The 144,179-nt window shown below is 39.1% G+C and overlaps 1 protein-coding gene across 1 annotated transcript; it reads right to left on the bottom strand.

The window, feature by feature from the left end:
• Window positions 1-57,521: 57,521 nt before the first annotated feature.
• Window positions 57,522-126,937, bottom strand: Ankrd55 (ankyrin repeat domain 55). Its single transcript, XM_076857696.2, has 10 exons — window positions 126,844-126,937; window positions 121,173-121,303; window positions 117,330-117,439; window positions 108,976-109,036; window positions 98,713-98,841; window positions 80,669-80,853; window positions 73,576-73,743; window positions 68,605-69,269; window positions 59,892-59,984; window positions 57,522-57,643 (listed from the first exon to the last, which is right to left on the bottom strand). The coding sequence occupies exons 1-10, from the start codon at window positions 126,935-126,937 to the stop codon at window positions 57,522-57,524; spliced, it is 1,758 nt and encodes a 585-aa protein (XP_076713811.2).
• Between the last annotated feature and the right edge of the window lie 17,242 nt (window positions 126,938-144,179).

The raw sequence follows: 144,179 nt of genomic DNA, 5'->3' as shown, positions 1-144,179 counted from the left end.
GCCCAGGGTTTGCAGCAGTTTTATACATTCTTTGGAGAAGGCAGGGACTTCACATACATCATAGCATCTCTTAGCAAATCATCACACACCACGGGAAAATCAAATAACAACTCTAAAACATGATCAGCACATTCCCTGGTGGGAACAAGTTGGGTAGGGGTGATTGGTCAGTACAAAAGGGGTATTCATTTGAACTGATTGGTTTAAACCAAGAGGGGTGTACATGCTGAACTACATGGTTTCCCAACATGTTATCAACCACCATAAACTACTGGGAGGGTCATCTGGCATCCCAGGTATTTCCCTGTCTCATGCTGATTAGTGGCTGCAAGGGGGTTGCTATGGATCCCCACTTAGCCTGACTGAGTCAGGGACACCTGGCACAGTAGACATCTCCTGTTATTTGTAGATAAACAACTTAGCAGGGTGGGAATGTGCCTAGGAGTGCTCTGTGGGTTTTTCCAAGGACAAAGGTGATGTCCCTTCCTTGGACAGGCTTTGCTCTGAGGTAGAGGCTGGTTTTTCAGTAGAACAGGCTAAACTTAACACTTTTTTAATTATTGAAATTATATGAAAATCTACTTATAGTAAGACATATAACAACATTTAAGTTTTTAAAAAAATCTTAGTATTTTAGAGTTGGGCATATAGAAAGTGCTCAACAGTGATTTGCTTAATGGCTTCTTTCATTTACACATACATTATAAAGAGAAATGGTGGTTGATTTTTCCAGTTAGTTCACTTTGAGGTAAAAATGAGACTCAATCTTTAGAAGAATTCCTCTGAAGTATGACACTTGATAGTGAAATATTTTGTGTAACTTATTTAAAGCAGTATTTTCAATTGCTAGTCTTGGTACTCATGTAACAGTGACTAGCCCTAAAACCCCAAATACTTGATCAGCTTCAAAAACCTTAATGAGATAACTCTACTTTCTCTTGGTTGCAAGAAGATGAGAATTTTATTTTTTTAATTTTTGTCTTTTGTGCTCTATTCCCAGAAAGGGAATCGAGCCAAACCATATCAATCATTGAATCAGCTTCAAATATTATTGGACAGCACAGAAACCGTTTGACAAACTATTTTTCAAGGCTTTATAGTGTGAACACTATAAACATTGATGTGGCTGTGTCCTTGTAGTATGCTGTTTTTAAGTCCTTTGGGTATAGTCCGAGGAGAGGAATAGCTGGGTCAAATGGTTGGTTCCATTCCCAGTTTTCCAAGGATTCTCCATACTGCTTTCCAAATTGGCTGCACCAATTTGCAGTCCCACTAGCAATGTATGAGTGTACCTTTCCCCCCACATCCTCCCTAACACTTATTGTTATTTGTCTTCATAATAGCTGCCATTTTGACTAGAGTGAGGTGATATCTTAGAGTGGTTTTGTTTTGCATTTTATAGCAGCACAATTCACAATAGCTTAACTGTGGAGCTAATCTAGATGTCCTTCAGTGGATGAATGGATAAAAAAAAAAATGTGGCATATATACACAATGGAATTTTTACTCAGCATTAAAAAAGAACAAAACCATGGCATTTGCAGGTAAATGGATGGCCTTGGAGAATATAATGCTAAGTGAAGTCAGCCAATCCCCAAAAAACAAATACCAAATGTTTTCCCTGATATAAGGAGGTTGACACATAGTGGGATTGGGAGGGACAGCCTGGGAGGAATAGATGAATTCTAGATAAGGAAGAGGAGTGGGAGGGAAAGGGAGGGGGCAGGGGATCAGCAAGGATGTTGGAATGTGAGGGACATCATTTATACAAAGTACACGTATGAAGACTTGAATTGGGTGTCAACATACTTTATATACAAACAGAGATACAAAAATTGTGGTATATATGTGTATTAATAATTGTAATGCAAAAAAACGTTACCTTAGTTTAGGTAGAGGAAAGTGAAAGGAGGGGGAAGGCGGGGATGTGGGGATAAGAATGATAGTAGAATGAAACAGACATTATTGCTTTATGTATGTGTGTGACTGTATGACCAATGTGATTCTATAATATGTATACTCAGAAAAATGAGAAATTATATCCCATCTATGTATGATATTTCAAGGTATGTAATTGCATTCTACTGTCATGTATAACTAATTAAAACAAATAAAAAATTAAAAGAAGTGTGAACACTAACCAAATTTATAATATAAAATATTAGTATTATGTGCTGTGTTTTAAAGAAACATTGGCATAGTTTTCTTTTTTTCTCCCATATTTTTATTGGATATTATAATTATCCGTAATGGTAGAATTCATTGTTACATATTTGTACATGCACATGATATAACAATATAATATGGCCAATACCTTTCTCTAGAATTTCCCCTATATTAGCATAATTTTCTAAGGCATCCCAGGGAGAAGCTCTGGGACTGAACCCAGGGCCTTGAGGCTGCTAGGGGAGTATTCTATCATTGGACTACACCCAGCCCCCAGGTCTTCACTTTTGTTAATCACTCTGTGTACTTCATTAACTCAGTAAGTTATTCCAGGTCTGCTTCAGTTTAAGGAAATAGATTCTAGATCTAGGACAAGAAGCTCCAGTTCCCTGTCTTGTGTCTAAGGCAAACATGCCTAATTGACCATGGCATTTTAATTTCCTCTGTGCTTAGAGGTACTACAGCTTCTTTTTTGTCTTGGGTACCAAGATAGTCTTCTAACTTGGGTAGTTATCAACCTGCTCAGCCACCTCCACTGGACAATCCAGTTAATCTCTCAAACGATAAAGAAGCTCATTTCTCTCATCACAATATTTGATACAACTTCAAACACTGATCTTCTTATTTTCATTCTGCTGAAACAATTGTGTGCACATAATGGAGGATGGATGGGGGGAACATAGTTACTAAGTGTCTGTATCAGCATTGTGTAGGATGTATTAGGTATTCATGTCATTTAGCAGCTACAGGGTCACACTGACAGATTATATAAGACATCCTTATTTTTTTTTCCTTCTTTGCTTTAACTCTCAAGAAACCAATAACTAATTTCAGTGAAGGGGTATTGAGTTTGGTTTACTTATTCATTCATTCCCTTACTCCTCCAATGATATTAATTAAGTGCCCATGTAATGCACAAATCAGTACTAGGTTCTGGGGAAGAATATAGACATCAAGGACTTGGCCTTGATGGTATTCAGCTTTTTTTTTTTTTTTTTTTTTTTTTTTAAAGAGAGAGTGGAGAGAGAGAGAGAGAGAGAGAGAGAGAGAGAGAGAGAGAGAGAGAGAGAATTTTTTTTTTAAATTTATTTTTTTAGTTTTTCCGGTAGGCACAACATCTTTGTTTGTATGTGGTGCTGAGGATCGAACCCGGGCCGCAAGCATGCCAGGCGAGCGTGCTACCGCTTGAGCCACATCCCCAGCCCCTGGTATTCAGCTTTGCAAAGTACAGTATAGTGAGCCATGGTAATACAGAGAAGAGAGTGAGATGTGGAAGACTGCAGAGATAGTGAACTTTCAATTTGGTCTTGATAGATAAAAGAGGCTTAGAAGCTAGGAAAGGACATTGTAGACTGAAGTAAAATTGTTTGTAATGACTTGGATGCCTAAAAAAAAACCTATGTGGCATATCTAAGAAATTGCAAGAAATTTGGTATAATTTACCATTACTATAAGTTCTGTTTTTGTAATATTATGTATATTGCTCATAATGGTAAATCATAAATTACAATTTTGTGATGAACTCAAAGTAATCATGTTATGTGTGTGAAGTTACTGCATCAAGAAAATATCAACATATTATAATATTGACATAAAATAAGAGGGAAAATGATCTGCTGCTAAGTAGCTGTCTCATCTATAAAATGAATGTTGATGTAGAGTTTATTCTTTAATAAACTACTATTGGAAGAAAGAACAATAATCCCAAAGGCTCATTCTCAAAATAAAAGGGAAAAGAAAATCATCAGGTATTTATTAAATCTACCCCTAGTAAACTTACAAGCAAAGAAAGAAAAGGAGATTGGTATATATTTAATGTCAATTTGACAAAATTATTAAAAATTGCTAACAAGATATTAAAGTGGAAGTTTGAACTTTCAGATTTGTGTAGGGTAAAATGAGACCTGTTGGGAGAAAAGAATAATTAGAAGTCTAAGCTGTGCAGTTTGAGGAAAAACTGCAAAATTCATATAAAGCATTCAGACAAAGGATATCACTCTGCTCTCTTTTAATATCTTGTTCTCTAAAAACGAAAGTTATCGTTCTTGGAACTCTGATGAGAAAGCTTCCAGAAGGCAGGTCAGGAAGGCTTTTATTTAATATTGTCACTTCCTGAGCTGATGGGACAGGGAACTTTTAGTTTCAAACTCAGTCTAGGCTATAACTATACATGGAAAAAAGATTCTTGTGATTTCTAGAAAGAAGCAAATGTTACCCGTAAAAAAATAAAACCTACATATCTCTGTTTCTATTTTGAAATTCATGTATGCAAAATATCATAATATAATAAATGTCATATGTTCTTTGTATAGAGAAAGGTCATAATGCATTTTCAAATAACCAGTTAGCGAAACAAATATTCAATTGGCCAAAATTGTAGTAAGAAGTGAATTCTCTGAGGTAAGTGGGGGACTATTTGAGACTTCCACACTTAGAGATTCCATTTCATTAATTTCAACTAAAATTTGTGGAGTGTGTGATAGGCACTGTTTTAGGTGCCAGGTACACTATGGAGGATAAAACAGGCACCCCTTGTCCTCACCAAGCTTAGAGTCTTGGGGTGGGGGGTGCATAGCTAAAATTTTTGGATATCATTAATGCCTTAAAGACAATCAGTAATCTACTATGAAAAACAGAAATGGAGGGGGAAATCTCCATTTGGGTGAGGCAATCAGAAAAGTGTAGACTTTGTGCTTCATCCTTGGGATGTAAAGCAAAGACTTTTCACTCATAGCACCCTGAATATAAAAATAGTGTAATTCATAAGTCATTTGAGGATTGCTTGCCCCCTTAGATCTAAATAAAATTCCTGAAACCTCCCTCATTCCATGCTCTGTGGATGTCAAAGCCCATTCCCACACTTCTGCAAATTTCCTAGGAGCTTATGGTCTCATTGTCACCCCTGATCCTGTTTTTGCAAATGGGTTTAGATTATGGAACATGTTGCGTTCTTGTAAATATTGTTTCTGTTCCGTGACAAATGGGTTACAGTTGTCAACCTCATGCCTTCTTTTGACTGCCACAGAGCCATTATAGGACATTTATATGCCTAATAAACTTTTTTGAGGATTCGAAAGGGGATGGAGTACAGAAGATGTATCAGTTAGGATGTGACCACTAAAACAAACTCTCTTGAAATAACCTAGCAAGAGCAATGAAGGATTATTGTTTACTTACATCATAGTCAACGGGAAGTAGAAGAGGCTTGAAGAGCCTAGTTCTTCAAAGAACTCCTCTCCGTGGCTCCAGCATCTTCTAGGATATGGAGTCCCCCACTTGATTCTATAGGAAAAGGAACAGAGCAGAGGATAATGTGGAAGCTATATTGGCCAGGTCTGGAGGTAGCACATATATCACGTCTGCCTCTACCCCATTGGCTGAAATTAGCCATATGACTATATCTAACTTCAAGGGAAGCTGGGAAACGTAGACTAGTTTTGAGCCCAGAAAGGAAAGAAAATGGGTTTTGTAATTTATCACTGTCACAGAATTTATTTTGTAGCAACACGGCCTCAAATGTATCTCCTAGTATTGAGGAATTCCTCGGTTACTTTGCTACTAGGAATTTTTAATGTAATTCACAGACGCGTGCCAACTTCTCTTCTTTCCTCCACTTAATATCTTCCTTCTTTTTATCTCTTCTCATGTGCTGACATTTCTGTTGACATTTTCTAACAGAAGTCTTCGAACTCTTTCTCACTGCCTTGTCCCCACAGGCTCCTAAGGGTTTCACTGTCCATCTAAATGTTTTACCAAAGAACACGACAGCTCCTCACTAGAAAATTCTTCACACAGCATCAAACCCGAGGCCCTCTGGGGTCCATATGACACATGTATCTGTGCTTCTCAAACTGACATAAACATATTTTTGGAATTCTAAGGCCTCATGCTTGGAAATACATGAAGCCCCAAGATAAAAATAATCTGTTCTTAGTGCCAATTTTTTTCCCCCAGAGGCTATATCTGTGTTCTTCCCTTCTTTTGTGGGAATTGTCCTTTTGTACTCCATCACTTGGATGTGCAGTCTAAGTCTTCAAAATATGATTTATGTGTGTGTGTGTGTGTGTGTGTGTGTGTGTTGCAGCAGCTCTTTCCTTTTTTAGGGAGAAACTGAAATATTGTAAGAGTAAAAGAAATTGAAGTTAAAAAGTGAAGGACCAGGTATTGTTAAATTCCTCTGCTACACCCTGAGGCAGTTAAGACAACGCCCTACTAGGCTATTTTGCTGATTCATAGCCTAGAGCATACAGGGCCCGAACCAATCAGTTTGAATGTGTACCCCGCTTAGGAATAACCAATCACCCCTGCCCAATCTGTTCCCGCTAATGAATGTACTAATCATGTCTCAGATTTGTTGTTCAATTTTCCCGCGCCTCATGCTGATTTGTTCTGATGTATGCAAAGCCCCCGTCCTCCCCAAGAAGTGTACTTAAGCTCTGCTCAACCCCTGCTTGGGGTTCTTGGCTGCTCGCCCTTCTTGAGTGGGCCAGGAGCCCCAGCGCGTTGGAATGGATCCCCAATAAACCCCCTTCTGCAATTGCATGAGTCAGTCTCTTGGTGGTCTCTTCCTCCGACGTTTCGCCAGACCCTTACAATATGGGCCCCTCAACCTTCCCCTTGTGGGAAGAAGAAACCAGAGGTAGAGGGGATAAATGTACTAGTACTCTCCTCCCTTGAATCATCTTGTCCTTTCTGTTTATAGGAGCTGACAAGTGCCCTTCTCCCTCTAAGCTAGTTCAAAATATGGTCTATCACTTACAACCCAAAGAATTCTGGTTCACACAATAAACATAGCAACATTTCTGAAAGAGCCATTATATACTATTATTAAGTTTGCACAAGTACCCCAATATCATTTTTGTTTTTAAACCACAGATACATATAATTAAGTAGAATATCTGGCTATGGTCTAGTCCTTGGGGCTGTACATATTCCTTTCCACCGGTGGGAAAGTTGGAGGTCTGTTGTCATTGTTCTAAGCTTTAGATAGGTCCAATTATTTTTTCCCCTGTACATTCCTCTGTGGAGAGGAACTTTGCGTGAGAACCTGTGAGTGCTTTCCATGCACTCGCTCATTGGATATGTTTTGGGGTCTGGAGCAACAGAAACAGGGACATGCAATAGAGCAGCAATATCTCAAGTCTGCTGAGCCATCTGGCATTGGGAGAGTTTGCCCAGCTTGCTTCCTGGAGGTTTTGATAAAATTTATAAATAATTTGTAACACAAGGGCCTCCAGAGAGGCTTATAGGAAAACTTGGTGCCATCTCAATCTGTTGGGAACAAACTGTAAACCCTTAGCTACCTCCCCCACTACAAAAAGTGCCAGTTTTGAATGGAAAGGAAACACTCGTAGCTCCATTTCCTCTCAGGCACAAGCAGCTCTAAAAAAAGAAGCAATGTGAACAGAAAGTCTTAGAGAAGAAGTTTTTGCTATCTTTTGCAAAGTGATGAGGAAGCAAAGCTATAGTATTAACAGAAATCACTGGAGACTAGGGCCAGCAAAGAGAATTGAAAATTAGAAAATATGGATTAACAGGATAGAAACCTCAGTAGGACTTACTTCCTTGCATGGGGACATGTTTGTTTGCTCATTTTCTGAGTTCCACAGTTGAAATTATCTTTATCTTAAGTTGTGCATATTTCTTGTTTATTTTCTTCTTATACCTGGGAATTTCAATTTGAGTTTTAGCCATGTTATTTTGAAATTTAGTTTTCAAGGTATGATCAGCCATAGCAGGATATGGCTTTTTTTTTTTTTTAAAGTGAGGTTGATTTATGCAGGGTTAGACTTAGAATTGTTGAGACTAATTACATAAACATGTACACACTATTTTCATACGTTTTCCATAGTTGTAAATTTTCACAAATAAAGGGGTCCTGGATTCTATAAAAACATGTATTGTCAAATATGCTTTTGACTCATTTTGGTCTCTGGCCAAGTAAACCTCTTATTTTCTTTCCTATAGAAAAGATACCTAGCTGGGTGTGGTGGTGCACACCTGTAATCCCAGCGACTCTGGAGGCTGAGGCACAAGGATTTCAACTTCAAGGTCAACCTGGTAACTTAATGAGACCTTGTCTCAAATAAAAAAATAAAGGACTGGGGTGTAGCTCAGTGGTAAAGCGCCCTCAGTTTAATTCCCAATACTCTTTTCTCCAACACACATGCATAAAAGGCATCTAATTTTATGAAAATAACAAAACTGACCTATACTGGAATTGGTTAGGACCATCAGATTTATCCAAAAGTGGTTTGGATATGTCCAAACCACTCAATTTAGGGCTAGGGTTGTGGCTCAGTGGTAGAACACTTGCCTAGTATGTGTGAGGCACTGGGTTTAATTCTCAGCACTACATATAAATCAATAAAATAAAGATCCATCAACAACTAAAAAAAATTTTTTTTAAATGCTGAGTTTAGGTTTCTGATGTGGAGTTAATCTTAAAAATCAGTTGTTAAACTCGATATTTTATCTTTTGTCTTCATCTATCCCCATCAAAAAATGACTTCCATATTAATATGATTAAAATTAATCTGATGAGGAGACAGAACAACTCATTTTTAGAAAAAGTTCTAAATTTACCATGTTTGGTGGTGGTTTCCGTCTGACAAACACTAAAACAAAACCACAGTGCAGCCCAGACCACACCAAGCTACAGCTCGCCAGCCTGCTTTTGTACTTCTAGAATGTGAAAAACATCCAAATGCTATGAGGACAACCAGAGAAATAGTAATGGCAAATCGATGGCTTCCAAGTGTCCAAAGTGTAACTTGCCTGGGTTATAGAATAACTAGTTTGTCCAGCATTATTTTTGCACGTGTTCCCCAGAGAGGTTGCCCATCCAGAAACACATGGAATTTACCTTAACATTTAAAAATCTAGTAAAATTCACTCTTTTTGATATCAAGTTCTTTGAGTTTTGACAAATCCTTGCTACCACACTATAGCCAAGATGTAGAACAGCTGCTTCATTGCTCTCAAACTTCCCTCGTCCTATCATTTTGTACTCAAAACCTAGGTGCTACCCTTAAATTCTGGAAACCACCTGTTTATTGTCCATTGCTATAGTTTTATATTTTCCGGAATGCCATGTAATGGAATATGGTATGGAAAATAGATTTCTATGTCTTTGTATAATACACTGGAGATTTCACTTTTGTTGCATGTTGGTTCCTTTTAATTGCTAAGTACTATTCCATTATATGGATGTTATCAGTTTGCTTATATATTATCTAATTGAGAGAAGTTTGGGTTACCCAAGGTTTGGGTAATCATGAATAAAGTTACTATAGCCATTCATGTTTAATTCCTTGTACGGGCATGTTTTCATTCCATTTGGGTAAATATCTAAGAATGAGATACCCGGAAGTTTTGAAAAACATCTCCATGCTCTCAGAATTACAATCTCTTGGGTCTGGGCCTTGGAATATGCACTTTTAAAATGCTCCCCAGGTGCAATTTCTTAATGGATAAGGATTGTCTTTTGAGTGATAAAATGTTTTGGAAATACAAGTAATGGTTGCACAGCATTATAAATGTATGAAATACCACTGAATTATACTCTGTAAAATGGTTGATGGTTACTTCATGTCATATTCATTTTATCTCAGTTTTTAAAAACATGCTCCCAGGTGATTCTAATATTTGAAAGCTTTGATTGTGGAGGCCATATCTTGCTGGGTTTCATGTAAAAAGATGTCTACACTGGTCTCAGTCTCTTGAGTTGTGGTCCAATCTTGCAAATCTGTAGCAAGTTGAATTTTCCTTAGAAAACTGAAGGAATCTTAAAAGTTTTGGGAGGTTAACAGGTAAGCCTGTAGCTTATGTCTGGTTGCTCCTGGTTTGGATGGGCCCAGAATTCTGAGGTCTCATCGCTGCTCAGGTCTAACAAGAGCCCTAAAGGATCACCATAGGCCTGGATCCAATTTCTTCTGGACTGGAGCAGTGTGATTATACATGTAAACACCTATACACTATCTTCATAAGTTGTTCATAGTTGTAACTTTTCACAAACATCTGTGGTCCAGGATTCTCCAAAATATCTATTGTCAAATATGCTATTGACAATATTAATTCTGCCTTTCCAGGAGCATGGGAGATCTTTCCATCTTCTGAGTTTTTCTTCAGTTTCCTTCTTTAGTGTTTTATAGTCTTCATTGTAGAGCTCTTTCACCTCTTTTGTTAGATTGATTCCCAGGTATTTTTTTTTTTTGAGGCTATTGTGAATGGAGCAGTCTTCCTAATTTCTCTTTCAGTGGAATTCATGGCTGATGTATAGGAATATGGTTGATTTATGGGTGTTGATTTTTTTTCCTGCTACTTTGCTGAATTCATTTACTAGTTCTAGAAATTTTCTGGTGGAATTTTTTGGATCTTCTTGATATAGAATCATGTCATCAGCAAGTGTGATAGTTTGAGTTCTTCTTTACCTATTTGTATCGCTTTAATTTCTTTCTTTTGTCTAGTTGCTCTGGCTAGAGTTTCAAGGATGATGTTGAATAGAAGTGATGAAAGAGGACATCCTTGTCTTGTTCCAGTTTTTAGTGGGAATGCTTTCAATTTTTCTCCATTTAGAATGATGCTGGCCTTGGATTTAGCATAGATAGCTTTTACAATGTTGAGGTATGTTCCTATTATCCCTAATTTTTCTTGTGTTTGGAACATGCAGGTGTGCTGTATTTTGTCAAATGCTTTTTCTAAACCTATTGAGATGATCATATGATTCTTGTTTTTAAGTAAGTCTATTATATGATGAATTACGTGTATTGATTTCCATATGTTGAACCAACCCTGCATTCCTGAGATGAATTCAACTTGATCATGATGCACTCTTTTTTTTTTTAAAAAAAATATGGTCTTGTATGCAATTTGCCAGAATTTTATTGAGAATTTTTGCATCAATATGGCCATACTTCCAAAAGCATTATACAGATTTAATGCAATTCCTATTAGAATCCCAATGATATTCTTCATAGAAATTGAAAAAAGCAATCATGAAATTTATTTGGAAAAATAAGAGACTCAGAATAGCTAAATCAATCCCTAGCAAGAAAAGTGAAGAAAGAGGCATCACAATACTAGATCTTAACCTTAATGCTACAGAGCTATAGTAACAAAAATGGCATGGTATTGGCACCAAAATAGACTTGTAGACCAATGGTACAGAATAAAGGACACAGAGACAAACCCAAATAAATACTGTTATCTCATACTAGATAAGGGTGCCAAAAACATTCACTGGAGAAAAGATAGCCTATGCAACAAACAATGCTGGAAAAACTGGAAATCCATATGTAGAAAAATGAAATTAAACCTTTATCTCTCACCCTGCACGAAAATCAACTCAAAGTGGAGCAAAGACTTAGGCACCAGAACAGAGACCCTTCCGCCTAATAGAAGAAAAAATAGGCCCAAATCCGCACAACGTTGGCCTAGCATCTGACTTCCTTAAGGAGACTTCTAAAGCGCAAGAACTAAAATCAAGAATCAATAAATAGGATGGATTCAAATTAAAAAGCTTATTCTCAGTAAAGGAAACAATTAATAACGTGAGGAGAGAGCCTCCAGATTAGGAGAAAATCTTTACCACACACATCTCTGATAAAACATTAATCTCTAGGATATATAAAGAACTCAAAAAACTTAACACCAAAAAGGAACAAAACAAAATACCCCAAATAACCCAATCAATAAGTGGGCTAAGGAACTGAACAGACACTTCACTGAAGAAGAAATACAATTGATCAACAAATATATGAAAAAGTGTTCAACATCTCTAGCAATTAGAGAAATGCAAATCAAAAGTATTCAAAGATTTCATGATATATCAAAGTGCATATATCATTCTACTGTCATGTGTAACTACTTAAAATAAAGAAAAGAATTTTAAAAATATGCTATTGATTCACTTTGGATCATAGTTAAGTAAGCCTCTTGTTTTTGTTTCTATAAACTAGGCATCTAATTTTATGAAAATAACCAATATGACCTACACTAGTTATGACTGTCAGACTTACCACAAAATTGTTTTTTTGGTTAATCTTAAAAATCGGTTGTTAAGTGTGATGTTTTACATCTATCCTCATCATGGAAATGACTTCTATATTAATCTGATTAAGATTAATCTGATGAAAAGATGAAGTATAATTCATTTCTAAAGAAAGTTCTAAAGTCACCATAAGATCATCCAGTACAGACTAACCACAGAGTCTGTAGAAACAATCTTCAGAATCCTTTTGGATGTCCAGGATCCACTGGATATCAGTTCATATCTGTGTTAGTCAGCTTTTTGTTTCTGTGGCCAAAATACCTGACTAGAACAACTTAGTGAAGGAAAAGTTTATTTGAGGCTCATGGTTTTAGAAATTTCAGTCTGTATGTGGTCCATTTCATTGCTCCTGGCCCAAGATGAAACAGTACATCATGGCAGAAGGGTCCAGTGGAAGACAGCTGCTCAGCTCCTGACAGAATCAGGAAGCAGAGGGGAGAGGGTGAGGGACCATTGGGAAGATGAACTCTTCTAAGGCATGCCCAAAGTGACCTACCTCCTCCGGCCATGCCCCATCTGTCTATACTTATCAGTCAGTACATGCAAAGTAGGATAGACTGATTAGATTACAGCTCTCATAATTCAATCATTTTATCTCCAAACATTCCTGCATCAACATAGTTTCTAGAGGACAGCTCATAATCTCATATCCAAACCTTAAGTAAACCATGTTACCATATTTTTACAATTTATCAATGTAAATCAACTTTTTTTTTTTTAAATGAGTCTCACTATGTTGCCTAGGCTGGTCTTGAACTCACACACTCAAGTGATCCTTATGTATTAAGCCTCCCGATAGCTGGGACTACAGGTGTGTACCACCATGCCTAAGATGAAACTACTTATTGCAGCATTCAAATAGATTAAACTTCATTAACTGCTCAAGATATACTGGGAAGACCTTATATTCATAACCTTAACTATGTCAGAGCATGGACAGGTCTTCAGAGAGGAGTAAAACTAGTCAGATGTCCTTATGAGGTGGACCAGTAAGGTAAAAAGAGCATAGGACAGTAACATGTGAGATCTTAGTTCTGAACTATTTCCTTTCTATTTAAAGACTGAAGCAGAGAAATAGAGAGAGTATTCCCTGGGTCTATGGACATCCATTCGTCATTCTAATCTTCCTTCATGCTTTGCCACCCTTGATGGTTTATATTCTTATATCTTCTGATTTTGTCTTTTCTGAATCACTTCAAACTTTAGCCACTTGCCCAATCTGAGAACCGTCATACATGAATACGTTTTTTTTCTGGAATCTATGTGCTCTTTGCAACTTTGAGGATCAGAGAATGAGCTAAAGGGAGAAGGGGGCTGGAAGTTGAAGCTCAGAGTTGAGCTCTGTCTCTCTGCATTTTCTTACACCACCACAGCAGTTGGGGGTGGGGAGCCCTTTTGAAAAGCAGGCAACATCTCAAGTCTTGCACATCTCAACAGAACTGAGTCTTAGAATCTGAAGAAGACATTGTTTGGACTTCTTATTACTAGTTTCAGAGGATACTGGTCTTGCATACCAATGGAATCTCTTCTTTTTCTTCGATCCCTAGAATAGAGTCTCTTCAGATAGATTAGTCTACACATTGCAAAAGGATTGCACTTTACAGCAGAGATGGAGGGTGGCTTTGGAGGAAGGCTATTGTTTATGATATCTGATGTGGGGAAGGAAAAGTGAATGTCCACTGTCTACTTAGATTGCATCAGAACACGAGCAAGAGGAAATACTGCAGTCTGCTACGCACAGCTCATCTTCCCAAGTTTCCTTGCTTTCTCTGACTCAGGGTTAGGGCATATACAAGAACTTGGCCATGGGGCCAAAGGAAAATCAGACAAACTTGCAGCAAAGATAATTTGCTACCTCTGTTTCCTTTTCTGTACCTCTTTCTTTAGAATCTGGTGCCTTTAGAGACCCCCAGAGTGAAGGGCTCTGGTTGTCTACACTAGTAGAACTTCATGTACTCCACCATTTCTGAACACTTCTCTTTTCTAAACCCTACTTCTCCTGTCTCCTGTCTTTCAGAGGTAGTGGAAAACTGGACCTTGGCTGTGGTGAATGGCGGGGTCTTAACATGCTGCCCTTTGACTGCTTCCAGATAACGTTTTATTTTCTCAGGGAAGGGTGTAAGGAAAAATAGTAGAGTGGTTGGTAGAGATATTTTTTGAAAAAGGGACCATTTCAATACATATTATATGAGAAATTTACTAGAATGTATGGATATATATATACACATATTTTTTCCCCAAAATTCCAGGTATAATGCAGAAGTATAGAATTAACATTCATATTTGTCCATCTGTTCATCCATTCCAAGAATAATTATGGAACTCTCTTGTGTGCACTTGCACTGTACTATCTGATATATGTACTATGTGCTGGGAAGGAGGAGGAAGGAAACAAAGTTAAAGTTAAAAAGATAAATGACCAAGTCAAGGAAGTTTTTGTCTGTGATTTATCACCAGGAGAGAATTTGACAAGCAGCTGGTACACCCATTGATGATCCTTAAGGAAAACAATACAACTGCTTCACAACCCATAAGGGCCACCAAGAAACACACAATGACATCTTGGTAGATCAGACTTCAGGGCTGTTTGCATAGCCTTTGGTTTTAGTAGTGGCTAGCAGGCTGTGTTTTTCATTAGTAACATCTCTCTTTGTGGGAATAGTGGTGTAATTGTGGACAGAAGTTCATGCCGAGTCCTATTTATAGCTTCTGTTGACTCATTAATGCTACCTTAGCAAAGGCTAGCTCCAGAGCCAGCCTTCTTTTACTCTATTAGTCAAAAACATTCTCACTGGAGTATTCTGATGAAATCAAAAGCAAACTGCAAAGCCCTCCTAGCAATCTGCATGTCAACCTTTTAACGGGTGTAACATTAACACCCTCACACTTGATGTCACAAAGTACAACTGTTAAAGGTACCTGTGGCTCCCAGTGCCTACCAACAGGTAGTGATGGGTTAATGGAAAAAAAAAAAAAGAGTTTATCGGTAGTCTTCTGCAGAGTTAAACTACCAGTTGATCTGGAAAATATGTTAACCAACCTTCAGAATTACTTCCGTTCCCGGAAGTCTCTCACCCTCTGTGACTATGCCCTTTGTGACATTTCCACACATGTAACCTTCACACTCACCACTTTGATTCCTACAAAGAAGTCATGGTCAGGGGTAAGTAAGACTGTGCTCAGTAGAGACGGTAAGGTAAGACTTTGAAGCTGCTGTACTTTTATCAATTCGGTCTGAAAAACAATCTCTGTGGTTAAGCATCTTAAATCCCCCTGTGCTTTCATGGCAGCTTGGCTAAAGGTTATTACCATGAAGGCTGGAGGGTGAGGGGGAGATAAAAGACCAGAGAACTCTCACTGAAATGAGATCAAAGGAGTTAACTCATCCTCTATGCATCTTAGTAGAACCTCATAATCAGATACTACTCTTCGCTTCGTTAAACATATAGCATATAACAAAGTTACCAATGCCATGTGCTAGCAAGGACTATAACACTAGAACTTTTGTATATTACTGATGGAAATGCAAAATGGGGCGTTTGGAAAAAACAATTTGGCAGTTTCTTATAAAGTTAAACATATATGTAATAATCTCATTCCTACCTATTTACTCAAGAGAAGTGAAAACACACAGTTCTTGGCCCGGAGTGGTGTGTGGGGTAGACACAGAGCATTCTGGAAGAGGGAGCACTTGCACTCTTGCATGGAGGGTTAAGAGGAGACAACAAGACAAAGCTGGAGATGTGGCTAGTGTGGGGCTTCGTGGGTTGTGGTGGGAATTTTGGCTTTTATTCTGAGAATGATGAGAGACTATTAAAATATTTTAAGCTAAAGGGAATCATAAACATTGTGCCTTTTAAGCAGATCAGTCTGTTCACAGTATGGGGAATGGACTGGAAGGAGGCAATTATGGGACTGTGGGATGGTTGTTGAATTGTCTGGGAGAATTCATGACGGAGCTTGGGTTGGGGTTATAACCTTGGAGATGTTCTCTTTTTGAATTTCCCTGAGAAGATTTGCACTGGCACCTTTTATATAATAATATTTATAAGAGACACAAATAATTACTTCTTTTAAAATATGTTTATCATAAAATGCTTGATATTTTAAAAAGAATTTATGTAGCATTAAAGTAAATTATAAAACCTAGTAGGAGATATGTGAAGCCATCTCTTTGTTCTAGAACTAGAACATTATTAACATGAAATCCTCTGACCTAGTCTGTTTGCTGTTACTATAAAACGGAATACCACAGACTGGGTAGTTTGTGAAGAATAGATATATATATATATATATATTTTTTACCTCATGGTTCTGGAAGCTGGGAAATCCAAAAGCTTGGTGCTGGCATTTGGTGAGGGTCTTCTTGCTGCATTATAACATGGCAGAGGCCGAACAGAGTAAGTGTGCTAGCTCTTGTCTCTTTTCCTCTTCTTATAAAGCCACTAATGCTTTCAGGGGACTCCACCCTCATGACTTCATCTAAACCTAATACCTCCCAAAGGCCCTGCTGCCAAACACCATTAACACGTGAATTTGGTGAGTAAGTATCCAACATACCAACTTTGGAGGATGTGATCTAACGTAGTACCTTTTGTAAGCAAGCCTCTGTACTCAATTTTAAAAAGGAACTGAAAACTGTTCTTGAATTGCAGTGATATCAGGACTTGCTATCCATTAGAGCCCTTAAGCTCTGGAAGTGGCTGCCTCTGGAAGCTGTGGGAGGCCAAGCTGCAGACAGTCTGTGGAAGGACGTGGAAGAAGGATTCCCAGGAGAGGAGGGAGGGAGGATGACTTTAAAGGGCCCATTTTGAAATGCTAAGTTGCAGTGCAATACAGAGCATGAAAACATGTGAAGAGCAAAGTTCTCAAGGGGCATTTAAAAACATGGGGTGTTGGTTTCTTAAAATCAAATGTGGAACAGCTACTTTTTGGTAAGTCCCTTGATCTTTGGAACAAGTAAGATGAAACCATATGCATATATACATACTGAACTATTTTAAAATTTTGAGCCCCAGGTAGTGGGTTAGGAGCTGATGAGACATTGTATAGAGCTTTTTGAATCTAATAAAATAGTTGCAATAACTCCATTTTCTATTCCACAGCAGGCATTGGCAGACTATGTCTTTGTGAGTCAAGTGGTACTTGTTTTTTCATATGATCATGAGCAAATAATAGTTCTTGTATTTTGTTTGATTAAAATTTGAGATAATTATAGATGCACACATGGTGATAAGAAATGGAAATATAGATAAAGGAGCCTTCATCAAAATTATCTCAATTTTAGTCTTTGTGAATTTGACTCTTCTAGGTACCTCATATAAGTGAATTGTACAATATTTTTTCTTTCATTTCTTTTTTTTTCCACTTAGAATAATGTATTTAAGATTCATTCAGGCTGTAATATGTATCAGGCTTTCATTCCTTTTTAAAGACCAAATAATATTCCATTGCATGCACTTACCATATTTTGTTTATCCATTGATGAGCATTGAGTTGTTTCTACCTTTTGGCTATTGTGAATATGCTGTCCTGAACAAACATAAAAATATGCTCTTTTTCAAGCATATAAAAATATGCAGTTCATCAAACATATGAAAAATATTTGTATATCAGTAGGCTGGGGAATGTGGCTCAGTGTTAGAGAGCTTGCCCAGCATCCATGAGACTCTGATTTTGATCCAAAGAAGAAGAAAGAGCAAGAGGAAGAAGACAATATTTATGTATCAAAAGAATAAAAAGGCAATTCACAGAATGGGAGAAAATATTTGTAAATCTGATAAGATTAATGTCCAGAAATATAAAGAATTCTTATAAACAAATAGAAACAAAATTATTTAAACATGCATAAATGATTTGAATAGACATTTCTCTAAAGAAATATTGATGATCAATAAGCACATGAAGAAAAATTCAACATAAATAATCATGCAAATCAAAACCACAATAAAATGCCACTTACCAAAAAGGGACTATACCAAAAAGACAAAAAATAAAGTATTAGCAAGGATGTAGAGAAGTTGGAACCCATGTGCACTGCTGGTGGGAATGTAAAATGGTGCAGCCATTCTGGAAAACAGTACTGTATTTCCTCAAAAAATGAAGCATAGAATTACCATATTATTCAGCAATAATTAGCATAGTATTCAGCAATTCTACTTATTGGTATATAGCTAAAAGGACTGAAAACAGGGATTTAGTGATATTTGTACACCAATGTTCAGAACAGCATATTTATAGCAGCCAAATGGTGGAAACAACTCAAAGCTCAGCCCTAGAAGAATAACTAAACAAAATATGGTCTGTGCATATAATGGAACATCATTCAGCTTTTTAAAAAAATACTTTTTAGTTGTAGATGAACACAATATCTTTATTTATTTATTTTTATGTGGTGCTGAGGATCGAACCCAGTGGCTCATGTGTGAGAGGCAAGAGCTTTACTACTGAGCCACAACTCCAACCCCATCATTCAGCTTTTTAAAAGGAATAAAATCCTTCATCTCACACCAGTCAGAATGGCAATCATCAAGAATACAGACAACAATAAGTGTTAGCGAGGATGTGGGAGAAAGGCACACTCGTACATTGCTAGTAGGACTGCAAACTGGTGCAACCAATCTGGAAAGCAGTATGGAGATTCCTTAGAAAACTTGGAATGGAACCGCCATTTGACCCAGCTATCCCACTCCTCAGTCTATACCAAAAGGACTTAAAATCAGCTTACTATAGTAATGCAGCCACATCAATGTTTATAGCAGCTCAATTCACATTAGGTAAATTGTGGAACCAACCTAGGTGTCCTTCAATAGATGAATGGATAAAGAAACTGAGGTTATTTTTATCCAATGGGATATTACTCATCATTAAAAGAGAATAAAATTATGGTATTTGCAGGTAAATGGATGGTGTTGGAGAATATCATGCTAAGCAAAGTAAGCCAATCCCCAATAATCAAAGGCCGAATGCTCTCTCTGATAAGTGGATGTTGAACCATAATGGGGAAGGGGGTGGCATGGAGAAAATGGAAGAAGTTTGATTGGGCAAAGGGGAGGGTGGGTTGGGGATGGGGCATAAGGGCAGGAAAGATGGTGGAATGAGATGGACATCATTACCCTAGGTACATGTATGACTGCACATATGGTGTGATGCTACATCATATACAACCAGAAAAGTGAAAAGTTCTGCAGCAATTGTGTACAATGAATCAAAATGCATTCTGTCATATGTACCTAATTAAGATAAATAAATAAGTAAATTTTAAAAATTTAAACAAAAGAATAAAATCCTGATACATGTTATAGCCTGGATGAACTTTCATGCTAAGTGAAAAAAAACAGAAACAAAAGGACAAATATTGTATTATTCTACTTACATGAGGCACCTAGGAGAGTCAATTTCACAGAGACTAAAAAGGGTTTAGTAATGGAGTGATGAGGAGTTACTTTTTAGGAGGTACAGAATTTTATTTTGAAAGAATGAAAAAGCTCTAGAGATGGATGTAAAAGTAAATGTAACTTAATGCCACTGAATTATAAACTTAAAAATGGTTAAAATCACAAATTCTATGTTATACTTTACCACTATTAAAAAAAGAATATAGAGAGACCCCATGTATTTTTTTACTATTTTCTCCAATGGTAGGTAACATCTTGCAAAACTATACAACACAATATGCTAACATCAAATCTTATCCAGATTTACTCTGATTTTATGTGTATTCATTTGTGTGGTTTTTACATTTGTGAATGGTTGAAAGCAATAAAAGGAATATTTTGGTGATATCTGAAAATAATAGGAAGTTCAAATTCCAGTATTCATAAATGAAGTTTGGAGAATGGCCACACTCATTCATTGATGTATTATTGATGGCTACTTTTGTGTTGCAGTGAGAGAATAAAGTAGTTGTGATAGAGACTGTATGGCCTGCAAATCATGAAATATTTATCATCTGGCCCTTTATAAAAAGTTTGTCGACTTTTGTTCCAGAGTAGATTCAGCTGTCAAGAAAAGGGTCATAAGTATAAAAAAAAAAACCTTAGGGGAAATGACTGGATAAAGTTTAGCCTTAGACAAATGAATCATAGTGAAAATAGCAAATTGTGGAGAGTAATATTTATATAACTCAAGTCAATGCTAATTGGCCTTTTTGGGAACCTTAACTGTTTCTAAGGTATGCATTCTTAGCTCGTCCTACCAGGATGAGTGTGGAGTATTTTTCTTTTGTTTCTCTTGCTTTTGGTCACTGTACCAGCAGATATGTTTTTGGTGTATGTAACAGAAAATGCAAATGAATAGTTTCAATGCAGAAATTTGTATTAACTCTCATTATCATGTTAGAAGAATGGAAGCTCTCGCATTGATTAATTAATGGCTCAATGATGTAAGGCAGGACCCACATATTTTCTACTCTTCTGTTTTGCCATTTCTGCTTGCTCCGAGGCTCACTCTGTCATGTTCTCAACATACCTACCCTGGCTCCTCAGGTTCCAAGATGTGAAGAGGTGAAGAGGCCTATGTTTTCCTCATGTGCCATCAAACACGATGTGATGAAGACTCTTACAGAAGTCTCCTAGCAGATTCCCTCTCTGGGTTGCTTCACAGGTCTCTAATAGCCTGGTAAGGGCAGGTAGAATACCATGAATGGTCTAGATGAATCAAGATTCATCACCAGATGGGAAAGGGGCTGATGTTTCTGAAATACACAGTCATCTAATACTGAGCAAAACTGAAGCTTTGTTAGCAAAATTTTCTTTGTGGGAGAAGGGAAGGAAGAAATAAATAGTGTCTGCCATGGTCACAATTTGATGTCTGCAATCTCAGTTGTGGACTTCACCAGTTTCACTAAGCACAGTGTGTAATAGTGAAGCAAATATATCCTTTAATGAGGAAATCTAAATGACTCGATTTCCTTTTCTTTATTCCTCCTCCCTTTTTTCCTCTAAAAACTAACAGTCAACTTGGTCTCTCCTCTATGGGCATAAGAGATGGAGAAAGAAGGCCTCAGATTTTGTGAGACTTTGTTCAATGCTATGGTCTGAATGTATGTGTCCCTTACTCCCAAATTAATATGTGAAAATCCTAACTCCCTTTCTGGGCATGGTGATGCACACCTACAATCCCAGTTACTTAGGAAGAGAAGGCAGGAGAATTGCCAGTTCAAAGCCAGTCTGGGAAACATAGAGACGCTGTTTCCAAAAAGACAGAGATATTTTAGATAAAGACACTGTCTCCAAAAAGAGGGAGAGAAAAAGAAATTCCATCTATGGAGCCTTTTGGGAGGCGACTAGGTCATGAGGTCACGGGGTTGGAGCCTTCATAAATGAGATTCGTTCCTTTATAAAAAGGGCATCCTATGGATGACTGCCTTGTCCTTCCACCATGTGAAGACACAGTAAGGAGGCGCCATTTTAATGAAACTGGAAACAGGCCCTCACTAGACACTGAATCTATTGGTAGCTTCATCTTGGGCTTCCCAGCCTCCAGAACTAGGAGTAATAAATGTTTTTATAAATTATTCAATCTATGGTGTTTAGTTACAGCAGCCTGAAAAGAGTATCATTCTAATCATCAATACGGATCCATTTGTGCCAACAATCAACACAGCAATAAATACTAAGTGAACACATATTATGTATGTGTCAGGTTCTGGGGATATAGCAGTTAAACAAAATAGACCCACAATGGATCTTACATTGTAGCAAGCAGATTGAGTGCACTTAATTCTAAAGTGTCCATTTAGTATCCTCTTCAGTCTGGGTCTTAACATATATTTGAATGTTGATTTTCCTTTCTTAGGTAACATAACTCAGTATTAGTCATCTCAATTTGTGGGTGGAAATAAAACACTCAGATCAATGTGATGCATACAGAATCTCAAGTTTACCCACGACCAACCTACCTCTTCTTTTTAGGAATAGGAGAAAAAAATCTGAGAAAGGCATCTCTAACTGAAATAGAAAAAAAGAATCAGCAATATCAGTGAGAGGGTTTCTAGCAGAGTGAAGTTGGGTGGGATTGGGGGTGATGCCATAAGAGAGAAGTCTGGGGGGCTGAACACTTCCATAAACAGGGAGGTTGGGGCAAAAGTACATCCGAACTAGAAATTCTGGAGTAATGATAAAACTCACTCTGATTTGGATCTGAAATCACAAGCAACGAGAAGTTTGAGATCTAAGGTTAGATCTATTCTGAAGAAGACTGACGTGGCCAGAGTTAATCCCCAGGACCTCTTTCCCTACTAGACAGCTGTGCTCCCTGCTTCTGGCCACCCCAGCACTTCAGTCCTTGCCTGCTTCCTCATCCAGGGAGGTTGGGGATCCCCTCCCCCAGTCAGTTCTCTTTCCTTTCTAAATGATCTGTGATGCCATTTTTAGAGCCAGGGTGCCTCCAACTCTCTTCCAGGCACCCGAGGACCTTCTCTCAAACTTCTTTTGTATGCCTCTGCCCCTGAGCAAGTGGAATGGATATCCAGAATAGATCTTGGACTTAGTAAGTGCTCTTAGAGCATAGGGGTCTTGTTAGGAATGTGTGTGTGTGTGTGTGTGAAGTAGATTCTGGACATGGCAAAGATTGTTTGGAAGCAGTCACCATTATCAATGTTCCCAAGGTTAGGTGACAGAATCCTGGGACACGGGAGGCATGGTTGACTCCCTTGGTGAACCAGCAGCACGTGAGTGTGAAGAGGTGGGAAGGAAGGAAGCTCCTCATAAGTCACTTCAAAATCTTATTATTTTGGTCTGGTCAGTAAAGATTTTAATTTTAATTTTTTATTTTTGCTACAAATCCATATATCCATGCTAAAACTATAATCAGAATTCTTTTGAAGGAATGGTTTATTAATTCACATCTCTAATTCTCTCTCCAGAAAGAAAATATAAAATACAACAACACTAAGTGAGTAATAATTAGAAACAAAGGAAGAAAGACAACCTAAAATGGAGTCAGGAGTCTATCTACACCACAGTTACTAGGCAGAAAGCCTGGTGTGGTGGCGTACTCCTGTAATCCCAGGTACTCAGGAGGCTGAGTCAGGAGGATTCCAAGCTCCAGACCAGCCTCAGCAACTTAGCAAGACCCTGTCTTGAAATAAAAACAAAAAGTGCCGGGAATGTAGCTAAGTGGTAAAATGCTCCTGGGTTAAATCCCAAGTATCACAAAAAAAAAAAATTACAAGGCATGACCCATTGGCAGATTTAGCTTTGGGTTTACCAGCAGGCAGCTCAAAATGGGAACAGTGACTACTTATATAGTTCACATAGTCAATAAGATAAAAAGGTCAGTGGCCTCAAAGAAGTACAGCCATTCCTGGAATTAGGGTCAGAAAAATTCTCTGGAAAGAGCTCCAGAAAAAGACAGGGTGAAATGTTGAAAAATGTGCTCCATCATATCCTTAGAGGAAGTCTAGCGATAAGCTCTTCCTAACAGCATCCTTCAGAAAAATAATTCTACTCTTGGAATGGTGAGAGAGGTTTCTTTGAAATTTCAGTATGTATTCATAACTTTGAAGAGCCAGAAACATATTGCCAGTTTAGGACATTTCAATATTTCAGTGAGGAAAAAAAAATAACAGTCTATTTTCTAGTAGAAGGACTAAGTCCTACCTTCAAAGCTCCAGTGCCTTGGTTCTTTTCTCCTATCAACACACACACACAGACACACACCTCTAAATTTTTATTCTATAGCTTAGCTGAATGAAGGAAAGGTTATAATGTAAAATCTATTTTTAAAATGGAATAGGAACAAGAAGCCATCAATTAAGGAAATGAAGAACTGAGACTTGGTAGTGAATAGTAATTTAAAAAATCATTCATTCTTATACAGTGATGGAGCCATATTTTGCATGAGTCCTGAAGCTTATACAATTTTGGGTGCTATTTAAGGAAAAGAATGTAAAATTATGAATATAAAAATTGGTATGACTCAGAATTAAAAGAGAATAAAATCATGGCATTTGCAGGTCAATGGATGGAGTTGGAGAATATCATGCTAAGTAAAATAAGCCAGTCCCCCCAAACCAAAGGCCAAAAGCTTTCTCTGGTATGTGGATGCTGATCCAAAATGTGGGGCTGGAATATGGGAGGAGTGGAGGCACTTTATATAGGGCAAAGGGGAGGGAGGGGAAAGGAGGGGCATGGGGGTAGGAGAGATGGTGGAATGAGATAGACATCATTACCCTAAGTACATGTATGAAGACATGAATGGTGTGAATTTACTTTGTGAAAAACCAGGGACATGAAAAATGTGCTCTGTATGTGTACTTATTATGAATTGAAGTGCATTCTGCTGTCATGTATAACAAATTAGAATAAATAAATAAATTTTTAAAAATTGGTATGGGGCTGGGGCTGTGGCTCAGCAGTAGAGCACTTGCCTTGCACGTGTGAGACCTTAGGTTCCATCCTCAGCACTTGCCTTGCACGTGTGAGACCCTGGGTTCGATCTTCAGCACCACATAAAAATAAATAAGTGAAATAAAGGTATTGTGTCCAAACACAACTAAAAAATAAATGTTTTTTAAAAATTGGTATGAAAATAAGTATACAGAAAGAAAAAATGAATCATAGTAAGTTCCTAGAATAGGGCTGAAGGTATGGCATAGTTGGTCCAGTGCTTGCCTAGTATGTGCAAGACCCTGGGTTTGATCCCCAGCACTGATAAAAAAAAAATTACTAAATCCTTGGAAATCCATGTCCTTTTCTTCTGAGATTAAGCAATTTACCAGAAACTCTTACATAGAAACAATTCCTGAATGTGTCCTGCCTTCTATTTCCCACCAGCAGCTAACCCCAGCACTCTCAGGAGCTGGTGGGAGCAAGACTCCAAAGCCTAAGCTTTATAGACAATCTTCTCTGTTCTCATCACTAAGTCCATCATCTTTTTCTAGAAGAATGAACCTATTTTACTGATGATGCAAACTTTGAACTGCTCTTGACAAGACTTGACACAAATCAATTCCTCCATTTCTTCGGAAATGACTTCATATTCATCTGAAAGAAATAATATCTTCCAGCTTTGTTTTTTTACATACAAAGTGATAATGTGCCTTTTCTTAGCAGCAGGGCTCTAAAAATGGGTATCCTTGGCTATTGTGCAAGAGAATTTCCAGAGAAGTATCTTGGGCCCAAACAGGAGGAATGTAAGATTTACTCTGCTCTGTGAGGCAAACAGCAAGTTGGGAAAGTCTGTTATCTCTGAATGCATTTTCTGTACCATCTTGTCATCTATTGAAGTTTCATGAAAAGCTATACCCAGGTTTTCATTGACCAGTTATGAGAATTTTATTTTATTTTTGGTGCTGGGAATTGAACTCCTGGGTACTCAACCACTAAGTCATATCCCCAGCCTCTTTTTTGTATTTAGAGACAGTCTTGCTGAGTTGCTTAGTGCCTCACTAAGTTGCTGTCGCTAGCTTTGAACTTGTGATCCAGCTATGAGAATTTTGACTTCAACCTTGTAACTAGTAAGTTGAAAGTAGAAATGCCAATTGAAAAAACCATCTCTGACCTGAAAAGTAAATTAGAATAGGATCTATCCTGAAACAAAATCGGAAGTGTGTAGATTTCACTTAATTCGTTTCCTCTTCACTTCTTGTAGTTTTAGCCTGAAATTGAAGCAATGTTAGTATGTTTGTCACACAATAGGTTTCCTATAGTAAGAGTAAAAAGTCCCTGGCTGAAGGGAAGCAAGGACCTTCCATGGGTATTGAACACAGAATGTAAAGTGAGACATTTTACAATTACAAGTGAGACATCGGCTTAACACAGGAAGCCTCCACTCCATCTTGGTACTTTGTAGTAGTAATTAAACTTCCTGCAGCTGATTCACAACAGTGACTTCCCTGGAAGATGGTGTGTGCTGGGTCACCAGTCACTGTGAGTGCCCAGGGGAAGGCGGCTCTGAGTCAAGGCAGGAAAACAAGCCTGGGATCCTCAGGGCTGATTATTTAACCTCTGATCTATGGGTCTCTGGAGAAACTGGGGAAGCATTTTAGAGCTGCCATTTCTGCTTAGGAAGGCTCAGAGCTGCCACGAGAATATATCAAGCAGATCCACTTTTTTTTTTTTTTTTTGATAGGAAACTGTACAGGGAGGAAATGGGGAGCAACACTTACAAAGGGACAAGAGGAGCTGGGCATGGTGGTGCATGCCTGTGATCCCAGAGACTTGGAAACTAAGGCAGGAGGATTGCCTGGAACTTAGCATGAGCCTGTGTCAAAATAAAATGAAAAAGACTGCAGATGTAGCTCAGAGGCAGAATGACCCTGGGTTCAGTCCTCACTGTGTGGGTGGGTGGAGGGAGTTGGGAGGCACTGAGGGAAGAGGCCTCATGCACTCTGCAGCTGGAGCTGGAGTGTGAACTTCTGCCACCCTCACCCTTTGACTGCAACATCTGGAACAACCAGATAATTATATTGTGATGCATATCAAGGTTATTGGACTCTTGTTTTTTTATGAACATGTCCATTCTGTTTATACATTCTTTTCTTTATCTGCTGTCAGTCACTAGCCCCTGTTTTTTCTCAACATTTCAATTTATGTTTCCAACAGAGAAATTTTGTCCACTCTGTGATAAATCGTGCTGCCTACTGACTTATGCTTCCACTTTCCTTGCCTTGTTTGGAACATGGATTCAGATCCATCTGCAGCTGTGTCTCCTGAATTACAGTTCCAAATAATGTTCTTTACTTTTATGGTTTCTGAGTTTGAATTGCTCAACAGTTAGCATAGTCTCAAAGAGGTCTGATCTGGGTAAAAACATAAACAATACATTAATTTTAAAAGTAATCTAAATTTGATATTTTAAGGCATTTGTCTTAACGGTTAAATAGCTAAAGAAACAAATAGGAATCCTGGGATTGCTTAAATGCCTACAGAAGAAAAATTATAATCGAGTAATCTAAAGAGAGGGTGTTAAAATTACTTGAAGTACTTGAAAACAATTTGTTTCTACAAGATATCTAAACAATTTTAGGATTTGTTTTGAAAATCTTATTTTTTTCAAAATATGCAGTGACAGGTTTGGTTTGAAATTACTATGTACTGTTTAGCAAAGTGTGAAAGAATATAGTTTTATTCCATAATAATATAATAACTTTCCCATTTATTTTATATTTACTATGAATCAGACTTTGCACAGATTGTTTCTTTTCTTTCTTTCTTGTTCCTCTTTCTTTTTCCTGCATTGAGGATTGAGTCCAGGGGCATTCTACCACAGAGTTACATCTTGTTTTTATTTTATTTTGAGGCAGGTCTTGTTACCAAAACTTGGTCCTTGTTCCTGATGCCAACCCAATAACAAGGACATGGTTTGAGAAAAAGGAAAAAGAAGATTTATTGCTTTGCTAGCAAAGAAGAAACAGAGACTTGTGATTCTCCCTATCAGGGGAACAGAGGGTTTTTAAAGAGGTGATCCAAAGGAATCCTGTTTCCCTCGAGATTAGGGAGGAGAGATCAGGGAGGAGTGATTAGGGAAGGAGAGGAAGAAGAGAAAAAAAATATTTCTGTTTTAGAGCAGCAAGGGCTATATTCAAATTATGAAGTGGACCCCTGTTACCCTTTCCCACTGTCAATTTCTACTTTCCATTCTATGGAAAAACAGGCAATGTACATCTCCAAGCTGCTTCCTGCTGAGACAGGGAGGAATTGGGGGTAAGTGACCAGAAGTTCTGTTCTCTAGCAATTGGGCATGGACAATTAAGGGTATTTAGCATCAAGGATGTCCAGAGGTCCTTAGTGGCAGTTGGTGGGTGATTGGACAAGGCATACATAGGGCAGGGATCATGCTTGGACAACAATAAGACAGCAAAACATTACTTTTTTGGTAAACAATTAGCATCAAAACAATTAGCATTTCAGTCAGTCTCTGAAACTCAGGACAACCTTTTGCTCTAGAGCCCTTTGTAATAGTTATTATTAAGCACTTCGACACAAGGATGCTTCCTTTAGAGCCTCCAGCTTTACTTACTTTTGGTAGGGATGACATAAGTGCACATCTTAAGTTGTATTAAAAAAACCTGCAGTCTTTCCTTTCACATGTCCAGGTATGACTGTGCTTTGGTCATACTCTTCTGCCAGGTATTTGAGAGAAAGTTGGTTAAAATTGACCTTGTTATTATCTACTCTTAAGGTCAGCTGAGATTTCCCAGAGATAACTCTTGGGATGTGTGAGAAGCCTCTTGACCCCATCAGCCTTCCTCTACCAGTAGTGCCATCTGTCAGGATGGGCAGAGTCTTGCTGACCATATATAGCTTCCTTCTGAAACATCAGGGACATTTCCCTCTCCAATCACCTTCCTCCTTGCAGAATGTGTGCTGGTTGGTTTCTTGTTCTCAATGATCCTCTTGATCCCTGATCAGGAGGTCAGATGACTTACTGGAGTTGCAGGACCCTAGGGGAGTCCCATCCTTCCCTGGAGCCAAGCTGACTATAGTCAGGGGCCAAAATGTTGGCTGCTTTTTCCTTGGCCCTTTTGCTTCCTTCACTTTGGTCTCCAAATTTTTGGTTTTAAACACCAAGGAGGCCAGTTTCATCCGTCTTAAAGTGGGAATAATGGGTTATAACGTCAATGTCTATAATTTTACACTTACCCTTTTCATTTAATTGGGGTCAGTATTAGTACTGGGAGTTAGCATTATATTCTATCTGTCCTATAGGTGATGACTTATTTCCTTAAATTAGCTCAGGTGTTCTGTTAGAAGTAGAACTTCTGCAAGGCAACATTTATAAAATTTTACAAGGAAAATACAAAATGAACACTAATTTATCTTGGGTGTCTATTTAGCCTTTACAAAGACCCATATATTTATCAACTCGATTATTTATGAAATTCTTTCCAAATTTTACTTCTTTTAAAATTCTTTTACAAACTTAAGTATCTTTTACAATTGGTCCAACTTTGACTTAAGTTTTATACCACAGCCCGTTTATTTTGAGATCATAGTAAAAGTCCATCTTTTAAACACAACTTTAGCTTAATTCTAGCCTACTTTGGAGTCATGCTAACGTGGAGAAGGATGAGAGGCAGAGCCTCAACTCAGGTAAGGATGGCCTCTTGACAAATCTTAAAGTGTTTATTTCTGGAGGTGATCTTTTCCTCTATAAATTCTCATATATTATTTCTTGATTCTATGTGAATCTCATTCAATGTAATGCATTACATCTGAGACATAATTAAACAAAAAGGCTAAGAGAACTCTAATTTCCTTGCCTGTAAACCTACATAAACTTTCATTTTATGAACTTTAACTTAACACTTAGACAGGTTCAGACAAACATAGTTCTCAGATGAATACATATCTCTAATCACATATATTTAGTGTGCCAACTATATTGTAAGAACCTAAAATAACCAATTTCAAAGGATCATTTAAAAGACTTTAAAACAGGTACAAACCCTAATTCCTTTAAGACTTATTTCCCCTAAGTAATAAAACCTGACATAAGAAGTTATCTGGATAGATAAGAGCTATCAATATTTCAGACTTTACTTCATATCAGTACATTAAAATTCGACTTTAGAAAAACTTTCAAATAACTTTGTGCTAAGCCAACTTAATGACACATACAAATTTTTTGAGATTTACCTTCCACAAATCTTTTGCAACTTACTTAGACATTTTACACTTATTTACCTCCTTAGTTTTGTCCTCTCTTTCATGTTGGATTTTAGCATAAGAATATTATTCTACCATACAAAATACTTCTCATCCAGAAACATTTCTTTTTCCTTCTAATTTTCCATACTAAATATATACATATTTCTATACCTATAACTTTCTTATATCTCTTTTCTAGTTTTAGATCCTTTCTTAAAATATTATGAAACAATTCTTATGAATGCTTTCTGTGCATTTAATTTACACAACAAATTTCATTCCAAGAGAGAGATCAGACAATCTAGCATATACAAAAACTGTGCCTTAATCTTTTTTCTCCTAGATTGCATTCAAGGGGTTAGATGGAGCACAGGAAATATTGTTGAGCCTGTCCTGTCTCCCTCCGATTCTCCTAATGCCTTCCACTTTGAGTTTCCCACTGTCAATTGTACACAGAGGGTTTTCTTGGGCCTTTCTCTTACAGTAGGCACATTGGTATTCAATGGAGGAGGCCCTTTCTGTTCTTTTCTTTAGGCTTCCTTGAAGGTCCCTTTGTAGAATTTGCTAACAAAACACAGGTTGGCTTTAGTTTCTTTTTGGTCTTTTCTGTACAGTTGTTTATCCCTCCAGTCTCCTCATGCATTTTGTTTGATGGGACACTATCATAGCAAGAATTGCTCTGCCCCAGTGATGGGGGTTCCATGGTCAAATGGGGTGTCCTGTCAGATCTTAAAAGGGGAGACCATTCCTGTCCCCAGGTCACAAACTAATAGTGCTGGAACTTACTGCCACGAGCTTTGTGGCCAGCAGCTCCACCCACCATGGACAAAAGGGGCTGGAAGGCAGGGCAGAAACTAGGTCCTCTTAGCCCATTTCTCTACAGCCCAGGCAGTTTTCCTGGGTCCCTCCCCCTGCCCCCCAGTCCAGGGCAGATATCCTTTACCCATAGTGAGATGATCTGCAGTTGCCTAGGGCCAGGCTAAGAAGCAGTGCTGGGACGCTTAGCACTGGGTTAAAAAGATTTCAGTCTTTTAAAAAATCCCTTTATTCTGGTGTCCTGCTATGCTTGCACATCTTAAGTTAGTTTCTGACTGTTTGGACTCCTTATCATGCAACTGCATAAATGCCTGTATATACAGAATTTCTTCCACTTATTTTACCTCTGACAGACCAACTTCAAGGTTGTACAATAATTCAGAAAAACATTCAAAGGTCAAACGGTGTTACAGTAAAACATCTTTCTCTTAGACATGCTTATTTGTAATTATAGGTGGTCTTTTCAGCCAAGATCTTTCCCAAGAGACTACCGACAGGATCAATGCAGTGTCTTAAAGGGCCAGTAATAGATGCAAAACAACAACTACACCCCCCACAAAACAAAACAAAACCCCCAAACAAACAAAACACACAGAGGGATAGTCAACCAGAGGGGATTCCAGAACCCAAGACCAACAAACAGATAAGAACCTAGAAAACAGACCAGAAGGGAGCAATCCCAAGGTTCCTGAGTCCCACTGAGCCGTGACTCCTACACCAGTGATGTTCCAGCTGTCCCCACAAAGTGGGACCAGGTGTTCCCATAAAGAGGAACCAGACAGGTGAAATCGAGGGTCTTGGTGTGCACACCGGGAGACTTACCAGATGGCCAAGAGTATCACGACTTTACTGCATTCAGTTTCCTTTTTTCAAAGTAGACCAACTGATGGAGCAAACTGTATAGTTCAGGGGGAGAAGGGGAGTTCCCCGAAGCAAAAGGAGCTTCAGCAGCTGCTGGGACTGTCCCTCAGTCCCTCCCTTTACTCTCAGAAACAGCTCCTCCAGATTTACCCTATCTTCTAACTCACCCCATCTCCTAATTCTCCAGCAGTTGGCTCTCAACAAGCTCCCAGCCACTTTACATCCTCAGCAAGGAAAAGGAGACCCCTGGAGCATCAGATCTACCTAAGAAAACCACAGTGTAGGGTTTTCACTTCAGAGTCACCAATTTGTTCTGGAAAGCTTGGTCCTTGTCCCTGATGCCAATCCAATATGGTGGACACCATTTTGAGAAAAAAGAAAAAGAAGTTTTATTGCTTTGGTAACCAAAGAGAAACACAGGGGACCCCTGTCCAGAGGCTGGGATTCTCCTCATCAAGGCAACAGAAGGTTTTTAAAGAGGTGATCCAAAGGAATCCTATTTCCCCCAAGATTGGGAGTGGAGTAAGATTAGGGAGGAGAAATTAGGGGAGGAGAGCAAGAAGAGAAAAAAAAAATGACTGTTTTAGAGCAGCAAGGGCTATATTCAAATTGTGAAGTCATAGTCTAAGTTGCCTGCCCTCACACTTGTGATCCTTCTTTCTCAGCCTCCCAAGTCTCTGGGATTATAGGTGTGGGCCACTGTGCCTGGCAAAAAGATATTTTATAGGAAGGATTTGTGTGTGACTATGTTTTGTGTTGTGAAGGGGGTATACACTAGTCAAGTCTTCTACCGCTGTGCTCTGTCCCCAGCCCTGATCTGTTTTTTGTATGTATGTCTTTTTGAGATTGTATTTTTTAAAAATTATAAATCTCTGTCCAGTCAAACATTTAAAAGAAATCAAAGGGCAAAAGAGTGAGATGTACATAAAGTAAGTTGAGAGGCTTGGACTGAGGCTAAGGCTGAGGGAGGAGTTGAGTTCAGTAGCCAGAGATCAGAATGGGCAATGTACCGAGATCCCATCTCAGGGAAGGGGAAACACACACACACACACACACACACACACACACACACACACGAGCCCGTGCGTGTGTGCATGCGTGTATGTGTGTGTGTGTGTGTGTATAAAGTCTCATTTAATTCATACTACCTCCCTATGTGGTAGTTGCTATTATCATCTTTAATAGTAAACTAAACTGAAGCATAGAGCATACTTGCCCCAAACCATAAGGAAGGAGGAGAACCACATCCAGAACCCATGCCATTTTCATGGATGCTTCCCTTCTCCCCATCATCTTCACCCCAGATGCAGATGGCCTTAGCTTGGACTTCATTCCCCACACCCACCTCTTTGCACCCCTGCTACTTTTCTGAATTCTTCCCATCCTTCAAGGCCCTGCTCAGCATAATAATAGCATTTTTATGAATGTTTACTATGTGTCAGGCACTGACATATACATTATCTTATTTAATCCTCATAACAGCCTTTGGAGATACGTACTATTATCACCCCCACGAACAGAAGTGAAACAGATTTAGAAAGTCTGTTAAAGGTAGTAAACAGCAGAGGCAAGACGGAGCCACTGGTCTGATCTGAGGCTCCTGTCTCCCAGCTAGGGTCTACCTACGCCACAAAGTTCCCCCTGGCTCCATTGGGTTGGAGTGATTTTAGTTTTCTGGGTACAGCTTTAGCATTTCTTTTCTTTCTTTTTTTTTTTTTAATTTGTTTTAATTAGTTACACATGACAGTACAATGACCTTGACATATCATACATTTGAATCAGATGGGATATAATTTCTCATTTTTCTGAGTATCCAGGTTGCAGAATCACATTGGTCATGCAGTCACATATACACACACAATAATAATAATGTCTGTTTCATTCTACTATCCTTCCTATCTCCCCAACCCCACCCTTCCCCTCCCATCACTTCTCTCTACTTAATCTAGGGTAACACTATTCTTTTTTTTCTCACATCTTCATACATGTATTTTGTATAACAATGAGGGTCTCCTTCCACAATCCATACAATTCCCTTTCTCCCTCTCTTTCCCTCCTACCTCTCTTCCGTATGTAGAGGTAATCTTCTTCCCATGTTCTTCCTCTCTTCCCCATTTTGAGTCACTCCCCTTATATCAGAGAAGACATTTGGCATTTGTTTTTTGGGATTGGCTAACTTCACTTAGCATAATCTGCTCTAATGCCATCCATTTCCCTGCAAATACCATGATCTCATTATTTTTTAGTGCTGAGTAATATTCCATTGTGTATATATGCCACATTTTTTTTTTAATCCATCCATCCATTGAAGGGCATTTAGGTTGGCTCCACAGTCTAGCTATTGTGAATTGTGCTGCTATAAACATTGATGTGCCTGTGTCCCTGTAGTATGCTGTTTTTAGGTCTTTTGAGTATAGTCCGAGAAGAGGAATAGCTGGGTCAAATGGTGGTTCCATTCCCAGCTTTCCCAGGAATCTCCATACTGCTTTCCAAATTGGCCGCACCAATTTGCAGTCCCACCAGCAGTGTATGAGTGTACCTTTTTCCCCACATCCTCACCAGCACTTGTTGTTGTTTGTCTTCATCATGGCTGCCATGCTTTCTGGAGTGAGATGGTATCTCAGAGTAGTTTTAAGTTCTCTGATTTAGCATTTCTTATTTACAAATCAAGACAGTATCTGTTCACAAATTGATCTGGAGTATTCTCTGACAGTGTAGCATTCTAGCTTGTTCTTTTTCAACCTTTATATCTGCTCCTGGTAAGCAAAGGATCTATTTTATTGCTCAATCATAGTGCAGTTGTAGAAGTCCTACCTTATACAATAGAACCAGAAAATGAACTAGTGAAAATTGAACTCTGAGGATTTATAATTCTGTCTGGAATTATAGTATCAGTGTATTTAACATTTGAAAAATCAAATATATGTGCACTGGAAACCATGAAAGAGGAAAGAAGGTAACTTACTTAGTGCAGTGACTCTGTCTGCCATTGTTCTCCCAGGGCTCTTGGCTTTCACTCATTATCCTTTGGGCCCACCTGATTGCCTATGTGTTTCTGTAAAGCCTGGCAGGACCAGGAGGCTGGGCCTGCCTTGGACTGGTGGGTCTCCATTCCGTGGGCTTCTTAGGGTACAGGTGCACTTCTTTATTAGTGTGTCCATTTGTTTCAGGGTGTATTTCTTCTTTTCTTTCTAGTACAAATACATCATAGCTTCTACATAGGGGTCAGCTACTTTGGTGCTCAGTTGAGAAATTAGAACTAAATTCAAATGGTGGAATTAAATCCAATTATATATTCTACTTGTACAGAAATTTAAAAGGCTCTTAAAATTGAGCATATACAGTTTCTACCTTTGGATTCTAGTCCCAACCTCAGATGTGACTACATTGAACTGGAGGTCCCTAGCCAGAGAATCTTTAGATTCCTTTAGTTCACGCTCCAATAAACATGAAAATGATTTTCCACAGTGAAAAGAGATCTGTGTGTGAAATGAAGTTACTTTGTTTTTTTCCTCCCTCATCAGTCTCCAGTGAGAGAACTAATGAGAATCACAGGTGTGGCCTCTATTTAGGGGAAACAGCAACACACTCTCTGATGGGTCTATTTAGCATAAACAGAAGAAAAGGGACTTCATTGTTGGGTGAGGCGGATGATGGGCTCAGAAGGCCTCCAAGAATTCTCCTCAACCTCTCTCTCTATGGTGGTTTTCCAGCTGTCTTAAGGCTATTGTAAAAAGGTCTTCTGAATCTTCTGTGGCCTCCTTTCCCCCTTAACTAGCATATCATCGCTCTTGGTTCTTATTCATTTTGGAAGCAGTTGGGTCTTGGATCACTACCTAGGCTGCGGGTACCACTGCCTGATTCTACAAGGTTCAGTAACCCACTGACTGGAGTGTCCCACTTACTACTCCTGCCTGATTCCCATTAGCTCAGCACACCTACAGGGAGTGGATTAATTAAATTTAGGTGGAAATAAGTGTCATTTGAGAATATTTAGATCCTGGGATTCCCAAGCACAGGTAGGGGTTTACTTTGGAGCCTTTCCCTGAAAACAGAAGAGAGATCTGAGGCTGTAGGCCAGGACTTCAGGGTTCGGAAAGCTGGACACCAGGATGAGCATTGGGAATTTTGGGGTATGGCTATGGCCTCTGCCTTGACCTTTGGGCCTACCTAGTCGTCTCTGTAAATACATCTTTGTTTTATGTGACCCACTTTTGGCTTATCAGAGGAATGATGTTCTTGGCCAATGACCCTTACCCAGGGGACCCTCAGAAATCTCTCTCACCTTTTCAGATTTTATACCACTTTAGGGGCATGTTAGGCTAGGATGCCTTAAATGGATCTTTATTTAAAAGGCGTCTCCTCTGACTACTCTTCTCCTCATCTCCCTTCTTTGTCTGTTCTCTCAATTCCACACCCAGGTTCTGAGAGTGCTTCCTGGCTGGAGGGAGAAGACCATCCTATAGCTTCTCTGCCCAGTAAGTCTTCCCATTTATCAAGCCACAGCCCAGGTGCCATCTCCTTCAGGAAACCCTCTGTCCTCCACCACCACTCCCCAAGTACCAACCCCGCTGGCACTATGCCACTTCCTTGCTCCCAGGACACCTAATACTTGCTCTATTGGTCTGTCTACCTGTCACTCTGAATTGTTAGCTCCTAAAGAATAAGAACCAGCTTTTATTAGTTCTTGACTTCCTGACTCTGGATTGGCCAATTGGTGTTAGGGAACATTGACCTGCATGGGAAGTTTAATCTTCCCATTTCCTATATTGTGTCCTTGACTTTATTTGTTATTGTGGTACTGAGGATCAAACCTGGGGTTGCTCTACCACTGAATTACATCCCCAGCCCTTTTTATTTTTTTATTCTGAGAGAGGATCTTGTTAAGTTGCTGAGGCTGGTCTTGAACTTGTGATCTTTCTGTCTCAGTTTCCTGAGTTGTTGTGATCATAGGTGTGACATCTGCCTGGCATTTTGTTTGATTTTTAACTTTTTAAAAATCACACATTTTTAAATAAATCAAGAGCATAAAGAAAAGCATAATTAATATTTATTTAGTCACCTAAATTAATATCGTACTCCTTGCCATATTTACTTCATGACTATTTACTTCAGCCTAAATTATTTCAAAGTAAATTCTAGATATAATGATATTTCACTCATGTATGCCTATCTAAAAATAAGGATGTTTTCCTGCAGAACCATAATATTATGTACATGGCATGATAAAATAAAAAATAATAAATAATAATTCCCAAATATCATGAATTGTTCTTACAAGGCCTTATTATTTTTTATTTGTTTGTTTTTATATTTGGGGGTGCTGAGGATGGAACCAGGGCCCTACACATGCTAGGCAAACCCGCTATCACTGAGCCACACACCCAGCCCTTTTTCCTTTTTCTATTTTGAGATAGTATCTTCCTAAGTTTCCCAGGCTGGCCTTGAACTTGTGATCCTCCTGCCTCAGCCTCATGACTAGTTGGGATAGCAGGCATGTACCACCTTGCCTGGCTTCTCGGAAGGTCTTTACAACTGGGTTATTCAAACCAGAATTCACTCCACGGCCACATATTACATTGAGTTTTTATGTCTCCAATTTCTCTTCCCTCTTCTCCTATGTTACTGATTTATTAAAAAAAAAAAAATCATGCCAATTTTGTTGAAAGCCCCTTTTCATGGTGCTGTGTGACCTCCCCAGACTTGTGAGGTGGAGCTGACCTAAGGGAGCATCAAAGTCACCACAATGGGGGCTCCTCTACTTCAGGAACCCTCCACTTCTATCCTCCTTTTTGTCCCCATAGTCCAAGCACCCTAAGGCACTGACTCAAGAGTAAAGGTTTGTCTCTGCTGTGCTCTGTCATCTTTTGCCTGGATGTCCCTTTCCTAGTGTGAGACTTCCAATAAAGCAGGGCCTACATGACTCTCTCTACAGTTTCCAGCAACAACCACATAATGTGGTTGTTTCTGTGGAGAAAGCCTTTGAACTTGGGGCTCTGAGGCTTCATATGCATAGCAGGAACCATAGCCACCATTTTGCAAAATGAAGTTAAAACTCTCTCCTTCTAATTTTCACAAATTCAACAAACCTCTTGACTTTCTCTCAGAAAAACCACCTATTTTTCCAAATGACATAAAGTCCAGCAGCCCCACTCCTACCTTATGGCTCTGGATAGAAAGTCTCCAGGCAGAAAATCACAGTAGTTGCTGCCCCTTCCAGAAAAATAAAAAGGAGGAGGTGGAGGAGGAGGAGGAGGAGGAGGAGGAAGAGGAGAAGTTTCCATTGTTTTGATTAAGAGATGTGAGGAATTTGGGTCACAGTCTCTGGCACAGTGTCAGCAAGGAATAAGGAATTGTCTTGGCTGAGATGCCCCAGCAAATCAGCAGGATCCACTTTTTGTTTTATAGGTGGGGTGGATGGGAGGCTGGGACAGGGAGAATGCAGGAGGTGGAGTGCTTCAGAACAGCTGTGTGTTTGGATCAGAGGCCCTGGGCTAAGGTTGGTCAGAGAACATGAAAATTCCAGGCACAAAGAGAAGTGGAGTCATGCCAGCAAAGGGGACGGGCTGGAAACCCTAAAGGACAGTTTCTTCTAGCCTGACACAAATACCTAACTGTTGACTTTGGCTCACTGGATTTCTATTTGTGTTTATTATTATTTTTTTTTAATAAGAAAAAGCTCTCCAACAGCTACTAGGGGTGGAGTAGATTACATTTTATTCTTCCTGAAAATGGTAAAATGCTTGATAGACAAAGAGGGTGGAGAAGAGCAGACTTTATACTTTTCATTAAATTCTCAATTTGTGGGTCAGTTAAACCTTTTCATTTTATGGCTCTTCCTCTTAATTTTGCTTCCTGTTTTTCCTTTCTGCCCTAATGTTCCCTCTCCTTGCCTCCCTCCGCCCTGACTCTACTCTCTTTCCCTACTTTCATTTCAGTGTCTGGCAAAATTAGAATGTTATTTGGTTTTGAAATAGTCACTGCCAAAAGGTTATGAAACCTTTTTCTCCAGAAGTTTTGCTACATTGGTCTGAGTCTTTCTTTTTTGCAACAGCTTAGAGTGTGTGTGTGTGTGTGTGTGTGTGTGTGTGTGTCTGTCTGTCTGTCTTGGAGAGTTTCTGGTGACAAATCAAACATCTTCTCAAGGACCCTTCTGCCTTACGCCACACAAAACCTGATCCCCAGAATGGGGCCAGAGGGTGGGGAACAGGAGAAGCTTCTCTGTTTTGTCCTCAAAATCATTTTGTTAGCATCAAAAGCAGGTTGCTGAGAATAGCAAAGAAAGCCAGGACCTGTGATTCTGAAAACTACTTTTAATTGAGAGTCCCACTGAAGCACAGTGGGATAAGGTCTGGATCGCCTGTGTGTGTAGAGACACCAACAGCGTTTGGGTTTTCTGTGAGGTTGGATACTCCCCTCACTGTGAAAAGCTACAGAAAGAAAGGGGCGTGGGAGTCAGCTTCAGTTTTCTGGAGTATATTAGGAAGCCAGGCAAGTAACAGGGAATAATCACTTGGGCTTTACAGCTCCTTGGCGTTTTATTGAAGTCGGTGGATATAGAAACAGGCATATAAAGAATCATAAAAACAAATATAAAATTGAGAGGGGAAGGAAAGGCTTTGGGGGGGCAGACAGGGAAAATGGAGTTGGGAGAGGGAGAGGGAGAGGGAGAGGGAGAGAGAGGGAGAGAGAGGGGGGAGAGAGAGAGAGAGAGAGAGAGAGAGAGAGAGAGAGAGAGAGAGATACCGACAGACACTATCTACACTAGTTAACATCTTCCAGTTCTGTATACCCTGCAGTGTGGGCCTTGGAAGTTGATTATGGTCATCTAGAGTGGATTGCAGTGGACATTTCTGGACTTTTACCTTTAGGTTCTATTCTTCCTTCCCCTTCACTTTTTCTCTAAGGTTTGCCTCTACTTTCAATAATCCTTTCCCAGGTGGGCTTTACTGTCCTTCCCCAATGGTCCAGTGAATGAAGGCTAACTGAGCCCACAGCAATCCAACCCATGACCCGGAGTTATGCTCAGAGTTCATCAGTATCTGAGGGGCTCCCTGTACTGCTCACTGGATCTTATCTTATGTAACTCTTGGGACCACAGTTGGTGGCTGGTATTTATGACTTACTTGTTTAAAAGAAGGACGGAAATGATTTCAGTAAGTTTTGTTTTTACTCATAAATGAAACCCTAATAGGAGAAAACTTGTGATTGCAAAGTTGGCACGTATAATTTTTTTTAAACCAGTCTTCTGTTGGGGAATTTTCCTTCTACTTTATAAGAGAAAATAAAAGCCACCAGAAAGGAGCTTCCTCAGATTCTTGCCACAAACTTACCTGCAGCGCAACTCACCATGTCCTCCTCTCTCTATTACAGTTGAAGAAATTTCTCATTTCGAAAGTCTGTTCCAAGGCCCTAAATCTCTCTTACAGGTCGATCAACTTTGCTCCATTGTAGATTCCTTCTCTCTGCTTTGGTTTACTTGCTACCGATTCCTTTCCTACCAGCATTTAAACAAGCCCATTTCCCCCCATCTTTAAAATACTGCCCTCCCTTGTTTCTACACCCCTTTCTACCCCTGCCTTATCTAAATTATTTTGGTTACAGTCAAGTTTATTGAAGCAGGTGTCTGGACTCATCATCATCACTTACTTGCTCTCACTCTGAAATTCTCCTTAAAATCTGGCTTCTGCTCCAACATTCTTCTGACATGGGTCCTACCAAAATCACCAATAACCTTGTTGCTAAATTTTTGTTTTTGTTTTTGCTGTACTGGGGATTGAACCCAGGAGCACTCTATCACTGAGCTACATTCCCAGAACCACCCTCCTCCCTTTTATTTGAGAGAGAGTCTTACTAATTTGAGGCTGGCCTCAAACTTGCAATCCTCCTGCTTCAGCCTGCTGAGTCACTGGGATTGCAGGCATGCACCATCATGCCTAGCCTTGTTGCTAAGTTTAAGACTCCCCCACTCCCAGCATTATCGGACACGAGTGTTAGAAGCATCTGATGCTGATGACTGGTCTTCAGACTATCTTCCTTGGCTGTGGTGACATCAATCTTTCCATGAAACCTCTTAGAATGTTTTGTGGGCTCTTTTATTACTAATTGTAATTAGTAATAAAATTACATTGTAGAATCCATAGAAAATTCCATAGTTTAAGGAAACTGCCACACCAAAATCTCACCAGCACTTCAGAATGGGCACATCCTAACTCAAGCTCACCATTTCCCTCCCTAGGTCTACTCCCCAGCTGTTGTCCCTTTCTCTGTTTTTGGTGATATCATATCTCTAGTTGCTGAAATCAGAGTTCTGACATCATTCTTGAGTTCTCCTGTGACTTTCCCCATGTCCAGTCAATTGCCAAGACCCATTAAATTTTATCTTTTGAATACCTCCAAATCCATTGACTTCTGGGTTGTTTTAAGTAACTCTCTCTCTCTCCTAGTTAATGCAGCAACTTCCTAACTAGTCTTCCTGAGTCCATTTTTGCTCCCTTCCTTTCCATTCTTCTTACAGCAGCCCGTGTTCTTAAACATTCTCATCTGAGCATGTCACCCACCCCTTATTTACACAAACCCTTTGATGGACAGTAATCCTTAGCACAGTCTACATTTCACAACATGGCCTTCAGGGATCTCTGTCTTTGTTCTTTTCTTGCTTTTGTTCCTCTCTGTTTTTTTTTTTTTTTTCCAATCACCCTCACCCCCAATCTGTTCCTGTACTGAGCAATTGCACTCTTCTAAACACTCCTTCCCATTTTCCAGTCTTTGTATGTAAAGTTCCTGAAAAATTTCTCTTTTCTTTCTAGATAACTCAAACATATCTTAGATTCTAGGTTAAAAATGTGAAACCCTTAAAACCTCTCCTGATATTTAAGAGCTCTCAGAGCCAATAGCACAGCCACCAAACATCTTACCACACATATGCCTCTCAGGATCAGGACCCAGTTGAGTGGACTATATCATTTTTAATACCTTGCACAATGCTGGCACAAATAGTTACTGAATGAATAACTGTGATTCCAACCAATGGTTGTGGGCAGAAGTGGTTCAATGACATGTCCTGTCCTGAGAATGTTGAAATTGTCATCATGCTTCTTTTGTCATTGGGAATGATGTTCATGGAGCACTTACTGTGGGTCATACTATTTTATAAGGGGAGGGAAAGAAGCCAAAACCACTTCCTCATTTTTCCATTGAAATGATATTTAAATAAAGTCACTTTTATTTTTTTTTAACCTTTTATTTAAGTGGTGATTAAAAAGAGAAATCAGGGGCTGGGGATGTGTCTCAAGCGGTAGCGTGCTCGCCTGGCATGTGTGCGGCCCGGGTTCGATCCTCAGCACCACATACAAACAAAGATGTTGTGTCCGCTGAAAAACTAAATAATAAATATTTAAAAATTCTCTCTCTCTCTCTTTAAAAAAAAAAAAAGTGAAATCACCACTCTAAGGCTTGTTGTATAAAAGTCCCCCAAGGACTAATCTCTAACATTGAGCAACATTGACCTCAAAGATGTAGACTTCCTGGTTATCCTTGATATATGTTGACCATATGTAGCCAGCTGATCATTCAGTGTCTGCAAATGTTAAAGCCAAAAACAAAAAACAGTGTTTAACAATGTGCTCAAGATTGTATTTAAATTTGGTAAGCAGGACCACTTGCTTCCCATCTCTAGTAAATGAACAATAAACTAATAAGTGGACTTTTGGTTAGCTTTTAGGAATGTAATTGCTAATATGTACTGGGTGAAAGGAGGTCATTGTGAGGCACAGTGAAGTCATTATTTATGAGTTAGTGGAACTTTCAACGGTTTCCTGGAGCAAACATGTTTACATGTCTGATATTTTGTGACTATCTAGCAGAGGCTATAAATAATATTGTATCATACATATCTGACTTTTGCAATTGCCATCTGAGATCCCCTTGTCCATACTTGTTACAGAACATTTTGCAGAAAACTAGCAGGAAAACAGGGTTCCCTGGATTAAGTTGTTCCATTTCCATCTTCACAGAGAGGAAATTGTACCATTTAATGCTTCCTTAAACCACCATTCCGGCTGAGAAGGAAAGAAGTCAATAAGGTCAGGGCTATAGTCAGAATCTGAACTGAATTATGAACTGAAAGCTGAATAAACAGAATTAATTTCCTGAGCCAAGTCAAAATATTCTTTTTATTTCATTTTATTTTATTAGATCTTAGTTACTTTTTCTTCTAAAACTGAAAAACTCATTTAGTGAAATCAGATAAACTCAGAATTGGATCATCAAACTTATTTTTTTTTCCTGTAAATATTTGAATGGGAGTAAAATCCAAATATATAAGTGTTTCTTAAATAGAGTTTGAACGAGAGAGTTGTTTTATGTGAAATACTAGTTATAACTGAAGAGAAATGACCCGTCAGGAATTTTAATTCATCCAGGCCTCAGATGCTCAGTAGTTCATGAATTTGGTCTAGAACCAAAGAATAGATATCAAATGTCCCCCTCATCCTAAACTGAGGTGCTAGAGACTTCAAGCAGGACATTTTAATAGGTGTGAACTGATTGTAACAGAATTAGCCCATCATCTCTTCTGGACTAGTTGTGAGGATGGGAAGTTGGAGAAGTTTGCAGATGAACAGAATGTGCTGGAGAAGTTAGAGAGCTGTGGCCATTCTTCCGTATTCTCCATAAGAAGGCTACAGAGGAGAGTGCTCACCCCAAGGAACAGTTTCAGAGAGAGACCCACTTATAAGTGAAGGGAGTGTCTTGGGAGCAAGCTGCAAGAGTCATATCCTCTGAGTCCCCAAAAGGAACCCATGTCATCTTGAAATGGATATTGCCCAAGAGAACCTTCTAGACACAGAAAGGGCCCCAACCAAAGAGTGAGCAGTTGGAATCTAGGGTTTAGTGAGAGACCAAAGCTGCCAGCCAGAGAAATTGTTCCCAGCAGGGGAGAAATAGCACCATCAGAGACAGAGACAGCTGTGCTGCCTTCTCCCCACTCCTCCCCTCTCCCTGGGTGACCCTAGGAGGTCTAAAGCATTGGCTAAGAAGTTGGAAAGGAGGTTGACAAAGGAGGAGAGACGAGTCAGCACACTCTGCAGGCTCCAAGCACGAAACAGACACTTGCTAGAAACGCAGATGAAAATAAGGTTGAAGTTTTGATATTAAACAGATGGGATTTTTTCTTCTTTTCTTTTCTCTCTCTCTCTCCCTCTCTTTTATTTATTTATTTTTTTGGTGGTGTGTGTGTGTGTGTGTGTGTGTGTGTGTGTGTGCTGGGTATTAAACCCAGGGCCTTATGTATGTTAGGCGAGTGCTCTACCCCAGTTCCAAAATTCTCTGAACTTTGTGTATGGGTATGTGGGGATGGGGGTACTAGAGAACCCAGTACCCTGAGACTCTCTGACACTGAGCTACATCCCCAGCCCTTTTAATTTTTTTAATTTTTTATTTTTTTGAGACAGGATCTTAAGTTGTCCATGCTGGCCTTGAACTTGTGATCCTCCTGCCTCAGCCTCTTGAGTCTCTAGGATTACTGGCATATGCCACCATACCTGGCTTCTCTGAACTTTAAAAATGACAGAATGTTCTGGGACCTGGAAAATTATAGGACTTGCCTGAGATTTTATCTTCAGCCTGGAAAAATGGTCCACAGAGTCAGCTTATTATAAAGGGATGGGAAAGATAAAAATTGCGTTCATATTCACATTCTGTTGAGATTAACTTCTTCAAAAAATGGTTGTGTATACATTTGGAATGTTTATTTAAAAACTCACGCAACTTGATACTTTATAGCCTCCTTTTATGTGTATGTGCCAAGTGAATCTGCCACAAACACACACACACACACACACACTCATACATGTGTGCACAAAGACTTTGCTGCTAGAATATTTAGAGATATTCTAGTCCAACATATTCATTTTATAAATGAAGTAAAGGAAGTTTCAAAGTTACATGACTTAATGGTATTGACAACTACTCAGAAGATAGTAAAATAAATCATACTTTTAGGGGCATACATTGGACTGTTTCAAAACAGAGTCAAGGACCTCAGGTGCTGGTTAGGCACTCAGGATACTATTAGTTGGCTCATTGCTTCTGCAGGAAAAGGATGATATCTCCTTCTCCTTCTTCAGTGGAGGACCTGCCAGTCTAAGTAACCGCAGTGCTTGATCAAGAGCCAAGCTTGGGAGGCTCAACACTAAGAATTTAAAGATTGTCCTTGTTTTAGACAAGATCACCTTCAGAGAACATTTGAGTCCTTTCTTGTCCTGAAATTTAGGTCAGCAGGCTTCTAGAACATTGGTTGTTTCATATAGGCTTGGCTTTGCATCCCTGGTTTTTTCTTCTCACCCCTCATGACAGAGGAAAATCCAGAATGAGCTGTCAAGGATCTAGGCAGGAGAGCAGAGAAGGAGGCAATGGCCATATTCCATTCATCTCCTTTATTTCCCCTTTTCTTTCTCCTTCTGAGCTCTCCAATTGACATCATAAATCACCTCTCCCTTACCACTCACTTGTCAATTATCCTGTGAATTATGGTGATTTTGTGGGCCCCTTTCTCTGCTCTCAGGAGTTGTCTTTGGCAAGATTCATTTCAAGATAGCACTGACTCCTGTTTGGGCCCCAGGAATTATGCACTCTTGCAGCTTGCTCCTTAGATCCCTTCTAAATTCATGGGTGGGTCTTTCTCTGTACCCTTCTCTTATGGCTTGATATTGATGGGAAGAGAGGAGTATCTGGCAAGCATTTCATGGTTGTTGAAGCACTGAAGATACTTATTTATCTCAATCCCACACCTCTTCTGTTACATGCCCCTGATGATCATGGGCCCCAATAGCAGGTGTAATTGAGTGGTTCAAAAATGAAAGTTGAGAGGCAACTGTCTGGAGCTATGAGTATGTCAGGGTCTTGGATATTTATACAGACACTGAAGGCAGTGAGGCGGGTGTGGAATTTGGGATTGAGAAATCTCTTGAGAAATGTGCATGGCTTGAACCCAGGAGCCCAGACTTTCATCAACCTCTTTGTAACTAGGAGCATAAGGAGAATAAGGATTCAACACAAAGATGTCTGCTTCAGTCTGCGGGATCCCCAGCTCAGTTTCAGACTGACTGTATTAGGAGACTCACCTTTGTGTCAACTCTGAGCTAAGTGTCTCCTTAGCCTTCCAGAGTATGCAACTTCCTCATTAGCCTAGGTTGCTTATCACCAAGTTCTGAAGGAGGCAAGGCCAATAATCATTCTTTTATTTTGCTGAGAGCCTCCTCAACATTTACAGATGACTCTTATTTCTCATATTTTTCCTTTAAATTATGCTGATAAGAATAGCTTTTTAATAGTAATTTTTGACCTTGTCCATTGTATTAATCAGGGAAGCAGTGTAAATAATAATTATTGAAATAACTCCAAAGTTTCAGTGTTTTAATACTTGACAGGTTATTCCCCCCAAACTATTAAAGTCCAATTAGGTGTGTGGCAACTGGATTGAGACAGCTTCTGTCTAGTACTTTTGCCATCTTCAAGGACACTAGAATCCTTTCTTGGGTTCTCTGTATCTGATTTCTGGCAAGAGAATAGAAAGCATATAAAGGACCCTGCCAGGGGCTTTAGACAAGATAGGCACAGCATAGACAGTCACATACAGAATCAGCCCACGCCTCACCTCCCTGCAAGGGGCTAGGGGAGGCACTTGCCCCAGGAAGAAGAAAAGAACAGCTCTAGTGAGCACCAGCCTTGTCCACAGCAGCAAACCTTTCTGGGGGAATCAGTGTGTGCAGGGAATTAAGTGGCCAGGGTCAGAGCCAGACTTCTTGGGCTAAAATCCTGGTCCCACTACTTCGTAACTGTGTGATTCTTACACTGTACAATTTACACAGTAAATTGGGTACAGTATGGTGTTTACTGATGACGGGGTTAAGTACTGAACTCGGAACTGTGGCTGCACATTTTAAATACCTAAGAAATATTAGTTCTTATTAATGAATGTGAAGTGCCTATCGCAGGTCTGACACAGGAAAACATTTGCTCTGTCAAAAGAGAAAATTTACTCAAATTTAGGTAAAGGATCTTATTGGTGGTTCTAGAATAGGGTAACACACCTCTTCCACAACATAGAATGACTGTTCCCAAGAGCCAAGCAGAGAAGGTTGGTTTTATTGACAATCAGGGCTGAGGAAAGCAGAAGCTCAAAACAAAAACAGATTTGTTGTTGCAGAGTTAATTTCCTTACAAAGGTCTTTAAAAACAACCTCAACTGGCTCACTTGGAAATTTGGCTGTCACCTCTCTCTCTCTTCTGATTTCTTTGAAGATAGACAACTTAAATTTGGGCTTGGTAGCATAGATGATTAGCAAAAGTGCTCCATTTTGGTTTGGTCTGTTGGGCCTAGTGCAGGAGCTCAGGCCAAACCAATGGCCCCAATAACATTTTGTGTAATAATAGCTATTGTTACTCCTTTTCTTTATTGACATCTTCATCTAAAAACACTATTTTCTAGTGTTCAGGGCCCTCCACTGATCTCTCTTCATCTGCTTTTCCTTTTCTTTCCTACTTTCCTCTTTCCTGCAAGTTTGGATGTCTGTTTCCATTCCTGGTTTTTATTTCTCTCTTCTCCATTATGTACCCTCTGGCTATAAAAGTCCCTTTTTATTTAGGCCCTACTCTGTGGCCTCCGTTTCCTTCCTATATCAAATGCCCCCAGAAACTTCCTCTTAATGAAATCCTGCCTTAATGCACATTTAAAGAATCTCTCTGAATTAAGTGGAGTGTTCCCTTCTGATTTTCTATTTCTTCCCTTACTCTCTATCATTTTCACAGGAAATACAACCCAGGGGAATCAGGGTCATTAACAGCAGCAATCCTAGTAACTGGGAATCAGGTTTGATAGAATCTCTGGGATCTCAATGGGACAAAAATGAAAAATAGAACCTGAGATAATGAACAGTTTTCTTATCTGTACACAAAATCTAGAGAATTTTAATTGGCTCATGACAGGAGCTTTATGAAAGTAGGCATCTTATTTTATTAATAACTATCACTTTCTCACCTAGACCAGTGCACATAGTAGGTATTCACAACTGTTTTCTTAACCAATCTTTACTTGGAAAAAGGAAGTTAGCAAACGATGGGAACTGATGAATGAGAACAAAGGAACAGATTTATTAAAGTTTGCTTACATTGTTTCTCCTAATATTCACCACCATACTTTTTATGGTATTTTAAAGTAAAGGATTAAAGTCATCATTAGCATTATCAATTATTTTTCTTTGCATCAAAAAAGACATTAGCGGTGTTGGAAGGGCTAGTATATTTTATAAGAATGTAAGTCTTCAGGATCTGAATGGCAATTCTTCTTCCAACTTATTATTCATTTTTCTTTTGAAAAATTTTCAAGGAGACACATTTTCCAGCTTAATTGTAATCAAATAAAGGCAATTACTCATATGTTCATGTGGGTGAAATCTTAAAGTAACAAAAACAATCATGAGCAAAGTATAACTCTATTAATTTTGATTTTAAAGTGGTCTGTAAAGTTAAGCTGCAAATGTTGAAGATAAAACACGCTTAAGAGGCTTGTTTATGTTTTTCTCTGTGCTTTTTTCACGAAACCCAGCCTCATATTAAAATCACAGTAAAAAATATCTTCTTTCACGTGATGCTCTGTGTCTTTGTATCCACATACATTTGGGCTCATGCTGCACACAGCCAATTCTCCAACATGCAGGGGCTTCATGGAGAGCTGACAGGTCTTCCTCTTTCCTTCCTTCTCCACCTTCTAGAGTTCATGAGCACACCCATAGGATGCATGAGTGGTTAAGAAAAATAGGAACATGAAAATCAGTTTGTTTTGACTCTTGAAAGCAATTGTGTTAAAAGGTTTGTGTGAAGAAAGTTGAAGTAATAGATAATCCATTAAAGTGCTGCGCCCAGGAAGATCATGAATACTGCTGTACTTTCTTCTGGGGTCATTACCATCAGGGAAAGTTGCTGGATTCTGATCCTGGTGATCCTTCACCCTGAAGAATTAATCCATGTTGGGTTGACGTCAAAGAGCTTTGGCCAGGTGAGGGACCTACTGGTGAAAGGGCTCTCAATGTGCCCACTCTCTTCCCCACTTCCTACAGTCTGTCCAGCGGGCTTTCCCTTCCTATCAATCAGCTGATGAAGAAATGAGGTTTAGTAATCATGAGCATCATTTTGAGAAAGAAAAAGTCAGTGATGCCAACACTTATGAGATGGTGGCAGCTTTGTCAATATGCTAAGGTTCCTCTTACACAGTACGGTGACCATTTATAGGAACCAGTGCAGTTTTCCTCACATTCTGACCATGAAGCAGCTACAAAAAGACTCTTTATACCTGTAATCCCAGCAGCTCAGGAGGCTGAGGCAGGAGAATCACAAGTTCAAGCCAGCCTCAGCAAAAGTGAGGCCCTAAGAAACTCAGTGAGATCCTGTCTCTGAATAAAATATAAAATAGGGCTGGGGATGTGGCTCAGTGGTCAAGTGCCCCTGAGTTCAATCCTCAGTACCAAGGAAAAAAAAAAAAAAGGCTCTGGCTCTGAGCTTTCAGAATCTTGAGGAGTTACGATGTTAACATTTTGAATTATCAAAATTTATTCTAGAGTCTTTTGTATTAAGGCTCTGAAACTGTGACTCTGGTAGACTCCATAACTACAAGTGGAAGAATAAAAGCAGAAAGACAATTTTGAGACTTAATATTCGGTTTTATTAAAAGGTAATCTATTGGCCTTACATAATAAATAAAGAACCCAAACAGAGACTATATGGCTTAGTAACTTTTTTCTTTAAAACACTTAAGAAAACCCACATAACTTAAACTCATAAAGGTTATATCCTTTCTAGTTTATGTTTTTTTTCCTGCAGCATCTACCACAGTGCAAGCAATAAATATTTGTTGAAATAATGAATAATGCACAAATGTACTACAATCATCTTGTTTGTCCTGTACCAGCTAAGCCAAGTCCAGAACATAGGCAGTATAAAAAGAGATAATTTCCAGATCTTGACCTTACGACTGAATGCCTAAGAGGCCTTCCTGTCTATTTAGGGAGGTCTGAGTTTTGGGGCCATGCAATTTAAACTAACTTTTCTCTTTATTAACAAATACTAATTGGTTACGCAATTAGCTAAGTTAATTCAGATCCATATATATCCATTTCTGCACAAAAGAATATGTGCATTTTGCCTGGCTGTAGAATCTACTTTAGTCCATTTTCCATTGCCAATTACACAATCCAACAGACCAGGAAAATTTTAAATAAAAAGAGGTTGATTTTGGCTGATAGCTTTAGAAGTTCAAGGTACAGGAGCCACATCTGGTGATGGCCTTCTTGTTGGCAGAGTCTGGGACAGCACAGAATGATACGTGGCAGGAGACAGGAAATACAGGTGCCTGTGTGCGTGTGCCTGCCTGTATACATGCGTACACGTGCGTCTGTCTTCTCAGGTTTCTCTTCCTCTTATGAAACCCCAGTATTCAATCTGGGGCCTCTGTCCTAAGGAACTTCTCTAGTTCTAATCGCCTCTCAAAGGCCCTACCTGAAAATACCATAGTCTGTTTAAATTTCCACACTCTTAATACCTCCCAAAGGGGATTGGATTTGAACACATGGGCCCCTGGGAGGACACATACTCAGACAATTTCTAAACTACAGCAATCCCCTTAATTCTGGAAGAGCTGGCACCAGGAGAGACACTGTCGCTTTCATTTCCTGCTTGACTTTGACTCCTTTGCTGCTTTGGTGTTTATTTCTTGGCTACAAGGAGAGCTGGGGTGGGGGGCACACCTTCATTTCCTGCATGTGAACAGGGTGTGGAGTGGTAAGGAGATCAGACTTGAAGCTCACAGGAAAACCGAGTAACCTGAGCTGCAGCTGTTCGTAGGCCTGCAGGATTCCAGGGCCAAACGCTGTCCTGGTGAATACTCATTAAGGCATGTTTGGCTCATGGTAAGGTCTTAGGGGAAATCCCATTCTGGGTGCAGTGCTGAATCATACATGCATATATTATATGGGTTTTATTAATCATAGGATTAAATCGTATTCCAAGAAATATTGCAATCTAATATAGGCATGTCATGATCACCCTTTAAGAACAGGTTCTGTACTATCAGTTTTATCAAAGGAATATCTTTTAAAATATAGTATTTAATTTAAAATGTTTATAATTCAATTTTTTTAAAAAAAGTTTCAACTAGTGATGTGCAGGATATAAATTTTAAAAAAAGCCCTGATGATTTCCATGGTGCAAATATTCCCAACATGGCTGATTTCAATTTACTAATGATTTAAAAAGTTCATAAAATTCCTGAATATTGCATTTAACAATGAACTCTTGCAAGCTGTTGGGAGCTGGCTCCAGCACACCCCACACAATAAAATCAAAGGGTATTAGGACGTTTCCATTCTTCATCCTTGGTTGACTGTGGCAAAGGGGAGGTGGTGCTTACAGAGACAGGTTCACCCAACCCGGACTGTGAAGACTGAATAGGTAAAGATTCTAGGGAGAGGTGATTCCTTGTGTCTTTTTGTTTATGTACTGGGTATTGAACTCAGGGATGGTTTACCACTGAGCTACATACCTAGTCTGTTATGTTTTTTATTTTGAGACAGGGTCTTGCTAAATTGCTGAGACTGGCCTTGAACTTGCCATCATCCTCCTGCCTCAGCCTTATGAATTGCTGGGATTACAGGTATGTGCCGCCTCACCTGGTTCCTTATATCTTTTCAAGTTTGTATTCTTCTACACCCCTGCTGCCCCTAAATCACTTGTTCATAGAACATTGGCATAGATATCCTAGAATGAGCCATTGGACATGTGAAAACATTGCCTTGGTATTTACTTTTTCCTGTATTCATTTTTCATGTATGTTTGAGAAAGTTCCTCTAGTGGCTTCCCTCTAATTGTAAAATCTTAGGCTGGTTGACTTCACCTCCACTTATTGTTATTCCCTTACATACTTCCAGAAACTCTGCTTTTCTCATTTAGTTTAGCAGCTTGAATAAGAATTTTCAAATGTAGTTAGTGTTTGACCCAGCAGTAATCCACCTAAAGTCCATTTTTAGGTTTTTTTTTTTTGTGTGTGTACTGGGAATTGAACTCAGGGGCACATAAATGCTAAGCCACATCCCCAGCCCTTTTTTGTATTTTATTTAGAGACAGCATCTCACTGAGTTGCTTAGTGCCTTGCTTTTGCTGAGGCTGGCTTGAACTTGTGATCCTTTTTTGGTTTAATTTCTTTTTTTAAAAAATTTTTTATTAGTTGCTCAAAACATTTCAAAGATCCTGACATATCATACATTTGATTCAAATGGGGTACGTAATCTTATTTTTCCATGTGTACAGATTGCAGGATCACATTGGTTATACAGCTACATTTATACACAGGGCCATACTAGTGTCTATTGTATTGTGCTGCCCTTCCTATCCCCCCTCCCCTCCCCTCCCTTCCCCTCCCATCACCTCTTTCTTTTTTTGTTTTAATTTCTTTTTAAAATTTATTTATTTGTTCTAATTAGTTATATATGACAGCAGAATGCATTTTGATTCATAGTATACAAATAGAGCATGATAGTTTCATGTCTCTGTACACAAAGTAGAGTCACAACATTCATGATATCATACATGTACCTCGGGTCCATCTCATTCCACCATCTTTTTTTATCCCCATACTCCTCCTTACCCTCCCCCCCTTTGCCCTATCCAAAGTTCCTTCAGCCTCCCACTGGGATTGCAGGTGTGGGCCACTGCACCTGGCCATTTTTAGGGTCTTGAGCTTCCTTTTTAATCTGATGAAGGAACATTAATACTTGTAGCCCAGTATCTTTCTTATAGGTAGGACCTGATTAAATCTCTCTCTTGAGTCCTAGTGAAGTAAATAGAAGGTGCAGCTGGAATCTTCCAAGAGCTCTATGAGCAATGTCTGAGGTGTTTGTCAAGAGAAATAGAGCTCCTTTTTCTGAGGCTGAGGCTGGGCCTTGGCTTGCTCATTGCAGAGGAAAATTTTCTGGGCTCTAAGATGTGGTTTTGTTTTCTCATAACCTGTCTTTCTTATTATCAGTGTCTAAGTAGCTTCTCTTAATAGCTTTTGGAAGTACTTTTATGTCACATGAATAGAAGCAATGGAAATAATTTCCTTCATCCTTCTATATCAATCACTGTTATGTCTCTGGCCCAGGTTCACTTTTGGAGCAGCAGAGATGTTGCTCATGGCCATCTGTTTATATCTGGGTTCAGTTCTTGGATTTCTGCCTGTGTAGGGCCAATTACCATCTACTCTGTCTTCCACCCCACCTTCTCATTTTACAGCAGACCTCAGTCTCCAAAAACTTCAGCTTCCTATCTTTACTTAGATTCTACCTGATCTTCCTAAAGGGACTTTTGCTTTCATTGGTCTTACTAGAAATTACAAGGTGTTTTACCATTCGCCATTAATAATTTTTTTTTTTTTTTTTTTTTTTTTTGCTGGGCATGGTGGTTCATGTCTATAATCCTAGCAGCTTGGGAGGCTGAGGTAGGAAAATTTCAAGATCAAGGTCAGCCTTAGCAACTTAGCGAGGACCTAAGCAACTTAGTGGGACCTTTCTCAAAATTAAAAACCACAAAAGCACTGTGATGTAGCTCAGTGGTAAAGCTCCCCTGGGCTCAATCCTTAGTACGATTTATTTTTTCTTTTTAGTAGTGATTTAATAATCAACAAGTTATTTCCTGTTTTACATTTATCAACATGATAACTACTCTTATCCCTCTAGTGACGGTTTTGCTAGTGTAAAATGGTAGCTGAAAACTCACTCAGCAAACCCCCTAAACAAGAGGTGGGAGAGAATAGAGGTCAGAATTGAAAGCATTTTCTTTGAAAGGCTATAGTTTTGATACGAACTTATCATTTATTAATAGTTTTAATCCACCTGTATTGACATTTCTATGTCAATGTCTAGGAAATATGTATTCTGATAGAATTTCTTCATTTAAAAATGCAATTTTCTCCAGGGAGACAATGATAAGGCCTAACTACTACATGTGAGAATTGTTATTGTTAAGGTGAGATTGCAATAAATCACTGAGTCCATCTTAAAGTAGGAGATGGAAACTTTATTCACCAGTTATCGTTCTGGATCCACCAGCTGGTGGGCCAAGGGGTAGGCTGAAGTTTACACCCTCCAACCCCCTTCTGGGGTTTAAGCACACCTTTTATAGTCCAAAACCATATTAAAGCATAAGTGGCTGTTGCTATCATTCAAAACCATAAACACACATCATAAGATCTAAAATCATAAGCAGAAAAGGGAGTGGGCAAAAATGTCCCTAGTTGAGCACAAGTTAAAGAATGGTTACTAACATCTAGACAATCAGTCTCTGACAGGGTACATTGTCCAAGAAAAATGGGAACCAAAGAGAGAACACTTTTACATTGTATAAGAATTGCCATTTTGTGTTGCCAAACATGCTATGCTAAGCAACTATTGATGGGTATAGAGGCAGGGCTTTCCATGGGAGAAGCATTTCTTAATGATGTGGAGTCTAAGGGCAAAATGGAGTCTGCTTGGTCATTGCCCAGTAGCCTGGCCCATAACATTATCATACTCCTTTATTATTGGTTGTTGACTTGGGTGTTATGCTAAGGTCAAATATGTTTATTCTAAGCTATCCTATTTAGTGCTTTGGTGAATTCCAAAGGTTGTTTTCAAAAGAGTACATTTCAAGGGCAAGGTAGCATTTGCTTAGAGGTGTGCACTGATAAATTTCTAAAGGTAGAGGCAAAAGCAGAATTAATGGTTATGTTTGTATTTCTGGAAGTCACTATCTTTGTAATCAGTCACTTGGTAGAGTTTTCTAAAATCATATGGAATGTCAAGCTATATGCTCTGGTAAAGTTGGAAAGGATAATAAATCAGAGTTATATAAATCTATTTGTACTGGCTCAATTCCAGGAAAATGAGAATATCGGATCAAGTGTTTACTGGAAGAAATAATACCTGTGTTAAATCAGGTGATTACCAAAGGAAACTAAAAAATGGGAAAAAAACCCAACAACCCGTTTAGCACAAAGTACTGAGTTGGTAGGCATTTTCCTCAAATCACAACAGCAGCTCTGCTCTACTGTACAAATCAGAAAGGAGTTTTTGCCCAAAGTATGTCATTCTATGAAATGAGAATGAATTTTCTGGAACCAGAAAACAGTGGTTTGGGTATTCTGTGTGTGGGTGATGAAACTAAAGAAAATTTAATTCAAAGCCCTTCTCTTCTATTTATTAGCTGGATGACTTGGGGAAATTCATTTAATTTCTTTTTCTGCCTTGAATTGTCTGGTGACAGGGCCTCTTTTATAAGTTGATATAATGATTCAAATGAAATAATATATGCAGAGTTATGATTTTTACATGTGTAAGTGAATAATATATTCTTTGCAATGAAGGCAAATATAAGTGATAAAAGAAGGAAAAGTCATTTGAGAAGAAAAGGTTGCCTGAAATTTTTAAAAGTCAGGTACTAGTTAGAGAATGCTCAATGTGTTAGTCAGCTTTCCATCACTGTAACAAAATACATGAGATAATCTATAAAGAGAAAAGGGTTATTTTTGACTCAGAGTTCCGGAGGTTTTAGTCCATGACTAGTTGCATTGAATCTGGATTTTTGGGTGAAGCAGCACATAGTGCAGGAGCACAAAGTAGAACAACCTATTTACCTCAAGGCCAGAATTTTAAAAAAGGAGAGTGGAAGGGGCCAGAGTCCCACTGTCCCCTTCAAGGGTATGCCCAAAATAATAGAAAAACCTACATTTGGTTCCACCTCTTAAAGATTTCACCTTCTCCAATAACATCAAGCTGGGAACTTGAACACATGGGCTTTGGGAGATATTTTAGATCCAAACTCTAGTGCTTAATATCTGATTTGGTCAGTAAAATATTAGCCAAGGATGAATCTGCCCAGTTAGCAACTTTAGCTGAAGGAGAAAGGACAGCTGCTCTATTGAAAGAGGTGGAAGTGAGCAGCATTTTATTTCTTCATAGCTAAAAACAATTCCTAAACTAAATTGGAAAGAAAGTCCTGACATCAGAAGATTCTTTGTGTGTATGTGTGTATAAAGAAGTGAAGACATTAGGGGATAGTGGCTTTTCCCATAGCAATATGCATTTTGTTTTTTAAATTACTTTGACCTCTTTAATTATTCACTTAGAGGAGGATCATACCAGGGTCCTTAAATGATCACTTAGGACCTGAGTTTTGGTTAGTGCAGTCCTCTTTTGATAATTCATAAATATTCTAATTTTCTCCTTTCCAGACACATGCAAGGATTACATTTCTGTACTCCTTTCCCTCCCACTTTGAAGTTAGTCATGCCCACATGATTTCATTTGGCTAATGAAATGTTAAAGGAAATTATGAGACACATGTCTCATTTTCCTCTGCCTTGGTCACCAAGGAAGCACATGGCAATAAGGAATCTATATCAATCCAACCCTGCAAGCTGGTGTGGGACATGTATTGTGGATGAGAAACAAATTGTGATAGCCAATGATATTTTTGGGGTTGTTTATTATTGAAGCAGAAGCTAGCCTATAGGTAGTATTTGACAAGATATCTAACTCACAGACATGGGTTCAGAAGTAGCCTGGTGGCACATCGAACAAAGCATTCTTCTTCAAAGAAAAACGCAACCCATAAACAAGACAACAAAAAAGAAAACCCTTCAGAATCTGAGTCCTGAGAGTTCTTATATTTGTGCCAGAATTTTCCTTCTTTCTAGCTGTGGCACAGGTTGGAGGTTGATCCATAGACTTTAAGTTAAAAATGTCTGATTAAGACAACTACCATTGTCAAAATGGGATTGTGACTTCTTCATTATCACTTCCTACAATTCCTGCTCTTGCCAAGTCCCTGTCTACTTCAGTTCCTTCCTGATAAATATTAAATGATCCAGTGTTTACTTTGTGCCAGGCTCGGCACAAATTTCTAGAAGGGCAAAGTCAAAGAACTGCAATTTGGCCCTAAAGGAGCTTCTATGTAGCTAATGGGAGAGTCTGTTCTTTTTAAATGAATAATACTAATATAAAGTAGTAAGTTCTATAGTTGATATACTTACAAAATAACATGCAAGCTCGGAAATAACATGGAGTAATCATCATCTTATGTGGATAAGCCTTGAACTTTATACAGGACTCTAGCCAAAATAAATCCAAACAGCACATAAACATCTTAGTGAAGAGGACTGCAGTTAGAAGTAGTCTTTCAAAACCTTACTAAGTCATAGATTTGAGAAGACCTTGAGTAGGCAGAAACCATTATTTTGAAACAGAAAAAAAGAACTATTAATTATGTAGAGTATTTGAGGAATGTGTGAGAAATGCCTATTCAATTATGGTAGGCCAGGATGTACACTTTGCCAACTCACATGACCTTCTACTTTTTGAATAATCAATCATATCTGAACAAAACAGTAGGTGGAAATCATCAAATAACAAATACGGGACACAGACAATGTCAAGTGATTTGGGCTGCAGCCAGGAACTGACAATATTAGAAAATATTTTGCAGAAGATCATAGACTGTGATGCCTATGGGAATTTATTACTTAAATTTTCATTATGTTTTATCAGTCCAAGGTAGAACTATAATAAATGCGAAGAACAAGTCTGGGATATCTTTTTTGGTTTTTTATTTAGCAAAGCATTAAAAAACAAAAACACATGAAATCATTCAGCAGACAAAACAGCAAACATGTCACAAAGCAAATCAAACACAGCTAAGTTTCCCTACTAATAACACATTTTTAAAAATTTGGCAAGTAGAGGTCACAGAAACTTACAGACTTAAATATATGCACACTCAAAGATTCTAAGTGCTTATTTAGGAACTGTCTTTATTTGGAATAAGGAATTCTGAGTTATAAAAAATTGTGAATGGCTTATAGAGTGCAGTTCACTAAATTAGTCTTTGTTCTTACAAACTAGAGTAATCTCGTCCTTTGGGAGTTGAAAATATATGCTATCTGTGTTCCTGCAGTTAGGGTCCCCCAGTTAGTTGGGAGTGTTGGTGGTATAGGCAGGGCAATCGCTTTCTCCAAGTGGTGTGCTGTGTCCCCTTTGACTTGGAATCGCAGGAAGCACTCGGTTTGTTCTAAGTGGTTCTCCAGATAGAACTGTGGAGAAAGAACAGAAAGAAATGGTCAAGAACTGCTTCCTCCTGGGCTCACAAGGGACTGTGCTATTTCTTAAGGAGTGGAGGCATTTCTAAGAAGATGTTGGCCAGAGCTGGACTGTGGAGGAATGCTGGGTATGTGTATCTATTCAGGCTTACCATATGTAGTCAGGGATTTCAAATATGCACAAATACAAGATTGCCAAGTTTGATCAAAACGTGATTGGGCTCTGCGTGCCTGTCAGAACTCTTCCTTAGGGTGAGGCAGCTATGGATGGTCAAGTCAGCGCAAGGTTCTAAACAAGCCCTAAGACATTTGTACTGTGCTTTTAAACAAACCTCCAAAGGGTCTCAGGTTTCTTTTTCTTTTTGAGACAATACCCTGGCTAAATTGCCAATGCTGCCTCAAACTTGCAATATACCTGCCTCAGCCTCCTGAGTAGCTGGGAGGCTACTTTTAGGAAGAGCTCAGTATGCCCTTGTATTTCTTTTTCTTTCTTTTTTGGGGGGGTGTAGGGTTGAGGAGGGTGGGGTAGCCGGGGATTGAACTCAGGGATACTTGACCACTGAGCCACAACCCCAGCCCCATTTTGTATTTTATTTAGAGACACGGTCTCACTGAGTTGCTTAGTGCCTCACTTTTTGCTGAGGCTGGCTTTGAACTCATGATCCTCCTGTTCAGCCTCCTGAGCCGCTGGGATCTTATATTTCTTTTTCCTCCAGTTAAATTGGTCAGAGATCTTTGGCTTCTCTCTTGAAACTTAATTGTGAAAGCAAACTTCTGGGCTCAGCCAAAGGAAACCTCTTTGGCTTTTCCAAGCCCCACCAGGATTCAAGACTGACTCCTTAACCAGATGTCTTTGTGGCTACAGTTCTTCTTAAAGATGGGCTCAGGTTTGAATTTGATGCAATAATAAAAAAGGACACAAAACCGGAACTCTGACTGATCCAATACTTGGACTTCACACAAATTAGTAAGGGAAGAAGAGTTGACTTGTCAGGTTCTAGTCTTCTGCTTCTAACTCTGTGTGACTTTGAATAAAATATTCCACTACTCCTTAGTTCCTCATCTACAAAAAGATGAGGTTGTACTAAGACCATATAGTTTATTGTTTTTACCTAAAGAGTTCTAGAACTCTTGACTGGTCTCTTGCAAAATGTAGCCTGAGGGAAAGAGGACATATTGGCCTGTTTGCTCTGTGCAAACGTGTGCCAAGTGTTTTACGTACATAAATATGTTATTTTATTTAGTCCTTCCAACCATTTTATCAGGCTCTACCCTTGTTATAGCCACAGTTTGGAAAGTGAAATACAAAAAGGTTAAGGAACTTGTCTGAAATGGTTAGGACAGTTCTTAAATACTCTTGACAATTAAGATATGAATGGACTGTGGGGGAGGGGAGACAGAGTGAGACAGCAGGCATATGAGAGAGAAACAGGACAGGGTGGGGCAGGAAGACAAAGAAGGAAGGAAATTAGAATCCAGTGTGTTGCTTTTTGTGTGAGGAAAGGGAACTGACTTAGGATCTTGTAGTTTTTGCTCCTGGCTCTGCTATTTACAACCTGGGTGCTGTTGGGGAAGTCATGTAACTCTTCTGAACTTGGTTTTTCCATTTATATGATGGGAATAATAATAATATAACTGGCCTTAAAGTCCAGTATAAGGCTACATAAATTCAGAATCATAGGTGTTATGCCTAGTAATCTACTTTATGGTAGGTATACCAGGTAATATTTAGACACTCAAATTTGAAGATCATTGGCCCATAGTATATATTAATATTTTATATTAGTGGGTTTTTTTTTTTTTGTAAAACACTATCAAATGTATCAAGAATGCCAAGTAAATACATCAAATGACCTTGATGAACAGCATTCCTTTTGTTAGGAGTGTGTGCACTATGAGTTTAAAAGCAAAGCACATTTCTCTTTGTCTTATCCAGTAAGGAAATAAAAATCAAGAAGAATTTTGAAAGTACCTTCTTAAAGATGTTAAGCAAAATAAACTTCAGGTTTGATTTTAGAGTTCAAACACAAACATTTCTGAAGGGAGGGAATACTCTTTTTTTAAGTTTTTATCCAAAATAAGAATTACTCGTCTTTATGGAACTTTGTCTTTGTTTTCCTCTAATTCAAAGTACTAGTAGCTGATGTTCTTTCTCAAAATGAAAATAAAGTGAAATAACATTGGTTGCATCTAGACATGTTAACACTTGCAAAGGAAGAATAGGAAGAGCCATGGTACTTACATTTTTGATCTGGTAGGGGAGCTAGGTTGTTTCGAGAGAAAGGAAGATCCCTGATTTTGGGTCTGTTTGGGGAGAGATGTTGAAAATTTTGTCCTGGGGACAAACATAATTGCATTAATTATTTAAGTCTCAACCAAGAGCAAGTTATAAAATCAGTGGAGGAGAGAATCATAAGAGTTTGTTAAGAGATCACTAAATTCAAGGTATAATAACAATGAAAATAATAGTAATCACACTCGATTGCATTTCTACTACATGCCACTCACTGTTTAGATGAAAATATATTGGAAATCATTTCTTGAATAAACTAAGTTAAATAAAATCTTATAAACAAGTATAGCTGGTCACATTCTCTATAAAACTTAAGTTAGAAAAGGTGAAGGAAATATAGATTTGATATAGAATACCACATTTTCATTGCATCTTTTATGAATGAATGATAAGAAGGATATTTTCTCCCCAGAGCAGTGTTTCTTAACCCTGGTTGAACCTCCGAATGATTTGAGTTTTAATAAAATTACTGCTGCCCTGGCTATACCCCAGGTCAATGAAATCAGAATCTCTGGAGGTAGGGCGTCGGATTGTCATTAGCTCTCTGGTGACGCAAATGTTCCACCAGGATTGTGAATCACTGACCTAGAAGACAATTGGGTAAAGTGCTTAGGAAATCACTATTCTCCAACTCTGATGGTTGGCAGTGGTGTCCTGGAGCTGTGTGTGCCATTTGAACCTATTCCTGAGAGCTGATGGTTACACTTTCAGGAATTTTGTGAGCTGGTTGATACTATCCTGGTGTTTTAAACTTGGCCATCAAGTGGGAGTTATTTCTACCATGAAAATAAGAAAGCACTGATTTTTCTCCTGGAGAGTCAGTTGTTAAAAATTCAACACTCAGTACTGACTGTGAGAGATGGGTATCCCAGATGTCTGAAAATAGAAGGGAACATACAAAAGTTGTTGAAGTCCATTTTAAAAGTTGTTCAAATCCTATAATGAATAGGAGCTTTGGCTCTGAGGTCAGACAGGCTTAAGCTGCATTCCCTGCTTGCCCAGTTTCAGCTGTATCATCTTGGGTAAGTGACTAACCTCTCTAAACTCCGATTTCCTCAAATCTGAAATGGTGAAAATAATTATAGCTTTTTCCAGTTGTCAAGAAGATTGGAGGACAGGTGTAAAGATTGGAGGACAGGTAAAGCATTCCATCAACATTAGCAAAAAAGGACAAGTTGACCTTTTGCCTAGTAGTCTAGTAAGAAGGAACCTGAATCATCATAGCAATGCTCATGGAGTTTAAGTAGTCCTTATTATAAGAAGGGCAATAAAAAGAAAATATTAGCTAAGATCTGTCTTCATCTACTTATGCGAATCCAGTGGTAGATTGTGTAGGGACAGTCACCTAAGCAGTGTCATTTGTTGGAGACTGAGGAAAATTTCCAGTTACATCGGTGGATATTTTTCCATTATACTTTATTCCTTTAATTTTGGGAGTCAAATTACTGCAGGAGCCATAATTTATAAAGAAAACCTTCTTGAGTAGAATTATATTAAAACCCAAATCGGCTCATACCTTAATTGTCCATGAATGCATGAGCAGATATTTGCAAGGCTAAGAAATGAGATGTTGCTAATTATGGATGATGTTTATTAAGTGAACATTTACTATTATCAGGAAGTAGGTTAATTGCTACAGGCATCATCTTATTTAATTCTGACAACCAGCTTTCCTTGTGAGATAGGTACTATTCTCTTCCCCATTTTGTAAATGAGGAAGACCCTGTGGTTCGGAGGAGTTCTAAAATGTGCTCAAGTTCACATGCTGGGAAGTGACAGAACCTAGACTCCAGGCCAGGTCTGTCTGACGCTAAAACCCATAATGTTCTGCTTCCCTAGGAGTCAAGCAATATTCTCAGGATGGGAGAAATGGAAAGAGGGGCCTTGGCAGCAATTTGGGAGCTGGGAGGAGAGTTCAACTTCATGTCATGCTGGTGTTTTGCTTGGTTGTGAGAGACAGGGTGAAGCCCTGCACAGCCCAGAGCTCTCTTGAAACAGGTAAACTTGTAGTTCTGAAGCCCCTCGAATAGTGTCGTGAGTATGTGAGGGCATTACAATAGAATAGAAGGTGCATTGAGATCCACGTATTCTTGAATCCCATAGCCCTTGCTTGTATGTCTGCTCTGCTACATCCTGAGGTCTCAATCAGCTAGTTTCTGCAAATCTCAATCTCTTCATCCATAAAATGGGCATAAAAGTCCTTCTTTTGCAGTGCAGTGGAAGGGGAAATGCCCAACAAGGTGGAGCTATTTTTATTATGAAAAGTAAGGAAGAGTCACCCCTCCCTCCAGGGATCAGGGTGACCTTCAAATACAGGTGAGTTTTGAGCTGGCTCTTAAAAGATTGCAGGAACCGGTCACACGCACAGCAGTGAGGAGCTAAGATAACACAGATGAAGATGTCATACAATGGAAAGGTAGCAGGTTTTCAGGGAACTGAGAGATATTCAAGGAACTGCAAAAGGGGATGGGGTAGGGGATCTGAGATGGGAGGGGTGAGTTGAGAATGGGAAGCCAGGCCAGGATAAGGGCTTTGTGTGCTCAGTTTAGGAATTTGGATTTTGTCCTGGAAAGATGCAAAGCTGCTGCTGATTTTAAACAAAGGGGCTACAAGATCGACCTGCGCAACAAGAAGAGTGCACTGCTCCTGGGATAATCTAGAAAATTCTGGAGAAGGAAGTTCTCCCTAGAAGGAGAAAGGAAGTGAGCACTTTCTTAGTTTTCTTGTGATGGCTTATAAATAACCAGGCTGGTAGAAAACACCACAGAGCTTTCTGTTCCATTTTCTCCGAAAACTGCTCACAATGAATTAAGCTGAGGTGCTCCAAATTCTGACTCATGAAGATAAGTGCTTCATCCTGAATCTCTCTGCATCTAGCCCATGGACAGGGCTCAATGCATGTTAAGTAATCGTCATTACAGCTAAATGTTCAGGGTTGCTGATATCAGCACAGGATAGCAGCTGCCCAGAATTCAAATAGTAGCACTGCTAGCCCATGCTATTTCTAGTGAACCTGGAACAGGAAAGGAAAAGATCCAAAGATAAAAGGACTATCCAAGCTCAAAACAGTGGAAAAATGATATGATTTACAGTATCCAATTGCTTTACCACAGTATTTTCACAGAAAATATAGAATCTCAATATAGAAATCAGCTAAATTTCAACCTGTTTAGACTGACAACCACTTAAGTGAACCCTTTGATTGTAATGCCAAAGCCTCAGCAATTCTAAAAATCACATATCAAATGGGTCTGAAAATGTTCACAAAAACAAAATCCATAAGGCAGGGAACCTTCATTTTGGGGAAGACAATGTAATTGATAAGAAAATTACATGGTAAGTAATTGGTATGCAAATCAACAAAACAAACTTTGAGATTTAAAGAGAAGAACACATGGTCACTGTGGTGATACCTTTCTATTTAGTAGCTCTTGGATCAAGCTCTGAATATATCACTAATTAAATAAGAGTTTGGAGCAAATCATTGAACTTTTTGTTCAACTTTCTAGGGCATGTTAATTGTAACTGGAAAAGTCCTCATGAGGCAAAATTTCTTGTTTTGTGAGTCAAGCTTCATCAAGAAAAAGAGACTTCTTTAGTCCATTTATACAGAGGGAGTTTCATAAGGAATATTGGTTATATTGGAAAATCTGGGGAGCCAAACACAGGACAGGAGCCATGGCAGAAAGCCCATCTCCAGGCTGGAGAGATAATGGGAGGAGATGGTATTACCAAGGCCCAGAAGCTAGTAGAAGCCAGAACCCCAGAGTGACAGGCTGTGTAGAGAGAGCTGGAAGAGGTGAGCCTATTGGAGATTCCATAGGAAACGAATGCTGCTTGAGACAACTGGTTTTCTTTTTCTGTTCTTTATTTTCTGCCAGTGTCTTCTATTGGCCAAAACTATCTAGAAACTACCTGGCAAGGGGAGCTAGAGGCATAGTTCTCTCAATAGCAGAAAAGGAGGAAGACACAAAGTTGGTACAAAGTTTTCCTTTCTCCTCTTTTCCCTTTCTTTTAATTTAATTTAATTTAATTTAATTTATTTAGACAGGAGGGGTGGTATGTTGAACAGGCTGGCTTCAAATTGCTGGGCTCATGGGATCCTCCTGCCTCAGTCTCCCAAGTATGTGAGAGCACAGGCATGTGTTACTGCATCAGGTAAACACTTAATAATCATTTCATGAGTGATTAGATAACTAAGACCCCTTGCATTTAAAAACTGTTATGTATGATTAGTGCCTAAGACAAAAATCAATTTAAAGTCAATTTAAAGCTCAGTGGTAGATTACTTTTCTAGCATCATGAGGCCCAGGATTTGGTCCCCAGTCCCTCCCTCCACAAAAATAAAAAGCCAGTTTTACAATCATGTTAGCAAATCCATATCCTTTAAAGCTCATATATAGGCTGAAGACTCTTGGGAGATTTCTCTTAATATGACTCAGTTTTCTTGAATGGTTCCTAGTCATAATTAGCATAAATAAATAAATAGATTTTAAAAATCCTGGCTGCAAAAATAAACACTTTGATATAAACACAGCTAATTTCTTTTTTTTATCTCTCTATTTTTATTGGTGAATTATAATTACACATAACAGTGTAGTTTGTTTTTACATCTTTGTATATTCACATGACATAACAACATAATTTGACCATTATCATTCCCCAGTACTTCCCTTTTCTTTCCCCTCCTTCCTGGCCCCTTTCCTCTACTCTACTGATCTCCCTTTGATTTTCCTGAGACATGCCCCTGCCACTTTCCCCCACTCTTTTTCCCCCTCTTCCACATATGAGAGAGAATAAATAACCCTTGATTCCTGAGTTTGGCTTTTTTTTGTTCTTAAGTTTCATCAATTTTCCTGCAAATGACATAACTTCATTCTTCTTTATGGCTGAATAAAACTCCATTGTGTATACATACCACACTTTCTTTATTCTTTTGTCTGTTGATGGGCACCTAGGCTGGTTCCATAATTCTGTTATTGTAAATTGTGCTGCACTAACCATGGGTATGAATGTATCTCTATAATATGCTGACATTAATTCTGTAGGATAAATAAGCACAAATAATTTCTTAAGAAAGCCTTGGAAACTTTCACTTCTCCTTTGTGCCAGTCTGCTGCTCTGGGACTTTTCTAGTTACTTTGTTGGAGACCAAGCAAATCCTCAACCAAATTTATTAAATGTCCATTTATTTCAAATAGCACAGAAACTTTTGGATGACCCATGAGGCATAATCTCTCTATTAGTTTTCTATCCAATCTCTACTCCTTCTCCCTTAAAAACAAATTCAGCCAGACATGGTGGTGCACACCTGTAATTCCAGCTGAAATTACTCCTGTAATTTAGTCGGTTGAGGCAGGAAAATTGCAAGTTTGAGATCAATCTGGGAAACTTAGAAAGACCTTGCAAAAATAAGGACCAGGGATATAGCTCAGCAGTAGAGGTCTTGCCTAGCATGTGTGAGAATCTGACTTCAACCCCAGCTCTGCAAAACAAAACCAAAAAATACTACACAGAAGTCCATTTTGGGGGAGACAGTGAGTTGCCCAGCTAAAATACTACAATTCTCAGTCTTCTTTGCAATGTGAGGGAAGGTTGGCCAATGAAATGCAAATAGCAGTGTGAGCCTTATGACACTTCATAATGGGAGCTGGTTTAGTTGGGGGACAATGTGTTCCCCTACCCTTAACTTCTTCCTGCATCATCAGCTATTGGCTGTGAAGTGATCTGGAGGGTAGAAGCCATATGTTAGGCTGTGGAACATGTAGTCACCAAAAATCTGCAAAACGCTTACTTCATACTTATTTCACAGTAAAGTAACCCCAGCCTTTGTTCCATAGACCTCAACCTTTTGCCTGGCCATCTTGCAATTGTAAGTAAGTATCTTTTGTAGTTTAGAAGCATCCTTCAAGGACCCTAGGGCCAGTCGCAAGAATGTAACTACCAAAAGAATAAGACCTCAGTCTCCAAGACTCCATGGGAGGACAGAATCTTAACTTTGGTAATTACAAGTCCACAAACAGCTTCCCTAGTCTCACACTAAGCATAGTTTACCATAGTTGTTGTGTATGCCAGAGGCGGAGGCAACAGTTCAGGAGTTCAAGATCAAAAACAACAAAAACTGCATTCTTACCTCTCTCTAAGCCCTTGGGCTTTCCCTTGCTCTTAGCTGATGTTTTTTAATCACTAATTTTGAAGTCCATGGAGTTCATGTAATTGAGCAATATATTAGTAGTCTCCCATTAGCTATGCTGACACCTCTCTTGTGTGGTTTATGATAATGGTTGCACAGGTTGCTTTTTAGGGACTTGAAGGCTGCTTTTGTTGAAATCACTGACTTCATTTAGGCCTATGCAGGTATTTGATGGGTGACCTTTTGATGTCACAAGGCCAAAAACTCCACCTTTAGATCATGCTAATGCCACAATTTTCTATACATGTGTCCCATGAAGAGCCATGAAGTTTGATTGTGCACAGGCAGATTGTGTGACTTTACCTCCAATCACTTTTCCCCATCTCAAATCAGCCTGCTTCTTTACCCAATAAATATCCCCAAACCCTATTCTCAGGGTGGCGGATTTGAGATTTCAGTTTCTTACTTCCTCTATGCTTGGCTGCCTTGTGGATAAATTCTCTTTTGCACTTGTTTCAGTGATTGGCATACTGTGCATTGGGAAAAATGTGCCTGATTTGGTAACAAATGCAATAAACTTCTATGTATTTAACCCACTATGACTGGGTTTCTGCTATAGGTAGCTAAACCCAATCCTAAATTGATAAAAAAGACAGTTTAAGGCTGTCCTTGGAACAGAAGGAGAACAAGACCTTAAAAATCTCAAAAAGATTTTTAAAAAGAGAAGTTATTAGCTTGCTCAGGATATGACTAACTCAAGAAAGCAGGTTGGGTTATGCCCTAGAGGCCACTAAAGTGTTAAAAGGTGGGAAAATCATGTGTTCCCTTCCTTATCCTTCTGCAGAAAAAAAAAAAAATGCAAAAATATTACCCATGTCACCAGCCAAATCCTTTAGTGTTTTGCAGAGGAAGCAAAACCTTGAGTGGAGTTTTTCCCAGATATAGGAAATAACCTTTATGTGCTAATCCATATTTATCCTGCTTTTAAATATGTAGCAATATATATGAGGGGAAACATATTCTACTTAAAAGTCTTCATGCACTAGCCATATGTCAATGAGAGAAGAGAGTTAAACATGCTGTATATTAAACAGGGAAGAATGTTCCTCATCCTAAAAGAAATGTGGGCCTCCACTACTTTTTAAAATACATTGCTCTCTTTGTGTTTTATTTTTCTACGTTTGACAGAAATATGGGTCCAAGAAACACATCATTTTCTTTCTTAACCCTACTATAACAACAGTAACATAATGATAAGGAGTAAGTGGTGCAGACTGAATTGAATTGGGGTCAGTGGAATCCGAGGGTACAGTGGTTACTCAGATCCAACCAATTATTATCACATGGGAATTTGTATTCAGTGCTGTCAGATTTTTTATATTTCTTAAGAGAAACTAGAAATTTTCAGTTTTTATGTAAAATGTCCTAAGTTTTAAATATTGACCATTAATTCCTTTAAAACTCAACAAGGCATTATGTAACTGAACAGATTTTGAAAGCTATTTTTGCAGCACCCAAAGTTCTAGCCTCTAGGGTGCATCAGAATCACCTATGGAATAAAAAAATAAATTACTTAGTGTGATGTATTTATTTATGAGGAGGGGAACATACTCATTTATTTGTGTATAAAAATAAAAAATTTTAAGTGTGATATGTCATATTTTTAAAAGGGTATGAACACATTTTGTATGCAAATGCAGATATGTATGTGTGCAAAATATTTCTGGAAAGATAAAACATTAATGATATTGGTAGCTTTGGATGAGGGGCACTGGGTAGCTGAGGGAAGAGGCAGAGAGGAGAACTTTTGTGTAATCCTTTGGTACTCTGAGACTTAACCATAAATGTGCAAATGTGTTACATTTCTTCATGCATACAAACAAGGCATTGCCTTTCCCCTCCCCCCTCGCCAAGATTTTGGTTTAGTAGGTCTGAGGTGGGATTCAGTACCTAATTTTAAAACAGAAAATCATGTGAATCATCCTCTCATGGGTGATTTTGCCACATATTGGGGTTAAGAATTCTTTTTTTTTTTTTTTTTTTTTGGCGGGCGGGGGTAGGGGGAGTACTGGGGATTGAACTCACGGGCATTCAACCCCTGAACCTAGCCCTAGTCTGTATTTTATTTAGAGACAGAGTCTCACTGAGTTGCTTAGCTCCTTGCTTTTGCTGAGGCTAGCTTTGAACTCTCCATCCTCCTGCCTCAGTCTCCAAAGCTGCTGGGATTAGATGTGTGCGCCACTGAGCCTAGCTAAGAATCCTTTTTAATGGAAAGGGCACTACTTCTGCTCCAATCTGGCAGACCTCACACGTATTTGTTGGGAAGATAAAAATGCACAAAACACATTTTTTACTTGATTGCTGTCAGGGGGGGAAAAGCAGAATATTTTCATAACCTATAAATCTCCAGTGTTTTACTCTTGACCTGCCTTCTCAGCTACCGAGTTTCTAATTCCTAACCTAGAACTGCACAGATACTTCCCGTGTAGAGACTGCCAGGAATGAAGAGGATGAAATCAAGGACATTACCTGGTGAAGGGTTGGGTAGATGAGGAAGGTGTGTAGGCCCAGATTGCTCCTGGTGACCAGGCCGGCCAGCGAGCAGCCTGTCCAGCAGCTTATCCGAGGAAGACACAGTCCACGCTTTGTAGGAGAACACCTGATTAGAGTCACCTCTCCAGGGGTTATCTAACAACAGCTGGCAGCCAGTCTTGTTATTTAGTAAATCCTGTTCGCTTCGGCTTTTCTGGGATCGTTGGGTGGTGTGCTGAGTGCCAGAGCTCAGGCCAACGTGGGAAGTGGTTCCATGGGAGGCGGTCAGGAAGTTATTGCCCAGTGTGATAGGTGGCAGACTCTGTGTTCTGATTGGTGGAAGCCCTTTACGGACCAGAGGTTTCTTTTCTGGCAAGAGATACTTTGAATTCTCTGAGGTCCTCTTCTTAAAGTCAACCATCGCTACCTGGTCACCAGGCTGTTCTTGGCAGTTAGTATCCACGATGCTGTCAAAGGTGGTGATGATGTCATCGACTTCCGAGGTGTCCTCCCCCCTGTGTCGGTCCCTGCTGTGATCCTTCTGATGGGCTTTCGGATCTTCTTTCTTGTTTTTGCAGAAGATTTGGTTGAGCATGCTGAACCGTCCCTCCTTCTTCTGGGGGTGACTGCTCTGGGAGGGAAGGGGTCGAGCAGGCTCTGCTCTACAGAAATATCAAAGGATAAGGATGGTATGTGAGGCAGGAAGTGGAAATATTGTTGATCAAAATACTGACCTCCACTATTCCATCTGCTTGGTCAGATTGTTTGTAATCATCCACGGATACCCCCAAAGACCTCTCAAGAAAAAGGTGCTATGCAAGAACCCTCAGCCTTTAAACCCCCTTGCAGAAGGGGTTCCTTGTCACTTCGGTCCCCTGCTTGCTCCTTCATGGAACACCCTTATGAAATTCACCCTAGGTAATCTGTTTTCACTAGGAGATAAATTAAGCTGGAAAGAGCTTCAAGTTTTAACTGTTCAATAGCCAGCCTCAGCAATTTAGCAAGGCTCTAAGCACTAGGTAAGACCCTGTCTCAGAATGAAAAACAAAAAAGGCTGGGGATGTGACTCAGTGGCACCCTGGGTTTAATCCCCAGTGTAAAAAAAAAAAAAAAGGACAGACAAGCTGTAAGTGAAGAGATAAAGGCCAGGGGCTTAATTCAGGCCTCACCTCACAGAAGGTGAAAGTTGCAGAGGTGAGGAGAATGTGCTTTTCATCTTTCTGTGAAGAGGATCCCAGGGAATCTGGACAGAGCACCAACCTTATGCACCCCGGAAACTTTGCCCATTTTATGCTATTTGTATTTTCTTTTCTCTCTCTTTCTCTCTCTCTCTCTTTCTTTCTTTCTTTCTTTCTTTCTTTCTTTCTTTCTTTCTCTCTTTCTCTCTTTCTCTCTGTTTCTTTCACTGTTTGCTAAATTTGCTGTTGGAAATACTAAAACACTTTCAAAAGTGTACTAAAGGAGACAGGAGAGCAATCTTAGTCTGAGCTCCAGCTAAAGAGGAAATGTGAATGTCAGGGATTGGGTGTGATAGTAGAAGAAAAGTGAACAATACCTGTGGGCAGGCAAATTCTAAAGGAAAAAGGTCAGCAATTGTTGATGGCTCTACTTATGGCAAGAGTTTCGCGGAGGCACTATTCTGTTTTTGTTCCTTGGAAAATTGTTATTCTCTTTTGAGGCCACAAGAGTTATTGCTTTCTGCAGTATGAATGAATGATGAAACCTGGCCCACACACATGGCGCCTAAGAGTCAGATTGCAGCATGACTCTTTGGAGTGACATATTGTAATCTGTAATTTAAAAAACATCACCACTTATTTTGGGTGCACATATCAGTGCTTTTCTTACAGGTCACATAGTACGTGATTCAATCATTGTTCCCAAGGTATATTTTTATTTCCATTCTTTCACCTTCCAATATGCATTTTGAAATATTGAGCATAAGTTCTGAATTCCTGATACAAACAGAAGAAGTCCTGGGATCTCTGACATTCTCTATATGCTCCCACACAGAATAGGTTCCTTTACTAATTAATGCTATTTTAGTATCTCCTACAACCACCTCTTTCTCTTGTTACAGGCTGTGCTTTAGGCCAGCAAGTCTCAAAGTATGGTCCACTGAAACCCAGGGGAGGTGTCCCCAAGAATCTTTGGGAGTTTCCATGCAGGTTACACTCCATTAATAATAATACCAGCATGTCAGGTCATTTACCTTTTTAACTGCCTGTATACCTATGGAGCAATGGAGGTTGTGGGAAAGCTGTGGGCACCTTAGCACAAATCAGGACAACAGTGACATCAATGCAGTTAAAAATAGAAAGCCACTTAATTTAGTATTGTCCTATTGAGGTAAGAAAAAGTTATTTAGCTGATTAAATATTTACCCTTGAGTATACATTATTTGACAAAATGAGAAAACCCAAGAGCTCTTCTGCTGTATACTGAGGATTGATGGTTGTATTGAGGTAAAGCACATGGGGCACTGTTTGGGTTGCCAACAGAACTAGTCACTATTTTTCATGGAACACTATTTTTATGACCAGCAGTCAAACAACAGTGATGTGGTGTTGGGTATTTTCTGATATTTTCTCCAACAAAAAATAAAGTGAAATACATAGAAACAGAGAATAGAAATGTGGAAATCAGAGGTGAGGGTAGAGTCCAGAGTAGGGATGGGGAGATACAGGCCAATGGGTACAAAGTTTAAAGTATGTATAATTAATAAATCTAGAGATCTAAAGTTTACCATTAAGGACTATAGATAATAATATTTATGTAGCTTTCTGTGATTGTGATGAAATACCTGACATAAACATGTTAAAAGGAGGAAAGGTTTATTTTGGCCATTATTTTAATGTTTCAGTACACAGTCACTTTACTTTGTTGCTTTGAGTCTGTGATGGCATAGTACATCATGGAAACAGTATGTGATAGAGGAAACTGATCACTTCATGGTGGCTAGGATGCAAAGAGAGAGGAAGAGGCTGGGGTCCCAATATCTCCTTCAAGACCATGTTCCTAGTCACCTAACTTCCTTCCACTAAGACCTACCTCCTTAAAGTTCCACCACCTCCCAACAGCACCATGGTCTGGGAACCAAGTCTTCAAAACATAGGACCTTCAGGGTACATTCAAGATTCAAACTATAGCAATATTTTTGTATTATATAGTGGAAATGTGCTAAGAGAATAGAATTTAGGTATTCTTACCACACACACACACACACACACACACACACACACACACAAGGTAACTGTAAAATGAAGGATATGTTAAGTGACTTGACCAGTAGTTAACTGTACTATAAATATGCATATTAAACATCATATTATATACCTTAAGTATACAATAAGGATACATTAAAAATGCACAAAGGGAACTTGTCATTCAAGGTAAAGAACTGGCTATTATTGTTGCCAATGACAAAAGTCAGGCTTTTAAGTAAAAATTAGGATTTTGGGCAACTTGTATTCATTCTGTAAGCTTGATGGCATTTCAATATATAAAGGCTTTTATGATGAGATCATTGGTGGTACTAACAAATATGACTTTTTGATATTGTCTAATTAAATATGTCATTTAAAAAGTTCTTCATAACTAAGTAAACCAATATTTTCCAAATAAACAATTTAAGAGGCTATAAATTATGCTTGGGTATAAGAACCATTAAAGTGTAAGCGTCAGATATAGTAATGGATTCTAATGTAATAAAATATAAAAAAATTCATTAATATGCTAATAGAGTCCCTATTGTAACTAACCATTAGGATACAACTACTTGTCAAGTTCTGCTATAATATCAAAGAAAAATATTCACAATGATCTAAAAGGCTATTGAAATACTCCTCCCTTTCCATTAACTTATCTATGTGGGGCCAGATTGTCTTTAAATATTTCAACCAGAGGCTGAGGCAGGAGGATTGTGTGTTCAAAGCCAGCCTCAGCAACTTAGTGAGGCCCTAAGCAACTCAGTGATATCCTGCCTCTAAATAAAATATAAAAAAGGGGTGGGGATATGGCTCAGTGGGTAAGTGCCCCTGGGTTCAGTCCCCAGTACCAAAAAAAGAAAAAAAAAATACTTCAACCAAAACATCATATCATATCAGATTGAATGCAGAAGTAGATGTGGTAAGCCAGCTGTATTCTACTAGGTTTTTATTAAGATATCAAAGAAATTGGCTAAAAATGTGAAAAAATGTTGCTCCTCTTATTAAAAAAATAGAATATTTGGAAATTAGAAAAAATAAATATTTTTATTTTTAACTAAAATTTGCATTTGTGTTAACATGTAAATGCCATGGGTTGTTTATTACTCTAAATGAATTACTAAATAAATATTTTGTTAAAAATTGATTTTAATTTTTTGAATTAAACCCAAGGGCACTTAACCAGTGAGCCACAGTCCCAGACTTTTGTTCATTTTTTTATTTCGAGACAGAATGGTGCTAAATTGCTTAGGGCCTGGCTAAGTTGCTGAAGCTGGCTTTGAACTTTCCATCCTCCTGCCTCAACCTCCCCAGCTGCTGGGATTCCAGGCGCAGACCACCCACCACTCCTGGCCTGTTTTAATTTTTAATGCCATAAATACTGATAGGTGTAGCTCACAAAAATCAAACCTCTTTGGGGTCCTCAACAATTTTTGAAGACATATAAAGTTCTTGAGAACAGAAAGTTTGAGAACTGCTAGTTTAGGTAAAAGGAGGATTAAAAGGACAAAGCACAGAGGGAAGAGGAAAAAGAAAGAAGAGTCAAGGTCCATTGGCATTAGGCCGATGGGTTCAGACTTATTACTCCTGTTTTGTTCCACATAATGGAGACCGTTTCATTCTAATAGCAGACAACAGTAAACTTGATTGTTTTATTATTATTAACTATTATATTATTATAATAATATTAAGCCATTAGAAAACTCATCAACTTCATAAACCTTTGAGCGGAGGGAGCAGATGAGTGCCTACGGATGCGCACCTGCTCTCCTGGGAGAGGAGCCTGACACAGGCCGTGTGACCACAGTGCAGGGCGTAGGCCAGCGGTGTGCTCTCGTTGATGTCCCGCAGGTTGCTGTCCATGCCCAACTCCAGCAGCGACTGGACACATTCTGCCTTGCCTGCCGCTGCAGCCCAGTGCAGTGGTGTCCTGGAAGAACCACACAGGGGAAAAGCACAACTGTCTAAGCTCAAGAATGGAACAGGCTATGGGCCTGCAGCAGCCCCTACCCCAACTCAGGTTGAAGTAGCAAAATACTGTTGCTATTTATAGTATGGAAATAGTATGCGTGAACCGGGTCCTGAGGATGATGGGTGTACCCGGAGGAGCCTCTCCTCAAGCTCCAAACATTGGCTTTCCCTCTCCGCTGGCCTTTCTGAGAATTTCCTGGAGGAGGAAGTAGCGGGTCAAAGGTTAGGCACAGTTTTCAGGCTCTTACATGGGGCCCAACTGTCTTCCAGGAAGACTGGCTGCAGTGTCCCCCCTCACAGCAGGACCCTTTTTCCTCTTCTTATCACCATGTTTAACATTTTTTTTTTTTTTTTTGCCAGATTGGGAGGCAAAATGATGCTTTCCTGTTGTTTTCTTTTGCACTCATTTAATAGTAAGTTTGAACTTTTGAAATATGCTTATGTGCTATTTGAATTTTTTCATTCAGGTGACTCTTAATGCCCTTTGTCCAGTTTTCTATTGGTGAATTCTTGTTTTTCTTACTAATTTGTATGGGCTCTTTATATATTAAAGACACTGATCTTTTACAGATTATTCTTATGTGTATATTTTCTTGAATTTGTTACGAAAGCTTTGATTTTTGGTGATTTTTCCAAAAAAATATTTTTTAAAACAATCACATTTAGTTACTTTTTAATTTTTTTTGTATCTTGCATGATATTATGCTTAGAAAGCCCTTTATTAGCTAGAAGGTAGATATTCACCAGCATTTAAACAGTTATTAGATAGCAAAACCAACATTTTCTTAAGAAAATAAAAAGAAAAGCCAGAAACTAGGAAAAAGTATTTGCAAATCATACATACAACAAAGGGCTTTGTAATTAGGGCATATTAAATCTTTCAGAACTGAACGATAAGAAAACAAACCCGTTTTGAAAAGACAAATCAAAGAAGATGTTTGGATAGTAAATAAGCACATGAAGAGGTGTTTAATATTATTTATCATTAGAAAGATCCAAATTAAAACCACAATGAGATTCTGTTACACACCTATTAAAATGGCTAAAATAAGGAAAACCAAATAATACAAAGCCTGACAATTGCAGGTGCTTGTGAAGATGTGGAGCAACTGGAAATTTGATTCATTTCTGGTGGAAATGTAAAATGGTTAACAGCCACTCTGGAAAACAGTCTGGCAGTCCCTTCTAAAGTTAAGCATATACTGATCCTATGAATCAGAAATCCCACTTCTACATGCTGATTTAGAGAAATGAAAATTTACATTAATCAAAAATCCATTCTTAATGTTTATAGCAGCTTTATCCTAATTGTCAAAAGCTGGAAACAACCCAATGTCCTTCAGGAGATCCATGGGTAAAAATATGAGGTTCAGTAATAAAGAACACACTACTGATATGTGCAACAATATAGATGAATTTTAATGCGTTCTGCTGGGTGACCTAAATTGATCTCAAAAAGTTAAATGGTGTATATATGTTGAGCTTCCCTAATTCAAAAATCTTAAATCTGAAATGCTTCAAACTCTGAAATTTTCTGAGCACCATTATGATGCCCCAAATGGACATTTCCATGCCTGATTCCATCTGAAAGATATGGTCATAATGCAGGTGCACTAAAATTACTTTCAGCCTGGGTGTATAAAAATAAACAAATTACAGGCATTCACAGAGTGGTGCATGCCTATAGTCCCAGTGGCTTGGGAGGCTGAGGCAGGAGGATCACAAGTTCAAAGCTAGCTTAGCAACTTAGAGAGGCCCTAAGCAACTCCCTAAGCAACTTAGTGAGAACTTGTCTTTAAAAAAAAAAAAAAAAAAAAAAAAAAAAAAGGCTGGGGATGTTACTTAGTGGTTAAGTACCCATGGATTCAATTCTTGGTGCCAAATAAATAAAGAAATATAAACAAATTTGTGAATTTAGATTTGGATCCTATCCCAAGATATTTTACTATATATAGGTAAAATTTAAAAATTTTAAAAAAGTAATCAGAAATCTGAAACACTTTTGATCCTCAGCATTTTGGCTAAGGGATATATAACCTGTATTTCCATATATATGACATTCTGGGAAAGACAAAACTATAGGGACAGAGAACTCATCAGTGGTTGCCAAGGCTTAGGATGGGAGAGGAACTAACTATAAAAGGAAAACTTTTATAGTGATCAACATGAGTTTATGTTGGAGTTGATGGTGTTGTTTTGAAATTTGTTTGTGGTAGTTACATGAATCTATTCATGTTAAAATTTATAGATTCATACATTAAAAAAAGAGTGAATTTTTCTGGATGGATATAAGAAGAAAACTAGTATTTTTTTCTAGATATATTCGGACTAAAAATAAAAAGTGTGTGCTTCTAGATGCATGTTTTAGCATGTGCAGTGAGGTGTGGGGTCAAACTGTTCTTCCAGTATGTGGCCCACTTTTCTGAACACCACTTATGAATGAGGTGGTATCATATTTTGAGATACTGAACTATGTGTTACTCATAGTTTTCTATCCTATCTCTTTCCTTTGTTTAAGGGGATGATTGACTTTGTACTTAGCCTCAGGGGAGGGATGTGATGGGGTAGAAAAGAGAAGTAATGTCAGTTTCCAAAAGTCAAGTTCAAAACTAAGAGCAGATCTGGAGCGAAGACAAAATATTTAGCTGAACATATAAAGAGAGATGGCTGGAAAGAGAACCCCCCTCAGCTGTGTGACAAGACGGTGATAAGAGCATGAAGGACTTTGGGATTCCAGGGCAACTGGGGCCAGAGTGTTGTTTTCTTGGTGGGGGCCCTGGGAGGGATGGCCCAGCATGACTCTGGGCAGTGGGATCCTTGGCAGCCCAAGGTCACTGTACTGTCAAGCACAGCATGGTAACAGTTGAATGTCATCAGACCTGAAAGAACAAGGGCAAAAGATGAGGTGTACCATCCGCCTCTGTCCCTGTGCATCTTGGTACTCCCCCAGAATTCCAGAACCATGGCACAATAAGGAAAAGTGGGGCCTGAAAAAGAGGGAGGTGAATTGGGTTTACCACCACTCTACTGAGATGATTCAAAACTAGAAGTTAGGTTAATTTACAGATGATAACAATCAGTATAATTTTCTCAAATCTGGGTCGTAACATAACATTAATACTTGACATAGTAAATATGCAATCCTTTCCCTTTCTGTTGGTGAGGGAGGAGGGTACTGGGATTGAACCAGGGGTACTCTATCACTGAGCTACATCCCATCATCAGCCCTATTGATTTTTTATTTTGAGACAGGATTTCGCTGAGTTGCTTGGGGCCTCGCTAAATTCCTGAGATTCTCCTGCCTTCATCTCCAGAGTCACTGGGATTTCAGGCATGAGCCACAACATTCTGCTCATCCTTTCCTCTTATATGTACAATAAACTCCATAAGGGAAGGAAATGGGAGCATTTCACATGGTGTTGCTTCTAGCACCTAGCACATTGCCTGGCATATTTAGGAGCTTATTAAAAATAGACAATAAAGGGAAACATTTATGATAATGCTTTTTGTATTATACTAATGACACAATAATTCTGGGTAATATTAGACTAATTTTTAAAAAGATTTCTATAGGTAGAAATGAGAATTTGGACTACTTGATTTTGTACCTATCCCAGTGGGTTTTTAAGTGTTTCTAATGTTCAGCAAATACTTTTATCTGAAAGAGAAGTTTGAGAGGCTATGTCTTAATTCTGAAGCATATAGAAAGTCAACCTGTTGGAAGAGAGTTGCTTCTCTGCAGATTATATTTACTCTGAAGAAATGTGTCTTAGGTGTAGTTTTATGATGCTCTGTGCCTATATGTTTTACTATCTTTGGAAACTATGGATCTGCAATTGCTTGGAAGTTGTCACCAGGAGATCAGAGAAGATCCTAAAGATGGCAGAGGATGAATAACCTTGGTCATCAGGTCATTCTGAAAAATACTGTGAGGAGGATCTGGACATTCAGTTCTACACTTGGTTTGTTCAGGATTGAGTAAACCATATTTGGGCTGACATACTGGTGTTATACCAGGGTGCTCTGATTTTTTTTTTTTCTGGGGGGATGGGGCGGGATGGGGAGAGGCAAAGGGCAAAATGACATCCTTATGAATGGGGTCTCCCATGAAGAGAATGGTTATCCCTACTGTCATTCACTCTGGAAATGGGCCAATCCTGGGTAAGGAAAGGAGGAGATGGGAGGCCTTGGGCTAAGATCCCAGCCCTGGGCTGAAGGGCACTTCTTAGAGACCCAAGTGATCTCTCTGGCATGGATGGTAAAATTAGGCTAATAATATTATTAGTCTATTAATAATATTAGACTGCTGGCTGGGCAGAAAAGTACTTACAGTTGGGTATCTGTGAAGGGGCCTGGATTAGAATGTTTGGAGAGCATCCATGTATACAAGATAGTCCCATAGTTCCCCAAAATAGATCATGCTCTCAACTAAACACCCCCCCCTTCTTGTTATGCTATAGTAGCAATTCTATAATACTTAATAGGGCCACATATTCAGTGATCAATAATTTGAATTTGAATGTGGCAGATATGATTTGTCCCATTCTATGTGTGAGAGGTCTCCAGATAATATTTATTTTAAAACAAGATGAGGCACCTCCTATCTAAAGAATATATTGTCAATAAATTCAGTAGTTGAAGAGTTGGACATTGATCTACTCAGGCTTACCAACATGTGAAAATTCACTTGGAAGTTTTGTGAAATATTCCTTACAACAATTGCTAAGACAGGATTGTTTTAATTCCTCTGATCATTACCATGGAAGAAGTCCAGAAGAATAGGGTGGCAAACTAACCTTGTTTTGATGATAAATGAGGGGTACATACAGAAAACTTCTGATAAATATACCAAGGGTCTTTGTGGCAAACCTGTATCAACTGATTTCAAATCATCTAAGCTATAGTTCCTTTCTTATCCCTAAGCTTCAGGGGGAGTCCTGCAAACATAGCACACTGTTCCACTTATCATAGTGGGAACTGAAGGTCAGGGCTATGATCTAGAAGAAATTCATCAGAGAAAAGCATTGGACTGATATAGTGGTCCCTGGATGGCAAGAGATGATGAGTGTAAGGATGTAGCATTGGTTGGAGTATCAATAGCCAAGGGATGGGTTATAAAACGTGACCATTCCCCAGAGAATGCCCTGACGTATGCAGGAAGGAGAACTTGGTAGAAGAAGGTCCTTCTTAAGACAAATGAGCTCCTTATGAAAGGAACTTGTGACCTCAGAAAATGATGAATTTGGGACATTTAAAATACACGCACTGGTTATGGATTATGCTTCTGTGCCATGAATCTTAGGGGAGTACCACAATATCTCAAATACTGTAGATTTAGGAAGTACTTAAATACTAAGGAGGACTAATTCTCCGTATTTTTCCTCTTTTTAATTTTTTTTTTTTTTAGTTTCTGCTTTATTTTCCTCCCTTTTCAAGAAAAAATTTTCTTTTGATAAAATTCTCATTAGGGAAGCAAAGAAAAGGGAAGGGAATTCATAATGACTATAAATAGTTAAAACACTGAAGCCTGTGAAAATTTTGAAAACTTCAAGTACTCACAGAAACTTCTAGTCTTAGTGTGAGGCACCTTCACACATTCAGTGGCAAAAAACACATAACAAAATGGAGGCATCAAATGATTTGTGCACAAGGAATTGAGCTTTGTAGCAGAAAAACTGGGCTTTCCTTGGGACTGTCCTTCCTCTGAACTTACCTTAAGGTTCTCTGGGCTTTTTGTACTGTTTTTCCTCCCCTTGGTTTACTTTCTTCCCCGAGGCCCAGGGAATTGGATTTTCTTTGCTAATTGCATAGTACTGCAAAAGGGGAAATAGTCTGTTCAGAGATGGTTCTATGAGTGTTTTAAACTGGGAAAACGTCCCTTCAGCCCTCCTTTCCGAAATTTGTTCCTTTCTTTTCTTTATGGATAATTCACCTTTTCTCCTCATGCAACTAACATGCCTCTACTTTTTTACCTGCTCAGGATCATTGCCTACTCTTAGGAGAAAAAAAAAAGTCTATTTTCAAGGATTTATGCCTTCATTTCAATCAAAACCATCGTGTCAGCCACTTTTAGCTTCTGAGACCTATGTGGAACCCCCAAATTGTTTCCCTGTTGTAAGAATTCCTGGTGTGAAGGGAAGTGCTTTTTTGGGACATCTAACATCCTGATAAGTGGATGAGTAATTCTGCACTTCAGTAGAAAAGAGTAAAAAACTATAGTATGCAAAACTTCTTATTTCCAATAGTCTAGTTTGTGGTTATACATGTATTTTTTTTTATATTTCCATCAACTCAATGCCAAAGGAAAATGAAAGTCAAGACAGTGTAGATGAAAAGCTGTAAATCTAGAAGACAGGGGTACAAATCTTCATTGAGTTGGTAACTCGCTCTGAGAATGAGACTCTTCACCTTCCTGGACTCAGCTTGCTTTCCAACCAATACATTTCAATGATTGGACAAAACCTAAGAAGGTCCCTCCAGTTCTAGAAGCCCAGTAATTCTGAATACAAAGCCTCACTTATGCTCATCTCTGGGGAACAGGAACTTGTTGATGTTATGACATAATCCAGGAATAAAGAAAATAAAACCTGCAGCTGAGAAAAGGACACAGAACAGGAAACTGATCTACTGAAAGCCTTCTGAGAACACTGAAAACATTTAGCAAAAAGTGGAAAATCTGACAATACCTAGTCACAGTATTTCTCTCCACAACAATGATTTTTCCTTCTCTTACTAAAATAGAGCAAATTTTATGGTCATAGACACATGTGTATTACAGGCAAGAAGGATGTAATCATATAGGATAACTCCTTGAACATTTTTATTTTATGATTTGCATTCAGGGAAGATGTCTGATAGTTCCCAGCACTTTCTGCCATGGATACCTGTCATCCACATCTAGAGCCTGCAGGTTACACTCGGGGACTCTTGCCAGTTCGTTAATGATGTCACTGAAGCCTGCAGCTGCCGCGATGTGAACACAAGTCTTCCCACTCTCATCGTCGTAGTTGATTATGGATGGACCCTGATGATGGCTCAGAATGATGGAACACAGGATTCTGTTTCCACTCTGAAAAGCAGAGTCAGAGAATGCCCGTATGAACAATCCAGTGCTGTGTATTGCTGTTAAGATAAAAATACAGAGTGAAAAAACAAAACAAAACAACAACACAAAACAATCCATGGAGAGAAAAGAAAACATGGAAGCAAAGTATGTTCTATACAAATTATATCTCAAGGGACAAATTTACTACAATTTAAAGTTTTTAATTGCTTTTATTTTTTTATTCTAAAACCAGGAAATACTTCATTCTATAATATAGAATATGTGCCCCAATAGGCTAAGCAAAGGAGTTTGGTTTTATTGAGAGAAAAGGGTTGAAAACAAACAAACAAACAAAAAAAAAAAAAAAACAGAAACAAAGAACAAAAAGCAAATTGAGACAGAACAGTAGAAATATAACATTAATACTAGACGATTTCAGATTTCTTTTTTCTAAAGATTAAAAGGACATAAGAATTAAAGAAGAAGGGACTTCATTTTCATGATGGTTGGTCTGTTTAGGAAATACAGCTTTATTTCTCCTTCTTTTGCTAAAAGTCAGATAATAATTTTGCTTTGGTGCCATGGAACTTAAGCAAAGCTGATGCCATTTTTATTTTTTAATGTTTTGTTGGGGCTCAGTGTGGGAACCTAGTTCAAGACAGTGGCTTCCTACAAATTTTATTTAATATCTCCAACAATTTTGCACTTGTCCCAAATTTCTGCAAGGATTATTATTATTATTTTGTCTCCCATAAGAGTGAAATTGTCTTCTATAATCAGTGAACTAAGGATAGACCTCAGTTCTATAAATGAGTGTAAATGAGTAACATCAGACCTGGCTTGATGTTTGGGCCACTTAGGTAAGAACTTGTTTGACAGGTCTGTCATTTTATTTTTCCTCTTTTACTGTTGAGGTTGACTACTAGGAACTGGAAGAGTCGATTCAATTTAATTAATTGATTAAATTTGAGATGGGGTCTCACTCTGTGGTCTAGGCTGGTCTGGAATTCCTAATCTCAAGGAATCTTCCTGACTCAGCCTCCCAAGTAGCCACAGACATATGCCACTGTGCCTGGCTATAATTTTTAATGTAAAAAAAAGTGGTGAGTACCAACCGTGGCCCAATGATGCAGGGAAAAAAAAATAGTTCCTTTCAACCATGGTGTCTCTCGACTTGTTATAGTGACTTTTATGTACTATTTATTGTGGTATTCCTTGTGCTAGGAATTCTTATCATAAATGCAGACCCTTGACTGCCTTATGCCTCTGCACATGATCAAGCCTGGGCCTCCCAGGATTTATGACCAGGCCAAGGTCACAAGCAGAGGGCAGCAGCAGTTGTTGGATGGGAACCAAGGAAGCAGGGTACTGAGCCTCTGACCCAGGTCCTATCAGATTTTGTCTTACTGGATTTTTACAAAATAAATTGAGGATTTCTAGACTGTGAGCCCAGAGCACTGTACCCTGAGCACAGGGTTCTCTTCTGAGCACTGGGCCCTCTATCAGTGCACTGGACATGTACCCATAAAATGATCCTTGCCTACAAACTTCTCTTCGTCTTGTCTTCCCTCTTGTCTTCTTTTCCCTCCGTTTTTCCTTTTCCTACAAGGACTTTTAAGTAAACTTGACCAACTATTTATGTTCCACGGCGTGCCTGTCATCAGAAGTCTGATGCACTGAACACAGCTGGGTTTTCACACTTGCTTTATCAACTTTTCCAAGATTATTTCACTTGATGTTACTAAATATAGGTCAAAGGTCTGAAATACATTTTAGGCAATAAGAGGCATTTTTTCTTGAAAAGCACTAGCTAGCCACTGAAGAAGGAAAATAAAAAGGAATGCCAGCTCAGTAAATTCATTTTGTTTAAAATTTCCTGGAAGAGTCAAAGAATTCAGGCTGCCAAGGTGACTCAAAGGGCAAAACACCCAGTAAGGGAGTAATGCTCCCTCTCCCACAAAGAGTTTCCCCTCTTTGTAGGAGAGGCAACATTAAGAACATATGGAGAAAAACAGAAACACTCCTCACCTCTCTCCCCCTCCCCTTCTCACCTTGGGAAGAGTCACTTGAAAGTGTGCAGCTGAAATAGGGGCTAATGACCCTTATATTTGTTCTTTCTGGGATCATAGCCAGCCAGGCCCAAGCAGCAGGTGTCTTGGGAGCTGCAAAACTGTAGATCACCTCTCTGGATAAGTGAAGAAAACCCCTAACCCCCATTTATACTTTTCCTCCAAAATAGCTTTTGTCCTGAATTTTCCAGAAAGTTCTTTTTTTAAAACTTTTTTTTTTTTGTAGTTGCAGATGGATACAATACCTTTATCTTTTATTTATTTATCTTTATGTAGTGCTGAGGATTGAACCCAGGGCCTCACACGTGTTAGGCAAGCACTCTGCCACTGAGCTACAACCCCAGCCCCTCCATTTAGTTCTTTTACCTCTACACCTGGATCTCATTTATAACATTATCATTTGTATTTTTATTTTCCTTAGGATTCTCCCAGAAATAACAGTGATAGCTGCATTTACTGAATGAATGCTCTGTGCTTGGCACCTTTCTAAACCAGCCCATGAACTCATTTAATCCTGACAACAATCCCATGAGGAACATACTATTATCATCCCCATATTGCAGAGGTTAGAGAAGGAAGGCCCACAGGGATTAAGTAACTTGCCCAAGGTGACAGCTGTGAATTAACTGAGCCAGGATGGACTCTGTAGTATCTTTGTGCTTTACCTCATTCTGTCTCTGATAAAAGGAGTGGTCATTTTTTTTTTTTTTTAAATTCTGCCTGTTCATACTGGTGGAACTAAAGTGGAACTGATGTTTCAGCTTGCAATATTAGTGGCAGGGATGCATACCTTGCCAACTGAAGGCTTCTTTAAAGTTAAATAGGAGGTACTTTAAAAGTTTCTCCTAGGAAGGTTACCATGGTACACTCTCATGAGAATTTGAAGGAACCCTGGACAGCACTGGTTTGTAAGCCAAGTCCCTGATGACGGTCTCCTGGTGACAGAATTCCCTTCTTAGCAGTCTGGGCTGGGTGTCAGCCAAAGGTATGCTCAGACCTGGGAGGCCAGGGAGGGTCACAGAGACCAGGAAATGCCAAGAAGAAGAAATGGGAATGTTGCCCAGATGAGCCCTTGGGAAGAATGGAGAATGAGTTTACATTGGTGGGAATGCTATTTAATAGGGGTAGAGTTCCAGAATTCTGCATGGGGCAGCCAGCCCAGGATTGTGGATTTGTTTTTGCTGGATTGATTCCCTTTGGTTTTGTCCATAGGTAATCCATAATGTTACCTTATGTACTCTGAAAACTGTTGTTCCAGAACTGAGTTCTAGCTGTTTTCTTTTAGGTTTCAAGGAGGAAGAGAGTTGGGAAAGCCTGACTCAGAAGAAGCCTTATCAAGGAGAAAGTTACATTAATGCATTATCATTTTGTTCCAGAAAGATGGATCAAAAACAAAAATAAGATTGCAAAAATCCTGATTTTGTATCTTTTTATTCTAGGTGACCTCTGAAGAAAGTCTTAAGTGGAAAGTTTGAGACTAGTTAGTTATTTGTTACCATATATATGTCTGGTGAATAAATTCCATCGTAACTTCCTTTGGAGGGAACTCTCATCTTTCTTGTCTTGAATGATGGGATGTTTGCATTGCTTGTTTTGTGATGGTGACGGTATAAAGCAGAGGCTAGTATTTTAGTCCTATGTTCTTCTTAAAAGATTGGGTGGTTTTGGGTTGTAAAAAGACCACTCTCGCCAAGTTCAGCAGGAGTCAGACATGTTAGACTGGAATGGGAATATGCAAATCTGTGCCTCCTGAATGTTTGAGACTTAGAGGTTTGGGGCTAACAAGAGGCAGAAAGGTACTCAAGATCCCTGGTATAGAGTTTGCACCATCCTCATGGTTAACTCCTTTGGATTCAGGCTTTTTGCGGGGCCTGGATTCCAGAGGCTACTGAACCCAAAAGCCTGGGGCTGACTCTCCTGGAGAGAATGTGGAAGACAGAAATGGTGGTACGAATACTTAGCATGGAAAACAAACTTCTTTCTTGCAGTGTTAGTGTATGGAAAAGGTCTGGCTGCCCAGCAAGATGAAATCTCCAGAACTGGAGAGTTGTATAGTCCGTGCCAAACTGTGACTAGGAACTTTCTGCTGAAATGAGTAAGTCCTAGTAAATATGCACTGAGCAATGAATAAATAAATGGGTAAAACAATTCTCATAAACTAAAGGGAAAATCAAACAGAATTGAATTTTACCCATACCTTTGGGCTTCTCTTTCTTCTCTTTGTCCCGCCCCCTTTTCTCTATCTTTTCTCCACTTTTTTTACTCCCAGGCCAGTCTGTTTTCCTCACTCCACTCCATTCACTTCCCCTCTACAAGTGAGCATGGGGGAGCGGATATGGTCAGCTTAGGTTGCCCTTGAAGCCTCCCACTTCCCCAAAAGGTGTTATGGTTTGAATCTGAAATATCCCCAAAAGGCTCATGTTTAAGGGTTTGATTGCCAGCCTGTGGCACTTCTGAGAAGTGGTGGAAGGAGGTTGATTCATTAGGGACTTGCTTTGAAGGGGATCCCAGGACCCTGCCCTTTCTCTCTCTGTTTGCTTCCTGGCCACCATGTGTTAGTTAGTTTTGCTCTACCACATACTTCTTGCCATGACAGTCTGCCTTGCCACGGGTGCAAAAGTGGCAGAGTTAGCTGACCATGGCCTGAAATCTCTGAAAATTTGTCTTCCTTTTTAGTTGCATATATCAGGTATTTTGTCACAATGATGGAATTCTGATTAATACCACAGGTCAGAATCTGCTCCCAGGGTAATCAGAATGGATTTTGTAAACTTGACTTTCTCCTTGTTTACCCTGGGCTCATGTGACTTTGTAGTCATTCTCTTATCAAGCACTGGAAGTCCTGTGGCCTGAGTTCCTTCATGGGCACTATGTGTACTTGGGTAAGTGATGATCTATCTGTGCCCAAGTTTCTTCATATAGGAGTTGAAGAGTTGGACTTAAGTGACTATGTAGTCCCTTCCCTCTTGAACATTCTTTCACCTTAAAAATTGGATCACTGACATATTACATTTATAATTATCCTTTGGCATTATGAATTTACTTGGAGTTAAATTATATTTACAGAATTTTGACACAGTTCAAATAGTTGGCACAGATCAACTCTCCCTCCCCCCACCCTGTTTGTGTGTGTGTGTTAAAATTTCTTAACCACATCAACACATACTGAATAAACAATCATAAAATAGTCATTTACACTGGTACAGTTCTTTTCTTTCCATCCTCCCTTGCACAGTATGCTGAAAGAATGGCGCTACTTAGGGATATCTTAAATAAGCTTATTTTCTAGTAAGTCGGGAAGGGAACTAGTGGTGAAATTTGAGGGGCAGTAGATACTTGCCCCTCTAACTGACCTGCCCTGATATTGTTGTTATCAAAAATCCATGTGTTAAAACACTATAACCCTGGGATGCTTGGTTAAGCTGAAAATGCTATCCCAGAACTCAGATCCATAAAAAAAAGTAAGGTCACAGGGCTAACTGCAGACCCCCCACTTGGAGAGGCAGACAGGCATATACAGGGAATCATGACATCTGAGAACAGAGACCTCTGTGAGGCCAAGTGCTGGGGTAGGGAACCCTGAACTGCAGTTGATGAATGATTGTTGGCTTCGAGTGGACAAATGAGAGAGTTACAAACTTCAGAGGGACCCAGACAGACTGGGAGCCCTGTACTTTTGTGAGTTTTACCTCCAGGAACTTGACTAGGTTCTGACAATAAATATCAGAGAAAAATCCCCATTGGCTTCTGGCTGGGGGAAGGAAAGGAATCATTTTGAAACACAGCAGGGCACTAAAGAGAAGCTAGATAATTAGAGTCTCAGAGCCTCACCTTCCATGGTTTTATCAGAGCCTAACTGACCTTGGGGAAGAGAAATGCCTGGCTTTAGCCCACTGTAGTCCTCCTGTTCCACCTAAAAACACAGGAAAAAAACCCCAACAAATTCTTGTAAAATTCACAGTCCAGAGGTACAGGCTCACTAAAGACTGAGACATAATCATGGGACTATAGAACACTTCTCCTGTCCCCAAACAATACCACATTACTGAAAGCCTCTCTGCAGCTTTTATTTTTACCCACAACATCATCTCATGTTTGCAAACAAGAAAAATTACGGAGCATACTAAAAGGAAAACAACAAACAAAACAAACAAGCCAAAACAATTTGAAGAGACAGAGCAAACATCAGGACCAGAAATGTTGGAATTATCAGATTGGGAGTTTAAAGAAACTATAATTAATAGGCTAAGGGCCCTAATGATAAAATAGATAGCATGCAAAAACATATGGGCAAGTAAGAAGAGTGATGGAATTCCTAAAGAAGAGTCAAAGGGAAATGCTAGAGATCAAAACCACTAACAGAAATGAAGAATGCCTTTTATGGAATTTAGTGGACTGAACATAACTGAGTAAAGGATCTCTAAGTTTAAGAATCTCTCTACAGAAACTTCTCAAATAGAAAAACAGAGACTGTAAAAAGCAGAACAGAATGTCAAAGAAATGTGGGTCAACATCAAGGCTATAACATACAGGTATTCTCCTGGAATACCAGGAGAAGAAAGAGAGATAGGAAGAGGAGAAATCACTGAAACATTAATAATGACCGAAAACTTCCTCAAATTAATGTTTGATGCCAAAGCTCAGAAAACACCAAGAAGGACAGATATAAAGAAAACCTATACCTAGGCATGTATTTTTCAACCACAGAACATCAAAGACAAAAAAATCCTGAAAGAAGTCAACAGGTGGAAAAACCCTTCCCTATAAAGAAGCAAAGATAAGAATTACATCAGACTTCTCAGAAACAATGCAAGAAGGAAAAAAATGGAGTGAAATGTTTAAAGCTGAGAGAAGAAAAAACCCCTACCAATCTGGAAATCTGTACTATGTGAAATTTTCCTTTAAAAACAAATAAGACATAAATACTTTCCCAGACAAATAAAATTGAAGAATTTGTTGCTGCTGGTAAATTTGCTTTGCAATAAACTTTAAAAGAATTTCCTTAGAAGAGAAAATATAAACCAGAAGTTCTGATTTACATAAAGGAAAGAAGAACACAGAAGAAGAACTAAACGGAAGTAAAAAAAAAAAAACTTTAAATCTTCTTATTGTTAACTGGCCTAACAGATAACAGTTTGTTCAAAATCATAATAGCAATACAGAAGTCAACTATGTATCATTATGTATATATCTTTATATAGATAAATATATTTATTGATCTATGCTTACAAATGAATGAAATGGATGAAAGCAACAATACAAGAGATGAGTGGAAGGAACTGAGATTTTTTTGTTGTTATTATAAAGTACTCACACCAGCTGTGAGTTAATTGAAAGTGCACTTGGATTTGTTGTAAAAGGCTTCCACTGAAAAAAGTAAAGAATTACAACTAATATGTTAAGATAGGCGAGAATATGGAATTGTGTAAGATACCAACTAAAAGCACAAAAGGTAGAAAAAAGGCTAAAGACAAAAACCAAGGAAAAAAGTAGCAAATAGAAAACAGGATTGCAAATATTAATCTAAAACTATAAAAAGAAGAACAATTTAAATCCAAAGTAAGCAGGAGAAAAGAAAATGAAAATTAGGACATAAATCAATGAAATTGAAAACAGGAAATGAACAGAGGAGATTGGTGAACCCGAAAGCTAGTTTACTGAAAAGATCAATAAAATTTAGAAGCCTCTGATCAGACTAAGGAAACAAAGAGGACAGAAATGAAAGAATGAGATAAAGAAAGGAAATTAAATACACACACACACATACACACACGCATGCACACACACACACACACACACACACACACACACACACTGATTATGAAGGAAGAGGTATCTCTCTTTGCAGATAATGTGGTTGTCTATACAGAAAACCTGGAAAGATAGACAAGAAGCAACTACAAAACTAAAGCAAAATAAAACACCCTGAATAAGAAGCAAATTTAGTAAATTCACAGGTTACAAGATTAATATGCAAAAGTCAATTATTTTCCTATACAGCCCCAATGAACAATTCGAGTTTGTAATAAAACCTACTGTCATTTGGATGTGGTTGTCCCTTCCAAAGCTCATGGTGAAATTTAATTTCTAATGTAATTGCACTGAGAGGTGGCATCTTCAAGAGGTACTTAAGTCATGTGAGGGGTTGGTTCATCCTTATGAAAGGATAAATGTAGTTCCCATGAGAAAGGGTTAGTTATTTCAAGAGTGGGTTGTAATAAAATGAGTCAGCTTCTTTTTCCCCTCCCCGTCTCTTTGCACATGCCTCACTGCCTTCTGATTCTATGTCCTTCCTGGAGCAGCAACAGACCCTCCCTAGAAGCCAAGCAGATGCTAGCACTATGCTCATGGACTTCCAGAACTATGGCTAAATAAACCATTTTTTCCTTAGAATTACTAAGTCTCAGATATTATTATAGTAACAGGAAATGCATTAAGGCAAAAATGTATATACCATTTACATAAGCACCCCTAAAATAAAATATGCAGGTATAAGTCTAACAAAATATGTATAAGAGCGTAATAAGGAAATGAGTGGAGAAATATTCCATGCTCATGGTTAGTAAAATCCAATATTGTCAAAATATCAGTCCTTTCCACCTCAATATATAGATTAAATGCATTTCAAATAAATATGCCAGGAAATTGTTCTGTAGATATTGTTCTGGTTCTAAAATTTACATGGAGAGGCAGAAAACTCAGAACAACCAAAAAAATATTGAAAAGAAGAATTAAGTTGGAGGACTGACTCTTAGGCTTATTATAAGGTTATAGTCATTAAAACAATATAGTATTGGCAAAGGAATAGACAAATAGATTAATGGAAAAGAATAAAAAGTATATACGTATACATATATATTTAAATATATGCATGTATATTCAATAGATATATTAAAATCTTTGTGTGTGTGTATAGATATAAATATCCAACTAATCTTTACATAAAGGAGTAAAGGCAACAGAATGGACAAAAGATAGTCATTTCAACAAATGGTGCTGGAACAATTGACATCTACATGCAAACAAATGAATCTAGACACAGGAGACCTTGTGTCCTTCAGAAACATTGACACAAAATGGATCAGAGACCTAAACATAAAACATGAAACTATAAAACGTTCAGGTTACATAAGACAAAACATAAATGATGTTGGGATTGACGATATCTTTTTAGATATGGTAACAAAAGTATGATCCATGAAAGAATTGATAAAGTTCACTTCATTAAAATTTAAAATGTCTGCTTTGTAAAGACACTGTTAGAACAATGAAAAAACAAGACACAAGCTGAATGAAAATACTTGCCAAAGGCACATCTGATAAAGGAATGTTGTCCAAAATATTCAGAGAACCTGTGAAACTTACTAATAAGAAACAAATAATGCAATTAGAATGCACCAAAGACCTTAATAGACACCTCGATGAAGAAGATATACAAATGTCAAACAAATATATAAAAAGATGCTCCAAATCAGAAGTCTTCAGGGAAATGCAAATTAAAACATTGAAATATCACTATACACCTATAAGAATGATCAAAATCCAGAACACCAACATCAAATTCTGGCAAGGGTGTAGAGCAACAGGGAATGTAAAATGCTAGAGAGACTGTAAAATGGTATAGTTACTTTGGAAGAGAGTTTATTGGTTTCTTACAAAAATAAACATACCCTTACCCTATAATTCAACAATTTTGCTCCGGGGTATTAACTCAAAGAAGTTGAAAACATGTCTATATAAGAACCAGCATGGGCTGGGGTTGTGGCTCAGGGGTAGAGCACTCGCCTACTATGCGTGAGGCACTGGGTTCGATCCTCAGCACCTCATAAAAATAAAATAAAGATATTGCATCCATCTATAACTAAGAAATAAATATTAAAAAATAACCAGCACATGAATATTTATAGCTGCATTATTCATAAATGGCAAAACTTGGAAGCAACCAGGATGTCTTTAAACAAGCAAATGGATAAACTGTGATACATCCAGACAATGGAATATTAGTTGGCACTAAAATAAATGAAAAGTCATGGAGGAAACATAAATGGAAAAATAAAAATATGGAGATCAGGGCTTGGTGGGGGAGACAGTGGGAAGAATAAAGAAAGTGCAGAGAATTTTTAGGACAGTGAAACTACAGTATATGGTATTATAATGGTGGCTCTGTGCCATTACACATTTGTCAAAATCCATAGAATGTACAAAACCAAGAGTGAACCCTTATGTAAACTATGGATTTGGGGTGCTAATATAGGTTGATCAATTGTAACAAATATGCCACTCTAGTAAGATATATTATAATGGATGAGGTTGTGCATATCATATGGGGTACAGGGGATATGAAGAATTGCTCTGTACATTCTTCTCAAGTTTTGCAAATCTAAAACTCCTCTAAAAATAATTTTTAAAGTTTAAATAACCTTTAAATAATTAAAATTTAAATAATATTTAAATTAAAATTATATCCACACATATAACCCAATGAACCATTAACCCACTAGTTTGACATGGATTTGTTCTTGGGACTGAATTCAGTGAATACATCTTTGGAGACTTAAGCTTCAGAAAGCTCTGCTTTGGGTCTTGAGTAGCAGTTAGATGAATAAGGCACGGGGCTCTTAGGCACACAGTCTAAAAGGGAAGACACAGATCCCTGCCTCAGTGCAACACAGGCCCTAGGTGCAAGACAGTGCTGGTCAGACAACATGGATGGAAAAACTCTGAAAGGAATCTTTACAGAGAAAATGACATTTAGTTGGGCTTTGAGGAATAATAAAGAATAAGAGAAATTCTGTAATTCTACAGGTGGAAGAGATGATGTGAGGAATGTAAAAAGAAAGAAGCACTTCACCCAAAGAAAAGAGAATAATTGGGGGAGGGGAGATACAATGGATCTCTATGATGGATTGGGGGGGTTAATGATAACTCAGTGTGATTTGATAAGACTATATAGACTGAAAAGGAGGGTTTGTGGGTGGCTGAGGTAGAGTGTGGAGGTATTGTTTATAGCAGTAAAGTACTGACTTAAGGGGTTTGCCCTTTACTACAAAATTAACTCAGTGAGGATTTTTGAGCCAATGACCAACAGTCATCATAACTGTTTTGCTAAAATAACAGTTATGTTGTTGTCTTTTTGATTAATTGGAAAACATTCAATAACAATATAAGAATATATAGAGAAGGGATGTGATGAAAGTAGGAATACCAGTTATTGTCACTGTTCAGAAGAGAGAAGGTACAAGCTTGGTCTATGGAAGTGTGCTAAATTGTTTCCATATATTCTTTTCTCATTTGGGTCCACCGCCAGTATCTGTGAATTGCATCAGAATGTCTCCTTGGCCTTTGGCGTCTGGTTGGATTTGGCAAGTGTGTGGCATTGACTGAAGGTGGGTGTAGGAGGAAAGAGAGATTGGAGTATTTATCCCTCAATTCTCTTCCTGCTAAACTAGTTTTGTTATTCTACCAAGGGCTACAGTTTCTGTTAAGGTGCATTATTATAGCTATAGCTTTTTCTATGTCTTAAAGCTATGATTTGAATGTATCCCTTAAGATTCATGTGTTAGAAACATAATCCCAGGTGGGCAGAATGATACATGCCTGTAATTCCAGAAAATGCAATTCCATTTCAAAGACAGCCTCATCAATTTAGTGAGACCTTGTCTCTAAATAAAAATATAAAAAGGGCTGGGGATGTGGCTCAGTAGTTAAGTGAACTCTTCTGGGTTCAATCCCCAGTACCAAAAAAGAAAAAAGAAAAAAACATAAACATAATCCTCAATGCAACATTATTGAGAAGTAGAGCCTTTGATTGATGATTAGATTGATGAATAGATTAATGCTGTTATCTCAGGAATAGTCTCATCATGGTGGGAATGACATCCTTATAAAGAATGAGCTCAACTCCCTCCATCTGCTCTCTCATGTATATTCTCTTGTCCTTCTGCCTTCTGCCATGGAATAATTCAGCATTAAGGCCTTCACAAGATGCAGGTTTCTTGATGTTGGACTTCTGAGTCTCAAGAACTGTGAGAAATAATTCCTTTAAAAATAAGTTACCCATTGTCTGGTATTCTGTTAAAGCAGCCCAAAATAGAATGAGACTTTGTAGTCACTCTCGATATCCTGGTTGCCATGTTCTGAGCTGCTTCTCTCCACCACTTCCTTCTGCCACAATGTTCTGCCTCACCTTGGGCCTAGAGCTATGGAGTCAGTCATCCATGGACTGAAACTCTGAAACCATGAGCCAAAATAAACCTTTTTCTCCTCTAAGTTGTCCTTGTCAGTCTCTTGGTCATAGTGATAAAAAGCTAACTAAAATAGGAATTGGTACTAAGGTTAATTGCTGTGACTAATTTGACCATGTGGTTCAAAAGACTTTGGAGCTAGTTTAAGAGAGGGAAGAATTTTTGAAAAGTTTAGAGATGTTTTTAGAGATGCAAGCTGGAAAATCTTTAAAATATTCTAAGAGGAGCTTAATGATCAATTCTGACGAAAGCTCAAAACACCAGAATGCCTATAGAACTATGGATAGTAAAGACTGTGTTCATGAGGTTTCAGAGGAGAAGAAGGACTTTACTGAAAATTAGACTAGAGGCCATTCATGTTTCATTTTGATAAAGAAATTGCTTATTTTTCATGTCCTGAGAATTTCTGTGGGGCTGAATTTAAAGGTGATGGACTAATTAAACTGTCAGAGGAAATCTCAAGGCAGCACAGCATTTGAGGGTGGCATGGATATTGCTGGTGACTTTTTGCAAAGTTTACTGTGATAATAAGAAGCAGAAAGAGTTGAGTCTGGCCAGAAAAGTGCAAGTAAAACTGAAGCTAAGGAGCTGTGGTTATTGAAGAGATTATAGCCTGTAAAGAAATACTAAGTATTTAACTGAGAAACAATAGGAAAGATGGCTTGAGGGAATCTCAGGAATTGACAATACCAAATCCACTCAGGCTCAAGCGTGTAAAAGTAAAAATTCCTTTGAGAAAGACCATGGGGGTACCATGGAAAGAGGGAGTGGTGCAAGGATTTGTTTCCTTATGCTTAGTCACCTGGCACTCAGAGGTTGCTGCAGTTGTGGACCCAGGATGCTCGGATACTGCTCAAGATGGCACAAGACCTTGGCTTGTGAAATCACGTGATGTAGGTTCTACAGAAATTCAGGGATCCTAATGTCATGAGGTCATGGAGGTTTCCACCAAGATTTCAAAGGAAAGCATGAGAGGCAGGAAAAGTGGAGCAGGGTTGATGTTCCATCTCTTTCCTACTGGGACCTTGACCTGAACAGTGAGGATAGAAAGGAGGGGAGAGAGTTGAGAGGAGGTAGAATTGAGAGGTTTTGATAACCAACTGGATGTGAAAAATAATCTCTGCCAATAACCCCTGTGGGGGCAACGTGTAAAGATGTACGAAGGAAGCCTAAGATGCAGTAGAGACCTCTGAAATTAAGAGATGCCAGTAACATGGAATGTCTACCATAGAAAGCTGCAGGAATTGAACAGAGACAGGCCAAGAAAGAGGCCATGTGGGCTATAATCAGCAAGTTCACAGGGGTGAGCTACCCCTTTGAGGTAACAATGCCGTGTGCTCCAGATGCCAGATGTGGAACTACAAGACTTATTTGCTCTGTGGAATTTTGTTCTTGCTTTGATAAAGAAAGAACTTTATGCTGCTGTTTCTCCTTGTGGAAAGGAAATGTTTAGTCTGTGCCATAATAGATCGGATATATGTAACTTGCTTTTGATCTTGACTCACGGTGAAGAGTTTGTTTTGAATCTCAGATGAGATTTGGGACTTTAACTTTTGGCTAATGCTGAAACTATTAATACTTTGGGACAGCTTAGAAATTTACTAAATGTATTTTGCATTGTGAGATGGGCATGAGTTTTGGGAGTATAGGGGCAAAATATTATGGTTTAGATATGAGGTGACCCCAAAAGCTCATGCATGAGGCAATGCAAGAATGTTTACAAGTGAAATGATTAGATTATGAGAGCTGTCACCCAATCAGTAGATTAATCCACTGAAAAAGATTAACTGGTGGTAACTGTAGGCAGGTAGGGTGTGACTGGAAGAAGCAGGTTACTGGGGACGCGCCTTTGGGTTAATATTTTTTCCCAGGTGAGTGGAGTCCTCTCTCTGCTTCCTGTTGCTATGTCTTGAGTTCTTTCCTCTGCCATGCCCTTCCACCCTGATGTTCTGCCTCACCTCACCTCAGATGGTGGAGTTGGCCCACCATCGACTGAACCTCTGAAACTGTGAGTCAAATTAATCCCCTAAAAATAAAAATAAAAAGTCTTCATAGCCAATCCCTCCTTTCCATGCTCTTTAGGCCCATATGACCTAATGGCAACCTGCTCATATTTTATGTGCTAACAGTCTCTTCAGATGCTCTCCTCAATGATCCACATCTGAGTGTTCCATCTCTTTCCTACTGGGACCTTGACCTGAACAGTGAGGATAGAAAGAAGGGGAGAAAGTTGAGGGGAGGTAGAATTGAGAGGTTTTGATAACCAACTGGATGTGGAGGGTGATAAGGAAATGGTATTCATATATATATAGTATATAGAGGTCTTCAGCTTGGGCTACTGGGAGGATGAAGATGTGTGATAGGAAGGTAGGATTAAAGATTCAGATTGACTATATTGAGTTTGAAGTATCTGTGGGAAATTGTGGGGAGATGCTCAGGAGAGTTGGAAATGTGGGTCTCTGGTTAGGAGAGGTCATAGCTGGAGTTATTGTCTGAGACTCTTCAGAATTGTATGGTAGTTGATGCCACAGGAGCTGATAAACTCTCCTAGGAACAGTGGGAAAGGAACTCAGGAATAAACTTATGTCTGGTTAAGGAATGAAAGGGAGATGCGGCAGGGAGATACCAGGCTAGACTCCTGAGAAGTTGGCGTCATCATAGGTAGATAAGGACATATCCCTAAGGAACTAGATGCCATTTGCGGTGATTGTCATGGGGAGGATGTAACCCTGGTCATTGCTAGTCCAGGTACAGTCAAGCAGTGGCATCTTCTCAGCAGATAGGGGAGTGAGAAAGACAGTGATGGGCCTCTTGAAGGGGATCACCAGCTACCAAGGGACCTATGACATGGGAGCAAGAAGTCTAACCAGCATATTTCTGAACCTGATGTTCCAATCATTTACTGCTTTGGTTAACTGGGCTAAATACAAAGGCTTTATTATTTCAAAGTACTATAGCTTTAAATGGGATCTCATTATATAGTTCAACAGAAAAACAGGAAGTTCATCAAAAGGAATAAATGACAATGGGAAATAGAATCATTCATGTGGAAAAACTTTAAGGAGTACAATGCTGTCCTGTGTTATAAATGAACAAGAAGTCTAAAGAAAGCGAGTGTAATCATGATTTCAACTGACATTTGGAATTACCCTTTGTCTTTGCAATGTAAAGAGCAGAACACATGCTTCTGAATTTTACTGCTAACCACAGAGAAGGGAGCAAAGGGGGCGGAGCAAAGCCATGATCCTTAACCTTTCAGGGATAGTCACTGATTCTCACTGAGTAACTGAAAAAAAAGAAGTGGACTCCTTCCTCATTAAAATGAACGCAAACATACTCACACAACTACACATACGATATTGCATACAATTGTGGAAGTACAAAAAGGTACCTGTCTTGTTAATAATTTTACTACCAGTGCCAGAAACACAGTAGATGCTCAAGATATATTTATTAAGTGATTGAATAAATAAATGAGGGTGGTATTACATTTATACAATCATGGACAAAATGTAAACATCATGGCTAGAAGTGGATAAGGTATTAATTTGATTCATTTGTCATAGTTGTTCTCAACCCTAGCTATACATTATAATTTTCTGAGGAGAGAGCTCTAAAAAATATTGATGCCTGAGCTCTCCCTCAGAACAACTGAATGAGAATCTTAAATAGTTGGGTCCTGAGCACCAGTCTTGTTTAAAAGCTCTTCAGATGACTTCTAATGAAAGTAGCAGGTTGAAAGATGTATCATTTAGTAGAGAGACAGGATATGAAAGCATGGGTATAACAACCACAATTTTAGGGAAGAAATCAGGAATAAAATAATTAGCTCTTCCAATTCCATATCACATTCCATGTCACTTCCATATGCCTGGCCTCATTCATACCCCCCAAAGATACCTAGATAGTTAAGCCAAGCAGGTATTGGTGACTCTCCTCAGATTAAACCCAGGTCTGTCAATACAAACTCATATCTTCTGAATTGAATATGCTGTCCTTTTAGTTTTGGAAAACTGGTTCTGAGAGGATCAGAACAGTGGTCCTATCCCCACAGAATCAGACTAAAAAGGTCTGGAGTTGGGGTCGGGGAATCTGTAATGTCACAAATACTGTTAGTGATTTCCTTGCAAGGCCAGGTCTAGGTCAGCAGCTCTAAATTGGGGCTGGAGGAGAGGTAGGGAGAGGTCTGTCAGTCAGAATTACCTGGGGGAAATTTTCCAAAATGCACATACATCCCAGAACTATGGAATCAGAATGCAGAGGTATTGAGGGTGACGATACAGAAAATGCTTGATCCTGATGCCACTTTTACCTTAGCTGAGAACCAACATCATGGGGCACTTTTTTGAGAGTCAGCCAGGTTCTGGGGCCACTGCTACAGTGGTGGCCTGTGATTAGCTAGACGCCAGCTCAGGGGGCCCTGGGCACAGACTGGCAGGGAAGGCGGGCCTGTGGGGTGATTAGATACTGAAAGTATGTGGGAGGGTGCTAAGGGCAGGTGAAAATGACAAAAACAAGTCTTGCTCACTTTGCAATTTAGCCTGGGGTTGGCTCTGGTACAGAGTAACTGAAGCCAAGTTTGGAGGGACAAAAACAGCAGTTTCCAAATCACTTCTGTTTCCCCTTACCAGGCACATGTGTCAGTCCTGAAAGTCCCAGGTGCCAACCTCCGCTTCGCTTGGTATATGAAAACAATGAGTGAAACCAGAGTCAGGGCCGCAGAAACGACTCTCACAAGGATGCTGGCAGCAGTTTTGAAAGGGTGCTTTTACTGGGTCAATGAAATAACAGCAGGGACGTCTGTGTTTACGCATCCAAAGACAGAGTGGTCTCACACGTCTGTTAAAGGAAGCATAGGACTGCGCTTTGTGCTCCTTGAAGGAGGGAACAGATAACTTCTTGGTTAATTTATTACACCAGGTAATAATTCCCCTTGAAAATGGAAGGCACTGCTGTACACATTAGCTGCCATTCTTTCCCTCATTCTGTTTTACCCTCTTTGGACTCAAGACTTTGCAGGTCTACTCTGATTTCTGTTATTTTACATTTGGTTCTGTGTTTTGGCATTGACCCCCTTCTATGATCAAGGGCCACTATTTTCACGGTTCAGAATAGAGTTTAGGATCACCTGCAATGAGGCCTCTGTGCGGGACTCTAATAGAAGAAAGAGAGTCGGAGTCATGATTCAAAGACATTGAAGGGGTTGTCCCAGTAATCCTTTGAAGGTTACTGTTAAGCCAGCAGCAAGTACTGAGATGAAGAAAGAGAGGGTGGGGTGTGTATGTGTGTGTGTGTGTGTGTGTGTGTGTGTGTGTGTGTATGACGGGGGGAGGGGGAACAGGCAGGCAGACAGACAGCAAGGCAGAGGCTCTAAAGTGACAGATTTGTTGTTGCCCCTCTGGATTTAAAAGAAGCGGAGAAGGGCAGAGTACATCCTACTTGCTCTGTCATATCCACACCAGGCCTTGTACCTGTGATAATTCCATCCTTCACGTTCGACCTGCTTAGAAAATCTTTAATATTATTTTATACATATAAACTAGAGATGGGCCCACTGGTCAATCTCTCACCTGAACTGCCCAGTGGAGAGCTGTTTTGAAGTCCTTATCCACAAGGGTGGGGTCTGCCCCCTTCTTCAACAGCATTTGGGTGTGTTGAGGTCGGTTGTGGAAAGCTGCCCAGTGGAGTGGCGTCATTCCCTGCAAAACAACAATCAGAGGGGCACAGATGAGCTCAGGCTCCCAGGAAGGAACCCGGGGCTCCTGCTTTCTCCCTGCAGGAAGTCCCCTAAGACTGAATCATGCTAGAATGCAAACCCCCAGCACAAGGGCAGGGATGTTTTCTGACTGCTGTTTTGCAGAGCCTAGAATAGAGACTGTGCATAGCTGTTGAATGAATGCATGCATGGAGTAGGAGACAGAATAAAACAAGATGAAGTTGGAGAGGGACGCAGGGGCTGATTCTGGGAAATTTGGAGGGTAGATACTGATGCTGTATAGACCATTTGGATTTAATTCTAAATTCAATGGAAAGACAGTGGAGGATATAGCAGATGTTGGTATGATCCTATTTATACTGTTGCAAAGAAACTGTGGACACTGAGAGAGTCAATCTGGTGAACCTCAGCTTCTTTCAGAATTTCATATAGTTAAGGAATAACTTAATAGTAATGAGTTTATGCTGGAAAATTGTGACCCCAAAGAACTGGTATGATTTGGAAGTATACTCTGAAAGACAGCCACTTCTCCTTGCTCACGCTTTTCAATTACATAAAATGCATCCAAAATGAATTGGGATTAAGATGTCTTTAAAGGAGGCAAAGGGCATGAACACCTTTAAAGGTCTCTCTCTCTCTCTCTCTCTCTCTCTTTTTTTTTTTTTTTTTTTTTCTTATAGTCAACCCTGCAGATACGAGACATTGCCTTGGCCTTCTCTGCTCCATCCAGTATAAGCTGAGTGGAGAAGACAGACCTTGCCTAGTTAGGAATGCAGTAATAACAGCCCAGAGTTAGTACTTATTGACCCAGAGACCTTTCTGAGTTCTTTTATATATAATCTTACTTCATACTCCAAACCACCGCTCTGTTGTGTTGAGGTCTACTCTGTGTTCACCAAATTCTATTTCTTCTTCCAAGGCACATAGTCAGACTACATTGCAAAGTTCCTGCAGACAGGTGTAGTCGTCATGTGACTGAGTCCTGATTATTCAAATATAGACAGAAGGGAGGAAAAACCCTACAGCTTGGCCCAGAAAAGACACCATGTAATCCTCTCCACCTTCTCTCTTTATTCATCCAACAACTGAATGCAGAGAAAAGACAAGGTTCTAGAAGATGATGGAACCATGTAACTGAAAAATCTGAGTCCTGACTGATGAGGGCAAACCGGTCCATCCTGCCAACTAGTTTTGGACCATAATGTAGGCAAGAAATAAGTTTTTCTTGTGTCAGGCCACTGAGATTTTGGGTTGCTATTGCAGACAGTCAACTCTGACAGGTGCAATTGTCCTCATTTTATAGAAGAGGAAACTGAACTCTAGAGAAGTTCCCAAGTCTGCGAGTAAGCACGGAACTGAATGTAGGGTTTGAGGTTTGTGGGGCCCTGGGATTAGAATGCTAAATCCCCTCAACTAGTTCCATATTTTAAATCCTTAAATTATGGTGCACTTTCAGGTTTCAAGTTTCAAATGTCATATAATACTGAGCCTCTAGAGATATTCTTGAGGCTTTTTCAAAAAATTGGTTCCATGTGGAAAAGAATGCTGTGGAAAGTTTTGCTCTTATTCCAACAGCTGAAGTTTTACTTGGGGAATGCTGAGTAGCTCAGTGCATTTTAATAGGTCCTCTTCATTTTCAACTGGGCCCATTGGAATTTAAACTTGAGAGAATCAGATTTTTTTATTTTTAGTTTGCATGGCTCACTCCTTTCTCAGTTCTAAATTCCATTTGCTTCAGAGTCATTGGATTTATCACTAAGTGCCAACAATATTCAGGACTAAAGACTGAGTCAATTTTCAAGTCATGAGATCTGGGCCCTTGTCTGACTGTCTAAATCCCTAAAGTCTAGAATAGTGGCTGGCACATTGTAGAAGCTGTAAATACTACTTATTAAATGGATGAATAACTTCTCACTATTAGCGATTGGATTTCTTGGTTCTATAAAATTTGGCTTTGAGTTTTTGTAATCATACACTCCGAGGAAAAGGCAAAACATGACCTCTCCTTTACAGCAAAAGAATTAGTCAAATATGATCATAGATACCAACTTATCAGTTGATAATTAGAAATTTTTTGACAAGTAATCTTGTCCTTTGTCCTGCTGTCAAAGATGAGGTGGACAGCAATGACTATATTCAGAGATACGACTCAGGGATGTGAGAATTCAGTATGAAAATGTAGTTGTGAATTAAATTGTGATTATGTAGTCACCTAAACACAATTGCCAGACTTTTCAGAGTTATTCTCTTAAAGCAACAACAAAACTCCTTCAAATACCAATTCTTGCATGTTTTGGTAAAGGAATGGGATGACAAAACTACTGCTATTTTTGATACACCCACGTGGTACCAATAACTTCAATCTATATCAATCTATCTCATTGAATCTTTCCAATGATCCTATATAAAGGTGGGTATTTTTAGACCGAGTTCACATATTAGGAAATTGAAACAGTAACTAACTTGCTTAAGGCCCTGATCAAGTACAGAGTAGGTCTGGGATTCAAATTCAGGGTTCTCCGACTCTGGAGAAAAATGCTCTTTCTACACCTTACCCTGATATTCTTTGGAAATAAGCTCAGGTGCTGGAAAATTCTTTCCTTTGTGATTTTGAATCAGGAGCTGAATTCAAGTGCCTTTAGAAATGAATGACAGTCCTTTAAATGGCCCCACATTGAGACTTGAATTACTTTACTACTTCTCTAAATGCTATCACAATATAAACAATTTGTGAACATTCACTCAAGAGAAATTTTCTGCTGTTGCCTTTTTTTTCCAGTTGAGTAATGAGAAATAAAAATAAATCCCCTTAGAGTTAATAATATGAAAACCAAAACTTTCAAAATCAGCTCATGGGCAGCGGTTGGTATTGCACAACACTCTTTCTTTAGGAACAGTTTCCTACAACTGCCTCCTTCTCCTTTCTTCAGCTTCTATTGATGCTATAGGCATTGTAGTTGTTGACCATTTTCAAGGTGGACTTCAGGATTGGTGACTGATGTCATCAGTCAGCAGTGACAGAATCACAATGAAGCTCTGACACAGGTAAAGGCAGATGTTGTGGTGTATTCACCCTGGAATGTCCCTGGCACTGAGCGTGTTCAAGAAATGTTCACTAGAAATAACTAGTGAATTGCACATTATCAAGGTTTCTTGAACATATGGGAGAACAAAATCAGTCTGTTGGATGCGAGAAAGACAGCTCCCTGTGTTTAAACTGTGGAGACCTTTCCTACTAGCTCCCTAGAGTTTCACTGGAGACTCAGTTGGACCTTGAAAGCAACTAGGAGTTGAAAATCTAGGAGTCACTTGCAGACATGTTGCAACAACACCCAGATGGCCTTGGGACTTTGACAGCAAAGTCCTATTTCTTTTAAAAAATAAAAAGCACTGGCTCACAGTGAAGCATAATTCTCATTCAGTTATGAATATAACTGAATATTTTGAAGGGAAGTGCTAAACTTCAGTTGACTTAGGATCTGTTTTAGATCGCTGAGAAGACTAAATGCCCCTTGTAACTGTTGGATGCACAGTAGGGTTGCTCTTGCTCAAATGAGTGATTCTGTGCCCCAAGCTTGAGCCACTACAATTTCAGTTATGAGCTTACAAGTTCTATCAGCTTCTCAGAATATTACCCCCCCCCCCGCAAACCACCACAACTTTTCTATTTTCTGAGTCAGAAATCTGATTTAATGTTTAGCAGGTTTCATGTTTCAGAACTATGCTTTAACCCAACTCCAGCCAGCCCCAAAAGGCACAGAGAAACTTTGCTAGGCTTGGGTGTTGGGTACCCACCTGTCTTGGTGCACCAGGGAACAGAATTATAGCAGGTGGCTGAGGGTTCAGCAAAACAATTCCACATCCTCTGAAGGATCTAGAATTTCACAACCATGTTGGTTCTGGTTGACATAAAAAATTCATATACTAATAATCCCCTAGCCACTGATGACCATTCCCCACAAAAATTATAGAAAACCTTCCTCAGAAAAGTGGAATGAATGATGTAAATTTAAAAGTGTATCAATTATATTTATTAAAATAAATTTGTGCTTTAGAATATATCTATTTGGTACTGGGATTGAATCCAGGGGCCCTCAACCACAGAGCCACATCCCCAGTCCTGCCCTTTACTTTGTATATTATTTAGAGTCAGGGTCTCATTGAGTTGCTCAGGACCTTGCTAAATTCCTAAGTCTGACTTTGAACTCAGGATCCTCCTGCCTCAGCCTATTGAGCCACTGGGATTAAAGATGTGTGCCACTGTGCCTGGCTATGCTTTAAAACATTTTAATGACTCTATTTTAGTATAAGTGATTTTTGTGATTCTATATATTTCTTTAATGTAATTTTAGACAGTTTCTGAAGAATATCAGAGACTGGGTCCCTAGGCTTCAACAACACATGACAGTTTGCAGGACATTTTTTTCAAAGACCATAAATAATATAAAATCTTGGGGATGGGGTTGTGGCTCAGTGGTAGAGCGGTTACCTAGCACATGTGAGGCACTGGGTTCAATCCTAAGCATCACATAAAAATGAAATAACAATATTGTGTCCACCTACAACTAAAAAATAAATATTTTTAAAAATGACATAAAATCTTATTTTGGGGGAGTAGATTTTGGAAATAACCAACATTATTTGATCTGGAGTCAGGTCTGGTAGATAAAATGGGTAATTAAGTTGAGTCAATAAAACAAAAGGAAAAAGGGCCATAAAACAAAATAACATGGATTTTTCTTGAATTTAATCCCAGGATTAAATCTATCTATTTATCTATCCATCCATCCACATATATATATATAAATGTATAATATTTTTTGAGTCTCACCATGTGTAAGTTACCAAACTAGATTCTAGGGATACAAAGATGGGAAATCAGTGGTCTGCCTGTAGACATTCATGGGGTTGGGGCCCAGGAGAGAGGGAAGTCCCAAGTCATGCTGACCTTATTCTACTTTTTAAAAGAGACATTCAGTTTTAGGATAAAAATTTGGGTGCATTTAAAAACATTTGCTTTATTATTTTACCTTTTGCTAACTGTAAAGTGAGAAGATTTTTAGAGTCAGGGTCTCTTTCTCCTGATTTTGCCTTCGGAGCACAAAATGTCTGCTTGTGATTATATCTTAGGAATGTAGTAAATGGAACTAGTACTAAGATTATGTCCAAAAGCTCACATCTGGTTTTGCAACTTGGACTTATTTTCTCAGAGTGCTGTTGTAATTGAAGTTGGGATTGTCAGGCTGCTCATAAAAATTTACTAACAGAAGAATGTGCATGGAATCAACAATATATTCTAAATACTATGTATAATGGCACTTCTCTAGATAAATGCATTCAAAGTTCTAACTCAGATGCTAACAGCTCAGAGTCACTTTAGTTTTTTATTTTTCTCGCTCTGTCACCCAGTATTAGGGCTTGAATTCAGGGCTGCTCATACACTAGGCAAGTGCTCTACCACTAACCTATGTTCCCAACCCTTAGAGCCACTCTTGATGTGGTACTCCTCCTGTCAAAGCTAAAATAAGAGCAGAGGAGGTTGGGCTTCAGTTGTTTAGAGATTTGCTAACTGTAGCGGCAACAGTCAAGCGTCTGTGTCAATGATTCCCATGAGGTCCTGATTAGAACAAAAGTACAAAGGACAATCTGACCCATCCCACCTTTCCTACAGTGTTAAACGCTGCAGTGTGGTTGGATAGCATTTAAAGAAGTCACTTCACAATTAAGCAATGTGGTTAATGAAACAAGAAAAGCAAACAGATCATTGGAACAGAATAAAGCGTTCGGAAAGGAAAGCACAAATTTTTAAAAAATCTTATAACAAACTAAAAGAAAATTTAGCATTTACTGTAATTAAGTTCTCAGAGGTAGGGAAGGCATTCTTTAAAAAGACACCAAGAGCAAAGCAGTAACAGAAAAAAAATGATCATTTTGATTACATCATATTTAAAAATTTCTCTACAAGAAAAGACTATGAACAGTTCCAAAGTAAGGAACAGACTGTGAAAAAATATTTTAAACTCAACAGCAGGCAAAGGATTACTATTTTGATTATAAAATAAAACTCCTGTGAATCTCTAAGAAAATGAGGAATAATCCAATAGGTTAATGGACAAAGGATGTGAACAGGCAAGTCTGAAAAGAAAATATAAAACAGACCATTATACCAATGAAATGAGATACAAACTCATTAACCAGGATGGTGCAAGTAAACAAAAAAAATCCAGTGATGAATTGAAAAGGGTACTGTTTGTGGAACTATCAACTGATGCAGCTATTTTGGGGAATAACTAGACAGCGTGTAATAAAACAGAAACGTACACTCTCTGCTACCTGACGATTCTAGAGAAATGCTTCCATAAGGTACTCAAGGAGATGCCTAAAAGACAACTCTATAATAGTGTTTATGATGGTGAAAAACGGGAGACAACCTTAATATTCATTCACAGGGGAATGGCTAAACAGAAGCATTTCGTAGTATGGACCACCGCAAAACCATTAAAAGGCTCTACCTATTAACATGGATGGAGTTATAAGACATATTCTTTATTTGGGGGAGGTACCAGGGATTGAACTCAGGGTACGTGGCCACTAAGCCACATCTTCAGCCCTTTTTTGTATTTTATTTAGAGACAGAATCTCACTGAGTTGCTTAGCGCCTTGCCATTGCTGAGGCTGGCTTTGAACTTGCGATCCTCATGTCTCAATCTCACAACTTAGATATATTCTTTTTATTTATTTATTTTTTAGTTATAGTTGGACTTAATATCTTTATTCTATTTAGTTATTTTTATGTGGTGCTGAGGATCGAACCCAGGGCCTCACACTTGCTAGGCAAGTGATCTACCGCTGAGCCATAACCCCAGCCCCTAGATATATTCTTAAGTTAAAAAAAAATCAAGGTTGAAGAACAACAGAGAGTGTGATACCTTTTATGCGATACTCCATTGTTTCTGTAAATATATATAAAAGATTGGGAAAGAGATATCAGACAGTGCCTACCAGAGGGCAAAGGTGGCAGGTAGAAGTAATCAAGGACTTTCTAGCATTACTGGTAATAATATTTAAATTTTTAAAAAGCAAGGGTGGGTATGGAAAAAAAATAATCATTGAGTTCACATCAGGACGGCCTCTAAAGTGACATTCACTACCCTGAAATAAAATAGCATCAAGTTTCGTTTTATGTGAGCAGTCACAGGATGGTTTCAGAAATTATTTTTTTTTCTTTATCTTTTTGTCTCTCCATTCTTCAATTTCAGTTTTTAATCTAATAATCTGTTAATCATGTCAGATTTCTACTAATTGATTATTTAGCCCTTAACCCTTATTTTGATAAGCTTGTGTTCCTTCAGTTATTTCTGGAAAATAATACTTTAAACTTGGAAGATGCCATGACTCGGTGCTCTTGTCATCGGGAAACTGGAATGCTGCACCAGCACTAACTTACCCTTTTCCTCGTTGCTTCTGGCCTTGTTGTTTTTGCTTCTGGGTGTTTAGCAGATGTAGGGTGGGTCCATCTGTTTTAAATATTATCCCTGCATCCCCCCATATACAATTTGTAAGTTACCTTATACTTGGAGCTCATTGAAAACTAATTGGAAGAAAAAAAAAGAGTGTTCAAAACGTTGAGAAGAGAAATATGAAATGAAAGTAATGAAAAGCCTGAGCTGTGTTCTTTCTACTTCTTAATCATCTCCCCCTTCCACCTGTACAAATATGTACTAATTGGCTCATATTAGCAACTACATATACATATATGTGCATATATATGTAATTTACACACATATGAGTATATGTCTGTGTACACATGCATCCCTTTCTCCATATCTGTGGCCTTCATATCTATGGGTTCAATCAACTGCTGTTAGAAAATATTTGGGAAACAAAATTGTGTCAGTGCTAAATGTGTACAGACTTTTTCTTATTATTATTCCTTGAACAACTATTTACATAGCACTTACATTGTTTTAGGTCTTATAAGTCATCTAGAGGGGAGTGAAAGCATTGTGTGATCCGAGACAGGGAGGCGTCCAACCTCAGACCCAGGCTGCAAGCAGGGGCTTTTTGCTGTGGTCATTAATGCTGGTCAGGAGGAGGCCTTTTATCAAAAGGCTCAAAACAGATGATTTAAAGTGTATGAGGGATTGTATAGATTATTTACAGATACTACAACCTTTTATTTATTTTATTTGACTTTATTTATTTAGCAGTCCTGGGATTAAATTCAGAAGCATGTTACTGTTGAGCTAAGTCCCAAGTCCCTTTTTATTTTTTATTTCAAGACAGGGTCTTGCTAAATTGTGATGCAGCCTCCACTTTGCAATCCTCCTGCCTCAAATTACAGAGTTGCTGGGATTATAGCTATGTGCCACTACACCTGCCTACGCCATTCAATATAAGGGATATGAGCATCTTTAGGTTTTGGAATTGTAAGGGGGTCCAGGAACCAATCCCCCATGGATACAGAGGGATAACTGTGTAGTAAATACATACATATTATGAAAAACACAGGCAAGCATTAACACTTGGTTTTAGATGGTTTCAGACCTGCTGTGACAAAGTCTGAAGAGGAAGCTGTGACATTGAAAAGAAAGTGTTTCTTTTGAGGCTTAAAACCCAGGGGGTCCAAATGCTGATGTAATAGTAGGAGGAGTCTTTTTCACAGAGGCCACTTTGCATGAGGAAAAATCAAGGACTTTACCACCTTTTATCTGCAAGGTATTACAATGAGTATTCTTCAAGAAATCTGCTTCTGCTATTATTGTTCACCAGCCTAGAGCCTCCCAGGGTGGAGAGAAATAAGAACTATGCCTTGCTGAGGGGCCATAGTTCAACTGAGGGGTGGACAGTGTTGGAAGTCTGTAAGTGGACTTTAGCTTTAGGGTATGGATGACTGGTCACCTTCCTAAATAAGAATCATGGTAGGCGGGTGACAGCCGGGACTGGAGGTGGAGGAAGTGTTTGGTAACTGGCCTCAGATATAGAAGTTCCCGATCTGCTGACCACTCAAGTGTCCTGCTTTCACACCATGGTCAGAGAGTGATCAGGGGGACTGTCTCATCCCTGGTTCTCATTTTTAAAGCAGAAGTTTAAAACAGTGCAATCTTCTGTCCTCTGAGGTTTGGCTTCAAACCACTGAACATTTGGGGAGTGAAAGCGTTGTGTGATCCGAGACAGGGAGGCGTCCAACCTCAGACCCAGGCTGCAAGCAGGGGCTTTTTGCTGTGGTCATTAATGCTGGTCAGGAGGAGGCCTTTCACCAAAAGGCTCAAAACAGATGGAGGTCCAGTCCACGAGGAAACTCTTGGGGGGCTCCACCCCTACCCTATTGTCTGGCCAGCTGGCTTTCTTGAAAACAACGTAGTGTGGCACCTTGTGTAAATGCATTTTTAGTGTTTTAAAGCCTTCTTAATACTACCAGAACTTCTTGGGGAAGTGCAGCCAAACCAAGCACAAATTTATAAAGAAATTCCACCAAACACCAGGTATTTAAATTGGTTTTAAGAAGCTTGTTAAATTGGGCCAACTAGTGAAAATCAATGCTGCTTTTTAAAAGTGTTACGGATACATAACAAGACCTAAGCTATTCCAGGGCAGCTATGTAGTGTCCAACCCACCTTCTCTTAAGAACTTTACTCAAGGGCAGAGGGATGCGGGCATCCCACTTTTGGGAAGCTTTCCATGATATTGCCTTTGCAAGATCACTGAGATTAATTATGTGGTCTCTGGAGTAGGTAGCCTGGAATGACTCACTCTCTGTCCTCTTTTGCTCAGAGAGAACACATCTGGAGCCATCATTTGTCATCTATGTTTCAGGGACTCGAGAAGACAGGAGAGAGAGCAGTATTTATTTCTCAATGTCCAGAGGGAAATTACAAAATTTCAGTCATATGATTAATGCTAATGTACTTAATGCAATAAAGCCCTTCCCTGTTAGAACTACTCACACCCACATTTCCTCCTGAGAATTAACAATGGAGACACCTACCCTTTCAGAGTAGGAACACAAAAATGTGCTCCATTTCCTCGTTTGTGAGAGGAAGAACCAGGGTTCAGAAAAGCCCTTCCCTCCACCCTGGCAGGCAAATGGGTCACCTGTGGCCTGAAGGTGACTCACCTCATTGTCCTGGTGATTGATCTCACTGGGGTTGGACTGCTGCAGCAGGACTGTCAAGAGTCTGTAAGGAAAAACAGAAGGGGCTCAAGAGAAGAGTCACAGGGCTCTTAGAATTGGTTTAAAAACATGATATTAGACATATAGACAGTTGCAGGTCTACAAATGAAGATGAGGGTCTTTCCACTTATCTGAGAAGAGAAAGCAGTGTAGTAAGTAAGAAGACACCTGAGAAGAATCCCCCTTCTCCTCCCACCTTCTCCCCATTTGGTGTCCCTGGAAGGGGATGGAGAAGATGAGTCTTCAGGTTCAACTTATTTCCCAGGCCCACTTTATGTCACCTAGGCATGCACTTCAAGAACCCAAATCATCCAGTGCTTACTCTATTAATTTCACATGTATTCACTCAGGACTTTCAAAACTGCTTCACTCCTGGCTACCTATATGTCATGCTTTTTAGATGCATAGATTATGCTGGGAAGTAGTCAGCATTTAGTTTGCCCCTTCCTGAACCCTGCCACTATTTAGCTCAGTGACTCCAGGCAAGTTATTAACCTCTTTGCATAGGCTTCTTCCTCTGTGATGAGGGGCGATAAATACCCATTTTACAGCTCGGTATGAGGAGTACATGAGTTGATATGCATAAAGCATCAAGAGAATGCCTGGAAAACAGAAAGTGTTATATCTGGAACTCTTAACCCTTGAAGTTTGAGCTTTGGCCTGTTTCAGAATAACCAGGGGAAATTTTTAAAACCACAGATGCCTGGACTCTATACACAGGGTTTCTAACCCTATGGATCTGGGAGAAGTTTAGCTTCTACAGTTTAAAAAAGTGGTTCAGATTGCCAAGATCATTGTAATGTCATGTGTAGCTAAAATAAATAAATAAATAAAAATTTAAAAATAATAATAAAACAAATTTTAAAAATTAAAAAGTGGTTCAGAATATTCTGGAAACATTCAAGTTTGGAAACCATTGAGAAAGGTACTGAATGAGTTAGTCAATGGACACCATCAAGAGGATGAAGAATAACGTATGGGTAGCCTATAAAAGATATTCAAAGTTATTTTGAAAAAATTATTTTTGAAAAGTAAAATTGTTTAGTCTCTTTCTATCTTTTCCTTTTTTTTTTTTCTTTTCTTTGTGCTGGGGATCAAACCCAGGGCCTTGTGCATGCAAGGCAAGGACTCTACCAATTGAGCTATATACCTAGCCCTGTTTAGTCTCTGCCTCAATCCAGTTTTTATTATCTCTCATCTTAGATGACATCTAAAGACCTAGCTATTAAATTGCTACTCACAATAGAAAAAAGATGGACTAATCATATTGCCTTCACAGTAAATGTGATAAATGAGAATGGAATTCTTGTTATTTGTTGTGGGGGTGAAATAGTCAGGAAGTCTATAGTTGGAATCTAGTCTAATCCTGGTCATTAGTGAGGAGCCAAGAGGCTATGAGATTTAATTCTGGCCTCACTGTTGAGTGACCTCCGAGCTTCTGTATCCTCATGTGTACAACAGAAGGTATAACATCAGGAGTGTGGAGAATAGAGCCACACACAGGTGGAATGATCCCATATGGCTGCTTATGCCTGGGGGCCAGGACTTAACTGGTAACAATCTCCATTCTTTCTCTCTCTTTCTGGCCATTACTTAATCTCAGGGCCCACTGGTCTGAAGTACTGGGGGAGGTGGGAGGGGAAGGTAGGAGATGAGCTGTGGTCCAGGCTGGTTATCCTCCACTAATCCCAAGCAGACTGATTTTATCCATAGCCAGACAGGATCTTCCTGGCTACTCCAGCACAGAGTGATACTATTGAGCGGACAAACTCTCTCTAGATTAGAATGAGGGTGAGCAGAGCAAGATCTCTTGTCATATTTGGGTGGGCCTCCAAAGGTTGTGGGATGAACCCTGTACCTGGATGTTTCTTTTTTTGCCTCTCAAATTCATTCTCCACTCTGCAATGACCTGTTCTGAGGCTGACCTTGAAGGATGGCATCAACCAGGTCCTCTCACCTCTGACTTCCCATTGGGTTTCATAGTGGAAGCACTCGCAGGGGGAGAAAGCCACTCCCCTACTGGCGATGGTTGCTTTCCACTATCAAAGTCCTCTCCCACAGCCATACCTCTAAGAGGGTCCCTTAGAGCCTTACCTTGCCCCTTTGGGTCATGGTGGTTGAGACATTTTCCTGCTTTTTGCGGGGAGGTGGGGTGAATGAGGAGTTACATTATCATCTCTTGTGGTTATTGTTAAATAGTCTTTCACTGGACATTCCTCAGTTGCCTTCTTTCAACATCCCCTGTCTTCACTGCCATGACCCTGATTGATATATGCCAATCTGTGTTGCCTGGCTCCATCTGATGTCCAAGTCTCTAAAACTCATTGATCTTTAAAGCTTGACACAAATTTACTGAGGAAGTCTCTCTCTCTCTCTCTCTCTCTCTCTCTCTCTCTCTCTCTCTCTCTTTCTCTCTCTCTTTCTCTCTTACTCACTTTATAAAAGCAAAGAACTTGAGGCCCACATAGCTTGTTAAGGCCACCACAGGATTCCTTGGTGATCCCACCTGAACCAGAAGCTAGGTGTGGTGCTTCCTTGCTATTCTGTGTTATGAAGATAATCTGCAAGAACTTGCTCACATCAATTGTAATTACCAGACGGCTTGCAGACCTCTTTGTCTTGTTTTCCCAGAGCTCCCATTTTGTGCTATGGTGACCAGGAGTATTTTTGCCCATAACTGTCATCAGCACCACTTCAAACTCCCATCTGCTCTTGATCTCTAAGACAGCAGGCTTGATCTTCAGTATGTGAGTGACAAGAGCATAGAGGTGGGGCCAGCTTAACCTGCCTGTCAGAATCTTTGGAACCTGCCAACCATAAAGGACCTTGGGCAAACTCTTAAGGCCCACATTTTCTTATCTGCAAAAATGGAGAAAAACTATATTTTCTTATCTATAAAATAGTATCAATGCCTAAAAATTTGCTATGACTTCAGTTATGAAAAGCACTTAGCATAACTTTTATGTGCCACTGTATGTTCTATTATAATGATTACTATTTTTAAAAGCTCTTAGCCTCTCTTTTCTAGGTCCTCCCTGGTCACCATTAGGTAATTCATAGGGGTAAGGGTATCAGCTAGAAGCATCCTATGGGCAATTACTTCTGTAAAAGTTTCTGTTTTGCCAGCCCCTCAGGCTCCCTGGTGCTAGCCAGCCCAGGGATGATTGGGGGAAATGGTTTTTATGCCAATGGTCTCCCCTTCCGGCCCCTGAAGCAGGATGTGAGAGCATGCTATAGTGAAACGTCTGGTCTGCCGCAGGTTAGGGCACATCACTTGGTAACTAGAGAACAGGACCCCAAGGAAATGATTTCCTTCCTCCCTCTGGCTGTAGTCAAGAGTGTTGAAAAGAGTCAGAGCTGCTGGAGCTGGGGGAGGGGGGAGGGAGGTGGTAGAACCTGCCGGTAACCATAGAGACCATGAAAAAGGCCTTCAGAGAATCCTGTGGCTGCTTTCAGAGGAAATTGCTGCTTGCCTTCCAACACTAGCATGTGCAGCATTGTACAAACACAACTCTGTTCTCTTTGGAGCTTTGTCTTAATGATCATGCCCCCTCTTTCACACAGGCGCCCTCTGAATGTCCCGGCCAAGGGAGCAAGACAAGTCCTGGGGAGCTGAAAGGCAAAAAACTTGGACCTGCTGAGAAAGCAGAGAGTCCAAAGCAGCAAGGGGACTTATGATCTGAAACCTGTGCTCTTTTGCTTTTATCAACCCAGTGTGCCTTCTTGTCATAATTATAAACCACGTATCCCTGTATCTGCTTCAATCTCCATTGCAGTGGAATTCAGCTAAGGATATGGACGGGACTGATTGGTTTAGGACAGGGTTGTTTCCATCAGAGAACCTCTGCAGGCAGAGGGCTAATTGAAGTGTCCCTCTGACTTGTTTATAGGCAGCTTCGGTTTGAAGCTTCCCTTTGAATAACTTCCAGTGAGTGCCAAGTAGCAGCTTGCTGTTTGGAATTCTAAGGGTCAGCAGATTTTGAAACCAATATAAACACTTTGTACAAGGCCATGCACGCTTATTGTTAGGAGGAAAATGCAGATGTATCTGCACTAACAAAGGAAGCAAAAGAGGTTTTGGGGAGTTGAATGGTTGAATTTAATGTTCATTGGGTCTGAAATGTAGCAGCAGTCCATGTCCCCAGGGCAAGACAATACTCCAACATCTTTTGCAGTCAATGTGTGTGCATACCACTGGGATGTGGGACTGCACGTACACAGATCTATGTATAGGTACATATTTTTTGTGGACCATATGAAAGTCCAAGGTGAAGGTCAGGGTAGGAGCCGGTAGAGTGGCAGTTAAAAGGGTTCCATTCTTTACTGCTGATCTGTGGTATTTATTTCTTTCCATTATCATCATCATCATCATCTTCATCATCATTATTGTCATCCATATCATCAATATCATCACCCTTCTCCTCATCACCAATACTTTCTGAACATGGCAGTGTACTGGGGGCTGTGTTCAGCAGTTTCTGTAAATTTTTCTTAGTTACTTCTCCCTGGTTTCTATAAGGTAAGGGTTACATTCTGCCTACTTTCTAGAAAATAAAGCTAGTTTAGCCATGATACATTAAATCCCTCAGGATAAAATGATTGGCAAGAGAGGAATGTCTGACTCCTGGTCACCCTTGACCTCAACCCAACGAGCTTTTAAGTGGCTTTCAGTTACATGGAGTAAAACAAGAAAAGTGAAGAAAGAAGACAAAAAGAAAACAAGGGCAGAATAAAGACGTAATCTATAGTCCTACAGCCAGGGGTGAAACTCAAATTGGGGTTTCAATATTCTAAACATAGAAAAAAACACACAATCATAATTCAGTGTCCATATAATAAAAATAATTTCTCTGGAGAAGCACATCAATTCCTCCTTTAGTAGAATATTTTTTCCTTGTGGTTTCTTGTATAGGATTTTTTAGATTCTGTAATGAATAAAATATGTCCTGACAATGAGCCAGTAAGGCTGTTTCTTATAAGGCCAAGTGCTTATTGCAAAACATGGTCATAATAAATTCTACAAGTTCCATAGTAACAAGTCCCAGGAGCACAGCACACCCATTGGGCAGGTTATCTTCACACATACAGTGGGCAATTAATTAGCTTTCCTGTGCCTGCCTCAGTTTCCTCATCTATGAAATGGTGATAGAAATGTTTCCTACTGCATCAAGGAGTGGTAAAGATCAAATGAGGAAGAATATAGAAAGCACTTAGAATTTTGCTCATGGAATGGTATTAACCAGTCATCTTTCTCTACCTCCTCCTTATTGTCATAAATTAAGTACAGACTTGTACACTTAAGTGGTCAGCCAAGATGGCCCAAGGTCTTGCAGACTCACTTGACCTAATAGAAGGTTTCTGCCTTCTTCATTTTGGTTGTAGGATTATGATGTACCTACAAGCCAAACCACTTCTTCTTTTATTTTTTAGTATATAATATTAGTTGTTGATGAACCTTTATTTTTTTTTTAATTTGTATGTGGTACTGAGAATTGAACCTAGTGCTTCACACATGCTAGGTAAGTGCTCTTCCACTGAGCTACAACCCCAGTCCTGTACCATTTCTTTTTTTCTCAAAAAACAATTCTAAGTTTATGCTGATACTCAAATGGTGACTATAGCCAGCTCTGCAGAGAGGATGGCTTGGGTACTTTCTACTTTAAACATGTAATGCAAATGTTATTAAAACCTGCCATAACCATAAAATTTCTCAACAAAACTACCATAAAATATCTAATTTTTAGCAATGTAATTCCTTTAAGGCAAGGTGGTTTCCAAATGTTCTGTAGGTAATTTAACTGGTTGATTTGCTATAGGGGTTGTTAGAGTTTAACCTAATTAATTTTTGGAGAACAGTTATTAGAAATAATGATTTTGGTTTTGGAATAGTTAATCTCAACTTCTGGGTTTTATTAGTTAAGGCAGCTGGTAGTATTGTAACTAAAGCTGGATTTTATCTTTCAGAACCAAGTGTCCCTTTAGGACAATATAACTATGTCATCAGCACATGGGGAATTTTTTCTTCTTCAATTCATCCAAGAGTGGTGGCCGTGTCATTAGGTACAATCTTAAGAGGAGGGGAAGCTGCAATTCTGCTTTCCCAGTTATAGCAATAGAAATGTAAATCCTGGAGTTTCCAGAGGCAATTTTGGTCATTGTAAGAAATAGACCCAGAGGTCCACCAAAGAGGAAGTGGACTCGGATTATTACTGCAGTGATTGCAGAGGATGAACCTGATTGATTGGCCTAATTGATCTCAAATATGATTTTGACGAACCAGGTCTTAGTTCAGCCCTCATGTGCAATGGGGTGATGGCAAAGTCAGCTAACTTGTCACCAAAACCCATGTCCCCCTTCATAGATGAGAATTACAGATGGAAAGTCAATTTCTGGCTAGGCACTGCATTCCCTGGAGCTCATTACACCCAGGTACGTTTGAATGACTTGTTCCTCTTAGTAAAATGTGAAAAGAAGTGAATTGTGTCATTTTCAGCTAAAGGTTTTACAGCAATAAATGAGGCTTCTTCTTACTCCTCTTTCCCACTCACAGAAGACTGACAGGAGAGTATTCTGCAATCTTAGAGGGTGCGGAGCCAGGTGACGGGGAAGGCTTGGGTCCCTGATCTTCATGTGGAGGGAAACAACCCACCATCCAGGAGCATCCACACAGAGCCATTACATGTCCAAGAAGAGAAATAAATTTTCATAGTGTTAAAAGGTTGAAGTTTGGGGTTTTGTTACAATAGCTGTACTATTAAGTAAGCTTTTTTCTTCTAGGAATAGTTAATAGATTTTAGTAGATTTTAAAGTGATAATTCTGAGAAAGACATGTAAGTGCGGTAAATTAAGGCAAAATTATATTAAAAGGTAGATCTTAAACTTATTTTCTAAAGACCATGCTTGGAAAAACAGTATAATTTTGTGACTAAATATTTGTGTGGGTTGTCTGAAAAAGGCACTCTTGTTTTTATCTTTTTCCCCTAAATTAATCAAAACAGAGTCATCCCCTTCCTTACACTGGATATTTATTGATTGTTGGCTGTCTGGGCTTGCTATTTCTTCTCTAAATTGCCTTGCTTTGTTGGGTTTTGGGTAAATCCTAGTTTCTGTTGTTTCTGGATATAGTCCAAGATAATAACAGGCAAGTCTTGGGGATAGTCCTGGAAATTCCCAGGCCCTTTTTACATTACTGTTAAAGTAATTGAAATGAAGAACCTTGTTGTCTCTCAGCCTGGAAGGTTAAGGCCTGGTTCTCTGAAGCTCTGCAGAGCTTTAGGTTTTGGTTCTGGACACTGGTGCAGAGGATGAGGCATGCAGAATACACTCCCTGTGGCTGTGGTGTTGGCCTGTGGCTTAGGACTGGGGAATGCTAGATCCCTGTCAAAGGCATGTTTCGTACAGCAGAGGCGAAGGAAGAGCCCGCAATGTTACTATTCCCTGGTAGGAAATGCAGTTGCCAGTGGCTGTGGTGGTGGTGGTGGGGCTTTTAAAAGAATGGGGACAGAGGCCAATTAGACACAGAGGAATGAGGAAGCTACCTCTGGTCCAGACAAACCTTTTTCCTTGGTGTCTTATTGTGGCCTTCTTCATCGTCCCTTTTCTTCGAAGTCTGTCTCTTCATATGGCTTCCAGGAACACACACTTCTGGTCTTCCTTCTAGCCCCCTGGCCTCCCTGTCTCAGGCTTCATTGCTGCTTCCTTACAACTGCTGTACATGCACTAGACTCGGTTTGGACGTTAAGCTTCTGCTCAGTCAGAGCTCATTTACCCTGCTTGACTTTCTTCAAAGCACTTGTCATTATTAGAAATTATCTCATTCCTTTCATTATTAGGCATTATTTCATTCCTTTGTTTATCAGTATGCCAATGAATTCCTGTCGGCTCTGGAAAGACAGAGACTCGATCTTGCTTCCTATGGGTCTGTGAGGGACTAGAGCCATCTTTGGTCCATAATAAGTGCTCAGTAAATAGTTTTTCAATTAATAATTGCCTGACTGACTAATTTTGAATGAATAAAAACATGAATTCTAATGATGTCAAATAGCAATATCTTCTTAAATCAAAATCTAGGAACAAAAGGTTTTAACAGAGGAGGAGGGGAAAGAATAAAATTAGAATTGAAGATTATTCCAGGGTATTTTGTTGCGCCCTTGTCTGTTGCAACTTAAAAAAAAAAAAAAAAGGATGGGTTTTGTTATTATCAGCTATAGTGGATAGAAGGATTAGATGATTAGATGAGTTTCTAAGGCAAGTTGGATCCCTCCCAACTTGTGTGTCCTCTGAACCTGGCTGCTTACCTCACATCTGGCTCTGCAGTGGCAGCGTGCAGTGGCAAACGGCCATTTTTATCTGGAATATTGTGCTTGGCACCATTTCTGAGCAGACTCACACAGCCTTCCAGCCAACCCTGAAATGCAGGAGCAACCACGTCATTATATAACACAAACTCTCATAACATATGCCAACAGGCTTTCTCTACCCTTCCCCCCTTCTTTGGTTTGGCTAAAGGTGTATTTGACTTGTAGTAGTTAAAGACCACGACTCCAACTTAGACACCTCAATAGAAATCTGAAGGTCTTGAAGTAAAAATTCCCAAGCTTTCTGCCCTTTACCCCATCAGATGCAGACTGATTCTAGACTCTCTCCTTTGCCTCCTCCTCCCCATTTCCGGAGTCATTCACCGATGTTACACAGATATGCTCAGGTTGCACCAGTTCCTAGGGCCACAGGTAGCATGTGATGAGGGTAATGAGCCAGCCTGGGGCTCTCATTCTGTGGGCGTGACTCCTGATCATGCTTGCCAAGGGTCTGACTTGGATGTCGTGTTCCAATTCTAACAACTGGACTTCTACACCATTTTTGAGTCTCAGCCTCCATTCTTCACCCCAGTTTATCTATGACTGATAAATAAATAGGCCTTGGTCCACTAGTCCAGTTTCCTTTTCTAGTAACCACACAGATAGCATCTTGCTTCTTCTACTCACCCCCTCAGTGCCCAAAAGCCTAACCCGAATCCCACTCCAATGGCTGGGACTCAGATGCTGACAGCCTGAATCCCTAAATAGGGGAGTCTCTTCAGCACTTGCCAAGGGCTCCTCATTGCTGTTCCACTCACCAGTGAGTTCCCCAAGACGCTGTGGGAACTCCCTGCTGTCTACTAATTGTGCAGATGGAGACCTTGTATTGCTACATCACATGCTTGTCCCCTGCTTGGCCAACACAGCTGGGTCATTTTCTCACTCTCTCCCATCTCAGGAGTCATCCTAGGCTAGTCCTCTCTCTCTCTCTCTCTCTCTCTCTCTCTCTCCATATTACTTTAACTGAGTTAAACCTTTGATAACCAGGGTTAGCTTCATGCTGAGGAGTATGTAGACCTACATTTATCTAGAACCACTTGGGTCATAAGTAGACTAATAAGTAGATGAAACTATTATTATAAAGAAAAAATGTGACAACTCTCTCTTTTGTTCAGAAGCAAGCTTCCTAGCTTCCTTCATTCTTGTGTAATTAAGCTTTAAGATTTCTTAGACGAGAAAGATAACTGAAGAATTTCCCCCTTAACATCACAATAGTGGAATCATAAAACCCCAAAATATTAATGAATGCATGAAGAAGAAGGAAGACAATGATAAGAAAAGAACCTTTTGGTTTTGAAAAGTCTGGGAAATATCTGTCAACAAAAGCACACCCAAAGTCCTGTTATAATACTGAACATGGTACTATAGAATGGACCAATATTATGTAAGTCTTAAGGAGAAGCAAACATTTTTCTGGTATCGTCAGTTTTGACTCAGAGTTTACTAATACATTCAATCTGTTTTTAGTGGCTAATGTCTAAGTCATCAAGTTCTCTAATTAGAAGGAGGAAAAAAGATCAGAAGATCCAAAAGAAAGGCATGCTGGACAAATTTTAGGGTTGCCTAACATTTACAGTTTTTGAAAAGCAGATCTTTTTGTAGGGGAAGATTTGAAACAGTTTTTTTTTTAATCATTTTGCAATATTTCCTGGAACTGTGTGTGTGTGTGTGTGTGTGTGTGTGTGTGTGTGTGGTTTTCGTTCTTTAAAAAAATAAAAAATCAGAACACCATTGAATATACCTGAAACCTTTGTCACTATTCTGAACTAACAAATGAGTTTTGTACCTAGTATGTGCTGATTTCATGTGAACTTCTCCTTCAGCTATGATAAACTTAGGTTATTACTTCGCTACACTTTACAAATGAGGAAAGTGGCACAAGAGAGGTGAAGTGGTTTGTCCGAGGTTACACACCTATACGTTTATTTTGTATACTGAGTTTGGAGCTGAAACTTTGCCAAGTTTCTCTTTAATACCTGAATTGGAACATTGCCAGGAATGGGTGGTGGAATTCATGGCGCACTCCCAAGACACCTCCTTTCAGCAGGGCCAGGGAGAGGACATGCCCTGGAGAGTTATACAGAGACCATGCATAGGTCCTTAGGTGTCACCTTTCTAGGTTTCTAGGGTGGGTGCCCCTCATAATTCACTGTCTAGGGTAGTAATTCCTTCCTTCAGTCCCTTGCATAGCAGCTCAGCCAAAGAAATTGGAAATTTTGAATTTTAGAATTTCAAAACAAATACAGTTTTACCCACAATATTCTGTAGGCTAATGGCAGTCAACTGTAGACACCACCTCTGCCCCTTTCTTGACATCTTCACCCAAATTTTCCATTTTCCTCTGTTCAGATATCAAAAACATCTGTAGTAAGAGATGTACTAGGGAATGTGCTAGAAGAGAGGGGACTGGGGAGACAGTCATGCATCTGTCTGAGATATTGGACCTCAGCTGGCACACACAGAGAGAGCAGTGCTTTTCAAACTTGAGAGGACACAAAAATTTTTAGGAAGTTGTTCAATGTGCAAACCCTATCTCCCACCATAATCCTGCTCCTGGAGTCCAGGGAGGTCTTGGTTGTACCAGAGGAAACTGCATTTGACAAAACACTCCAAGGGATGTTGACACAAGAGCTCTGTGGACCTCACTTTAAAAAATCTTCCTAAGGGCTGGGGATGTGGTTCAAGCAGTAGCGCGCTCGCCTGGCATGCATGCGGCCCGGGTTCGATCCTCAGCACCACATACAAACAAAGATGTTGTGCCCGCCGATAACTAAAAAATAAATATTAAAAAAAAATTCTCTCTCTCTCTACCTCTACCCCTCTCTCTTAAAAAAAAAAAAATCTTCCTAGATTTGTCTGTGAGTCCAAGATAAAGAGGGCATGCACATAGAAAAATTGGGTTCAGAAGAAAATCTCTGAGAATTGGGCAATACATCATTGCAATCTATGCTAGATCATGGCAGGAAGGGGTGGTGTATGTTGGGGGGAAGGGAAATGTTTTATTTCAAGCAGGGCACCTTCAATGGAATTCATCTAGAGGGAAAGCACCACCAGCAACAGGCAGCAATAGAAAATGCAAGAGGCAGCAGATGCAAGGAGATGGTGGTCATGTGAAGGTTCCTAGGTACCTTGTCCGAGAGGAAGAAGAATGATGTCCCCCGCATGGTGGTTAGGACTTGTTTAACACGGACTCAGGTCAGCCCTGGGGCCTCCCAGAAGAACCACAGGGAGGATTTGAGAGAAGAGGGTTTGGAGATTTTCACTGAGTCTTAACTAAGCTTGCTCTAATGTTGGGAAATGCTGAACGGAAATCTCTCAAATTGGCATCACACAGACTCTAACTTGAGCACTGACTGTAAACTCTGTGTTGCCCCTTATAAGTCTGGTACACCCCCTGCTTGCTACTCCCCTCATTCATCCCAGTTCTCACATTCCTTAGCCTGGAGCCTCCACTCAACTAATCCTACCCCACAGATGCTAACTGGATCTTCAAAACAATACCACCTTTTCCGGGTTGTTTATGGACACTGTTCTTAGAAGTGTCCAGAATGTCCCAAGAGAGATTCTGATGTTGTTAAAACAGAAAGGAATGTTCTCAAGCGGTGACATTACTTCTACAACATTCCTTTTATCTTAACATTTGGAGGATCCTAAATGAATTAAATCCATGAAAAACTCAAAGTGGTGATATCAATGTTGAAGATGATTAAGGTAAAGCTTCAAGTTCTATTGCATTAATCCACACCCTGTTCCTCAGCCCCTTTGACCCACTTGAGTCCATACCAGGTAGGTTGCCAGGCATAAACTTGTACGGCCATAAGCATCCTGCATGTTAATGTTGGCTCCCATCTTCAGAAGCAGCTTCACCGTGTCCACTTGGCGTCCAGAAACCGCATGCATCAAGGGTGTACATCCTGCAATGAGACATTTCAACGGCCTTTAAAAATGTCCGACTTATGAAATTAATGAGCAGATTTTATTTGCCTCTCTGTTTTGCTCTTTGTAACACAAACCCAGCTGTTGAACTGTGTGGGATTGAAGAGAGATGAAGAGGATTGTTGCTACATTTATGTAAACTATTCTTTCTGACTTTTTTTTTCAAACTTCTGTAATTTTGCATAATTGATTAAAACATTTGAGAACAATGAGAAAAATTACTTATTGTTGTTCCAGGGATCCACATAATTTGGAATCAAATAGGCAGGTTTTTCCTGACTTGGCTTGGACAATGCAGAATCTGGAAATGTGTGGAAAGCAGCTTCAGCCAGGTATACTTCTATTGAAGGTAGAGATGGGATCTCAGCCTTAGGTTATAGAAATTTTAACTAAAAGGATCTACTTGTACTGAATACCTCTCTGTTTTCAGAACCAATATAGGCAACAGTATTTGATTTCTAAGTATATTTTCTTCCTGAGTAAAAACAGAGATGAAATTCCACATTTTGATGAACTTTGCAGGGCTGTTGGAACCAGCTAGCTAGTGAGGTGGAATCCAGGTGCTTCACATTCCTTCAGGCGAAGAAACCAAACACCAGACACAGGCACTCCTCCAATTCAGACTTGTTCAGATGTCTTTTGACTGGAGATTCATGGTAAACTGTGATTCTTCTCTGGATGAACTGTAAGCTTTGACCCTCAGAGATCCCTGAGGGCAGGAATATCCCAGGATGTTCTCACAGAAAGATTGCATCCAGCAACCCAATTTCTTCCTAAATCTCTCCCTTCCAAAACTCTTTCAGGCATCTGTGCTGGGTGGAAACAGCAATGAAGTGCTGTGTCTTAAAATAGTGGTGAGTTTCCTTTCTTCCCTCCCTTCCTCCCTTGTTCCTGTCAACAAGTGGTAGTTATAACTACTGGGACAAAAAAGAACATGTTGAAAAGGAAATTACTGAAGCATTTTGAATCTGAAACAGTCAGTATATAAAACTAAAGAATTCCTGAATATTATGTTCCTTGTCTAGTAATGTTTTCATTTATTTATTTTTATCCCAAATATTGAGGTTTGGGATATCCCAGGGGCTTTCTGCCACTGAGCTACATCTCTGGTCCTTTTTATTTTTGGTTGCAACAGGGTCTCACTAAGTTTCCAGGACTGGCTTTGAACTTGTGAACCTCCTGTCTCAGCCTTCTAGTCCCTGGGATTGTAAGTGTGTACCACCACACCCAGCTCTATCTGTCTTGAGATCCTAGATTATATATAAATTTCCTTAAAGAACCCCTCCAACTAGATCTCCAAGTTACAGGCTCTTCTCTTATCATCCTTTATTCTTCTTTAATAACTCTTTTAAAACTTTGTAAGTATGCATTTTGGGGGGGGTAATCATCCTCTGAGCTCATCCCTATATCCTGGGAGCCAACCACTACACCTAGTGCATAGATGTTAACAAATGAATAGCTGAATGATTACTGAACATTTCTTATTTAAGATAATCTTACTGAGTTATCTCTGAGGTTTAGAGAGAATTGATGGAAGATTCATTTCCAAATGGACTCCAAAATTTATTTTAAGTTGACATTCCTGACTGTCCTTGGGATAATACAAAAATACACACACACACACACACACACACACACACAACAAATATACAAACTCAAAATAGAACAAATAAGAGAGTACATCATTGTTGCTGTATATAAAATTAAAAACATATTAAAGGAATTCCTATAAACAAAAGCAATGGGAAAACTAACAAAGCAAGCAACCAAAAAATAAGGTTCTTAGGAATAGATCTAACAGAAGAAGAACAAGAGAACAAGATGTGTGGATAAAATTATTAAACTTATTAGATGATATAAAAGAAGAACTAAACATGGAAAGATATACTATGTTTACAAAGGGAAAACTCAATATCAATTTCATGGAAATGAACCTATAAATTTAGTGCAATTGCAGTAAGAATTCAACTAAGCTTTACCTGAAAAAAAAATCTTAAAATTTATCTCGAAGAGTAAAGCAACTACTACTACAACAACAACAACAAAAGCCCCCCTATGCCCAGGACTTTAAAAGTAAAACAAAGGGAGGGAAATTGCCTTATTAACTGACAAGAATTATTATAAAGTTTTGATTGCTGAAACCATGAATAGATCAACAGAGCAGAAAAGTGAGCCTGAGGAACATTCCAACCTACAAGGGAACTCAGTGTGTGACTAAGAGACAATACAAATCAGTAAGAAAAAAAAAAGTTATTTAATAAATGGTGCTAACCACCTGGTGATACAGAAGGGATAAGTTAAAATAAAATCCAGACTTCATACCATATATTAACATAGTCCAGATAGATTAGAGACCAAATATGAAAAGCAAAATTTAACAAATTTTCTAAAAGAAAATATAGAATCATATCTTTCTAACCTCAAGATTGGCAAGACTTTACTGAAGAAGATATAAAAATCATAAACTGCAAGGAAAATATTTTTTTAGATGTTGATAGACCTTTATTTTATTCATTTATTTATATGTGGTGCTGAGAATTAAACCCAGTGCCTCACCCAGGCTAGTCAAGTGCTCTACCACTGAGCCACAGCCCCAGCCCAGGAAATATTTTATTAAATTCAATTATATTCAAATTTAAAATTTCTACATAAGAAAATTCTGATACCTTCTATATAAGGTACCATTAACAAAATGAAAAGGCCACATATTGGGAGAAGATATTTTAATTTATAAAACCAAGAAAAGATTATTTGCTAAAGTTAATAAAGAACAAGTCAACAATTCAACAACCTAAGAGAAAAAAAAGTCAGACACATACACATATATACAGCAATTCACAAAAGAGAAAACACAAACCAATGAACATATAAAAATTACCTCACAAATACATGAGGGTTGCATTTTTCTTTTCAATGTATGTGTCTTTTATTTCATTTCATTAACTTTTTGAACTGCCTTTTTATGCTTGTATTGCACTAGGCTGGACATGAGAGGTGAAAGTGGACATTCATGCCTGAGGTGAAAATTTATGCCTTGTTCCTGATTTTGGGATCAAAGCATTTGACTTTTACCACAAAGTAAAATATTAGCTCTGGGTTTTTTGTAGATTTTTTTTTAAAAAAATTAAGAGACAGGATCTTGCTACATTTCTCACCCCAACTTTGAAATCATTATCCTCCTACCTCAGCCTCCTAAGTAGCTGGTACACAGTCTCATTCAACCACACCTGGCTTTGTAGATAATCTTTATCATATTGAGAAAGTTCTCATCTCTTCCTATTTTTCTGAGATTTTTAAATTATGAATGTGTACTAAGTTTTGTCAAAAGCTTCTTCTGTATCAATGGAACTGAATACATGCTTTTTCTTCTTTATTTGGTTAACTTGGTTGATTACGATGACTTTTAAATATTGAGCCGGACTTATAGCTCTAGAAACTCTGCCTTCTTCCCATCATTGTGTATAATTCTTCTCATATATTATTGAATTTAGTTTACCCTGATTTTATTAAGGAGTTTTGAATTCACATTCATGAGAACTATTGGTCTGTAGAGTTTTTTAAATATAGTCTTTGTCTGGTTTTGATTCAAAGGTAATATTAGCTCATAAATATAACTGACAAGTTGTATTGTTCTCTTGTTCTGTATTATGGAAGACATTCTGTAGAATTGATGCAGAGTGTTCTTTAGAAGTTTGTAGATATCTCCAGTAAGACCATCTTGGCCCAAAGATATACTTTTTTGGAAATTAAAAATTGTAAATTCAATTTCCTAAAGAGTTTACAAAGGAATATTCAAATCACCAATTTTCTACTGGTTACATTATGGCAATTTATGTGAAAATTTTGTTAACACATATTAATTGTACATAGTAATGAGGCTCAGTGTGATATTTCCAAACATGCATAGAACAAATCCAATCTTCATTTTTCCACCCAGTTTGTTATTTTTTGAGGAATTGATCCATTTAACTAAATTGCCAAGTTTATGTGTGTAGTTGTTTGTTGTATTTCCTTCTTCCATTTAGATGTCTGGCAGGGTTTGCAGTGATCTCCTAATTTTGCATTCTGAAGGTGGTAATTTGTATCTTCTTCCACTTTTTGTTTGGCAGTATTGCTAGAAGCTTGTCAACTTTATCTTTCAAAGAATCAGTCCTTTATTTTACTGATTTTCTCTGTTTTTCTGTTTTCAGTTTCAGCTTTTCTCTTTATTATTTTTTCCTTCTGCTTGTTTTGGGTTTAAACCATTTTGCTCTTCTTTTTCTAAGCTCTTGTGGTAGTGAGAGCTTAGATTAATTAATGTTGAGGTTTCTTCTCTTTTCTAACATATGTATCTGTTTTAGTGTATAAAGTTCCCTCTTAACATTGTTTGATTTATTGGCATTTATTGATTGTTCATTTGATTTGATATCTTCCTGTTTCTTAGTAGGACAAATAATTTACATATATTGGTATATTGGATATTATGTGATTCTTGATTCACTCTATTTTAGCAGGCTTCCTTAGACACTGCTCAAAGAAAGAAAGAAAAGGGGGTGATATCTCATTATGGCAAAGTGGGATTATAAATCCAGATTCCCTGCTTGGCTTCCATTGAAATCTGAAGAGGAGTCTTGATTATTACTGGATACTGTTCGAGGTCCTAACTTTCAACAAGGCCTCCCTCTGACATCATACTGCAGGTAAGGGAAGGGGGACCTGAATACCAGGTGGGAGTGGAGGTGCAGGCTCCTCACTTGGTCATTGCTAGAGTGAGTTGCCTGGGGTCACAGTGGGTGTGTGTGGCAGGGGTGGTGATGGCTGGAATAGAACCATCATTGTCTAAAAAGTTTTCTGTCTTGCTAAGCTGTTTCTTTCCTGGTGGTTTGGCTAGAAAATGCAAATTTTTGTTGAGACATTTTTGTCTGTGTCTGTTGACATTTCTGGGTTGCTAGTTTCTTCAACTCCAACTCTGGAATGTACCAGGCAAAAGGAAACCCAGAGTACTTACCACTATGTCATTCCTTGGGCTCCAAGGTCTTAGCCAGTCTGTCATTTTCTCTCCATTTTCCAGAGTTTTCTTATGTTGATTTTATACAATTTTATAATGTCCAGGGTTTTTAGTTGTACTTACCAGAAAGGATAGAGGGAAAAGCACATTCACTCCCTCTTCCCAGAAGCCGAAGTCCTTGCTCTCTAAGAGTTAACACTTTTCCAACATCCATTGCCACTAAAGGCAACCTACTCTCTCCATGACCCTGTTAGAACTACCTGGCCTCTCTGCTTTGCTCACTCATATGAAGATAAAGGAAATAAACTAGCTGACTTTATTCTGAGTGATGATGTAAAAGAATTTGAAGCTTTCTAACACCTTTTTTAAAAGAAATATTGCAGTATTTGCACATAGCCACAGGTAATAAATATATCCTGCAGTACCAAAGTGTACTGTCACAAGTAATTTTAAAAATCATAATTATCTCAAAACATCATCTCAAAAGGATAAAACATAACAGCCTAGATTTAAAGTGTGTAAAGATCTCACCTTCGCTGTCACAGCATTCTAGGATAGAGGGGTCTTCCCGGATCACTGCAGTCAGAGCATTGACATCTCCGTTAGATGCTGCCTGATAGACCATGGTCAGGTCGACCTCTTCAGCTGAGTCACCTTTATGAATCAAACAGACACCCTGTTAGCGTGTGGAGTGAGTTTGTTCAAAGAATAACCACCTAAATCATCACCCACACGAGTGATTCATTAAACCTTTCTAGTGAATCTGGGCAGGCAGCTGAGTCATCCTGATCACCGTACCTTCACCACTTCTGGAGGAAGGTGGGCTAGTGTAACACCACTGTATGTTGGAAAGGAAACTGAGGGATTAGACATCCTTTGAGATTTTGTGGTTCTTTCCAGGCATTCGGGTTTCTCAAAATCAGTGAAGACCAGAGGGGGAAGGGGGCCCTCATCTTGGCTCTGTGTTTCATTTTTTATCTGAAGCATGTGACTTGGCTTCTCAGTGACTCAGTTTACCCAGCTTTGAGAGAGGCATTGTGCTTCTCATTCTCTGTCTTTTAGATGCACTCAGAATGCTTCCCTGTCTGGCTCTGCATCCCGAGGACTGACCATTCCCAGACCGCTCACACTCTGGCTTGTCCAGGGGAGGCACTGGCAGGAGACGGGTGGGGATGGAAGAAGAGACAGAGAGATAGGGCAATTCTCCCCTCTGCCCAGTCCAGTGCTTCGCATTAGCAGTGTCCCTCCCGCCAGGAGTTCTTCCTCTGCAGAGCCAGCTCTCTCTGGGCTCCATGACAACCATCCCTTCTCATTCTCCTTCAGCTGTGACCTAGGTAACGGCTTCCTGCTGGTATTCACCTGTTCACTTTTGGCGCATTTCCTTGGAACCCTGTTTCATCTCTGTGTGCTGTACCTTCATGAAAGGCCCTTCCTGTCATCCCTGGAGTTTCATGAGATGGTTGCTCCAGAAGAGAGAGGGTGGAATGCATCTCCTTTGAGTTGAGTCACCACCTGTATTATACTGTTGTGCATGATTGCACCAATGAATACAAAGGTGACAATAGAGTCATGGGTCGCCTGACCCCAGGGAGCACAGGAAGGTCTGGGAAGCAAGCTTTTCCAATAAGGAGACCCCTAGTGAGAAGCTGTGCTGAGCTCCCCTATGCACTCTCTCCCAGGCGTGTTTTTCCCCTCAAGCATAGCCATTGTCTGAAGAAAACATTTGAGTGAAATTAAAGGTGGTTTTTTTTTTTTTTCTAAGTTGTATTTTTCTCCTAATGTGGACATTATACCAGAGAGGCTTTTCAGTTTGAATTGATCTTTAGTTGGCAGGGTTTCTAACCTTTGGTTTGGGTTTCTGTCCCAGTATTTCTAAGAATTCATTAATGATTTTTAACCAGTTAACCTATACCAGGAGCAACTTGTTATTGAAAATGATTCACTGTTTTTTAAAGTATGGTGGCAGTGCTCTAATTTTTCCGTGGTATTTTTTTTTTCCAAAAGTAGACTCACCTGTACGTTTGTGTGGGGGCTGGAAGTGGGGGGTATTCAGGCTGAGGTCCACTTTTGTGGTAAGTGTGAGAATTCTGGAGCCAATTTGGATACAAGTTCTGCTTGTACTGACTACCTGTGTGAATGTGGTCCAGTCACCCTCTCTGGGTCTTAGTTTTCTTATCTTTAAAATGGAGATGATGATGATGACGACGACTCCCTATCACATCAGGGTGTAGTGAGGAAGATAACGAGTTAATATTTAATCCTATGTGCTTTTAGAATAGGATCCAGCTTTTAGGAAACACTGTATGCACTTTGCTACTACTAATGCTACTTTTTTTGAGGGGTGATGGCTCTTATTTAGACAGGATGAAAAATCTGGGACATGTAGAGAAAAATATCTCTTGTTGATGATGCTAATAATGAATCTATATGTTGCACAGAACATTAACTCATTATTAAAGACTTTCCCAGGAGTCTAGACCTTTTATTAACATGGCTCCCAATATCTTTGGGTACAAGAAATAGGGCCCAGACTTAAGGATAAAGATGGGCCTGGTGTCTGGTTATATGTGCACATCCAAAGATGCTAGCAACATCATCTCAGAAGGAAGATCATCATGGTGGGCCAAGGAGCTGCTGAAGGTGACACTAGGACTGTGGGTCTTCAGAGTCTATATGTAATGTGCTTATATAAAATATGCTAATGTACTTACCACCTGCATATGACTGATTGCAATAACACATGCCAAGGCAAATTCATCACACTGTGGAGCTGCCTGGCAGAATCAGGATCCACAAAATATCTTGCCAGAGTAGTTAGATAGATCATATTTAATAGGGATAAGCAGAGGGTAGCATATGTCAGTCCACAAAACACAGTGAAGGGTGGTTGAACCTGTGGGTTTTGTTGCTCAAGCTTCCCTCACCCTGCTGTTAACCTGAACCTGATTGTTCTCTGGGGACCAGCTCTGTTCCACATTCAGCCCATGGGCTAATTCAGTTGGATTGACTGAATTCAGGGGATGAAACATGTGACCTGAATCAAAGCCACTCAATATTTGCATTATCTTGGGCAGAGACTGATACAGGGATGTAACCCAGTGAGAGTCCACCAGAAGCAAACATATTTGTCTTATTGTTGGGAACAATACTCTTAACTTTGTTCCACCAACTTGGTGACATTTTATGGATAGAAAGCCTGCCTAAGAAGAACGAAAACTAAAACAAGGAGATGAATAGACAGGGCTCAAGAGAAGAAGAGTCGAGACCTGGTGACATAATTTAAACTTCTGAATCAAGCTGCATTTTATGTCGGCATCATCTCTAGAACATTTACATGTGCCAATCAATTATTTTTTGGCTGACGTCAATTTGCATGATCTTGTGTGTATGCTTTGGTTTTCTTTTTAGTCACTGAGAGAGTTCCAACCAATAAGAGGTTTTAGTGGTGGCACATTAGAAAAGAACTTATGGTTTTAGTTGGATAGTTAGCTCCAGAAGAATTAGTGATGTTTTCAAAAACTAGAAGGAACACTAGCTTCATTATTGAAAGTCTAGGTATCACATTGAGGAAGGTGATACCAGTCAGTGTCATACTGCGGTTTATAATCTGTAGGGTAAATGGGGCTACAGGTAGCTAGAGAGCATTCAGAGAGTGAACAGAATGAGGTATGAAGGAACTTGATTCATGTGACATGAGAATGAGTTGGAGGAAATAAATGTGTTTTCTCTGGAGATTATTATTCTGTGAGGTCATGATAGTAGCCTTTAGGTATATAAAATATGCATAGCATAAAATAGCAATGCCACGTTAGTTATTTTTAAGTGTTGAGTTCAGTGGCAATACATACATTCACATTGTTGTGTAACCATCACAACCACCTGTCTCCAGAGAGTCTCCAAGACTCTCTACCCATTAAACAATAACTTCTTATCCTTTCCTGCCCCCAACCCTTGGAAAGCACCATTCCACTTTCTGAGTCTGTGAATTTGACTACTCTAGGTATCTTACATTTGTAGAGTCATCAATATTTGTCTTTTTGGTTAGCTGATTTTGCTTAGCATAATGTCAGCAAGGTTCATCCACACTGGAATGTTCTAATATTGATTTTTGTTCCTTTCAAAGCTGAACATTCCACTCTATGTATGTACCAGGTGGTGTTTATTCACTTATCTGCAGATGAACACTTGGGTTATTTTCGCCTTGTGGCTATTGTGAATATGCTGCCATATACATAGGTGTTCAAGTCCCTTTGAGACATTGCTTTTAATTTTCACTGGGGTATATACTTAGAAAGGGAATTGCTGGATCATATGATGATCCATTTTAATTTTGGGAGGGGGAAACCACCATACTGTTCTTCATAGCAGCTACTTTATATTCTCACCAATGGTACACATGGGCTCCAATTTCCTCATGTCTTCACCTCATATGTGGCTTTTGTTTTTTGATAATAGTCATCTTAATGAGTATGAAGTATACATAACTGTAGAATATCTTTTCATGTGTTATTGGTCATCTCCCCTTAAATTTGGGAGAAATGTCTGCTCAAATCCTTTGCCTACTTTTATATTGGATTGTTTGTTTTTTTGTTGTTGAGTTTATAGGAGATTTTTTTTTGTGGGGGGGTACTGGGGATTAAACTCAGGGGCACTCAACCACTGAGCCACATCCATCCCCAGCCCTACTTTGTATTTTTATTTAGAGACAGGGGCTCACTGAATTGCTTAGCACCTCGCTTTTGCTGAGGCTGGCTTTGACCTTATTATCTTCCTGCCTCAGCCTCTGGAGCCACCTGTTTCAAGCATGTGCCACCACACCCGACTATAGGAGATCTTTATATGTATGGATATTAAACCTTTATCAGATATATGATTTGCAAGTATTTTCTTCCATTTTGTGATGTCTTTTCACATTGTTGATGTTATCTTTTGGTGAGCAAAAGTTTTACATTTTCATAGAGTTCAGTTTGACTATTTTTTCTTTTGATAACCATGATTTTAGCGCCATATCTAAGAAATAATAGCTAAATCCAGGGTCAACAAAGCTTTCCACCTATTCTTACTTCTTCTTCTTCTTCTCCTCCTCCTCCTTCTCCTCCTCTTCCTCCTCCTCTTCCTTCTTCTTCTTTTTTTTTTTTTTTTTTTTTTTTTTTGGTACTGAGGATTAAACCTAGAGTTGCTTTACCATTGGGCCACATCTCCAGCCTTTTTTATTTTTATTTTGAGACAGAGTCTCACTAAGTTGCTTAGGGCCTCAGTTGCTGAGGCTGGTGTTGAACTTATCCTCGTGCCTCAGCCTCCCTAATTGCCCCCCTCTACTTTCTTCTAAGAATTCTAGGTCTTATGTTTCAGTCTTCCATCCATTTTTAGTTAATTTTTAAATATGGTATGAGGTAAGAGCCCAAGTACATTATTTTCCATGTGACTATCTAGTTGCTCAAGCACTATATGTTGAAAAGACTATTCTTTCCCTACTGAGTGGTCTTGGTGCCTTTGTTGAAAAGCAGTTAACCATAATTGTATGGGATTATTTCTGAGGTTGCAGTTCTGTTCCATTGATCTGTATGCCTGTGCTTATGCCAGTGTCACTTGTTTTGATTAGTATAGCTTTGCAGTAAGTTTTGAAAACAGGAAGTGTAAGTACTCCAACTTTTTTTTTTTTTTTTGTAAAATTGTTTTGCTATTTGGGTCTCTTGAGATTTTATATGAATTTTGGGATGGACTTTTTTACTTCTTTAAATGCATGACGGGCATTGTGAATTGTATTGGATGTACAGATTGCTTTGGGTAGTAATGACATCTTAACAATATTAAGTCTAAAAATCATGCTATGTGCATATATAAATATACCACAGGGAATTTCATCTTTATGAATATGTAGAAAGAACCAATTAGAAATAAATAGACGAGTGAAAGAATATCAGTAAAAGAAGGAGGATGGGGGAAGGAGGAGGAGAAGAAAAAGAGGGCCAATGGGAACTTAAATTCCATGCATGTATGATTTTGTTGGGATGAACCCAACTACTATGTACAACTATAATGCTCTAATAAAAAAATATATTAAGTCTTCTAATTCAGGAAACATAGGGTTCTTTTCATTCATTGGTAACTTCTTTAATTTCTTTCAGCAATTTTTTTTTTGTAATTTTCAGTGTATGTCTTTTGCCTCCTTGGTTGCTTATTTCAAAGTATTTTATTCTTTTTGATGCTATTGTAAATAGGATTGTTTTTCAAAGGACTTTTATGCAATCAGCTTTGTGGTTAAGTTGTTCTGTGAAACTTCAGCAGTTAGAAATAGCAGTGGGTGAGTGACAGAAAGGTATTTTAATTGTTACAGCTTTGTAAAAAATGTTCCAGGTCACTGCAAGAGGTAATAAACTTCTTGTCATTGAAAATGGCCGGTCATGGCTAGATGACCACTGAGGAAGCGTGCATAGTAGGAACTCAGAGCGAAGCACAGGGGAGGGAGAAGGAAGACCTGAGAGGCAGAACAGAATGTACTTCAGAGCTACTTTTATCCCTGGATATGATTCTAAACCACAGAGTGATTAGGAAATAGGAAATGGGGGAGCTTCCCTAGAAGTTGTGTAGAAACAGCTGGTATAAACTGTGGTCAATGCAAATAACCAGCCCTAACCTTGACAATGGTACAAAGAATCTCTGTAGAAATGAGAATTGGTGGTGTAGAAACCACAGGTTCAAAGAGAAGGTCAATTGACGGTTCTTATGGAATCTAAAAAGTGGGGGCAGGAAAAATCTTTTCCACTGAAGGTCACAGAAGCACTTAAGATATTCAAGTGATCTATGTGATTAAACAATGACTGTCTACCCATTTATCACCTATTCATCATATGGCTATCTTTGTTTCCATGGAGCATGTTTTGGATGGCTCTTGCCTCTTTGGGTGAAAGCTAAACAGACATTGAGGGGCATAAAGAGAGATTTCAGGGCTGGTGTGTTCCCAACTACTTGGGAAGCCGAGGTGGGAGGATCACTTAAGCCTATGAGTTAGAGTCCAGCCTGGACTACATGTCGAGACCAGAGAGAGAGAGAGAGAGAGTGAGATGGGGGAGAGGGAAAAGGAAGGGGAGAAGAGAGATGAAGAGAGGGATTCCAGAACGTACACAGAGGAAGAGAGACTGACAGTGGAGAGAATGGGAGAGACATGAAGAAATAAGAAGAAAGTCGCATGTGAAAAAATGTAGATTATATTTTGTAAGCAATTATATATGATATATATATATGATGTATAAAAGACTGAAAGAACATGCATCAAAAATTAGACTATCTTGGATATTCTTTTGAACTTTCTATACTTTCTAAATTCTTTATGATGAATTTGCATTTGTTAATATTCATCAAAGTTAACCAAGTTATTTTTTTTTCCTTAAATGTTGAATGAGGAGTGTGGCTTCTTAGCTTTATAGTAATATGCTACTATTTAAAGAAGAGACAGAGCCTAGGATATACATACCTAACAAGTCCTTGATATTTCACAAAGTTCTCAAACTGGGAAGAAATCTGTTTTTCTAATTCTGACCCTTAAAAGTACCCTAGTAGTGTTTTTTTTTTTTTTTTAAATTGGTTAAATGTTTTAAATTGTTATAAAATTTTACCAACAGGAGGATAGACATTCTTGAAATCATCGCTTTCCTTCATTTTTCATGATCAAAAAACTCACTAGTTTCTGTGTATCATAAATTCTACCTAATCCCAAGGGCCTAGTGTTAATGCTGGGTTTTCAGATGTATGACAGGCTGTTAGCAATGCTATGGGTCTTCAGAGTGTCTCAGATTTTACACCAATGTGGGCCCCTTTTCTAGAGCTTCATAGGGTGGCTCTGCCCTGAGGTTCTGTTGAATTCCTTGGGAAAGTCCTCAACTGCATCAGTTACTAGGCCCATTTTTTTTTCAAGTTATCTAGAGGTCAGCTTGACACTTGTTCTGCTTAAGTTGTGACCCTTTTGTGGAAAGGCCAGGTTGATGTAAGGGCAGGCTGGGTAATGCAATTTCAAGAGTCCAATCCAGATGGTTTGAGAGGCTTTCTTTTGTTTATTCTATTCTGTGGTTCCTTGGGTGACTGAACCTACCCTAGAGTTTTCCATGAAGTCTGGATTTGTTTGAGGCAACTATAGAGGATACACGACTTTCTTGGATTATTCCTTGGAATAGAGCTGAGTGCCTCCAAAGAACGTACATTTTTTCATTCATCCATTTACTCAGCTTCCACCATAGACTAGTAAAAGTGTGAGAACAAAAGTGGTAGAATCTCTGTCCCTAAGAGCAATATGACATGCCCTAGTGGGAAGAAAAAATGTCTAATTTATCATTAAAACACTGGGAACATCATGGCAGGATAGGGAGGAATCACTTAAATAATGGCTTCCTGGGCATTTTCCTAATTTAAATCTCTCTTTTCTCCTGCAGAATTATCCTGGATGCTGTGGGACAGTGGAGAAATGGCATTCTCAGGGCCACCCAGAGTGGTCTGTTCATGAGATGGTGAGGCCTTTCCACCTTGAGGGCGGGTGCGCGCTTTCACTGCACCCTGATGCCTCCGTGTGACAACATTGCCACCCACTGGTGATGGAAAGCCTCTGGGGGGCCTTGACCTGGGCTTTGAGCCAGGATGGTGCCTGTGCTGCTAGGTAGGATTAAGAGCCAGTCTGGAACTCTCTGTCCAGGCAGGAACAAGTTGAAGGTCATTGATACAGTTGGCCACCACTGAATCACAATTAGCCTTATGTGACTCTTATCACATCATGACATGCAGCACACACACATGGGGCAATAGAAAAATGCTAGGAGGTCTGGGGATGTGGCTCAAGCAGTAGCGCACTTGCCTGGCATGCGTGCAGCCCGGGTTCAATCCTCAGCACCACATACAAAAATGTTGTGTCCGCCGAAAACTAAAAAATTCTCTCTCTCTCTCTCTCTCTCTCTCTCTTTCTCTCTCTCTGTCTTAAAAAAAAAGAAAAGAAAAGAAAAATGCTAGGGACACAGACTCTGGGATTTGACTGCCAGGGGTAGAATTCTGGCACTGCCACTTACCCACTAGCTGTGAGATCTCAGTTAAATTGCTTAACCTTTCTATGCCTGTTCTTCTCTTGTCAAATGGGATAAGAATAGTGCCTACCTCACAGAGCCGTCCAGATGGCTAAGTGAGTTCATTCACACCAAGTGTTGAGAGCAATGCCTGGCACTGAGTATGTGTTCCAAGTGTGTTATTAATTTGCTTATCCACATTTCTACTTTGATATAGACAGGCACCTGTCTCTTCTTTGTCACTAAAGAGATGCTCTCAGCAGGCTGTCCTGACTTGGTGAACTGAAGCAGTTTGCTACTTCACATTTTCTTCTCCATTCCCTCAGTGTGCATTCTCTTATAAATTGTCAGTCATGGGGGAAGAAGAGAAAGAGTTTTTTATTTCAACATTTTAAATAAAATAAAACTTCCTGCAGTTACCAATTGAGAGAAGAAAGACGCAAAACAACTTTGGTGACGTGGCGTGGGAAAGAAGGGATTTCATCCTGAGTGGAGGAGAGTCTTGTAACATTATTATCTCAGGAGTAATATCTGGCCAACACAGGCCTTTCTCTGTAACCAGATTTATCATGCGATACTTGTTGTGTGTTTCTTTGAATCTCTGCATCCCTGTGTTCCTGGGGGTGCTCTTCTGACCTGTGGATGTTTTACCATTTTTAGTCTATCTCCTGCACAGATAGGGGCCTTGAAAATGGACTTTTCTGTTTTAGGAAGTTTGTCTGTGTTGTCCTTCAGTAATGATGCCTCAATATTAGTGTCTCTTTGAGAACTTTCTGGATTTTCTGACTTCTGGAATGCATTTGTATAGAATGCACTTTAACTGTAATAACACCAATTTTTAAAAAGACTATCTTTAATTTACAGAACATTCCGAGTCGGGTAACTGTATTGGTTGCTCAACTTAGTGTGCATGTTCTACTCAAATGAGTTTTCTCAACCACTAAAATTTTGTGGAAATATTTTTGATGTTGAAGCATTGTGTCAGATTGTTCTTTGGCAATTAGGAGGTATACATCTTAAATTGATTGTGCTAGCCTTGCTGGCTTTTGGAAACTGAAAAGTAAACTAAGTGGTGTTATGTCAATCATCCTTTCTCCAATCTCCCTTACTAACTTCTGAGTAGACTATGTGACTCCACCTACCTCTTTTGCTTTTTAGAAGGGGCAAGAGTTGGAGTCACATATTTGCTATTTTAACTGGAGATTGTGGGGGTTGGGATAGTGGTGACAGTTGGGTACAGAAGCAGAGTTCATGTAGTTTGGAGCCAAGCAGACTCAGTGGAACATGACAGGTTCCATATTGGAAAATTTGGGAAAGAGATTTTAGGATTGTTTTCTACATATACAAAACTAGTTCTGGTGGGTACACACTAGAATAAATGAGACTCTGAATAACCAGAGATGTTCAGAAACAGAAGGATATCTTGTGATCTAGTGTGTTCCTCTCCATTACCCCAGTTAACAGGTTCTGGCCAAATGTATCTTGGGAAGGTTCTCAAAGAGACACTAATATTGAGTAGCAGGTGGACCCCTAAGTTTCCATGCATGATTGATGAGAACATCAATGTACCTAATGAACATGGGTGGAGAGCCAAATGGTGAATCACCTATCATTGCAAGAACAATGACTGTTGGGCTGGGAAAGAATTGGAGGAGGTCTTCCTTGGATGTTGTAAAGGGCATCCTCCTACGCCCTCCCCTGTGCTGCTTGTAAAACTGTCCCTAGTGCCTTGGTCTTCTGGAAATAATTTTACAAAACCAAATATAAGTTAGGTGGCTGGCCCAACTGCCCAAATTTGAACAAGTCTATATTATTCTATGATTCTTGAGCTTTGCCTTGTCCTTGAAGCTCTATTGTAGCTGTGTTCTGTCAGAGGGACTTCTATGGTGTTCTCACTATCTGAATTCTCTTTTCTCCCTCTTATCAGTGAAGCGTTTCAGATTGGACAGGATTTCATCCTTCTTTAAATTTTCTTTAAAATTTCACTGATCTCCTAAAGTGTGTTTTCTGTCTACAGTCACAGACTGACAGTAGTTCCTTGAAGACTGTATTATGGGTTCCTAAAGATGCTTACGAGCAACTGAAATGGAATTTCTTCTCATGACATTGGGATGATTTCTGGGTACCCACCTTGGTTTCATTGTTGCTTGATAAAAGGCATAGAATAAAATCCAATCTGCCCTTCATGCAACCTCACTAGGATTCACAGTAGAGTTTATACTCACTGTAGAAAAATGAGTTTGACACATAACCCAGAGATGGGAGCACAGTTGTGGAGAGTTGGCTGTACAATGGAGGGGAAGAGCTAAAGTTACCAACAATGGTAGAAAGGTTCTACAGTGGGGAAGAGTGAATTCTTTTAACATGTTAAGAGAAATGTCAAATGATTGAGGAACAAATAATTCTCAGACTGAAACACAGAAGAAGAATAAAAATTTTCTACTTTATTTTCTGTGGTTAGCCTAACTGGTAAAGACAACACACACATACACACATACACACACACACACAAAGGCACCTATGGGCCAATTCAATCTGAAAACACAAAATTCTAAGTTGTAAATTAACTTCTACTGGATCAAATTCATTTGAGTTAAAAGAACAATATAACATGGCCAAATGGAGCTTATTCCAGAATTAAAGATACTTTGATTTTAGGGTATCCATTAATAAAATATATCATACCTGTGGGGCAAAGCATGATGAGATGAGCAAAGACCATAAAAGCATTTTATTTTATATATCTGTTCCTAAAAAGCTGTTTTTTAGCAATAGATTATATTCTTTAATATGATTAAGTATATTTATTTCAAACTAATTGCAAACATCATACCTAATAGTGAAACAATGTAGAAAGAAAGGTATATGACACATTTGAACTGATATTATAAGATAAGCAAAGAAGAAGTGGGATATGATAATCATGAAGCAAGATCAAAGCAATCATAACTTAGTAATCGCTAATTTTTATAGGTGACTTATGTTCCAGTCACTTTCCTAACAATTTCATCTTAGGCCATTTATTTGTCTGAAATAAATGAAATTGAAATTGAAACAAAGAAGGATTTAATGACTTTTTTTGAAAGTTTTACAATTATTAAGTGGTAGAGTGGGGCTAGAAACCAGTTCATCTGACCTGCAGCCAGGATTCTCACCCACTATGTAGCACTGCCCCTCCTCATTTGAACAATTTACAGTAGTTCACCTTTATCCAGTTTCAGCTCCCCACAGTACACAGCAGTCTGAAAATATCAAATAAAAAATTCCAGAAATAAACAATTTTTTAGTTTTAAATTATTCCCCATTTCCAGTAGCTTTACAAAATTTTTTGTAGTTCCATTCTGTCCCACATGGGTAATGGATCGTCCCTTGGGCCAGTGTCTCCATGCTCTATAGGCTACCTACTCATTTGTCACTTAGAAGCCAGTTTGCTTATGAGGTTGACTGTCACTGTATTTCAGTGCTTGTTTTCAAATAATGTATTTTTTTTTACTTAATAATGTAAATTTTATATTATTAAGTGTTATTTTACCTAATAGTGGCCCCAAAGGGCAAGAGTACTAGTGCTGCCACTTCAGATATGCCAAAGAGGAGCCATCAAGTGCTACATGTAAGTGAAAAGGTGAAAGTATTCTAAGATATTTGAGAGAGACAGAGGGAGAAAGAGATTGTGTGTGCATGTGAGAAGGATAGACCACATTCATGTAACTTTAATTAAAGTATATGGCCATAATTGTTCCATGTTATTATCATTTACCGTTGGTAATCTCTTGCTGTGTCTAATCCTTCAAATGAAACTTTACTCTAGATATCTATGTATAGGAAGAAACAGTACAGGTAGGGTTTGATATTGTCTGTGGTTTAAGCATCCCGTTGGGGTCTTAGAATGAATTCCCTAAGGATCAGGAGATTCATGGTAATTACCCATCAGGCAGCACAAGGAAGTCAACAAAAGAATTAATACAATATGATTAAAACAATTAACAAAGTTGGAATTTAAAAGTATAAAAGTACACAGTCTACATTAAATAATATAAGGAGAAAAATAACCCATTGCAATGAAAATACAAAATACATAGGCATATACCCCTCTAAAATATTCATAATTCAAGTGAAGAAAACTATGTAACTTTATTGCAAGATATATAAGAATAGAATTTATGAAAATATATACTATTTTCCTAGTTAGGAAGGCTAAATAGTATAAGAAAAAATTAATTATTACCATATCCATTTATGTTTAATATCTTAACTTCAATCAAATTTCCTATAATTTGGGAAGAAGTTGAGGTCAGGAAGATATTAGCTTTTATTTGTAGCAATATGTGGACAAGGGTATGTTTCAAAGAAGAAAAAAGAATATAGTCAAGTATTTGATTATCAGTACTCAAAAAAAAAAAAAAATCTCTGGAAGGATACCAAAAACTGGTTACATTGGTTTTCTTCCAGATAGGGGAGCTGGGTGGCTAGAAAGAGGGGAGTGGGTGAAGTTTTAGATCTTGAAAAGCACAAAGAAACAGAGAAAGGAGATTCAAAACATAGGTAAGAATATCCAACGTGATTGAAAAAAACAAGATTGAAGAAGATTTCTTCTAGTAAACAGGACATTATAAAACTGTAATAATTAAAATAAGGGGGTTCAGCCTAAAAACTAGAGAGGTTATGAGAGCAGCATGAAGCTCAGAAAAGTGTGTGGCAGTCACGTGGAAGGTGGAAGCTAGCAGCTGGGCTGGCTTTTGAGCCAAGGGCAGAGGGCAGAGTTTGACCTAAAAGGCATCTTAGACTCAGAGTACAGAAGAGTGGAGGCTGAGAGGGAAAGTGATGATACTCTGAAGTCTATGAGCTTCCCAGCAGAATTAACTTTTTTTTTTTTTTTTAAGATGTTGACGGACCCTTATTTACTTACATAGCGGTGCTAAGAATAGAACCCAGTGCCTTATACATCTAGGCAAGCACGCTGCCACTGAGCCACAACCCCAGCCCAGATTAGTTACCTTCTGATGAGATTTTTCCTTCTCAGGCTAACTTTTCCCCTTCCAAGTAAAAATGGGTGCTCTGCCATGAAGCTTGAAGGGTGGGCTATTCTCTTGTCCATACGACCTTAGGTGAGTTACTTATAATAATCACTAGCACTTACTTGGTGATTACTCTGAGCCAGGCACAGTTCCAAGGACCTTGTATGCATTACTTCATCAATCCTCAGAGGATTGTTAGAACCCTCTTTATAACCACCCTATATCCTTATAACTGGGCAATTACTGCGCGCTGGGTGCAGATCCAGGTGCTTTGTATTTATCAATTAATTTAGTCTATTCCAATCCTCTGTAGTGTCATCATCTTAACTTACAAGGGGAGGAAAGCAAAGAGCAGAGATGTTAAACAGCTGGCTCCCGCAGTAAGTGACAGTTCCAGGGCCATACAGTTCAGGGCACTGTATCACTGTAAATCCCCCTTTGTAAAGAGTGAGGGAGTTGGATTATATTCTCACTACCTTCCAATTTTAAAAGTACTACTATTCTAAGGCAAAGTACCCCCAGGACCCATCCTAAGATTGGTTTCTTCTGTGGCCACCTGAAACCAAATACCTATGCACCCATCTCAACTCTTCTTTTATTCAGTGGTCCCTGCAAGGCAGTCTACTTATAGCCCAAACTCTAGGGTAACCTTGTATAACCAGAAGGATGCAAGTGCCATTTTGGGTGAATTTCAGGTGCCCCTCTCACAGTTTTTTTTTTTTTAAATGAGATTAAAAAATAAATTTAAAAAGCAGACTGTGTCCTGTTCACCATGGTGAACGAAAGATCAAAGATGCAGTCTGGTAAAGTTGGTGAAACCATGACCAAAGTACAGGATGCCAAGGTTGGCCATCTTTTTACTTTTTTCTTTTTTTAACCAACTGCTGTTTTCATGTGACCTTGTTTACTTGGAGAAACATCATCTTGTCGCTGTGCAGAACAGACTAAGTAGGAGAATGATAAAGAGCCCACCCACGGAAGCTTCTGTGCTGGGAAGCCAAGTCCTCACCTTGCAGGTCCCTGTTCTCATCACCTTACATCCACTGGTCATATTCCAGTGTCACCTTACCTCTCGTCCTCAAATGCTGAGGCTATTCTTTGCTCCAAAGGCAGGCTGTGATAGTGAGCCCAGGCCTGTTGGTAGAGCTCCCAGCAGAGGGAAGCCCAGACCAGGGGGGTCACAGCTGGCCCACCTTGAGCAAATGAGAGAGGGAATTGGGCTCTCAGCTGAGAACTCTAGCAACCTCACCTTTTTTTCCCTTCTCATTCTAAATGTCAAGAAGAGACCGATGTGGTAGGCTGGTAGAATCCAGAGGTGTAGCTTGGTATGAAGGGGAGTATGAGGGGGATTGAGGGTCAGAAGCCCAAGTTAGCATGGCAGCTTTGCCCCTTGTTCTTTGTGGTTTGGGCAAGTCACGTAACATCAGATGGACCAAAAATGGAACCTATCTTTGAGGCTATGGTAAGGATTAAATGAGGCAATAGTAACGAAGAATTCAGCACAGTATATGGGAGCCCAGCACATGGGAGCTGCTTAATAAGCCAGAGTAGTTGTTCTTCTAATTATGAGTCCTGGTTAATACTTTTGGCCTGATCTGTTTCTCTTTGGGAATTACTCCCCAGCCCTAGTATGAAGCATGAGTTGCCATGGATCCATCTTACTGGTGAGAAGCAGGGAAGAACACAGCCCTTTGTTAGTTGAGGGAATACAAGGCCTTATATACTATATTCATTCTTGTAGTGCTAGACAGTTATATTAACTTCACAATTAGAAAAAAAAAATTTAACTCTGCTACAAACAGTTGACACCTAATATTGCAACATCTCTATCCCCAGATGATGATTATAAAGGATTTAAACAATTCTGTGATAAATTGAGACAGACACAACATCACCTATGCAATATTCTGGCTGGGAATGCAAACTCCAATTTTAATAACAAAGAAGTCTCAGATAAACTCAAAAAGAAGAACTTGATATTTAACAGAAGAGAGAGACTATAATTTTTAAAAATGTTGATATCATAAAACACAAAGAAAGTCTGTAGAAATGTTCCACATTGAAAGAGACTAAAGAGGCATTGATAACTAATGTAAAATCTAATCCTAGACTGGATTCCTTACTGGGAAAAAAAATTCTATAGGAAAGGGAGAGGGTACACAGACATAGATAGAGCAAATGTTAAAGCAAATGGAGCAAAATGTCTCTTCTATGTAGAAGAGATCCAAGTATTCTCTATACTGTTCTTAATCTTACATTTCTATAAGTTTGAAATCATTTTCAAACAAAAAGTTTTAAAAGAATTAGAACACTATTACAAGTTATGTTCTGAGGGCACATTTAGAAATGGAAATACTTCTTTTGCAGAATGGAACATCCTCTCTTCTCTTCCTCCCCCATTAATCTCAATAAAGTAAGAAAAGTCTCATCCAGGAGCAAGTGCCCTTCTCGTTTTTCACAAAGATAAACTGAACAAAGGGCTGTTGTTTAGCTTGCAAACCTATTTATTAGTTAATTCTAGGGCAAAGCCACAGGACTGTATAAAATGAATCACAAAAAATCTGGGAGGCAGATCATTCATGTTATAACGTAGTGGTGGTATCAAAGGGAAAATCTATGGATATTCCTAAGCAAAGAGTTGCCTAGCTCTGGAGACGTTGTAGAGTTAATGAGTAAACGTGGTAAAAAAAAAAAAAAAAAAAAAAAAAAAGCTCTGTGTGGTGGTCCTTCTGACTTCAGGGGCTGGGATGAGGGTAGGCCTTCAGAAGTTGGTCGGGTAAAGTTGTCTGGCTGGGCAGTGGGTCCTTCTTCCTTTCTGGAGATCATTCCTAGAGACTCCTTCTTGGGATGCATTCTTCAGTAAGAGACCCCTCCCTTGGGACAGTGGGGGTCATCCTATGGGGGAGAATGACCCTACCCTTCTGGTCTCTGATATTAAATCACTTTCAGTTTCATGGCTCTTTCAGGCTGTGACTGAAAGAGTTTGGAAAAGTTCAGCCAGGGCTTCTTTCTATGTCCCTAAAAGGATCTGGGAAGGGTGGAAGGAGAGGAGCACTCAGGTTATTGGAGGCCGAGCCTGTCCCAGCTGCTAACCGAGGAGAGATTCCAGAATGGACTGATCTGCCACAATCTTTCCCAGTTATTGGTTGATGGGAAAAGAGAAGGTACTCTACAAAGGAAGAGGCAGAGAAAGGAGCGGGAGACCTCCAACTAATCTTCATCTTGAGTGGGCAGAAACGTTGGAAATGGAAGGAGACCCTCATTGTTATACAGAATTACATATAAGAGTTTGTGAGGGGAATGGGAAAAAAATAAGAAGAGAAATGAATTACAGTAGATGGGGTAGAGAGAGAAGATGGGAGGGGAGGGGAGGGGGGATAGTAGAGGATAGGAAAGGTAGCAGAATACAACAGTTACTATTATGGTATTATGTAAAAATGTGGATGTGTAACCGATGTGATTCTGAAATCTTTGTAATGTTTTGAATAAAAAAAAAAAAAAGAAACGTTGGAAACAAAGATTCTTCTTCGACCCTTCTTTTCTATGCTCCTCTTTCTTAGCTAAAAGAGGGAGAAGGCTGGACATCTACTCAGAGGGAATAGATCATCTGACTATAAACCAGCTAGTCTTTCTGAATCTGAACTGTCAATCACAGTTCTGAAAAACCAATCATAAAATTCTCCTCCTTGTGGCTGGGTTTCATTCCAGGCTCCCATTCAAGGTCCCCGAGTCTGAAATCAACTGGAAGCAAATCATGCTCCCCTCCTTCCTGCTTCCTATGGTATTCCTGTCTAATCTCTGTTCTTTT

Source organism: Callospermophilus lateralis, chromosome 5 (genome assembly GCF_048772815.1).
Source record: "Callospermophilus lateralis isolate mCalLat2 chromosome 5, mCalLat2.hap1, whole genome shotgun sequence".
NCBI lineage: Eukaryota > Metazoa > Chordata > Mammalia > Rodentia > Sciuridae > Callospermophilus > Callospermophilus lateralis.
The sequence above is the reverse complement of the archived record's forward strand: the minus strand, read 5'-3'. Positions and strand labels throughout refer to the sequence as shown.

Bases quoted from the DNA above. Each gene is read 5' to 3' on its own strand.
- Ankrd55 (XM_076857696.2), bottom strand. From the start codon at position 126,937: ATGGTCTATCAGGCAGCATCTAACGGAGATGTCAATGCTCTGACTGCA. The intron at 117,440-121,172 runs GTATGGACTCAA...CCTGCATTTCAG, and splicing joins TATGCCTGGCAACCTACCTG to GGTTGGCTGGAAGGCTGTGT. The intron at 59,985-68,604 runs GTAATGTCCTTG...GTTTGTCCCCAG, and splicing joins TCTACCCAACCCTTCACCAG to GACAAAATTTTCAACATCTC.